The sequence below is a fragment of the Anolis sagrei genome, chromosome 4, assembly GCF_037176765.1.
Source record: "Anolis sagrei isolate rAnoSag1 chromosome 4, rAnoSag1.mat, whole genome shotgun sequence".
Lineage (NCBI taxonomy): Eukaryota > Metazoa > Chordata > Lepidosauria > Squamata > Dactyloidae > Anolis > Anolis sagrei.
The window spans coordinates 45,902,966-46,047,144 of NC_090024.1; the positions used below are offsets into that span (position 1 = coordinate 45,902,966).

General features: G+C 39.7%; 1 long non-coding RNA gene across 2 annotated transcripts; it reads left to right on the forward strand.

Annotated features, from left to right (window-relative positions):
- The first annotated feature begins 45,799 nt into the window (after positions 1-45,799).
- LOC132772824 (uncharacterized) lies at positions 45,800-119,455 on the forward strand. 2 transcript variants are annotated; one of them, XR_010909727.1, is made up of 4 exons: positions 45,800-45,948; positions 67,843-68,052; positions 117,209-117,322; positions 119,289-119,455. It is a non-coding gene; the product is annotated as an uncharacterized lncRNA (long non-coding RNA). The 2 variants fall into 2 exon arrangements; XR_010909728.1 differs by lacking the exon at positions 119,289-119,455 and adding an exon at positions 118,004-118,040.
- Positions 119,456-144,179: the final 24,724 nt, after the last annotated feature.

Below are 144,179 nucleotides of genomic sequence, written 5' to 3' on the forward strand. Positions count from 1 at the left end.
TTCTCCCAGAACTTTCCAGGAGAACACCCGGACACTCTAACCCCCTTCCCAAAAGCCCGCAAAAGTCCCTTAAAAAACAAAAGAACTTACCTGGTTTCCATTAGAGAGCAGCTGGAGCTCTCCTGGTGTGTAGAAATGACATTCCAGGAGAAAGGGAGGGAAGGATCGATTTTCCTCCTCCCCCACCCTTTCATCTGGTGCATCATTTCTACATGCCAAGTGCCCTCTAATGGAGGTTGGTGTTCTCATGGTCTCCTATGGAAAACCGTGGGACTATCATCTGGATTGCAGGGTAGACACTGGAAGTAGTGGGTTTATCCAGCATGAAAAAAAAACCAATAACAAATTAATTAGCCACAAACCAGAGGTTTCCTGGTTTGTGGCAAATTAATTCAGGTTTGTCCAGGACATCATCTGGACAGCTCCCTTTTAATTGCGGGAAATCCCGCATTAAAGGGGTTGTCTGGATGAACCCTGAGTTTCTGTGGGGTGAACCATCCAGGAATCTAAGATCGTCTGGGTTTGGTGGGGATGAGAGACAGGGCGCGCTTGACAAGGATAAGAGACAGGGCCTTCTGAGTGGTGGCCCCTCAGCTGTGGAACTCCCATCCCAGGGATATTAGATTGCCCCCCCCTTCTTCCTGATCTTTCAGAAAAGAGTAAAAACCTGGCTCTTTGAGCAAGCCTTTGGAAACACAGTGTAACTGGACAAACACAATATGATGAAATAAACACGGAATGGCTTACATGATGTAAATGGATAAGGAGTTGAACTGGTAGGCATTGATTATTATAGTTTTAAGTGGTTTTATATGGATTTTATTATGTTATATTAACTGTTTTTAATTGATATGTATGTATGTATGTTGCGGCATTTAATTGTTGCCAATCTGTATGCGCCATGAGTCACCTTCGGGCTAAAAAGGGCGGGATAAAAATGCGGTAAATAAATAAAAAATAAATTTGGAAAAAGAGCATTGCTTCATGGTAGAACACTTGCTTTGCCCTCCTTTACCCTCAACTGTCCCAGATTGTAGGATCAGTACGAATTAGTCCTCTGGTGTCCTCCCTTTCCATCTGTTTCCAAAATATTCAATTTCTCTCTCCTCTTTTCACTTTCCCCTTTTTCAGAAACTTCCTTCAGTTGCTGCAAACTGCATTCAAAGTACAAAAGTAGTTTGCACTCAACACAGAGAAGGGTATATAATTTTAACTTTCCCAGTGGACTCAGGTAAAAGCAAACTTCTGTATCCTCTCCTAGCTTGCATGTTCCCCCTCATTAATACCTTTTGTCACCTTAACCACACTTTTATGTTGCTTGGCTAAACACACCCCACTTTTCATATGCAACTTGTTAAGAGACTGTTGAATTTGAAAGAGCCAAGGGTCAACTTGCAGCTTCTCTGAATCTGGCTAGTAAAGGGTACCATGCTGCGGAGTTGCTGCCAGTTAATATAGATCAAGTGTGGACAGAACAAAGTAGGTTTGGGTACATCTCTGCATTATTTTTAAACTCCGAATTGCAATAGCGGTAGCAAAATTTCCCAATTTCTAAATTAGAACTAAATAAAGAAAACTTGAGGTACCTAGAACTTTATTTCCAGTACTCAATACATGTTTCTGTTCCTGATATTTGTTTACAATTCTTTCAGATTATACTGAACTAAAGGGACCAATGTATGGCAGCTTCTTGTATTTTGATGAATTCAGAGGGTAGAAAAAGATATTAAGCCTGTGTGTATGTGTATTGCTACGTTTAAATCTGAATCTCTGTTCATGACATTTTAGTATTCTGCTGATAGAGAATCCATTTGTGGATGTTACAATGAAATAAGCTCCCCTTTGACCTTAAGTTGTATAGGCCAATAAAAGGTCTACTTCTGGAGTCTGCTGATTGTGTATCCTGGTCCAGAATCTTCAAGCTCTGTAAGCATATAATTAAGAAAAATAGTTTGTGTAATAACATTTGGTACTTTACTGCTGAATCATGGGTGGGCATTTCAAACAGCCTCATCACATTAAATCTTTAATGTGAACAGCCTCGTTCTTGTACAAATGGAATTTTGGGAAATGTTGTTTGGGAAGGCAAGAACACTTGTGGCAGAGAATTCAACCCACCCCCACCCTAAACTACATTTCCAAGAATTCTGCTCATTTTAGAATACCAGGGCTGCCCGCATTAAAACCTCAATGTAATGAGGCTGTAAGTACAAGCAGTCCCCAAGTTACAAACATCTGATTCATAGTTAAGAATGGGGGAGAGATAACAGGGAGTGAGAGCAATCTACCACTAGGAAGGCAAATTCACTCCTGGAAAAGTGATCATGAGGAAAAGGTGTCTCTACAGAAACTTTCTCACCAATCTTTGTTTCTACAACAAGCCACATTTTTCAAAATCCAATTCTCACAGAGACAGAAAGTGAGGCAAAATCTTCTGAACAGAGGCAAAGACAGCAAAACAAACACCACAGGGGTATTTATTAGGGCTGGGCAACCATAGAAAAATTTGTTTCTAAACTCGATTCGTTTTTAGGGGGTTTTTGCGTTTCGTTTTTTAAAAGAATTCCGAAATTTTTCTTTAAAAAAGTTCGATATTTACGAAATTTCGGAAATTACGAAACAATTTCAAAACAATAACGAATCGATTCGTTAATGGCGGACGCGATTGCGCAATACGCTAAAAAACCCTCCAAATGGGACAGGGGGAACTTCTGAAGCTTCCCTCTCCCTCTGTTGTTGACTGTTGGTGTGATAATTTATTTTTTTATCACTGATAAAACAAACAACAACTATAAAACTTGCACCAGACATACGGAAATAATAACGAAACAATTTCAAAACAATTACGAAACAATTACGAAATAAATTTTAAAAATTCGTTTCGATTTTTAGTTGCTCCTGAATAGTTCAATATCGGATCGTAAGCCACTTTAAATACGAATTATTAACGAATTATGAAATTAATGAACGAAACCGCCCAGCCCTAGTATTTACCCTTCCCTATGCTATCCAAAGCTAATATATAGTACACTTTTTGACTTACAGACACATTCAACTTAAGAACAAACCTACAGAACCTATTTTGTTCGTAACTTGGGGACTGCCAGGATATAAGAAGCAGAATACATCTTTCTGCATGGGGAAAACCTCAAACCAATGTGATAGAATAATTTGAGAAGCAAACCATATCAATGAAAGCCTTTCAGAGTATCCCTTATTTGAAATGGTTGGGAACAGAAGTATTTTGGGTTTTGACCCTGCTTCCGCCCCCAGATTTTGGAACACTTGTATTTGCATATACTGTATACATGAAATCTGATATCTTGGAGTTGGGATCCAAGTCTAACCAAGGAATTCATTTATGTTCCATATATGTCTTATGCACATGAATAGTGCATAAAATTAGCTTCAGTAATATTTAAAAATATTTTTTGTGCATTCATTTATGTTCCATATATGTCTTATGCACATGAATAGTGCATAAAATTAGCTTCAGTAATATTTAAAAATATTTTTTGTGCACGAAACAATGCTTGTTTACATTTAATCATCTGAAAGCAAAGGTGTCGCTGTCTCAACACAATGTTTAGAGTATTGCATGTTTCAGAATACCAAAAGTGAGAAGCTTAGCTTGTACATTGCTTAATATATGAGCAATGCTATGATAACCAGGTGTGAATGAGAATTTATTTCCATTGTTTTATTTGGCAAAATAAACTTGTGTACTTGTCACTCATGAAATTAGACACCTACAGCATATGTAGATCTATACATAGGTGTGCTGCTCTCCATATTTAAAATTCAACAGATCTGATGCAATATCAACAGATCTGATGCAATATCAAGTCGCAAACCCAGGAAATCATACATGGCAGATAAAACTATTAAGGTTTTGAGTACCTCTCTGGTCAACCAGTTATCATTAGATTTATTAGGTTTGTGTCCCTGTTGTCAGGCAGATCCAGTGAAAACTAACAAGGAGAGATTATTTTTAAAGATTTTGGCTACCCAGAAGAGAGGTTATCAAATAGTACATATGTGAAGCTTGTGATAGCTCTGGGACACCTTAAGAAATGAGGAAATGATAGCCATACTGTTTTTGAGACAGCTAAATAAGGCATCTGGGCAGAATGACGCTTTCTGAAACACCTGATGATGAAATAACATGTATAACAGATGCAAAACCCCATATACTTCTCACAAACACTCATTTGGCAAACATGATGCACCACAGTTTTCTTGAGCAATAGCATTGCTTTTCAGATGGCTTAATGTGCAGATGAAATATTCTGGTCTCCTGTGTATTAATTCCCCAAACAGCTGCATGATATTGAAAACATTTCATATGCAGTATACAAAAAAGAGGAAGGAAAGGATTATACAAAAGCCCACGTAGATGGCTGCGAATAACGTATATTTTAAGAATAAACTGTGCTTTATTTCTTTCTGTAGGAAACCATATTGCTGATTAACCACTGCTTTCATAAACTACAAGCGGGCCATTTAAACTGTTCCACCGCTGGTTAATGTACTGTGTTGTGATCATTTTTCCCCCTCTAGTACCGGGCTTGAGTTTTGTTTTTATTAGAAATTCACCTACCCTTGTCTGCCGAGGAGAAAAGAAATTACATGATGGAGCCCCACAGCACATAAAACAGCAGAGATTCCTAAATAAGACTAGGCTGAAAGTGAAGCCTCCGCCTGCCTGCGCCGTAATGAAATGCATGACTACAGGAGATAATAATAATTGCAGCAATAGCTCGTTACAGCTCCCAGATGATTTGGGGCTGTCAGGAGTGCACTGTCCTCTTGACATCCCAGGAGGTGAGAAGCATCACTGACTGCAGGCCCTGATTGGTGCAGTGAAATATTGCTGGCAAAAATTAAAAGGTCTTGGTGTCAAAATAATTCATGATATGCATATCTTCCATTCTGATGAAATGGCTGATATCCGGATTAGCAAGATAATAAAACTGATCAGGCTACAGTTAAACAATTTAAGTTGGAGGGCTGTTCATTTTGTAGGTGTCACTTGTCAGATCAAGGGGTCAAAGCAGAATGAAAAGCTCTCCCCAGTAACCTTCTGATGATTTGGATCTGAAATGTTCTTCATGATTTGTCCAAAGTTTTCATCACCGGGACTGCCGAAGAGCATTACCGCAGCAGGCTGCATTCTGACATTCAAATCCCAGGAATGACAGGTTATTAGGAGAAGAGAACCGGCTGTACATACATTAAGCCCCATATCTTTGACCTGTAATTTGAACTGATAGTGATATTGTAATTGAGTGAGTAAAAAGGGGGGGGATTCTTTATTAAAACACAGGAAGATGAAGAAAACGTTTATTTTCCAGAGATTTATAGGTTCATAAAACAAGCCTTTTGATGATGATTTATTTTACAATTTTTGAAACGCCGAACTGTGTGCTTAGTATTTATTTGGCTGAACAGCTATTTAAAATAACACTGTCTCCCGTCTTCTTGCCAGCTTGTTCTTCAGAACCTGCGTTTGCACAGATGGAAAGATATTTGTGTAATATTGGAGTTCATGTAGCGGAATGGTGCAAAGATTATTCTAATAAAATGGACTTATAGGAAATATTGCATACATTTAATGGCGGCAGCATTAATAGTCCCTCATGTCCTTTCACAGCACATTCTTGATGCCTGTTAGGAATACTTTTGTCTATGGGGCAGTTGACAGGGAAAATGAGGGAGAAAGAAGGGGAGGGGACTGATTTCCTCAATTCTTTTACATGGACATTGGGTTTTCTAGGAGCCTCCGGTGGCGCAGTGGGTTAAACTATTGAGCTGCTGAACTTGCTTACCAAAAGGTCGCAGGTTTGAATCTGAGGAGCGACATGAGCTCCTGCTGTTAGCCCCGGCTTCTGCCAACCTAGAAGTTAGAAAACACACAAATGTGAGTAGATCAATAGGTGCTGCTCCGGCCGGAAGGTAACGGCGCTCCATGCAGTCATGCCGGCCACATGACCGTGGAGTTGTCTACAGACAATGCAGGCTCTTCAGCTTAGAAATGCAGATGAGCACCAATACCCTGAGTTGGACATGACTGGACTGTCAGGGGAAACCTTTTCCTACCTACCTACCTACCTACCTACCTACCTACCTACCTACCTTGGGTTTTCTGATCTGGATGTAGTTGTCAGTTCTTCCAAGAGTTTTTTTGGTGCCAAACACTGACAAATATTGCTGATATACGAAGCTTTATTTGTGGTAGATTTTTTTTTGGTGTGTCTCAGGAACCACTTGAGAAACTGCAAGTCATTTTTGGTGTGAGAAAATTGGCCATCTGCAAGGACATTGCCCAGGGGACGCCCAGATGTTTTGATGTTTTACCATCCTGTGGGAGGCTTCTCTCATGTCCGCGCATGGGGAGCTGGAGCTGATAGAGGGAGCTCAATCTGTTCTTTCAGGATTCGAACCACTGACCTGTTAGGTCACCAGTGGTAGATGATGCAGAAGGTGTGCAGTGGAGAAGAATTCTAGCCTTTTCTCTCTATTCACACTGCAGAATTCTAACAGTTTGACATTAATTGCCATGGCTCTATACTATGAATCTCTGAGATTTGTAGTTTTGTGAGATATTTACCCGTCTATGTAAGATAACTTTGGTAACACAACAAACTGTAAATCCTGGGGTTCATAGAATGGAACTACGTTATCAAGTCACTATAAGTTTCCAATGTGGTTGTTCTTGGGGCTTAGAAGGCAATGGTAAAATTGGACTCCTAAAGAATTAATTCTTAGTGGAATGGGCATCCCAAGCCACCTTGTCTCTCTCCTGAGGAATCTGTACAAGGACCAAGCAGCAACAGTCAGAACTGACCATGGAACAACAGACTGGTTCAAGATTGGGAAAGGCGTACGGCAAGGCTGCATACTCTCACCCAACCTTTTTAACTTGTATGCAGAACACATCATGCGAGGATCTGCGGGGCTGGATGAATGCAAAGCTGGGGTGAAAATTGCTGGAAGAAACATTAACAACCTCAGATATGCAGATGACACCACTCTGATGGCCGAAAGCGAGGAGGAGCTGAGGAGCCTTCTAATCAAGGTGAAAGAAGAAAGCGCAAAAGCCGGGTTGCAGCTAAACGTCAAAAAAACCAAGATTATGGCAACAAGAATGATTGACAACTGGAAAATAGAGGGAGAAACCGTGGAGGCCGTGACAGACTTTGTATTTCTAGGTGCAAAGATTACTGCAGATGCAGACTGTAGCCAGGAAATCAGAAGACGCTTACTTCTTGGGAGGAGAGCAATGTCCAGTCTCGATAAAATAGTGAAGAGTAGAGACATCAGACTGGCAACAAAGATCCGCCTAGTCAAAGCCATGGTATTCCCTGTAGTCACCTACGGATGTGAGAGCTGGACCTTAGGGAAGGCCGAGCGAAGGAAGATCGATGCTTTTGAGCTGTGGCGTTGGAGGAAAGTGCTGAGAGTGCCTTGGACTGCGAGAAGATCCAACCAGTCCATCCTCCAGGAAATAAAGCCCGACTGCTCACTGGAGGGAAAGATACTAGAGACAAAGTTGAAGTACTTTGGCCACATCATGAGGAGACAGGAAAGCCTAGAGAAGACAATTATGCTGGGGAAAGTGGAAGGCAAAAGGAAGAGGGGCCGACCAAGGGCAAGATGGATGGATGGATGGCATCCTTGAAGTGACTGGACTGACCTTGAGGGAGCTGGGGGTGGTAACGGCCGACAGGGAGCTCTGGCGTGGGCTGGTCCATGAGGTCACGAAGAGTCGGAGACAACTGAACGAGTGAACAACAACAACAAAGAATTAATTCTACCCAGACTAACCTCATTTAACAGTTCAGTTCCCTATTGCTGGCTACATGGGGACTTGCACTTGGGGTGCTTTCCTGTCCCCAAAATGAGAACAATGGAAGATGGATTCTCCATGCTTATGTGGTGCCATAACATAAGATAATCAAAGAGCTTAAGTATGCTCCACCTTCTATCCCAATAGGTAGGATAATGGTGTGGTCAGTCTGTTCCCAACCTTCTTATTTTAACCCATGTTCAAACTGCCAAGTTAATGTAGAAAATATCAAAATAGGGTAATTAATACAAATTAACCCTTTTTGTGGCACTGGATTTATGAACATTTGGACCTGATATTAATGTGGACTCTAAAACTAAATTAAGGTCATGAACACACAGCCAGATCTAGGAGACATTACTTTTGGCATAGCAACTCTCAGAACCTCATGGCTGGGGTATTTTAGCAGCTGAAGTCCAAAAAAGGTGACCTTTCCAAACGCTGAGATTCCTTTCTTTAGAACTAGCAGACTGGAGTCGGTCCATGGTTTTCTTGTGTCTGTGGTGACACATCTTAGTCACAACATCCTTTGGGGTACCCCACTTGATTAGACACAGCTAGCAATTCATTGCTGCTGCCTCTAGATTTGGTGAATCCCCCCTGAGTCCAATCCAGCCCATAACAAAGACGAAAGCATCAAGACCAGTCCCAGTCCTCAAACTGATTCCTTGGACGATTGTGGAGTCACTTTGCAGCAAATCAGTTATCTTTAATCTACATCCTGACTCGATTTAAATTGCCGTGTAGAATTTCCCATAGCATGCTTGTTTTCTTTTGCTCCAGAGACCAGGGCCGCCCATCTTCTCTGACCATTTATTATTATTAGTATTATTATTAACTTTATTTATACCCCGCAAAATCTCCCGAAGGACTCTATGCGGCTTACAAAGGCCAAGGCCGCCGACAACAACAACATACAATACACAATAAAACTCATAAGCAAATAATAAACATCAAGCAAACAATAAAACAGTAAAACGATGACACCGTGGTGCAATTAAAACCTATAGTCCGGGCCAAATGTAATAGACAAAATTTAAAAGTGCTGAAACTTGACAGGTAATATGTAGAAGTATTTGGAGGTAGGTGCAATGTACAGATAATTCTGAATCTCTAACAAAGTGCATTTGGGACTTGATGCCAGGAGTTTCCTAATCTGGAAAGGCACACTGGAACAGCCAGGTCTTCAGGCTCTTCCTGAAAACTGCCAACGTTGGGACTTGTCTGATGTCCTTGAAATTAAACTGTGGTGCCCAGACAACGCATGCTGTCAAAAGTCCTATAGCATACTTTAAATGACTTCAAACCAATATCAGCAACGTTGGGGGAACATCTGAAAAAAGTCCTTAATACACATTAGCATGCTGTTATGTAAACCACATTGCAGTGAGAACTCAGCTCATTTTGTGGTCACCTGAAGTGTTCTGCTGCTCTGCACATGCACATTCTGGTAGGGGGGAATTTTGGGTTGTTGAAGGTTTTTTGGGTTGTATGGCCATGTTCTAGAAGTATTCTCTCCTGATGTTTCACCTACATCTGTGGCAAGGGGGAAATTTTGTTTTTAAATGCACTCTCTGCAGCTGATTACACAAACCACAGAGCACTGATGCACATAAGGGCTTTCTTTCATGTGCTTTTGTGGGAGTTTGTTGTCTAGCCAGCTTTGAACTGCATTAAATGGTCATTGTAGATGGGGTCCTAGTTGTTTTTGCTGCAACAAATGACCAGAATTGTGGTTTAAACAGTCTTTTGAATTAAGCAAAATATTCACCTAGTAATAGTTTCAGCAACTCCTTTGCTTGATTACTAAAATGCAAAAGATTGATAAGGAACTTGGCTTCTGCTATTAAAATTCTTATGTTTATTCATAGCTGCATTCATTTTAGCATAAGCTATTACATGAGGAATAATACTCTCCAATTTCCCAGTTCATACACAGGTTATAACTTGGAATTATTCACCTTTATTGAAAGAAACCTCATAAGAATATTTGCTTTAGCTCAATAGCATGTCATTAATGTTATGATCTGCTAACAAAGGTAAAGAATGAACGTGGTAGGCATTTATTATTTAGAAATTCCACAAAATGGAAAATGAGTGGATAAAACTTTAACACTTAACTGTGTTTACAGCGATAGATGTGCCAATAAATAATTTTCATTGTAAAAACAATTGAAACATAATCACATGCCTGATGATAGTCATATTTCTAATATTAGTATGATTATTCCAAGACTTGTTCAGCAAAGTAGCAAATAAAATTCCTCTTAGAAATACTTAGTATTAATGTTACCTGATCTGAATGGATTTGACAATTTGTTCTTACTGTTTAAAGAATTCAATCCTTTAATCCCAGGGGCCAGTTTTGCTTGTTTTGGTGACACATTTAAATTTTCTGCACTTAATATCATTATTGAGTTTGAATCACATTTCTGTTTCGAAGACTTGGAGTGATTGCAATAAATAAAATTATCTGCTGAGTCGTTTCTTCCTCTGCCAAATTCAGATATGGAAGAAATTGCAATACAGTATTCCATTTTAACCAAATTGAACCAACTGGAACTGGTCGTTGTAGATGGGGGTCCTCAAACTTCAATTTGAACAGTACATTACTGCTAGTATTTATTTATTTATTTATTTACTTAATTTCTATCCTGCCTTTCTCAACCTCGAAGGGGACTCAAGGCGACTTACAAATCCGGCAGAAATTCAAAGCTATACAGGTAAACAATAAAACGTATCTCATAAAAATATAAACAATCTAAATATATAATCAATTAAAACACATATCAATCAATCAAACAGATTAAAACCATATAAAATACCGAGTCATGATCTCATGTCCAAATCATTTTCCAAATCCATAATCCATTGTTCAAGCTGTCGAGGTCTCATTCTATTGTTTTCTCCAATGCCTGTGTAATAAGCCAGGTCTTAAGTGTAGAGTCACTAGGTTTCAAACCAGATAGGTTTTGCATGTTTGTGTTTAAGTTGAACTTGCATGTAACTTGGATCAGGAACATCTTTGAAGTGTGACTGCTGCCAAAATTACATTTTTTTAGCTTTGGCTACTATAAGGAATGGTTAACACCCCTATAACACTTGTTTTTTTTGTCTGTGCCCCTGTTCAGAAGATTTCACCCTTCTTTCTCTATAACAATTGGATTTGGTAAATCTTTAGTTGTTATGGAATCAAGGAGTGGTGATAAAGCTTCAGTGAAGACAACTTTCCCCCATGATAAGTCTTATAGGAATGCATTTCCCGTCTCAGGGGTAGAATTCTTCTCACTCCCTGCTGTCTCACCCCCATTTGTGAGACATTTGTGAGGAGTCCCCGGTGGCGCAGTGGGTTAAACCCTTGTGCCGGCGGGACTGAAGACCGACAGGTGGCAGGTTCGAATCCGGGGAGAGGCGGATGAGCTCCCTCTATCATCTCCTCATGCGGGGACATGAGAGAAGCCTCCCACAAGGATGATTAAAACATCAAATCATCCAGGCGTCCCCTGGGCAACATCCTTGCAGACGGCCAATTCTCTCACATCAGAAGCGACTTGCAGTTTCTCAAGTCACTCCTGACACGATAAAAAAACAAAAAAACAAACCCCATTTGTAACTAGGAGTCATATATAAGTTGGATGTTTGTAACTCCAGGACTGCCTGTAGTTGGAAAGCATTTTTATGTGGGAAATAGGTTTGCAAACCATAGAATTCATTGTGATCAAAACTGCTTGATGTAATTCTGTTCATTCCACTTACATGTGGTTTAACAGAGAAAACTAAAGTAACCATGTGTGATGCTGTACATATAGTTTTCACAGTTTATGTTTCACAAAAGTAATTTACATACAGAAAGCAAAGCATGTTTGAAGTAAAAGATTACTTGATATTTAAAGGGTCTTTATAAAGTGCAATAGTGTATAACAGAATTGCAGGATGAGCCTGTAGTTTTTTGTAATAAAATACCTGAAATATTGAAATATTGAGGGGGGGAAAACCAAACAATGGTGTGGTTGAGATCTGTATGAAAGTTCATGGAATAAGCCCTGGCTTTAAAAACAGATAGTTATCTCTAGAAAAAACCAAGACCTTGTGTGTATGTTAGAGCCAAAATGGTACTCTCTATAGGTAAAAGGTTGCATGATAAATGATATCATAAACAAACTTTACATGCCCTCCTTTATGATACAAGTACTGATAGAGGGGAGAAAGGAGGAAATTTCTCTTCCCTTCCCTTCCCAGCACTCCTTGATCCCGTGGGTGACATAAGAATGAGTTACGGGGAAAAGGTAGGAGCCATATCACGGCCAGACATCACAGCAACACAGGACGTGGGTACCAGGGGACTGTTATCCCTGTCCTTGTGCCTCCTGAGTCCAAGGAATTTGTGAAGGCAGCTAGGATAATTGTGTCCAGTGAACTTACTGCCTCTGGACACAGTAGCTCCACTCGCTACCGATAAGTTTCCAGTCCCAATTCAAGGTGCAGGTTATTACCTATAAAGTTCTAAACGGTTCAGGACCTGCCTATCTTCATGACTGCATCCTCCCCTACGAGCCCACATGATCCTTAAGATCTTCCGGGGATGCTTTTCTCTCGCTCCCAGCCCCGTTTGGTAGGGACAAGAGAAAGGGCATTCTCGGTGATGGCCCCTCATATCTGGAACTCCCTCCCCAGGGAGATTAGGCTGGCACCCTCCCTATCCATATTTCGTAAGGAACTAAAGACCTGGATGTTTTGTTATGCATTCAACTGACGACTCCTTTGACAGATGGTTTCTAACCATGACCTGAATTCAAATTCCTATATTTGATTACTACATTTTAAAGTTAAGCTGAAATGAACCTGTTTAATTGCTCTGTTCCTATGTTACTATACATTCTATCCACCTTACTGACCAGCCTATCCTTTAACTCGTTTCACATATTGGCCCCCTACCCTACCCCCAAATGAGTCTGTTGTTGCTTGTGATGATTTATTATTGTTTATGCTATTTTATGAAATTTTATATGCTATTGTTCTGTTTTTAATTTTATGTTGCCTTGGGCTTGGCCACATGTAAGTTGCCCCGAGTCCCCTCGGGGAGATGGAGGCAGGGTAGAAAAATAAAGAACTTCTTCTTCTTCTTCTTCTTCTTCTTCTTCTTCGTTAGGGGAAAACCCGAATCTTGGGGCAGGATTTAGGTCCCCCCTCCCCCAACTTTGGGTAATGCAGTGCAAGGCCACACTAAAGTGGCTGTATTAACGTGGCTAAGGTCAGCCCCATGTGATGTGTAGGTGTGTGCATGTGTGGATTCATCTTCTACACTGATCTAAATGGTTGGTGTAGATGTCCTCAGGCACTGTCGTGATGAAAGTCCAAACTTCAGAATTTGTCACTGCTTCACTGACTACAAGAGAACAGAGTGAGACAAGTAAGAGCCTTTTGCGAATTGATTTCTTCTATTCTTTTTTTTAAATTGTCCATGCCAGCCTTCTTAGGATGGGAAACTGGACAGTTATTTTAGTTCATTGGCAAAGCTGTGGTCAGACCTTAATCCTAATGTCATTGCATCCCAAACTGGAGGGGGGGGGGGATACTTTAATGAAAAAAGGAAAGGCTATCATGACATTTCTGTAATTTTATGTGAAGCACAAAAATGTACATTTCAGGACAACATAAATCCTTGCACTGTTCGCATATAACACCTGGAAAATTATAGAGAAGCAACATTTTCAGCTTCATTCTTCATTGATTACAATAGGTGTTGGTCAAGATAAAAAGTGGGAAATGTTGATTTGAGATATTTTGTTCTTAATAGCCACACGATAGATTTCATAAAACAAGTATATCTTTTTACACATAACTCATACTTTGTCCAAAGTCAGAATATTTTCCTGGCTGGGCTGGTTATGTTGTTTTTACATATGTGATACATGCATGTGGTTTCTCCAGTCATGTGTATAAATATATATTGTGACAAGTAGCAGATTTTGAAATGGTGTAATTCTGGGACTCCAGTTGCAGAGCTGATTTGATTCCCATTACAGGGTATATGCTTTTCCTCATTTTAATTTTTCATTAGGATATAAAAATAGTCATGGGAATGTGATATATTTCATTATGTTCTTAGAGTAAGGGGAAAATCTAAATTGGGAGAGCATCACTAATTTTCAAGCGGAGTAATTTATTCCACAGTATTTAAATGTTGCAATTTTCACACTCAGGCACATGCTGCCACATCTATCTTTCCCCGGGACCAGTCTCTGTCTTGCTCTTTCCTTTTCATCTGTGGGGTTTTTTTCCGTGTGCATTTTTTTCATAAATTCGACAGATGGCCTCTTGATGAATCCTTGATAATACTGTCATGTAAAGCAGCTAAGGCTGGAAATCATCTCGCAACAATTTTTCATTGCAGAGAGAAAATTGAACGGAGACAAACATCGCTAAGTCCCTAACAACAGCAACCAAAATCCACTTCTTGTAAATAAAGAGGACAGGCTTTCTTTGTAATGCTGAGGCTCAACTGCTGGTATCCTTGTAATGCCCTGTGATTTTTTTTAAAAAAACACTACATTTAGTGCATCTTTCAAAGCTGAGGGCTTGTTAAGTGTTTTGTTGCTTTCATATTCAGAACATTTCCCCAGCTCTTAATATCTCCTTCCTCTCCATACCCCCTCCTCCCCAGTCTTTATAATTGTGGATCAGGTGAAGTTTGCTTCCCCTCATTTCAAGGTCATGCACCACTAGGACCATTTTCCTGACTCAGAGGGCACGTAATTTCACAGCCGTGTAGTCCTCATTAATCCACCCTGAGTGGGTGCTCAGGAAGTTCCAGATCACAGATTTGTTTTTGTCTTGTTCTCTGACTCAGTGCTTCACAAAAGGATTAGATTAACCCCCTCTTGATTGTATTTATATCTTACAGCATCGGAGGAGAAATAAAGTGATTTCTCCACCTCGTTCTTTCTGCCCACCGCATTCCTGCTTCTGGGGCTGACAGAACTTCCTTTGCAGATGAGAGCCAGTTGAATTGAGCCTTAGAGTTCAAACAGATCATAGGATAATTATTATAACTTTAATGCTTGATTGGTCTCCCCACCCCTTCTAGTCTGCCATTCCTTATGAAAAGGTCATCCAGTTCAAATGAGGGTAGGGTAGATCTATTTATCTGCATACCCTGTGCCAAGAATGAGTGCATTGCAGGTATAGGTATGCTGGGCAAATAGTTCAACAGTGCTCTCGCAAATGAGCCAAGCTATACTTCGGAGGTGAAGGCAGTGGTGCTGTCAGGTCTGCTGGGCTAATACAATGCTCGGTCTAAATACCCTCCTTCTCATTACCATTGAGCCCAGGCATGCTTTAGCTAGAAATGAATGAGGATGAGTTATAGTGAGATGAATAATAATATAATACTCCTGACCTCACTATGTTAAAAAACAGAGTGTGGATCATTGATGTTGCAATCCCAGGCGACAGCAGGATTGAAGAGAAACAACTAGAAAAGCTGACATGATATGAGGATTTAAAAATTGAACTGCAAAGACTCGGGTACAAAGCAGTAAAGGTGGTCCCAGTGGTGATTGGCACACTGGGTTTAGTGCCTAAAGACCTTGGCCTGCACTTAAACACAACCGGTGCTGACAAAATTACCATCTGCCAACTGCAGAAGGCCACCTTACTGGGATCGGCATGCATCATTCACCGATACATCACACAGTCCTAGACACTTGGGAAGTGTCCGACGTATGAGCCAATGCAACAGCCAACAGAGTGATCTTGTCTGCTGTGGACTCATCTTGTTGTGTTTCAAATAACAACAACAACAATAATAATAATAATAATAATAATTTAAAACTTTATTTATATTCTGCTCTATAATGAATCCGGGGAAAGAGCTAAATACACTGTTTCTTTAAATAGATGAAATCCAAATAATGTATTTCATGTCCAAGGTTATTTTCTGTGAATTTCCAGCCCCATTCATGCTTTCTCATACACAAGTATACATATGTAGCATAGCAGGGTGAGAAGCTAAGATCAACTTCTACATAAGATGTTCACAAAATGACCTTTGCATGACATCCCAGTATAGTTCAACATTAAGCAGGACCACTGGCTGTCTGGTGGAGCCCTCTGTCAGTGTGACGATACTTGTTCACATGGGCATCATTCATATCAGTATCACCAAAATGAAGGACAAAGTCTATTTTGATTAATTTTTATTTTTGTGCAGGTGACATATTTCTCATATTTACATGTGACAGACACGATAAACAATTTTTTCAAGAATTCTTCAGTTTCTATTACACTCTGGTCACATTCTGAATAAGCTACTGCAACGCGCTCTATGTGGGGTTGCCATGAAGACTGTTTGGACCAATGGGTGGCAGCCAGGTTTCTCACTGGAGTGGCATACAGGGAGCATACAACCCTCCTGTTACCTCAGCACCACTGGCTGCTAATCTGCTACCAAGCACAATTCAAAGTGCTAGCTTTAGCCTGAAAAACTTTAAAAGGTTTTGGCCCATCTTACCTGTCTGAAAGTATCTCTCTCTATGAACCATTACAGAGATTAAGATCTTCTGGGGAGGCCTTGCTCTTGGTCCCGCCTCCTTTGCAGGTGTGGTTGGTGGGGACGAGAGACAGGGCCTTCTCAGTGGTGACCCTTGGCTGTGGAACTCCGACTCCAGTGATATTCAATCAGCTCTTTCCCTCCTAGCCTTCAGAAAGAAAGTAAAAACATCGCTAAGGAATCAAGTTTTTGGAGAATAACTGCAGTGCAATAAATAAATGTAGAATCTGTGAAACGACAACCAGAATGGCTCTGGATTACAGCCTTGGATTGTGTTGATGTAATTGTTTTTAGATGCTTTTAATTCTTTTGTTTTTAATGTAAATGTTTATCAACTGTATGTTGTTTTTAAGGTATTGAATTGTTGCTGATGCGTGAGGTTGCGCTGAGTCCCCCCCCCCCTTGGGGTTAAGAAGGGCAGGGTACAAATGTGGCAAATAAATAAATATTATAATTTTTATGAGTGCATCTACATTGTAAAATTAATGCTGTTTGACACCACTTTAACTGTCATGGCTCAAAGGTATGGAATCCTAGAATTTGTTATTTGATGAGGTAACAGAGCTCTTTGACTAAAGACTTTGTAAGACTACAACTCCCATGATTTCATAGCATTGAGACATGGCAGTTGAAGTGGTGTCAAATGGCATTAATTCTACAGTGTAAATGCCACCTATGCTTTTAATGTTGTCATCTATTTGCCATAATATTTCTGCTGGGTAGTTTGCTCTGAATCATAATTCACAGAGGGCATACTTAAGTTGACTTGGCCAAGATAATTAAAGAGATAGAAGATATAGGGAAGGACATATAACCAAGAAGGGGTTATCAGTGATTATAGACACCTAGATACTTTTAAAGAATTAAAGCCTCCAAGGTCATATGAGTTATATCTCAGGATGTTGAAGGACCGTGCAGATTTGATTTATTTTAATTTGATTTATGCCCCATCTTTCTCCCAATATGGGACCCAAAGTACCTCATATTAAAATATTATTTCAGAGCCACTGTCTATAAGCTTTGAGGAGGCTTGAAGAAGGGATGATGTATTAGATGGCTGTGAAAAACACAAATGTTCTCCAAAAAGGCAGGAGAGGAGAGTGGCAGAGATGAAAAACTATAGGCTGGTCATGCTAGCCCAATCGATCCTCTCCCATACATTTGATGTAATTATTATTCTGGTAGATAATGTGAATAGAACATAAATAACATACCTTGAATTCAGCAAAGCACTTGACAACATCATCCACAATATCTTAATTGACTAGGTGGTAACACCGCTTTGAGTCTCCATGTGGAGAGAAAAAGCAGGGTATAAATAATAATAATAATAATAATAATAATAATAATAATAATAATTTCAATCTACTCAGATTTGCATGTTTTCGAACTGCTAGCTTGGCAGGAGCTAGGGCTAACAGTCAGGAGCTCACCCCGACCCTTGGCTTTGAACTGCCCACATTTAGGTCAGCAGATTCAACAGTTCAACGGTTTAACCCATTGCGCCACCCAGTGGAGGTATAATCAAAGCTAGATAGACTTTCCAGATCCAATTGATATCTTGAAAAGGTGGGTCAAATAGATGATATTCAAACTCACTTTAAAACACTTTCTCTCAAATACACCATCTTTGGGAAAATGAAAATAAAATAAAAGCCATTCTGAGATGATAGATGAAAAAATGGCTAAAGTATGTTTAAGAGTAAATGATTCACATCAAGTATGCTTCTGAATGCTTCTTGTTATCTCCTGTCTGGTAAAGCGCTAGATGACTAGGAACATATTGGTATCATTATGAGGCAAGATGGCAGTTGCAAAAATAATGTTCAGTCAGTGTGAATGACATTACTACATATCTCTGGATATCTTTTCAACCAAATTTCTTTTTGTATGAAAAGTAATAGCTCTATTTGATTCTTTTAAGCTTCCAGCATAATTTTATAAACTGAACATACGCACATACCCAGCCTATAGGACGTGCTCTGTTTGAAGGTCAAGCTGATGGACTTTGGAACTCAAAACAAACCCACAGATCAAGGATGAGCAGCACTAAAAGCCTTTTTATCCCCAGAACCCAGAAAATTATATCACAGTCTCCATTTCCCCCATGTTGAAAGTAATCAATCATGATCCCAGATGCCCCCATAAGCACAACTGGTCATATTGACCTCACAACCTCTGAGGATGCTTGTCATAGATGCTGGCAAAACGTCAGGAGAGAATGCTTCTAGAACATGGCCATATAGCCTGAAAAACCTACAACAACTCAGATCTCTAGAGATCTTTGAATGGCCCCAAATAATATTTTATTAAAGTGAGCAGAAGGTTACCTCTAGGACATAATTTGTCTAGCCTTGCTAAGGAAGTCAGAGATTTGAGATTAGTGTAGAGCAGTGGTTTCCAAACGTTTTTTTTTTACCAGGGACCACTTGACCAGGGACTACTTTGTGAGGATTGTAAAAAAGGCACCACAATGTAATGGGTTGACTGGTAAAGCATGTGTCAGCAGCTGATTGGTTAAGTCAGTCAGGAGCCAGAATTCTGATTGGCTACTGTCTCTAGCTTGCTGCTGAGAGAAATGGTCTTAACTGCCACTTTTACCTCCAACAGTGAAGAGAGCGCTGACTGGAAACAAGAAGGAAATGGCTGCTAATTCTCTGAAGTCTGATCATTTCTAAGGCATGAATCACACTTTAAAGACTATTTAAAAGGACTGTTTATTCCCGCTGTCCTCTGTAAGAATTCATAGGGAGACTGCTGTATATATTGTTGCTCTATTTGACCTTTTGAAATGAAATAAAGTTACTGTTACTCGTTACACAAATATGAGTGACACATTATTATACTGCAGGGTAGATTTTGGTTCAAAGACAGTGCTAAAGCTTCTATTTATTTATATCTACAACTCCCAACATACTTGACCAGGGACCACTTTGACCAGGGACCATTCTCCAACATTAGCACCAAAAAGGTGATGAATCCATTTTTGGCCAACTTTAGATTTGGTTTGGGGTGCTGATTCAGAAAACTGCATTGGATAGAACACATCAGCTCTAGTTTCTGATAGAGAACATATGCCATGGTCAGCGACAGGGAAGCAGTGGCAGGCAGTGTGAGGGGAGTGGAAATAAAATAAAATAAATAGAGAGGAAAGAAGCTCAGAGACCAGATTTTCGTCCTTGTGGCCCACTGGTGGTCCGCGCCCCACAGGTTAAGAACCACTGGGGTAGAGAATAAGATACATTCCATTGATTCACAGAAGGAAATTGGAACATGTATGGCTAAGCAACATAGTATGGACAAGATGGCAAACATTATTCATGAAGAAGTTAGGAAAGGATACAGAAGTTTAAATTTTTGCCTGAGCCTACTGGGAAGAGCAGGATTTTGCAACCTTCTTTCCTCTTATCTCTGTGTGCAAACTATTCTTGCACTTTGAACTCAATCTACAGCAACTAAGATACAGTCAGGACAAAGGGAGAAAGAGTGGGAAGAGAGAGAAACTGGGATATTTTAAAAGCAGCTGAAACAAAAATGGGATGACAGGTGATTAACCAGGACTACCCCTGTCAAATCAGGACAGTTGGAAGGCATGGAATAAAATCAATGCTATTTTCAGGGATGCAGCATTCTCCAACACTAGTCAGCCGGACCTCTCAGTCTTCCTGCAATATTCATTGGTGAGCAATGTTCCTTATGCAGAAGACCTTGGCAAATAGTAAGTACAGAATGGAATAACATGCAGTCTTGTCTCCTGAAAGACCACAATTAAAATGGGCATAGTTCCCAGCAGAGAGAATTCAAAGAATGGCGTGACCACCTTGGATTTGTCTTCCTCTTCTGCATCATATCCAAGCGCCACTGCTTTTGGAATCCCAGAAAACTCTTTTTAAGCACTTAAATGCAACTGCTAATGGAAAGTCATGATTTTAAATAATTTACAGTTCCATCTGGTTAGAAGAACACCAGGTGGAAAATGCAGATCTGAATGAGTCAAAGTGAAGTGAAATCTTTGTTTAAAATATTAAAGCTAAAAAGCAAACATTTTTTGTTTCCACCATAATGACTCCTTATGTCTTTTCTTGGAATGTATTCCCAGAAAATGTAGTAGTTTTCTTCTTCTTTGGCTATTGTTACCAAAGCTGAAAGTGGGGGTCAACTCTTTCTGTGTGTTTGAAGTAAGGGTGGAGATTTCTTTAAGGTTTTTTTGTTGTGTAGAACAACTCTAACATCCATACTTACTATTTTTAGACTCTAATCTGTTGATGCTAGCATAGAATTTCTGCAGAAATCAGTTGGACAATCTCCACAAAATTTACACTATGGACCTGCAAGCTACCAAGGACTGTAAAAGAAACAAGCCACCACAGGCAACTGAGGCCCTTTTAACACTGCCATATAAAGTCCAGATTATCTGCCTTGAACTGGATTACATGGCAGTGTAGATTCATACAATCCAGTTCAAAGCAGATAATGTGGACTGTCTGATTTGATAATCCAGATTATATGGCAGTGTAGAAGGGGCCTTTGAGAAGAATTTAATTCCTCTTCTCTCTGTGTGCAAACTATTCTTGCACTACAGAGTTTGAAAATTTTGGTTTTTAGGGTTACAGCTCTCAGAGCTCCTCAGGCAACACAATTGGTGGCGGGCCGGATTATAATTTGAAAAAGGATGAATGAATTCCTATGCACAGTGCACATATCTTATTTGTAGTGCAAAACAAACAAACAAACAAAAAAACCAAAAAAAACCCCACCCCACTTTAAAACAATACAATAATGAAAATGAAGAACAATTTTAACAAATATAAACTTATTAGTATTTCAATGGGAAGTGTGGACCTGTTTTTGGCTGATGAGATAGGATTGTTCTTATTGTTGGGTGCTTTCAAGTCATTTCAGACTTAGGTTGACCCTGAGCAAGGGCAGGGTAAATGATGACCTTGGAGGGCCGCATCCGGCCCTCGGGCCTTAGTTTGAGGACCCCTGCTCTAACCTCTGAGACATTTTAGTCTATCTCCTAGTCTCTGTGGTTATTATATCAAAAATATTCAGACAAAATGATTTTTTCCATAGTGAATGATCTTCAAGAGTGGGAAAAGAAAATTATATCAAGAGGGAAAGAATCTGTATAGGAAAGAAGATACTAACAGATACTTGCTTAGAATTACTTCATCAACATACTTCCTGCAATATTGTCCCCTGGTTATTCTTAGACTTCTTTTAAAGCAGTGGCTCCCAACCTTTTTTTTACCAGGGACCACTTGGCCACTCTCCAACATTAGTACCAAAAGGGTTACGAATCAGTTTTGGTCAAGTTTAGATTTGGTTTGGTTATTTGGGGTGCTGATTCAGAAAATTGTATTGGATAGACCACATCAGCTCTAGTTTCTGAACATATGCTATCCAGCAATCACCATCTGCTCACCCGCAGCAAACCATCTTTTAATAAGCCTCATCACTATAAGAGGGTTTTGCGAGACCAGTCACTCTTGTTGCAATGGTGTAGTAACAGTGAGGCCACGGACCATATTTTAGTCCTTGTGGACCACTGGAGGTCCACAGACCACAGGTTGGGAACCACTGTTTTAAAGTAAATTTAAAAAATCCACAGGCAGGTAAAATATCAAGAACCTTTTGATTCAGTTTCATAGGTTTACTTTGTGTGTGGGATCCCATCTATAAATAGGCTAGTTGCTAGTGTAGCCACATTCTCTTTCTTTAACATCTTCTCATGAAAAGTTACTTAGATCCCACTCGGATAGTTAGTCTTGGGACTTACTACATGCATTGTGAGCTCAGGGACACTTTGTCAATACTCTATCATCACAACTTGACAGGTAGATCAGCCTGGAAGACAGAGAAAGAACAACTGGGTTAAGACATTCATGCTAACTATTGGTACCCGATTATATCTTTCTTCAAATCTCTTGCAAGCTTTGGAGGAGTTGATGGAAAGGTGTTTCTAAAAATGTGATTCCTCATCTCCTCAGAGCCATCATTTTTTCTAAACAGCCCTTCCCATATCTCATTAATAGTAATTCCGGTGTGGCCTTGGATGCGGAGGCATAGCTGAGAGCTCTTCATCAGTACACATGAAAGAATTTGTGACTTGTATATTTGCATCTTAAGTTTCTTTATTATGAGGATGTACAATAGGTGACTTTAAATGACCTTCTTGTTTCCATCCCCTTTGGGAAAACAAAGAGTAATCTTTATTCCAAAATCCAGTCTACACAATATCATTAAAGGAAAATAAACGAATAACACATAGATTTAAATGTTTACTGGTTTGTGTCAGTGTTGGATAATACAATGAATAATTCATATCAGACTAGTAGAATGTAGCATTTACATAAAATAATACTTTGCAAATATATGGTAAGTACTAATTACTTGCCTTATTTGCCATGACTATGATATTAAATATTCATAAAAATGTGATTATTTCTTTGATTTGGCAGGCATTTAGAGTTCTCTACAGCTTTTCACACTGCTAATTTTAATCCAGTAAATTATCTGGAAGAAAACAGTATGCAGCCTAAAAACTGTTCAAAATTCACTCCCAACATTGAGCACATTATGGACGTAATGATCCATTACAGCCAAACTTCAAGAAGGTCTTGCAAGAAACTGAGAATTAAACAAAGAAATATGGATAGCATCATCATTATTTATCAGATATATTTATTAGCAGTTTTATTTTCTTTTATACACTTTTACAAACATCAGCCACAAATGTTAATGTCACCTACACTTTTCGTGACTAAATTTATATATAGACAAATAATTGACAATTTGTTGCATTAATCTCCACACCTTGATATTTGACACATTTATTCTTTTTTCAGTTAAAAGAATCGTATTACCTATGGTCCATAAAGTACATCTATATCTTTTCTGTCTCCTGCACAGCGGCAATTTTTCATGGTATATCATATGTCCCTGGAGCCCCCAGTGGTCCAGTAGATTAAACTGCTGAGCTGCTGAACTTGCTGACTGAAAGGTCACAGGTTTGAGTCTGGGGAGCACCGTGAGCGCCTGCTATTAGCCTCAGCTTTTGCCAACCTAACAGTTTGAAAACATGCAAATGTGAGTAGATCAATAGGTACCACTCCGGCGGAAAGGGAATGGCACTCCATGCAGTCATGTCGGCCACATGACCTTGGAGGTGTCTACGGAAAACGCTGGCTCTTCGGCTTAGAAATGGAGATGAGCACTAACCCCCAGAGTCAGACTTAATGTCAGGGGAAAACCTTTTCCTTTACCTACATATGTCCCTGATCTTGGGTCAAATGTGCCAGTCCTTCCCCTTCCCCACTTCCCATTCTGACTCTTGTTTTTTCCCCCAGGTTAACCTTAGTAAGACCCACCTAGTTTTCATTAGGGCAGTGCAACCAGTCTGGAGAATCCTCATCCAAACAGGGCCACCTCAGACAAACTGAATTGTTTCCAGTGAAGTCTGGACTATTAGTGAAATGAGCCACTGTTCCTCTCAGCTCAGGTTATCTTTGTCCTGGCTAGCCCACTTCATTCTGCTTCCTCCCTGATATGTTTTCCTCACTCTATAAATAAACTGTAGGGTAGAGGTGGACAGAAAGGATTTCCACTTAGCAGGAAAATTCATAGGAGAGTGTCAAAACCTATTGATCCACAGAAAGTATCAGTCTTCAGTTTGGGTAGATGTTAAACTGCAAGGAGTTCTACAGCACTCATTGTAAATAAGAAGGAAGGGAAAACAAGTAGAATGAATTATTTCTATATACTTCTGATTTGGGTTTCATGAATACATTTTATTGATTAGCCTATTAGCTGTATCAAAATGATTTGGGTTACATCTTCTATTGACTATCTGGCTCTATTAGTCTTAATTGGCAACAGCCACCATTGGTTGATCAGACCAATAGTTCCAGATCAGTTAAGGCCAGTCCAAAATGATTCCAATTTGGGAATCATATCCCAGATTGCATTTGGCAATAATTTACAACCACATCAGATGGAAAAAACCCCATCATTAAAAAGAAAATGTCAGATTGAGGAATGAGGAAGGGGGAGGACTGGTGTTACGCTTTGTCCACACACACACACACACACACACACACACACACACACACAAGATAAGGGCACACAGCCACCATTGGTTGAGCAGGCCAATAATTCCAGATCAGTTAAGGCCAGTCCAAAATGATTCTGATTTAGGAATCACATCCCAGTTTGCATTTGGCAATAATTTCCAATCACATCAGAGGAAAAAAATAATTAAAAAAATGTCAGATTGAGAAATGGGGAACGGGGAGGACTGGTGCTAGGCTTTGTCCACACACACATATAGGATAAGGGCACACAGGCATCACAAAATAAAACAATGGAATACAAATGCAAAAAACCACAGCACATATTTTCTTTTTGCTAGGCTTTTAGTGCTGCAAAATTCAACTTAGAACCTTGGTTCTTGTTCCCCTCCCTCAGAGACATAAGATGCTTCCAATGATAGGGAACTGGGCTAGAACAAAAGTGACACTGTACATATTGGGGATAATGAACACCTAATGGATATATGTTATTGTATATACTTTTTAAAATTTGGGTTAAATAACTTGAAAAAAGCAAGAAAAAATATATAGAGCTACCTGGCAGTAACTTGGTAGGCTTTATCTTCTTTAAATGAGTTTTGTTTATTTGAGTTGGATTGCATCCTAATTGGTCTGGTCCATGTTTGGCAGCATCTAGATTACTGAATCTGACTTTGAACTAAATTTGGACTTTTGCACAGTTTTAGTTTTTATGGCTACATAATGTGGTTGTTTGTTAATGGTGATACCATGTATTTGTGTGCAAATAAATACACATAAAAATGCAACAATTTGAAATAATAATAACAATGTTTTATTTATAACCCACTCTATCTCCTCGAGGGGACTCGGGGTGGTTTCCAACAATTAACAAAATGGCAAATATTAAATGCCAAACATATAAAAGTAGTACATAAAATATTTGGAAATAAACTTTACTTATTAAAACATTCAGGGTGTCATAGAAAACAACTGTAATTTTTAAGAAGCCCACTTAAAGAAGCCATTACATTTTTTGTGCCATCAGTGTTATACTGTGCATAGTCTCAGGTCTATTCTGAATTGATTGCTGAGGACAGTGGTGTATTGCAAATGAGATCTTTCCGAGAATGCCAAACTATGCAAAAGATTGTTGGCAGTTATCCCCCAAACCTGCCAGATGCCATTCAACAGCTGTAAAGTCTTTCATTATTTTACTTAGTCTTAGATTAAAGAAGAAAGCGGCAATGCAACTGCAGAAGCATCACCACCAGGTCTAAAACATAAGGTATTTACCAACCCTTTGTTAGATCCACAGTTTAACAGGGATTTGCTCATTACCAGTGTAAATTCTAAAAAAAGTGAAATGGTGAAAAGGCAAGGAAGGCCCTTAAGTCTGTGGAGAAAACTTCACTGTCACCATTCTGTTAATGCAGCCCATTATGGTACTACAGCTGTATAGAACTCTACACAACATGCTCATAAATTTTGCAATTTTTTTGGGAATGCTGACCCACTGTATCAGCCATACAAAGTCTTTACAAGAAAGAGCAAAACCTCAGTGTAGAATGAGGCTTAACATGAGTTTTGAACTCTTGAGAGGAGACGTGTCCAACCAAATGCTATGGCAGAGAAAGTGAAGCAAAATACAGCTTGCTAAGGTCAAGCCCAGATGTCTGGCAAATCTAAAACTTATGGAAACCTTCCGTTCCTCTTCTTTAATAAGCCACAGATTTAAAAATAAGCATTATTTTTTTTCTCTTATACAGAAAATAATTTGTCCTTCTTCATGTTCACTGGTGGGTGTGAGAGCAAGGGCTGGGCAAAGAAAGACTGTGAACCCATAAGCTGTGTGTGGGAGGCCATATTCTCAGCGTCAAAGAGAAGCCAAAGGAAAATGGCAAAGAGGAGGTCAAAACAGTTCACATGGCACAGGAGCATCTGTGCGTGCCATCTGACAGATCCAAAGGCAACTTCCGAGCTGTCTGTACAATATGTGGAGCTTACCAGAGATCTAGAAGCTGCTGCTCATAATGCCATTTCCCATAAAGAAACTTGGTGGAATTGGCACTGTGCGCTTACACATAGATGGCAGTGCCAGAGGTAGGCTTTGCTGAAGCCCAACGCTTGGGAGAAATGGAGGGAGGGGGATGAAGAAGGAAAGAAAGGGAGTGGAGAGGGAGAGTGTAACTATCTGGATGGAAAAGATATTGTAAAAGAATGAGTACTGCACCATTAATAACCCCTCTTTTGCTACCTTTTCAGTATTATATCTTGAGGAAAATGTAACAGTAGAACAAGTCAACCAACTTGTAACACATGCTCTAATTTCTATTATTTCACCAGGGGATGCTGTTCAAATCAGTGGGCTTTAAAAGCAATCAACTGTAGTTGGATCTGTTTTTTTTACTGTATTTTGTAACATATATAACGATAGTGTGCATGTGTGAGCTTCCATGTGCACAGAGAATGAATAGCTGATATGGCACCCTGTAGCCTGTATTCCTACCAATCATATAGATGCATAGAACTGCTTGGAACAGATAGTGAGAATTTATTTCCACAGACAGGTTATGCTCGTATTTTTAATGGCAATGTTATGTACTGTTATATGTAACCATGTGAGTAAGCATGATACCACAGTTGATGAGGTGATATCAGAGATAGCTTCCATTCTCATGGTCATGAGGGGTTGTAGGTGGGATTTTTTGAGGGGGGATGGTGAGTTTTAAATATAATTTTAATTTGTATTTTTTCTATTTTAATTGTACTTTAACTTTATAGGTAGAGGTAAAGGTTTCCCTTGACATTAAGTCTAGTCATGTTCGACTCTGGGGGTTGGTGCTCATCTCCATTTCTAAGCCGAAGAGCCACCGTTGTCCGTAGATGCCTCCAAGGTCATGTGACCGACATGACAGCATGGAGCACCATTACCTTCCCTCTAGAGCGGTACCTGTTGATCTACTCACATTTGCATGTTTTCAAACTGCTAGCTTGTCAGAAGTTGGGGCTAAGAGCGGGAGCTCACCCCACTTCCTGGATTCAAACCACCAACCTTTCAGTCAGCAAGTTCAGCAGCTCAGTGGTTTAACCCGCTGCATGACTGGGGGCTCCTTTTTAACTTTATATCCATACACAAATACATAATTGTTTTGTTTAAAATTATTATTAATTGTGTGGTTGTTAGCTGCCTTGGGTCTATATGAGGAGAAAGGTGAGATATAAATAAAGTTAATAGTAATAATAATAATAATAATAATAATGAAAAGTATCTTGGAATTGCAGAAATGGCTATACATTGGGATTGCAGAAAAGGCTATATATCTTCTACGCATTTTCTGCTTCTCACAAATACTTTCCTAAATAACATTTTACCTACATGTATGTATGAAAGGAGAAAATGTAGCATTTTATCATGTAAAATGTCCCTCGTTTTGCTCTTTTATTGGAAACATATTAGTACATTTGAATTGCAACCTTATGTGATTGGGATCTTAATTAACATCCATGTAGATGAGGTGTGAGAGTGTGTAACTTGCTTGGTGGATTTTCACTTGTTGAGAAAATATAAATGATGGAGGTGATTTCTTGGTGTCCCTGCACTCCAGCTGAAGGGTCTTAACAATTGTATCTGCAAGTAGCTGTTCAGATTCTGGGAGGGAGCCATTATTGGGAACCATAGGCCTTTCTAAAGTCTGACTCCTCTGCAATTTGTCCCTTGGGGTCCACAAGTTGAGTCCTGATCATAGAGATTCCTGTGTACAGCACAATAAGCAATGGCAATAGACCATTCTCCTGCTGGCAGGGCTTTTCACCCTGTTGGTGTGGCTATTGGTTCAGTGAAACATTCTGATAAGTCTAAGGTGTATTACAAACAAAGGATTTACTAAATTATTTAGTGATGCATTATAATCCCTGAAAAGGACACTTCTGTTTCAAGAAAAACAACAACAATAAACAACAAACCCTGAGATAAAATGTTTCATTTACCGATAGATGTTCAGAGACAGAGAGATATTAAGTACAGAATAATCCAAATCATTGTAGGTCAAACCCAGCAGATTCAATTCAGAAGCAAATTGGTACAAGACTGGACATATGTGTCTTTACAGCTCACACCAGGCAACAGTCTGGCTGCCACACAGTTAACTGTGAACAAAACTATTCTAACAAATATAAGTCATTACCAGATCTATATAGCATTGCTACGGCAGAGAGATTATAGAGCACAAGTGGTGCTCTTTCAAAGCTGGTTGCATTTAAATCACTCCTTTATCAGAATGAATTAGGATACGAGGAAAACCTTGCACAGCTGAACAAGAAAAAGAACAAAGCTGTGAGAGATGGCTGGCATGCTGCCCAACGCATTGGTCTGAAAGATTAGCTTTGACTCTGCTAAGTCAAGGAGCAACTGGAATTCTGCTGTTTATCAAGAGAATGAGTGTGCCCAAATCCCTTGACTCTGTCTGACTTAGGCTGGGACATCAGGTCCCCTGCGTGCACGGACCCATAAATATCCTCCTGATTTCCTTCAATAAGCATGAGCTGGAGGTTAATGCTGTGGGGATGTTTGATTCCCTGCTGTTTTAAATAATTTCATGGGAAACCTAATGCAGTAGGACACTAGTTTGGAGAGGTTATTACCCTCATCAGATTACAGCACTTTTTCCCTATTATTTTCTACCAATTTCCTGGCCTCATCGGTCCTCTCCCTTCATTTACCACAAATGATTCTTCAAAACGACATTCCGTGGTTGGGTGGAGACAGTATTGGAGAAAACTTAATCCCTAATCAGTGGCCTGTCAATGCTAGTAGTAGTGTGAATCTTTCTTCCACCTTCTGCTTGCTTGGATGTAGAAATTCATTGTGTTCTGTTGTCATTGAAAGCATATTTCCTGCCCTCTGGCTAAGATGTTCAGAAATGTAATCCATTGGAACATGGACAGCCAGCACAATATTGCTCAAGAGGGCATGTGAAGGCTTCAAAGCCTATCAACGGCCAAAGTGCTCTGGATAAAAGCAATGTGTAAAAAGCTGCTTCTATAAAGCAAAAAACTACGCCTTTTTGGAGCTTGGAACTCCTAGAATCCTTAATTCAAGATAGGGTTTCTGGACATTGTAGTCTTCCAAACTGATCCCCCTCCCATTTGCAAGCTCTGTAGATGTTGATTGTTATAGTCTACTATGTATAAGAGACCCAAATTTAGAGGCAATCAACATAGGCAGCAGAATACATGTGTCAGCAGTCATTCACCTTCCTGCTGAGCACTCAGCCATTCCACTGTGTTGGGAAACAGAACTAGATATGTCCCTTTGCTTATCCTGGTCTTTCTAAACTGGTATGTGAGTCAAAGTACTGTAGAGGATGCGATCCCAGTCATACCAGTATTGAAGTAAGATTCAACCACCTGTCCATTCAGTTTCATAACTTTGAAGAGAGACAGAGAACATTTTGTCCTTTACCTTGTACAGCAAATTGTCTTCAGCCTGGTCTTTTGAGAGATGGCAGACAAGGGAATCAACTTCGGTGACCTTTAAAAACATTCCTGCCATGACCTTGTTGGCCTGATTCCCCATCTTCAGGAAGTACTGGAGAAAGATTCTCCTCACTAATCTGAATCCTATTGTGCTAATATTTCTCTCACTCAAGGAGGCTGGCCATTTTCTGACCCCGAAGACTCTGGCACAAAAACAGTTTTCTTACATGACCAGATTTAATTATTAGGGGAAGCCAGAAAATGGTAGCACTGAAATTTCCTCTGTCCTGCAGTCACAAGCAGCAGCTTGTAAACATGCATCTCTTTTGCTGTGCTCCTCTACTGCTCTTTCCCTCCCTGCCTCTTTGGCTTAAGCACACTGGACCACAGCTTTCAGCCAAGAGCCTTGGGCAGTTCAAAGACTTTATTATGGTTGCACAATATTTACATGGTACCCACTCCAACCACCTCGGCGAGGGATCGATGGTGAAAGAGAGGGCGAGTGACCACATGGTCTCAGCTTATAACAGAATCATTATCTATAGTTACGACCCTCTGAACATGATGCTGCTTGACCAGAAAGTGCCTTAGCCTGGCCTGTCTGGGTACTCACTCACCCAGGCATCATCTTAATCCTTCAATGACCTAGTACTTCTACTAACACATGCCTTGAGGATTATTTTTCCTAATGCATATAACTCCACTATTTCATCAACAGAAGTAACATTTGCGGCTGCTTCCAGTGATTTTCAATGTAACTTTCCCACTTAGTTATATGCATTATAAAATCTTGTCTATCTTCTCTGGGCCTGGACTTTGCTTTACTTTGCTTGGCATTGTTCAGCATTGGACTTTCTTAATGTCACACAACTCTGCTTTGGAATTTTGGGGGTGCACTTCTCATTTGGATTTGAATCTAAGAGTTGTGCCGGATCATCTCATCCACTATTCTGTTTCTAATCCAAATATGTTTATGGAAAGCTAGCAAGCAAGACATGAATGCAATAGCTATGCAACCTAATGTTCCCCAGCAAGTGTATCAATAGAGACATACGGCTCCTTAACCTGGAAGAAACAGACCATCAGCATAACTATTAGCCATTATTGGATGTATCTTCATATGTGATTAATAATAATTTTGATTCACATTCCATTGCACTTCATGGTGCAGATGTTTCCAGTAACTTCTAATCTGGAAATATGTGACATTCAAAAGAAGCCTTGCATTTTACTGTTATCATTCAGAAAACACAAAGTTTTATACAACCATTGAAATAATCCAATGAGCAACACCTCCATTCAGAAGGAAGAAAATATAATGTAGGGTAGCAGTCGGTGTCTGTTCTCATCTATTGTGTTAATTGAAAAAAAGTTTTAAAATCTGAATGCTTCTCATTTGATATTTTTTTCAGTCTTCTATCATTTCTCCTGACTTAACATGTGGTTATAATGCTAGTAAGAAGATTACTAGCAAAGCACCAAAAATCTCTTTGATCCAGAGGAAATCTGTATGAATTCCACAAGGGGCTTGAGAAGCAAATGAAAAGTGGCGGGAGGGAACTCTCTGAAGTATGATTGCAAAAGCTGGTTACAATTAAATGATCTGAAATTTTTATGAGGTTCTACTTGGAGGGGCAAGGAAGAGGTGGGCCAAGCTAAACAACCACTCCCAAGTGGTATTAGTCAGAGGGAAAATGGGTGAAGATCTCTCAGACTGTTTTGCCTAAAGGCACATTTAACTGGCAATATTATATAAAGGGTACTTCATTGGCAGTTCTTGCTGCAGTGTTGGGGCTGATATATAGAGGCAAAATACAACACTTTGAATACCAAGAGTTTCTGTTCATAAAGAGTCACTGCTCCACCTGCAATGAACCAAATTTTCAAATGCATTTGGAGAGTTGAACTAATAATGTGAATGACATTCAGTGAGATTGCCAAATGCTGGTAATTTACTTTCATCTTCACATTAATGTAGGACCACCTGTGATGAATTGGGAACTAAATAAGCACATCAGTTCTAATTAGATATTGCAGAGGCTGGATTTTAGTTAAACAGCAGCATGCAGTTTTACCAAATTCTCAACCTGTTTTCTTCACAATGCAAACTTAAGTCACCTCGTCAAGCACTTTTAAAAATTGAGCATCCACTTTCCTTAAAACATACTTGGTATATATGCCAAAACAAATTAGTTATCTTCCAAATGTGGTTATAATAGATTGTGTTCTTCCATAATCCTATTATACTCATGTTTGGGATGGCTAAAATATGTGACTTTATTATGTGATAGTTCATTGCACAATTTCATTGGGTTAGTTTCATGTTTGATATTACCTTGTATTGTGACTCTCTTATTGTTACATTACATTTCCATTATTATTGGATCACATCTTTTCATTGTCATGAAAAAAACTAATCAATAGTTGGTGCAAAGATTGGCAGCTAGGTTGTTAACTGGAACGAACTACAGGGAGTGGTCAACTCGCCTGTTCAAATAGCTCCACTGGCTACTGATAAGTTTCCGGTCCCAACACAAGGTGCAGGTTATTACCTATAAAGCTCAAAACAGTTCCACATCTTCCCCTATGAATCTTCACAGTCTCTAAGATCTTCTGGAGAAGCTCTTCTCTCACTTCTACCTCCATCTCAAGCACGGTTGGTGGGGATGAAAGAGAAGGCCTTCTCGGTTGTAGCCACATGGCTCTAGAACTCCCTCCCTGGGGAGATTAGGCTAGCACCTTCCCCCCCTCCCCCATTCACTTTCTGCAAAGATCTAAAGATGTGGATGTTGCACTCTGCTTCTAACCAGACAATTCCTTAGATAACTGGCCCAGTTAGGGCCAAAAATTCCCATCCTCGTATGTTACTATTGTTTTGTATCCAAAGTCATAATGATCTATTTTACATTGTTCTTACTCTTGCTGCTGCTATATGACCTAAGCACTTTACTCAGTAGCCCCATCCTCTGAAATGTTGTGGCACCGGTCTGCCTATCCATGATTCAACTCTCAATTGGTTATGGGTGTGATAATTGTTATAATGTTGTTGTTCTTATTTTGTTTTGTTTTACACACTTGATCTTAACCAAAAGGCTGAGAAGTGAACTGTTTTAATGCAATGTATTTAATGCAATAACTGTCTTTTATGCAATGTTTTATTTTGTGTTGGCATTGAATGGTGCCTATTGGTAGCCATCCTGAGTCCCTCTTCAGAGGTTGAGAAGGATGGGATATAATGTTCCAAATAAATAAAAAAAAGTTTTATATTATTACATTTTAATGTGTTACTTTTTAATTGTTCTGTTGGGCCTGGCCCCATGTAAGCTACCTCAAGTCCCTTCGGGGAGATGGAGGCGGGGTATAAAATAAAGTTATTATTAATAGTTCCAGTATCACTGCTATTACCTAATATTGTTTTTGATGCAACTGCTTTGTTCCACTGTAGTTCCAATCTTCCAGTACTTGTGTGATGTGTGTGGGCATGATTCTATACTTCTCTACCGCCCTTATTTCAAAGCAGGGTGAAGTCACATTTTATTTATTTTTGGCCATAATTGCACAATTGCTCTGTGTGTGTTATGTGTGTGAGAGGTCACCAGCATGCTGTAATTATGTACTTATGCAATTATGGCAGCCCCCCCCCCCCATTTGCTATGCAATTGCAGTATAAAAAAAGGGAAAAATTGAACCGCATGCATATGCTATGTAAGGGTAGACATGGGTGGGAAGGTGAGTTCAAGTGTGGCAGTGCATAAGACATTGCAAGAATGTGTATCACTGAAGTGGTACCATAGCACCTTTGGAGAGAAGGTATGGAAATGATGGTTATTGGAGTAATAAGCAACAATGATATCAGTAGGTGCAGATGTCGAGTAACAAAAAGGTTTAAAACGTTATGTTGATATGGACAATACAATTACAAAACCTGATAGATCAGCTTAACGATGTGCCTGATACTTCAGCAAGAGGGATGATGCTTCAATATGGACTCAGAGCTATCAGGTAACTATTTTTGTTTTTAAAAAAAGATGTTTGTGATGAAAATCTGTTACTTGCCCTCTGCAGATTCACCATGCTGTTGAGTTGTTTGTCCCATCTTTACTCTTCTTGTGACCTATTATATCATGATTAAGGGAAGGAAAGGATCTGGAAATAGTTGCTGCCAACAAATGAAGTGAATCAAAACTCAATATTCATTCACTTCATTTAGCTACTGTATATATTACAATGAATGGAGAACAGAAATCAAGGACCATTCAAATGATAGTGCAAGCAGGACAGCTGCCTCCTCAGATATAGTTGTGCTAAAATATGAAGTATCTCAAAGGAGAGGCAATAGCAACTGAGGAATTTTGAGACTGTACAAGGTTGTTTTCCCTCAAAGTTGAAAAACTGCTTAGTGTACTTGGAAAGTCAAAACATTTGGGATTACAATGAAGTTGATACCATTGCTCTGGAATCTATTGTAGAGTGTCTTCATGCAGAGGAAAAGTGAGTAAGCATTTCTTCCCCAAACATTTAATATGTGATCTAGTGTGAAAAATTTCTATATATGGGCTTACATGCATATGGGTGAAATGACATGATGTTGTGTGTTCAAAGGTTTGGAAAAATAATACTTATTTGAGTTAAAACTGGCCTTACTAACTGAGTGATTCTGAGAGTTGTAACCTCAAAATAATCTTTAGACTTCCGGTGCACGAAAGACACCTGACTCCTGAAAATTGAGTCTTCTGTCAGTTTTCGTACTCTGGCAAGACGGATTCCCACAGGCAGACAATGGAAGTGGCCGTGCATCATGGAATGCCCTTGGTGGGACTCTGTTTTGCCAACATGTGATATTCGAGAGAAAAGGGGGGAATTTACATGGGGTAAAGTCCTATGTCTTTGAAGTGTCACAAAACTCTTTGTCATTTAGGTTGTCTGATGACCTATTTTTGTTCTTGGAACAAAGCAATACTGACTTTGCGAAACAGTAGTGCATTTTAAAGTTAATTGTGTTATCTAACACGTTCAGCAAGAATCTATGCTGTAACAGAGAGGTTCGGTTTCCATCTAGTGCTGCATTTTAGCAGTTTTATGCTTATTGAATTGATGGTGATGGTGGTGGTGTAATCATGATTGTGGAAATAATGTCATTGGGTGGAGTGTGCACCATACTAGTTATGGGCTAGTGTATTGCTAATATCATCTATTCAGCAGTATGCAAACATTCATTTGTATGCTTGATAACCATCTGCATCTAATGAGTGCTATCATCACATTTTATGGCACTGAATTCCACATGCTTATTATGTGCTACACTGTCTTTCTCCAGCCTTAAGCCTACTACTAATAAAATTGTTATGGCTTGACTCTGATTTTTTAGTATTAAGATGGAAAGTTGGACAGGAAACATCATTTTTTGTTCTCTTCATTATAATATTTGACACTATACCATGACTATGCCTATTATAAGATCCTAATAAGCCTTTGGACGCTTATTGTTAACTAAGCACTACAATCAAAATCTGATTTGATAGCTTTATTGTCTGGTCAGTTAATGCAGGGCAAGTTATGTATTTGTTTCAATATTATCTATACTCTTTTAATGAAATTTATTTTAGAGTAATCAGCCTGGATTGTATAATGTTTCATCTAAAATACATTTAAGTGTGTATATGTACATGATACTAGTAATTTAAAATATATCTTATTAGGATAGAATAAACGTTTTGTCGTTATCTCGATCTTGGCTCTTCTCCTGGTTTGTGAAAACCCTTATTTTAGATGCTAGAAGGTTTTAATGAAATTTAAAAACAAGCTTTTTACTCAACTTTTCACTTCTAGGGAAATTTTGTTTTGTTTTTACATGCATGTCCTGAACTACAGCTCAGGGTTAAGGTGGCATCGAGAGGTTGGAGGATGGGACAAGTTGGTGTTATTTTGGCACCCCTTTTCCCAAGTGTGGCATTATTATTATTATTATTATTATTATTATTATTATTATTATTATTATTATTAGTGTTCAGTGTATACATATGAATACATGAAGATCTGAGATTCTATGCTCACTGAGGTGTGTTATATTTTATTAAGTCCAATAAGAATTCAATTCTGGGTTCTAGTAAAGATGTTTTGGATCAGATCACACTTCTGAACCCATTTACTTGGATGAGAGTGCATTGTCACAGGCATTTACACCCAGATGAGAGCCAGAGGGAAAATATGAATGCTCAATGCTTTTGCCCTACAGTGTGATTTTATACGTTCTTCCACAGAAGGAAGACAAATTGAGTTCAGTGGAATTCCCAAGTAAGAGGACATGTCTTACTAGAGAATTGATTATTTTGGACTTGACAGAATATATATTCAAAGAAGCATGGGGAGAACTGTGCTGTAATTTTGTTGATCATGTTTGATAGGTTTATGAAATTGCTGTTACATTCTGTAGGTTTTTCTAAACAAACAATCCTATTAATCTTCAGGAAAGATAAGGTGGGAGAATTTTAAAAGCCATGGCTTAAACTGAATGAGGAGGCATTCAGTTCTCACAAACACATACATTTATACACACATATGGGATGGTTGTAGAAGGGTATCAGAGAGAAGAAGAAAATAAAAGGAAAAGGAGCAAGGGAGCTTGGAGAGGGGACTATAGGTAGAGGCCTGGCTGCCAATGGCAATTCAAGTCCACGATGAGATTTACAAGAAAACAAGAACAGCTTTGGGTTTATATGAAGATGTAGCTAACTATATGTACAGGAAGTCTTAAGTTATGAACAAGATATGTTCTCTAGGTTTTTCTTAAATTGATTTTGTTTGTAAGTAGGAAGAGGTACATTTTTAAGTGTAACTCCAGCCAAAACTATACGTACTTTTAGCTTTTAGCATAGATGTTTGTTGCTGTCTGTGTCCCTGTTCAGAAGTTTTTACCTCACTTTCTTTCTCTGTGATGTTGAAAAATTTGACTTGTTGTAGAAACAAGGATTGGGGAGAAAGCTTCTGTTGAGACTCCTTTCCCCCATGATAACTTTCAGGAGAGAAGTTCCCTTCCTAGGGGAAGATTTCTCTCACTTCCTGTTTTCTTACTCTGTTCTTAACTATGAGTCATTTGTAAGATGTTTGTAACTCAGGGACTGCATGTATATATGCACCCCTTGTCAAGAAGGAAAAGAAATGTAGATGCTGCAGTTGTGTGACTTATGACCTCATCAGATGGGGGAAGAATTGCCAGCATGCTCCACTTTGCCATCCCTTTAGCCACAGAACCTGCTGGCTCCCATCACATGACATACTACTACTTCTTGTGGGGCTGTGTGCTTAAAGCAGCAGTGAAGTGGACGCTTCCCGTGTTGTCTTGGCGCAATGGGGGGAAGCCAGATGATCAATACTCCCCCCCCATAGAACTACCCTGTAGGTAAGCCATGTGATGCTGGGTGTGGGCCGACTGTTTACCTAAATCTCCCGATGGTGGTCGCCAGATTCACCACAATGTGAGGTGATTCCAGTGGCCAGCATGAAGAGGTCCCTAGAATAATCCAATGAAGTGGACATGTGAGCACCCTTTTGTAGAAACACCCTTTTGTGTTATGGTAATGTGTGTGTGTGTGTGTGTGTGTGTGTGTGTGTGTGAGAGAGAGAGAGAGAGAAACTTTCCATACCAAATTGAGTAAATTCAGGTTAAAATAGGCAAGTGATGTTAATGTGGTCAAAATGGAGTATGATACTCCACACTAGAGATGGGATATAGATTTATTCAGCCTGGAATGTATTTTAGAGCATCATAGCATAGAAAATAATTACAACTGACTGGAATAGTTATTTAAAGATATAATCTTTGAAGATTTTTTTTTACAAATTCGTATTGGTAAGTTGAGGTGCTATTGTATCTTGTGGCGTTTTGCATGGCACAAAGCCATCACCATCATCTCCCAGAAATAGGCTTGGCCTACTTACTGTGTAGGATAATTTCATTGCATATTATGAGGGTCAGATGTATGCTATGGACAAAGATTTTAAAATAAAATCCACTTATACTATGTTTAGTGTATTACTAGTGTTATAAATGAGCTTTACTTTTAAATGTCTTCTATCTGAATGAATACAAGTTCTCTAAGCAGAAATACATCATAGTCGATTTAGTACCCAGCACTCTCAGCTTTTCAATTAGAACTTTGAATCACATTCCTTGATTAGGAACAAGCAATCAATCATAATTAATTAGTTAAAATGTTCAACCGTTAAAATCATTACCATTAATTAAAATAATTATCTCTATTTTGGCTGCACTTCATTACCATTTCAGTGAATGCCTTGGTTAACGGTACCTTTTGTGAAATGAAGGATTATGCAGAATGAAAGGCACACTGTAGGTGGTGTAGTTACTCCCATTAGTGAGCTCTTAATATCAGATGTCTGCTTGGTAGTTTTGTTTTATTATTAGTTCCATACTGAGTACAAGAAAATAAAAGCAACTCTATCCTGTTGAAAAGAAAATTAATATAGCCCAGTACATTTTACTAACCTGTCATATTGTACTGTTTTCTCACACTATTTTAGAAACACTTTAACAACTTCTAGAATAGTCTCAGGAGGGCAGTCGTTGTTAATATTGTTTTACAAAACATATTTATTAATGAGGTGATCTAACTGCATGAAGCAAAGAGAAGACAGCACCCTTACTCATTCTATATACAAAAGCCAACTGAACTAGCATTGGAAACCCATCTCTTGGCTATAGCTGAGTACTAGTGTCAATACCTTCAGTAGCTCCCATACTTAAGGCTGTGGACTAGTTTATTTAATGATGTTATCCAACTCCTCCAAACTCATTCTGGGCTCCGTTTCTAAACATCGCCAAAACAGAGCCCCACGGAGTCCTGCCAAAACTTGCTCTGCATCGTATGATGGGCTCTATGGGATTTCATTTCAGCATCATGCAGAAACAAGAAGATGCATAGAAGACTGTATCTGATAAGGTCTTTGGTCTACAACAGTTGAATTGAGCTGAGGACAAAGGGAAAAACTTGGGGTAGGAGAGATAAACTGGGATATTTGAAAAGTAGGTCCAAAAATGGGATGGCAGAGGATTAATTGGGAACGTTCTTATCAAGTGAAGACAGCATGTAATATCCCAAGCATGAAGCTGTAGAAGATGCACAGTAGAAATGTAGGATTTTGTTTTTTAGCACTATCCGTCTGTGTTTGACTTCCAAAAGTTTTAAAGTCACCACAATATTAATTTCTGGTTTTCTGTGAGAATTATTGGAGTCTAATTTGCACAAGTCATCTCCTTCACTGATATTACAGAAAGAGAGCAGAATTTGTGACATTATGAGCCATGAACTTCATGTGTATATGTTTGACTTTTGGACAAGACTTAAGTAACTATATAAATTACAGCTAGATATTCTTGCATTCACAGTTTAGTTAGGACAAAAAAACCTTTGCAAAAAGGGGTTCAACCTTCATTTCCAGAACAAATGAATTCTGATCGCCCATCAAGGTCTTGATTTTATCAACATCAAAGTGTTTCTCAGTAAGACTGCCAGACCTTGTGCAGTTCACCCTCTTTCTCAAATGATCTTCACTCATTCTGACTTTGCAGAATACTGAAGATGAGAGATGGTTCAGGACCTGACATATACTTATTGTGAACTCAGAGAAATGCCTGAGCTGCCAAGCCCAGAACCTGTTTCAAATTTGTGGTCCTCCTTTCTTGAGCACAACTCTTCACAGTTCATTAAAATGACATTCTTCTATATGTGGCCACAGAAAATATTCCATAGCCACTTATAAGACAAAATGTGGATTCTCTGGCTAAGTATAAGGGTCATCAGAACATAGATTTCTCCTCTGATTCTTGAGTTAATAGGTAAGTCTAATTTTTAGCAATTGTTCTGATGTTCTCCTTCCTAAGAAGGTGATCCATGCTGGATCAGACCAAGCCCAATCCAGCATTGTTTTCCCATAGTTGCCAAGCAGAGCCCACAGGCAGGACATGAGCGAGAGAGCAGCATCTCACACACATTCTTACTGACTGGTACTCAAAAGTATATTGAGAGTTATTACTGTCATTGATATCTTTAGCCTCCATTAAGTCTTCAAAGACTGCTGTAAAACCATCCAAGTTGGTGGCCCAGTTTGACAGCCAGCATGATGCTCATTCATCACTGAAACCCACCAGATATTCTTGGGTGAGTCACACTCTATTCGCATCAGGGGAAGGCAAAAGTAAACTCCACTTTGAACAAATCTTGCCAAGATAGGTTCACCATAAGTCAGAAATGAATTGAAGACAACAGTTGATAGCCATCCATTGTTACATTCGGTAGTAGCAGATTCCAGAGTTTAACAATTCATGCTCTCTGAAAAAATTATATAATCACTGGTTTATTCCTATTTTCTTTTTGTTTGTTCTGAATTTCTCACTACTCAGTTTTCTTGGATGCAGAAACTTCTGATCAGTTTAACTTCAGCAGTGATTCCATCTACTAACCACCTTAGTTAGGCAGGTAAGTAATGCCTTTCAACTTGATGCCCCCCCCCAATCCTATTTCCAGGCAGTAGTCACTACAAGTGAGAGAGGTCTGTTCCATTGTCAATTGGGAAGCAGCTGTTTCCATCCCCTCTTGTAAGTGATCTCTGGTGTGATAGTCAGAAGGAGGGTCCTTATAGCAATTCCTCCTTGCATCGGACTGGCCCCGAGAAGGGACGTGGAGACATCAGTAGGGATGATGATTAAGAACAAGTCAAGAATGTGTAGTTCTATGTTACACATTAATAACTAAGGAATCTCACCCCTCAACTCCTACCAAACATTTTATTTCCTTACTGTCAATATTTTGTTGTATAGAAAAGGTATTATCAGAATCTGGTAAATTAAGAATTGTTATACATTGGGCCCTTAGTATCTGTTGGGTTTTGGTTTCAGGATCACCCCCACCCCCTCATGGATACTATAATGCATGGATGTTTAAGTCCCATTATATATAATATCGGAATAAAGTGGTGCCCTTTAGATAAAATGGCAAAGGTCAAAATTTGTCTTTTGGATTTAAAAAAATCAAGCAGTGGATAATTGGATTCATGGATACCGAATCCATAGATATAGTGGGCCAACTGTATATGTACAACTTGTATCCAGCTTTGAAGACTCTGGTACATTGACATCTATGCCTGGAATCCATAGATATAGTGGGCCAACTGTATATGTACAACTTGTATCCAGCTTTGAAGACTCTGGTACATTGACATCTATGCCTGGAAGGCTCATTTTGTTGAAAACTGGTGCTAGGCTATCTTTGTTTGTTTCTGTGAAGTTGCTTTTAAACAAGAATCAGCTGTCACCATCACCTTCATCTTTCTCTTCCAATGCTTTGTGAACTATCTCAGCAGACCCTCATATGTTACAGATGCTAACTTGATCCCTACAAATTTCATTATTAGAGGTTTAAACATGACATGCTTTATAGCTCTGCTCATAGGGTTTGATGTATATGCTGTAATGAAAAGAGCTACTTGAAGAATTAAAAGTACTTGTGTGTCAGTCTATTAATTGAGCCTCATGTCACGAAGAGGCAAACTGTGAAGGTGACAATGGAATGAGAGTTTCATCTGTTCAACTCTGGATTATTAGTGAAGAGAATCAGGTTTACTATGCAGCCTGTTTTTTTGCCAATTTTTCAAAAATGGAATCAAAGAAATTCACCACTTTATTGGTAATTATATGTAGCATTAAATTATTAGTGAGATGAAAATATTCCCTTAAAAATAAAATAAGAGAAATCTATTGTGAGGTGTTGAAGTAAATGAAGATGAATTTAAACAAATACTGTAAACATGGAAGACATTGTTTCAATAAATACGATATGCTCTGTAAACAGATGTGCTGGGAAACTTGAACTTCAGACGCATTCTCCACACTTCAAATGTTACATCTGTCTTTATCGTAAGAGGTTTTATAAAAACACAACTTTGAGGAGGTGGAATTGTCAAGCCACAAATATATGTTGACACATAAAATCACCTCTAGTCAACCATGTCATATAGTGACAATGGCTTGTCTGTTTCAGTCAAAAAACCCCTTAATTTAAGGATTTTAGAAATTTTCTAACACAAAGTGACAAAGACCAGTGAAGTCCAAAAAGAAGGCTGCCATGTTGCCCTTGCCTTTCTGCCACTCCAAAAGAAATGTTTGCCCCTTTGGGGAGAAGGATTGCTGGAGTTTGAAATTGGGGCCCAATGTGGAACTTCAGTAAATCAGTGAATACAATATAGCATTAAATACTTAATAGTTCTGTTATGGACATCTATTACGTATGTAATAAAGACAAAAAAAGCAGTCCTCATTAAAGATCTTTATCAGCTGGTGCAATGCTAGCTTCTCTGAACAATATATCATATCAAATCATGAATGAAAAAGTAGGTTTGATAGAAATTAGCTGTTTTAGAAACAAGGTGCACATTCATAATACATAATACACACAGAAATGCAGGGAGGAGTTGAGTGGGACACAGAGAAGAACTAGATGAATATTTTTGGAAGACAAAAACTCACAAACCATTTTCTTTGTTCATTATGCTATACAAAATTTTTTTCAAGAAAGGTGGCTTGCTAATATTCCTCTCTCAGGCCCTTCTGCACTGTCATATAAAAACCAGATTATCTGCTTTGAACTGGATTATATGGCAGTGTGGACTCAGATAATCCAGTTCAAAGCAGATAATATGGATTATATGGCAGTGTAGAAAGAGCCTCAGTCATGGCATCTCATTTTCCAAAGACCAGCAGAAGAGATACTACAAAGGTATCTTTCCCAGAAGAGGAGAGTAAAAGAGGACCTCACGAACACAATAATAAAAGGAGACAAGAAAAATATCTCTCTAAGCAAACAAACAAAACATCTTAGAAACAGTGTAAGATGCAGTGCAACAGTGAGTACAATTGGATGCAGAATCAATGATCCCATCCAGGAACAGAGATCATTTGGGTCATAGATTCCACCATGATGCCTTCTCTCACCTACCGTCTAAACTTTTTTTCTTGTGTTGGTTTGGCTTCTCTAGTTTACTGATTTTTGTAAGATGCTCTTGGAGCTTTTCTGATTGATGTGTGAAGAAAAAAATATTTTAAAAATGCAAATAAAAGCTGGGTAACATTTCTCCCAGGCTGCCTGTAATAAGTATCACCTTAAGTGCAAATCAGGGCATTAATGTGGGAAAACAGCCCCATGTATGCTTGGACTTACAAATGGTTTACCTGTACATGTGAAGAAAACTAGCTACATTTCTTCATGTAGTAGCTTTTCTCAGATGTGGGAATATTTTTTGATAATTGGAGACATTTACATGTGGAATCCCTCACCTTATCCTGAAGGCCTAACTTCTGTCAGTGCTATAGAATCATAAACTTTGTAATTTGGAGAGATGCCAGCAGCCTTTATAATACCTTTAATAATAACTTTATTTTTATACCCTGCCTCCATCTCCCCAAAGGGACTCGGGGCGGCTTACAAAGGGCCATGCCCAACAAAACAGGTTAAAATAAGCATTGAAAAGCAAACAATATCAAACATCAGTAAAGATACAATCAGATAACATTATAAAAAAAATTAAAAGCAATATAGTGGCTGAGCAAATAACTGCTGAGTTTGGTTCATAATTACTAATTGCAATGAATCCTAAGTAGAGCCAGGGAAAGTGCTACAATCAGAGGGCTGGGCTAGGAGGCAAATGTCCTTAGAGCATTAGACTTTAGCAGAGAAGGGTAAATATCTTGTAGAACTGTAACTCCCATGGTTCCATACCAGTTAAAGTGGTGTCAAACTATACTGATTCTACAGTATAGATGCACCCTAGATCATGGAAGGTCAACTATGGAGGAACTAGTCAAAATCCTGAAGCATAAAGACATATAGTTGAATACTAAAGTTAGGATGGTCCTTGCATTGTATTTCCCATTTTTATGTATGGTGGTGAATAGTTGTGAAAACCAAACTGTGATTTTTTTGTAAATAATTTTTTATTGTGTAACGGTGGTATACAGAAGGTAAAAGAAGGAAAAACACATCAATGAAGTGAAAAAATAAAATAATTTGAAATGTGGTAGTAGGGAAGAGTTCTACAGATACCCTGAACTGCTAAAAATATAAATAAGTGGGTCCCAGAGCAAATCAAGCTTGGACTCTCCCTTGAATCCAATATGACAAAATGAGGTGGTCACACTTTGACCATATCATTAGAAGAGATGACTCACTGGAAAATATAATAATGCTTGATAAGGCAAAAGTAAGTAGGGAAAGGGGAAGACCATATTATAGGTCTATATAATAACAGAAAACATGTGCCTGGATTTGCAAGACTTGAGCTAGGCTGCTAACAATGGGGGGGGGGGGGGTCCTCTTATTTATAGTTTGTCATAAATCAATAAGTATCTTGAAGTATACAGATTTTTCAAAAAGCTATGAAAGATTTTAATTATTTTATGTTGTTATTTTCAAGAAACATAAATGTAAAGAAATGCTTCAAAATTGCAACTAATGTTAACCAATTACTTGACCTTGGAACTACACCAGTGGCTAGTTATTATTTTAGAGTGTCTTTCTAGGCTCTGACTTAGGCTCCTTCCACATAGTTGTATAAAATCGACATCTAATTGGATTAGATGGCAGTGTGATCTCAGATAATCCAGTTCAAAGCAGATATTGTGGATTATCTGTCTTAATATTTGGGTTATATGGCTGTATGGAAGGACCCTAACATGGTATGAATGGAGTTAGCCCATGTTGAGCATTACTTATGCTTCTCTTGCTGAGCTCATCTCTTGCTACTTCTGCTGTCTCTAATTATTTAGAGATCTAATTTCATCCTCTTGTGTCAAAATAGATGGGAAAGTCAGGGCTCTTCTACACTGCCATGCAATCCAGAATATCAAGGCAGATATCATGATCTGCTTTGAATTTAATTATCTGATTTTACACTTACAGATAATCCACTTCAAATCAGATAATCTGGATTTTATACAGCTGTGTAGAAGTGGCCTTAGATGCTGCTATGGACGTTGACCCCTTTGACACAGCTGTATAAAATTCATATTGAACTGGATTATATGGCAGTGTGGACTCAGATAATCCAGTTCAAAGCAGAAATTGTGGATTACCTGCCTTGATATTCTGAGCTATATGTCTGAGTGGAAGGGCCCATTTAGAAAATAATACATACCTTTTCCTAACATTTACCAATATTTCCTGTATTTCATTCAAACTAATGCATTTATATTATGAAACATTCCTGACACAATTTGTGAATCTTCACAAAATGTTAAAACAAATGTGGCTATATCTGCATCTATATCATGCGTGTGTTTGTGTGTATGCATGCTTCATTGAAGCAAAACTGTGTTAGTAATGTCTTTAAGGCCACTTCACAAGTTGATTCTTTTTTTTAAAAAAAGTCTGTGCTGTGACAGACAAGTGGATTGTAATATTCAAACAGGAAAGAAAATAAGTGGGTGGGTGCATATTGGAGTGAGTAGAACATTTTGTGCAGCAATGTGTTCCTCCTTGCTGAATTCACATTTCTTGAACAAATACTATAATTAACATATTGCCATTATCAATCAGTGTAACTGAATGCAGGATTAGAATAACTGGCAGAGTGACTGCATACTTGTATAGAGTCCAGGGCCAGCAAGTACAATATGGCTGTGTTGCCAAATGACCGTTACAGAGGGCAGAACTTGGTATTCTGGGTACGAGTCTTCTTTTTCCTCCTAAGCCCTTTGGTTTCTATTGATTCCATTGGCCTCCATTCAAGTTAAGTTGGCATGTGTTGTTGCTTAGCAACAGCATGCAGTCTACTTTTGTACTATCCCATGGAAATGCTGCCTGTCTGGAACGTGACATTCAACAGTATGGCTCTATTAAAGAGAACCTTTCAAGAGTACTTCCCTCTTCCACCACTCAGGTGACAGAACAATCTCCAGGTAGAGGCTGTTCTGGCATCATGCTCTGAAATGATCCAGATGTGCAAACCAGGTAAGGCAACATCTGTTCTTGAAGCCTTCATCTATTGACTGGAGTAGCAGACATTGCAACTTAATCTTTGCAGTGGCAGACATTGGTTCAGCCTTCCCCAAATGGGCACTCTCTAGATATATGGGATGTAGCTTCCACCATCTCTAACAGTCCATGCTAGTTGGAAGATGCTGGAAGTTGCAACCCAAGACACCTGAAGGGAGAAGGGTATAGTAGTCTAATGAAAAGCACAGAGGGTGTACCTATACTGTAGAATTAATGCAGTTTGATACCACTTTAACTGCAATGGCTCATTGCTATGGAATCATTGGGGTTGTAGTTTTACAAGATTTTCAGCCGTCTCTGCCAAAGAGTGCTCATGCCTCACCTCTCTTGTTGGCATCTTTGGATCAAGCCCAGTAGAAAAGAAGTTTTGTGTTTTAGCTGAGACTATTTGGGACATCAATTCTGGCATCCAGCCATTGGCATTGAAGAACACCTGACACTTCAAAAGAAATAAACATTTATCCAAACCTTTTTATCGATTAAACCCCCCCCCCCCAATGAATTGGAATATTAAGGGTCTTCCTTCTTTTGAATACTATGTTTGAAACTACAGTAGAGTCTCGCTTATCCAACCATTGCTCATCCAACGTATAAAATCCAGATTATCTGCTTTGAACTAAATTATTTGGCAGTGTAGACTCATATAATCCAGTTCAAAGTAGATAACCTGGGATTGGGTCCTGGCAGTGTAGATCCAGTTTAAGGTAGGTATGGGTAGATCTCAGGTTTGTGGGAGCTAAAAACTAGAACCCAGAGTTGATCAGTATATACAGTAATCCAAAACTGGAAAAACAATTTGGGGTCTTGGAAATTTGGGGAGGTACAGTGTAAAAAAAAATATTCAAATTCTGCTCTTCATTACACCAAACCTACTTCATTTCAGCTGTATAACATAATGCATATGAGGGATGGGATCTTTTTTTTTTTGCAGTTATTTGTAAATACGTATATCTATTATCATATGTGGGAAATAATTTTGTGGGTTCCCAGAAGCCAGAACATCCTATATTGCCTTCAATTATGTGATCTGTCAATGCATAGCTGTATCATCTAAATATATGCTAAGCAAGGAGGAATGTTGAACCAATCCATGTGTTTGTGCTAGCAATGAGGAAAACATTGTTAATTCATAAACCCCTAAGTGACTCACAAAGGTTTTCTTCACGGGAAGGCTAAAGCTAACAGCTGTTCTATCACATTCCGTTTGCTCAAGTCAACAGACCTGTGTTAATAGTTTGTTGATTGTTGTCTATTTGGCAAATATTTTGGTGCTATTACTGTGTTTTCCATTTTATTACTCAGAATGACAGTTTTTCATTTGAGAGTTATGAGATACTAAACTGGATAACCATTAACTAATGCTTCAGGATTTCTTATGTCTATTTGGTTACAGTATTAGTAAAGTATGTCTTCTTGAGGTATAGCAAGTATCATCGGCTGTCAGATGCATCTTCATGGGCTTTCGGCCTTCCATCTGTTATTTTTTTTCTGCTGTGACTTACATTACTTATGGGACAAAAATGTTAAACCCTATGAGAAACCAAGCATAGTGTAGGAGATAGAGAATTGGCGAAGACTGGGAAGACCCAGATTTAAATACTCACTCAGTCATGAATTTAATAATTAACCTTGAGTTAGTTGTTATCTCAAAACCTAACTTTTCTCACAGGATTGTGGCTATTATGATGGAAACAGGAAAAAGCCATGTATACTATCTTGGCCTCCTTGGGAAATATAAAAGCTATCATCATGGACTGGGAGATTGGTCATAAAGTTACACACATGCAGAATTACAGAATGTATCCCGTCTCACCTCGGTGAACCTTTTATATGCTGTGGTTCCTACATAAAATACCAATTAACTGGTTGATGGAGAGTGAGGGTAGAGCAGAGAAGTATCTAAGTACACTCCTACAGCTTAGTGCACCACAACAGAGCCACCCTCTTAGACTTCCAGGTTGCTTTCAATACCATCAACCAAGGTATCTTTCTGGGTCATCTCATCCCATCTGGGATGGGACTGGGAGGCACTGTCTTACAGCGGCTCAGGTCCTTCCTGGAGGGCCGTACCCAGAATGTGGTGCTGGGGCACTCCTGTTCGAACCCCAGGCTGTTGACCTGTGGGGTTCCTCATGGTTCCATTTTGTGTTGTTTAACATATACATGAAACCATTGGGAGAGGTCTTTCAGACTTTTGGAGTCCTTTTTACCAAATGACAAGGAAGCTGTCCTGACCCTAAATCAGAGCCTGTCATCAATAATGGACTGGATGAGGGCAAACAAATTGAAACTTAATCCAGCCAAGACAGAGGTACTCCTGATCAGCTGGAAGACAAATCAGGGAATAAGGATTCAGCCTGTGTTGGATGGGGTTACACTCCCCCTGAAGTCCACCTGAACTTAGCATTAAACATGGAGGCCCTGGTATCAGTGGTGGCCAGGAGGGCCTTTGGACAATTGAAACTTGCGCACCAACTGCACCCATTCCTTGAGAAGCTAGATCTTGCATGCCCAAGTTGCATGGCATCTGGATTACTGTAACATGCTATATGCTGGACTGCCTCTGAAGAGTGCTCAGAAACTTCAGATGGTCCAAAGAGCTACAGCCAGATTGCTCATTGGGGCTGACAACAGGGAGTGGTCAACCCTCCTGTTGTAACAGCTCCTCTGGCTGCCAGTCTGTTTCTGGGCACAATTCAAAGTGCTGGTCATGACCTTTAAAGCCCTAGATGGTCTAGGCCCAGGCTATTTGGCTGACCGCATTCTATTGTATGAACCTGCTCAGGCCCTGAGATCTTCAGGAGAGAACCTTCTCTCAGTCTCATCTCCATTTCAAGCCCCATTGGTGGGTACTAGAGAGTTAGCATTCTTGGTGGCTGCCCCTCGACTCTGGAACTCCCTATCCAGGGAAGTAAGAATCGCCCCCTCCCTGATGTCCTTCCAGTGGCAGGCAAAAACCTTTTTATTAAGGCAGGCATTTAAAGATGAAGGTTTTAAAGATCAGTTCAGGGGGTGCTATGGCTTTTAACTTTGAATTTGTTTTAATGGTTTTTATCTGGGATTGTTTGAATACTGTTTATATTTAATCCTGTTTTAAAGTTTGTATGTTTGTATATTTTAAATGGTTATGTGGATGCTTTTATGTTAAGCCACTTAGAGTCCCCTTCGGGGAAGATAAAGTGAGGTAATAATAATAATAATAATAATAATAATAATAATAATAGACCTCTGGAAGTCCTGGAGGATTATGTTTGCCAATCTGCAATATTCCACTAGCCAATGAATTGGTGTCTTGTAGGAGTTACAGCAGCTAAAAGAGGAGTCTGGGTATTGCATATAGGTGGTAGAGAATTCCAACCTCCACAATGACCAAAAAATGATTTGTGTTTGTGTCAGTTGAATTTATGTTGGTATAAGTCACTAACAGAATGGCAATCTAAGGTTGTTGTTGGTACTGCCACTACTACTACTACCACTACTACTACTACTGCTAATGATAGTCATTATGCTTAGAAGACAGGTTTCTGAACATGACTACCAAGTTCAATAGTTACATGAGTGTCTCAGAAAACACTGCTAGTCTCATAAACATAGAACAAACATTCAAATCATTGGATAGATTCCTAAAACCAGTTTTGTGAACGGCTTTGAAAAGTTATTTGTTAAAGATGTGTCACTGTGTGATTTCAAGTCATTTCAAATGTATAGTGAACTTATTATGGGGTTTTCTTGGGAAGATTACTTCTAAGGAATCTAAAGATATATTTGTGCTACTAATGATAAAAAACTAAACATTTCCCATGTTTAACAATTATTATATATTGGATTTATACCCTGCCTTTCTCCCAAAATGGGATTCAAGGTGGTTTACAATAATTTTTAAAAGATTAAATGTTCTAAATGATTTATGTTGTATGATATACTTTGAGAAGTGATGAAATTCATAAGGAAATAAGTTTAGTAATAACAGTGGGGCACATTATCAGTTTCTACTATATTGGTGGCTTGCTTTCCAGTTAGAGAAAGAGAACAAATTGCACCTGGATTGACACAGGAAGGGTCCATATCCATATCAATCACTCTCTTGTAGTGCACTTCGTTCACTTCCTCTAGCTCATTGGTTCCCAACCTTTGGTCCTCCAGTTGTCTTGGACATCAACTCCCAGAAATCCCAGCTAGTTTACCAGTGGTTAGGGATTGTGGGAGTTGTAAGTCAAAACACTTGGGGACCCACAGGTTGAGAACCACTGGCCTAGAAAAAGAAGAGGATGAGGCAGTACAGAAAGCTTGAAGCAACATGGAAACTGTTTATTATGATTAGAGGCAGTATAGATCTGAATTTCAGATATTGGAAGACAGTAGGGAAAGAAAGCTATTGCCTTGTTTCCATACTTGTGGACTTTCCAAAAGTATCTGATTGATTCACATTGGAAACAACATGCTGCATTAAAATTGACTTTCATCTGATGGAGTACAGTTGCTCCTATCTTTATATTTCCTCACTTGCAGTGCTACTGCTGTGTTCTAACTTCCAGAGAACACTTCAGATAACACTCATTCATTTCTGGTATTCCATATTGTGTCTTGGCACTAGAAGTCCTTAGATAGTTCAACTTCTGCCCTTGCTTGTGGTGTGACAGCTGCTTGTTCATTTCAGTCTGAAATTTAGCTGGACAGTTTCACTGAGGCCATATCTTGCATTGGACTGGTGCTAATTCCAGTGGTTGTGGCTCTAATTGGATATAAACAATGCTGAGGCAGGCTGTTTCCCAGTTGAGCTGAATGAATGAAAAAAATTAAAATGGGAAGACATTTAGTGGAATGCTGGAGTTGTGGTGGAATTGGCATTGTCTTAGGAAGTCGTCACACTAGAGAATGGATCCATTTAAATTCAGTTTCTGCCTCCTGCAGAATTCTGGGGCTTGTAGTTTAGGGAGTGGCCTTTAAACAGCTCAGCCAGAGAGGTCCTGCATCCCACTAAACTACAAACCCCAGAATTCTGCTGGAGGCAGAAATCTGATTTAAAGTGGGTCCATGCTTTATTGTGATGAGCCAGTATATGTGATGGAAATATTTCTTAACAGGAAATTTCTTGAACAAAACTGAACTGGTTCACTTGCAGGTAAGCCACATATAATAGCTTCCCTTAACGTGGTGCTTTCTTGATTTATTGGGCTACTATTCCTTTTATTTCCAACCCATGACCAGTGGTTTCTTAAACACCCTTTAATGATGGCAGAATGCGGAATGTTGATTGCCAGTTCTTATACTCTTGCTTATCAATTCACAAGGCACCAATAATATCAGATTTGTTCAACCAGGCAAGGGAACGTGGAGTGAGTGAACTGTCTGATGCCAAAAATTGAAAATAATAATAATAAAATGCCTATGACACTAAAAAGTATAAACTCTGTTGCATAGTTCTGCCATGCTTATTAATAAGGAAATGTTGGTCTTCTGTTTGAAAGAATGTGAAAAGATGACCCATTACATGTTACCATTGAATCCAATAATAATATTATTTTCCCATTAAAAGTTATAATGGACCAGAAGTTGTATTGTTATTGTCTTCAATTTTTTTCCTGTTTTATAGTGACCCTATCACAGGGTTTTCTTGGTAAGATTTGTTTAGAGGAGGATTATCATGACTAGTACTGACAACAAGGATGTGGCTGAACGATTACTTTTCCCAGCATTCAAGTAAAGGTCAAATACAGAGCAGCAGCACATCCAGCCAGACAGTGAAAGAACCACCACTTCCAATCAGTAACAGCAGTAACCCCAAATGGACAATGAAAAACTTACCACTCCACAGGGTGCAGAGCAAGGGCAAGATGAGGGCCTTGAGATGGAAGACCAGGAATTAAATATTCCAGGCTGGCTATAATTAAGAACAGATAGTATTAAGTGTGTAGATTAAGTCATTTGGCTGAGAAGAGGGCCAGGAAATGGGATTGCCTGAGAGATCTGCACAAATTGCTGGAGTTTGGAGTAATTAGTTGCTGGTAATCATATTGGTGTTGGGAATTGCAGCCTGAAATTCTGTATGTTTACTCTTGGATCTTAAAATATGGATTGGACCTTGGATGTTGGATTGGAATTGTGCACTATACAGGCAGGTTCCAAGTTACAAACATTCAACTTACAAATGACTCATAGTTAAGAACAGAGGTGAGAGCAAGTGAGAAAGGAAATTCATTCCTGGAAGAGTTATAATGGCTGGAGTTACTAAAAAAGTACCTGTTCTGGCTTACATACAAATTCAACTTCAGAACAAACCTAGAGAACCTATCTTGTTTGTAACTTGGGGATTGCCTGTTCTTCGAAACTGTATTGGTGAGCTATCCTGGCTTCAGAATATGGGAACTGACTTATGTACTCTCTTGCCTCCTCCTTGTTTGGCTGACTTATGCATGTGTTGACCTAGGACTGCCTCAGTTCATGTGCTTGGCTGAGTTACAAGAGACTCTCTGGGCAGGATTCTGACAAGGATTGCCATTTCCTTCCTCGGGCTGAGGGACTATGAAAACTTATATATAGCATATACAGCACAGGTCCAGGATATCTGGCTGATCGCATCTCCTCATCTAAGCTTGCCCGGGCCCTGAGAGGTCCTACTCTATATCTCACCTTCATTGTAAGCTCAGTTGGTGGAAATGAGAGAGTGGGACTTATCAGTGGCTGACCATCAACTCTGAAACTTCCTGTCCAGGGAAGCCAGAATGACCATTTCCATGGTGTCCTTCTGTTGACAGGCTTAAATCTTTTTATTCAGGCAGGCTTTTAAAGAAGATAGTTTTTAAGATGAAGTCAGGAGGTGCTGTGGTTTTCAGCTTTGAATATATTTTTACAGATTTTAAATGTAATTGTAAAAATTATATATATATAGAGAGAGATTTTAAATTGTATTGAAATGCTTTTAATATAAAATGCTTTGAGTCCCCTTGTGAAGAGAAAAAGCAGGATATAAAGAAAATAATAATAATAATAATCAAAGGTCACTCAATGATTTTCCATAATGACCAAGCAAGTATTTGAGCCCTGATATTCTAGAGTCCTGGGGTGAGTCTGCACTAGCTGGGAAATCTGTGTCCTGTTTAGAGCAGAAATAAACTGAACCGGCCCCGAAGACAGCCACAAGTATCCTGCTGAACCCATTGTAGCAGTGGATTGGCATTCACATGGTCCAGACAGACCAGGATCATATCAGCCCTGGTAGACTATCACCTCACCTTCCATGTCACCGTCATTGTTCCCAACTGGCCACAGAGCTTCATGCAAATTCTCTCCTTCTTCATGCCGACACCTCTGCTGATATTGCATGGAGCTCTGTTGCTACTAAAAGCAGTAATGGTGGTGACACAAACATAATCCATCCAAGTGCACACAGCAGACTGTTCTGAGTTGGACCAGATCCAGCTGTCTACATTGCCCCAAAGCCAGGGGATATTGGAGTTTCATGCAAACTTTGAAGTATTCTCAAGTTTTCCTTGAATTGGATCAAAGCCAGTTTAACCAAGAATTACTCACAATACTCACGGGAAGTATAATAATACAATGAAATCAGCCAGGAGCCAAGTCTGTGTTTTTATCCCCATATACACTCGCCCCTGCTATAATACTCAGACCACTGCACCATGTTGGCTTGATGGATTAGTGCATTTCTAGTAACTGGGGAAAAAACTTGCACTTCAATGAATATAGACTAAATACTGAGGCTACTGAATACGGCTTATATGATAAAGTTGTCTAGTTTCATTATAACAGAAGAAGACAAATATTTTACAGAGAAGTAGTCTATATTCATTATGGGAATGACAAGTTCAAGATAAGTTTGATCTATATGCATTGAATATAATATAACCTCTTTTGAATTACTAGTTAAAGTTTGTCTATCTTTTTGTGTATCAATATCAGTACAATCGGGAAAAATACAAACTTTGTTTGCTGTGGCTTTTGAAGACCTTCCCATCAACACCAGATTTATGCTTGTTACATTTTCATTCTTGCAACAATAAGAGATGTAATGATTTACTGTAATTAAATCTCCCTTTACTTGCTTTATCTTGGCACATCTCAACTATACATTTTCCCCTTTCCACTGTCTGCAAGATGATGGAAGATGACAGAGAGGAAAGATATTGCTAGAGAGTGGCACCAATGCCTGAAGGCATATTAATCTCAAATTAATCTGAAAAACATAAAAATTAATCTTGGCATCTAATGAAGTCCTTGGTGTTTGGGACTGAACAGTGTAGGTAAGGTAAAGTATTTTCCCCCTGGAATAACTTTTGTTGCATGTTTGTGAGTTCATACTAGGGTTGCAATTCTTCACTAATTTCAATCTCAAAGGAAGAAATATATTTTTTAGCAATTTTCTTCCCACAGTAAGAAAGCTTTTGAAAATTGCAATTTTTAAAAATTCGTTACAATTTAGGATTTACTCTGTCTAAATTGACACATCGCTTTCATATCTTACTTCCTATATAGAAAATGCTGTTTCCTTCACATAAAATGCTGTAGTTGTTGATTTATTTTATACAAAAATTTCATGTAATATTTTGTCGTCGAGAACAGCATTTACAACAAACAGCATATTTATGCAAGTGCTGTTTTCTGTATGTAGATAGATAGATAGATAGATAGATAGATAGATAGATAGATAGCAAACCTTTCATGTGTGAATTTTGCACAGAAAATGTCTGGAACCACAAAAATTCAGTCCAGGATTTTCCTAAGTGTTCTCAAACACTTGAGAAACATTCTTAAATCAATTTCTGCAATTTCCCCCCATATGTAGTTTATATAGTCTTTTTTTGGAATGTGAGCTAAAGGAAAGATATTTTAAAATGTATTTATTATTTATTTATTATTTAAAGCATTTATATTTTGCCCTTCTCACCTCAAAGGGGACTCAGGGTGGAGTACAGCATATAAACAGCAAACATTCAATGCCAAAACATACTAGACTATACACATATAAAAACATTAAAATCACTTATCTTGGTGTTAAAATCCTCTGTTTAAAACTGTCTCAAATGCAAGCAATTGAATTAATATCAAGCATGGCTTAGTGAAGGTTAAATAACTGTAATTACAAAAGTAACTTTATTATCAGATGGATATTTCATCTTTTCAAAGGAAATTATGTTACTCATTATTTATTTAGAGTATTGCTTGCAGTCATTTTCCTATGGATAACCACTAGTCCAGCGACCTCTAGTTTCCTTTTCCTAATTTATTTGAATCTCCACCCCAGAATAATTCTTACACTCAAACTTTTGTGCACATTTTTGATCTTGCATGTTCCAATTTTAGAGAGCTACTATGATGTAGTAGTTTGATACTCTGGGGGCCCCTTTCACACAGACCTATATCCCAGAATATCAAAGCAGAAAATCCCACAATATCTCCTTTGAACTGGGTTATCTGAGTCCAAACTCAGATAATGTGGGGTTTTTTGTTTTGATATCCTGGGATAAAGGGCTGTGTGGAGGGGCCCTTAGACTGAGGGCCCCTCCACATCCATCCCAGGATCTGATCCCAAATTATCTGTTTATCCCAGGTTATCTCGCAGTGGGCACTCATATATTCCAGTTTAAAGCAGATAATCTGGGATCAGATGCTGGGATAAAGGGTAGTGTGGAAGGACCCTAAGAGGAGGCCAATAGTAACTTTCTTCTGAATATATCTTGTCAAGAAAACTCTAGGATTGGATTGAGTTGAAGGCATACATCAACAACTAAAAACTACGACAATCACCTTTTTTCTAGGGGTACCCTCTGCTTGGCCATAATCTAATCTTATTTAATTTTACACATAACTCACCCCCATATACAAAAAGTGTCACTTAGAGGTGGAAACAACACAAAAAAGGGAAACCAAAATAATCACTGGACTTGGGTACCTCCTTTAAATGGATGAGTATAAAGTTTGCATATGTTTAGAGTGGGGAAAGGGCAAAGTAATTAGGATATTATAGATTCTTGCTTTGTATCTGTTTTCTCTCTTTCCCATTTTGTGGCCTGAAATCAATTGACAAATTCAATGGTATAATCACATGTTCTCTCTTCTGTAATGCTCACTTTGGGCCCTTCCACACAGTCCTATATCCCAGAATATCAAGGCAAAAATCCCATCATATTTGGGTTTGAACTGGAATATATGGCAGTGTGGACCTATGGCCCTTCCACACAGCCCTATATCCCAGAATTTCAAGGCAGAAAATCCCACAATATCTGCTTTGAACGGGGTTATATGAGTCCACATTCAGATAATGTGGGATTTTCTGCCTTGATATTCTGGGATATAGGGCTGTGTGGAAGGGCCCATAGACTAAGAGTCCTTTGAGACAGATTTTCAGTACAGCTGTCAGAACCAATCTCCAGCCCTTCCAATTTGGGTCCCCTCGCCTTAGCTCCAACACCATATTGATTTGAAGAGTGCACCTTGGATACTTCCTGTGAATGTGTAGGCGCTGAAGAGAATTCCCTGGCTACCTCTTAATGCCCTTTCAAAGCCAGATACAGAACTCAGTGAGGTGAAACTACAAAAAAGACATTTGTGTCCTGAGTGTAACATTCTTTTTTCAGGACAGGCCTTCACAGTCTGTGGCCCTCCAGCTGCTTTGACCTCCAACTCTCAGAAGCCCTAGCCAGCTTGTCCAATGGGCAGGAATTCTGGGAGTTGGAGGCCAAAACAGCTGGAGGGCCACAGGTTGTGAAGGCCTGCTCTAGGACATAGTTGTCCTAGACATAGTTGTCCTAAACATAGTTACAGTGGCTCTCAACCTGTGGGTCCCCGGGTATTTTGGCCTATAACTCCCAGAAATACCAGCCAGTTTACCAGCTGTTAGGATTTCTGGGAGCTGAAGACCAAAACATCTGGGGACTCACAGGCTGAGAAGAACCACTGCATTAAAGCACTACCTTTCTGTGGTGGTGGGATTGAATACTCCTGTGAAACAAGAAACAAGGAGGGTTGTTTATTTTCTGAGTCCCATCTTTTGAATGTTACCAGTCTGCTTTGCATCTGGAATGACATTCAAGACAGGATACAATCACAAAACTGTAGAGGTTGAGGCGTTGTTGGCTTTTTTTCCCTTCAGAGTTCTTTAAACAGGATATGGATGGGCATAGTGTTGGACTAGATGGACTTTGTGATCCCTTCCAACTCTAAGATTCTATGATATGACTATGTGAGCTCAGGCTGATCATTTAGATAGGCAAAAAGCACTGCTGAACCATTACATGATTAAGGAAAGTCTTATTTCCTTCCTCTGTGGACATAAAAGATGTAACATATAAGTTTGGATAATTAATAAACAGCACATCATTTTCTCAGGGATCATGCTGTACCTAGGGAATGATAATTATAATGATTCAGGTGACATAAGGTACTGAATGTGATCAACATTCTGGTGTACAAATTCATCAGCTGGGGGCGGGGGGAGACTTTTATTGCAACATTTCAAATTGAGATGCATCCCTATATTAAGGTGCAACTAAGCAGCAACTGTAGCAAGCCATTATTACATTTTGTACTTCTAAGGATAACTTGTAATAGTGTGGATATTATATACTGCCACAATTCAATCAAGCCTCTTTGTTGTCAGTGGCATTGGGAAAGTATGCTTAATGTTGCATAAACTTCCTTTTACATGTCAAAAACATAGCTAACATAGGAAAATGTGTGTGTGTGTGTGTACAATTCAAAGTGCTGGCTATGACCTTTAAAGCCCTAGATGGCTCAGCTACAGGCTATTTGACTGACTGCATCTCCTTGTACGAACCTGCCTGGGCCCTGAGATTTTCAGAAGCCCTTCTCTCGTTCTCACCTCCATCTCAAGCTCTGTTGGTGGGAACAAGAGAGAGGACCTTCTCGGTGGCTGCCCCTCAGCTCTAGAACTCACTGCTCAGGGAAGCCAGAATGGCCCCCTCCCCGCTGTCCTTCCAACAGCAGGTTAAAACCTTTTTATTCAGATGGGCTTTTAGAGCCGTCGCAAACTCTGTTCCTGCGGGAGCAAACCTTGCTAGCACGTCCCTGACGTCATGAGCCTGCGCCTCTCTCCCCGCCCCTTTCTCCGCCCCTTTCTCTTTGCCAGCGTGGTTTTTCCTTTGCGAGGGCAGCATTGCCCGCATTTTCTCTCAGTTGAATTCTGCCAACTGAGAGAGTATGCTGGCAATGCTGCCCTAGCAAAGGAAAAACCACTCTCGCAAGGAGAAAGAGGCGGAGAAAGGGGTGGGGCAAGAGGCGGAGTCTCATGATGTCAGGGACGTGCTAGCAAGGTTTGCTCCCGCAGGAACAGAGTTTGCGACGGGTCTTAAAGAAGAATGTTTTTAAGATCAAGTCAGGAGCTGCTGTGGTTTTTAGTTTTGAATATGTTTATATGAATTTTAACTTTTTTAAAATGTTAATATATTTGTTGATTCTAAATTGCATGGAAATGCTTTTCATGTAAGCCACTTTCAATTTCATGGTGGAGGGGAAAAGTGTGGTATAAATAATAATAATAATAATAATAATAATAATAATAATAATAAGTAGTAGTAGTAGTAGTGGTGGTGGTGGCGGGGGGAGATGTAAAAGCAACAAGAGTTGAATACTTTTGGGAATTGTGTAGGAAAGACATTTAAATAGGCTGATTTTTTTACCTCTACATGACAAGATGTAGTTGCCACAAATTTCTCTTCTACCCCTTGCATTTGTACTCTTTATGTAATTGTAAACATATCACAATGGAAGCTCCTAATTGTGGTTCTAATTGTATGCTCTGGATTGGCAGGAAAGAGTCAGATCTGGGGGTTGCTCTCAGAGGACTCCAAATGACCTATCCTGAACATTTGGTCAGTATGAAAGAACTTATTTTTGTCTGCAGATAACAAAACAACAACCCCATCACTTTGAGAGGGGAAAGTATGTGTGACCATCCCTTTAAGGTAGAGAATCACCCCTCTTATATCATCAGCAGTCCCATTTCGCATTCTGCCTCCCCATCACACACACTTGGAAACTTGAGAGCTGGCAATACATTCATCTTACATTTATCACATGGTATTATTTTTTTGTTTTCAATCAGGAGAAACAACACTATCCAAAAATAAGAGATCCCTTGCCCTGGCCAAAGTCCTTTACATTATAGGAGACTGACACCATTTTAAAACCTCATCTTTCCCTGGGAAAAATTGTTCTGCCCCAAATACCAAAGGATACAAAAGACAATGATCCAGGTTAAAACCATTGCCTTCCATGGAATCCTATTGATCTGCATTGAACCCCAGAAGATACAAGAGACTGCTGATGGTTGAGCAATGAAACAGGATGGGAAACTTCGATGGTTCCTATAACACCTGTTATTCAGTTGTAAAGATGTGAGTAAAGTGCAATAAGAGGTAGGAGCCTTGAACACTGTTCAGAGTTCCCTCCTTTCAGGACATTTCAGCCTCTTTTCAACCCGGAAACATGTGATGAGCTTCGTTCCTCTCCATGCTAGAAAAGAGGCTTAAGTATCCTATGAGGGGGAAATTTCTCAATGTGATTAATTTGATTGCCAGAGTTCTCTCCTTTCAGGACACTTCTGTCTCTTCTCAACCATGGATGCCTATGCATGACTGCCGGAAGTAGTTTAACTGAAGTAACAAACTCAGTGCCTCTCTAATAAAGGGAAATTTCTCAATGTGATCAGGTGGCAAGTTAGCTGTGGTCCCCTGAAAATAAGGCTGTCCATAGATCCTCACTTTTTAAAATCCAGGTCTCTATTTTGCAAGCTGTTGGAAGATAATCCTCTGTTTCAAGACATCCTTCATCCAAATGCCAACCCAGTTCAAGTATATTTTAATGGAAAAGACCAATAGGAAGGGAGAGTAGTGATCCTATCATGAGTTGGTCCTTAGATATCAAATGGAGCATGCATGCCAGTGCTTACCTGATTGCTGTCTGACCATTCTAATGAGATGTTTTGTATTACTTTTTAAAATAGTAGTTACTTCTAAAATTTGTGCCAGCCAAGTTATCTTTGGCAGAAGGAGCATAAAAGCCTCTCCTAATCTCTAGCAGTACAAAACAACAACAACGTTGCTAACAAACAATTCCTTGCCCTTTCAGAATAACCCATATTTGCTGCCTATAATGGCTTCCTCACTCTTGTCTTGTGGACTGGTGATAAACATCTCACCATCATTCCCCTTTGGATTTACTGTTTTTCTATGTTACAGTGATCTAGAAAAACGTAGTATTGATGCCTTGGCTTCCCACATTAATAATGACTTGCATGGCAGCTTTGGGGGTCAATGAGTAAAATGCAGGGATACAGACTGACCTGGGTGTAACTTCTAGTGAAGTCAATGATGTTTAAGTCTAAATAGACATAGATAAGCTCACACTCACGCTATTGAGGCAATACTTACACAATGGACATGTGGAGAGAGGAGCAATGAGCCTCACACCTTCAAATGTCACTTTCCTCACATAGAAAGGGAGAAATCCGAAATATAGTTCTTGTATGCATGGAGAGTCTCCAATGAAGCAAGAACCAAGATTTTCCAGTGTCTTTGCTTACTTCTCCCTATGAAGAGAACCCTCTCTTCAAATGGCTCTCTTTCTATACAAGGAAAAAAGTGATTGGAATTAGGAGATCTTAATATTCGTTCTCTTTGCATGTTGATTGAAGTTGGATAAATAACATCCGAACATGGCTACTGTTATAGCCTAATATGTGTTATCTATCCCTATCCCTGGTTTTCACCTGTGGACAAGCAAATAAATATATTTCCTCTCTATATCAGTTGTTTCCCAGCTAGTAAGGCCTATGGTTGGAGATCTGGAAGTCAAACAACATCTTTCCAAAACTGGATTTTGGAAAGAGGAAGAACACTGTCTTCTTTACTCCTTTCCAGCTTTCTGAAAGCTCTTGCAAGGCAATTCTGAAGTAGAGTATTGCTCAGCATTGATGTGCTGTCAGCTACTACTGCCTTGGATTCAGAAAAGAAGCTGTTCCCAATGTTCGAATGAATGGTGGTGGCAAATAAGCCTCTCTCTCTCTCTCTCCGTGTTTATAAACAGGTGCACGCATGATATCCCTGTGCAACGTAGGTGGTATCCCGCTGGTAATATAATGACTACAGCTGCTGTTCTCAATAGGAGCTAAGGGCAAAACCAGGGCAGAGGGACAAAGAGCCAAACACTGATACCACAGACAGCAAAAAAAGATTGAAAAATACCAATAAGTGACTTTTGTTTAAACCAACTTTTATCTTCTATTTAGGCAATATAAACATTTTAAAAGTTCAACCAAGATCTTTGTCTCCATACATTCATTCATTCCCCCTGAAAGCCAAAGTACAGCTATTCTATGCATGTGGTTGTATTCCAATGGCAGATTGTGTTGTGTATGCACTCAGAGGTTGACAGCATAGGCAGAAGAGCAAGCTTGGATACACATGCTTTCTGCTGTGGCTAACAGATAACCTGAACCACAACAAAACACGTCTTTCTTTGAACTGTGCTGTGATGTATGTCAGAGCAAATTGCTTTCTCTTGTTGTGCCAAAAAGTTCTCCCCCTCCCAACTCCAAAGACACCCTTTTCTTTTTCTTCATCTTCTTCTTCTTCATGACAGACTAAAGAACTCACTGGGGTTATAATGAAAAGCAGACCACACTCCCTGTCATGTCAAGAACAGTGCAGTCGGGAAAGTCGACATGATTTCATGGCTAATGATTCACTCGCTAATATCAATGTGGGCTGCAGTGAGGATAACCAAGTTGAGCTGTCTTAGATCAAATGATTCAATTAGGCCAGCTGTCCCTATTTGTCATGGCTCAACTCGCTTTCAAATTACCTTTCCAAAGTGCATACGTGCCTTAGCATAGAACTTAACAGCTCAACTGTTTTTTTAAAAAGTGGTATTTAGGTTATTGCTGCCAGGGAATAGTGCTTCAACCAAAAATTCATGAAATCGACCCAGTAATTCAAGGAGAAAATGTTTTGTTATCTTCCATTTCCATCAGTTTGATTTGGTAATCATCATTATTCATTACATATCATGAGGATCACATATAATTGAATTTAAGTTGGTCACTTTCAAAAATACATGCCTAGGAAAGCACAATTGATCTATGGCCCCATCTACACTTCCATGCAATGAGGTTTGAAGCTGAATTATATGGTCAGTGTAGACTCATATAATGCAGTTTAACTGCATTGAACCACATTATATGAGTCTACACTGATTATATAATACAGTTTCAAACTTCATTCTGTGACAGTGTAGAGGGGGCCGATGATTCCACCCACTCAACTTCTACAATAAAATAATTGTATCATTGTACTCTGTCTTGAATATAATTGCCAAAGCAAAATGGACTGGTAACAGAAAACATAGAAAAGTGATACATCTTACTGAAAAAGGAATAAAGTCATCTTTCTCCCCATCTACCCTCTGAACACATTGAAATTTTGATTTATTTTTACACCGCATGAATATAATCCTACAAATCCTTAGAAAAGTCCTCTTTTATTATCTCAAAGATAAAATCTTCCTATATCCAAAAGGTGGGATATATGTTTAAATAATGAAAGATAAATTATCTGTAAAACTTGACAAGATAAAGCATCTTAAAACACTTCTCAACAAAGGATTCCCTCAGGTATGAATCAGACAGTCTTTGAAGCTGCAAGGCCATTCAATCAAGGTGGCCAATTGCAATATTCACACTTGCTCCAGCAGGTTTACAAGAATGACTAATCTTTAGGCCCTTCCCTTGGCCATCAGCCAGGAACCTGCTCTACACTTTATCTATTTCCTCAACCCTATGATAACTCTGTAGCACTAGCCCTTGCCTGGCCCTTTCATAGCTGGCCTTGTCCATTCTGTAATTCTGGCTATTAGTATTTTGAACCTATCTGATGGAGTAAAATTGAAACTGGATTTTAATTTTTTGTGATTTGTTTTAGTAGGGTTTTGTGATGTTTAATTTTGTTGTATGGTTTTTCTTTCTAGCAATGGAATGCTTTGCCTTATGTTGGAAACCGCCCTGGGTCCTCTTGGAGACTATATAAAGTTTTATATAGTATATCATATTCTTAAACATTAAACAAACCAATGGCTTTGTTAAGATTAAGAGTGTATCCCTAATAAAAGAAGACAAAAAAGTTATTGTAATTGTTTGCAGATGGCTTGATGTCTTCTAAAAGTCATGCTTTAAACCAGGGGTCCTCAAACTTTTTAAACAGAGGGCCACGTCACAGTCTCTCAAACTGTGGGAGGGCCGGATTATAATTTGAAAAAAAAAAAGAAGGAATTCCTATGCACCCTACACATATCATATTTGTAGTGCAAAAGCCACTTAAATACAATACAATAATTAAAATGAAGAACAATTTTAACAAATATAAATTTATTAGTATTTCAATGGGAAATGTAGGCCTGCTTTTGCCTGATGAGATAGGATTGTTGTTGTTGTGTGCTTTTGAGTCGTTACAGACTTAGGTTGACCATGAGGGAGGGCCGGGTAAATGACCTTGGAGGGCCGCATCCGGCCCTCGGGCCATAGTTTGAGGACCCCTGCTTTAAACTATAGTGGAGACAAGGTATGAGTCATGGAGCCCCTGGTGGCACAGTGGGTTAAACCACTGAGCTGCTGAACTTGCTGATCAAAAGGTCACGGGTTCAAATTTTGAGAGTGGTGTGAGTTCCTGTTGTTAGTCCCAGCTTCTGCCAACCTAGCAGTTAAAAAACATGCAAATGTGAGTAGGAAGGTAACAGCATGCCATGCAGTCATGAGTAGGAAGGTAATGGCATGCCATGCGGTCATGCTGGCCACATGACCTTGGAGGTGTCTATGGACAACATCGGCTCTTCAGCTTAGAAATGGAGATGAGCATCAACCCCCAGAGTTGGACACGACTGGACTTAATGTCAGGGGAAAATCTTTTCCTTTATTTAAGGATGAGTCAAAGTATCTAGATTATATTATACTCCCAAGACAGGTTGCTGCTTTCCATTCCCTTCAGATATTATGAAGGCCAATCTCTCATTACCAGTGTTAAAGAAACATTTACCTACCAATCTAGTTGGCTTTTGTACATAACAGAGAGGGACTCATCATGTTATTCTTCATGTGGGTGGCAAAATATCTTTGGACAATCTCCTTCCTAGTTGCTATATCAAGAAAAAGGTGGAATATCAATCAATCAATCAGTCAATCAATCACTGGCAATGAAGATGTTAAATGTGACATAATAATAAAGCAAGAACTTAGTGTTAATATAAACGGATACAGTTAGTCACAGATAGCACATCAAATTGCATGTATGTGGAAAGTGGTTTGTCCTCCCACATGAGGAAATGTTGGACGTGGGGAGACATATATCAATAAGCTACTTGGTAGAGTTATTTAAATATTGGGTTGCTGTAATTTTTCGGGCTGTATGGCCATGTTCTAGAAGCATTCTCCCCTGAGGTTTCACCTGCATCTATGGCAGACATCCTCAGAGGTTGTGAGGTCTGTTAGAAACTAGGAAAATTGGGTTTATATATCTGTGGAATGTCCACAGATATATAGATATACTTAAATATTGCACCAGAAATCGAAGTACCTGCTGAATTATTTCTGAAGTGAAATAATCTGGGCAAGAATGAAAAATATTCCAGGATACCATTGCTTCCATACTTAGATCTACTTTAAGGTCAATCACGTGGTCACCTGACCAAGAGTTTCATAGAATCAAAGAGTTGGAAGAGACCTCATGGGTCATCCAGTCCAACCCCCTGCCAAGAAGCAGGAATATTGCATTCAAATCACCCCTGACAGATGGCCATCCAACCTGTTTAAAAGCTTCCAAAGAAGCAGCCTCCACCACACTCCGGGGCAGAGAGTTCCACTGCTGAACGGCTCTCACAGTCAGGAAGTTCTTTCTCATGTTCAGATGGAATCTCCTTTCTTGTAGTTTGAAGACATTGTCTCTGAGAAAACTATAACTTCAGAAGGGATTTCCTCATAGTGCTATGTTTGGGTACAATTTTTTCACAATATATGATCTTAGTCTGCTTGAAAAGCTAATGCATTCAGTATAAAGGCTACTTTGGCCTTGAAAGTTTGCGGGTGTCATATTGACATAGTAGTGGTGCTGTTTCATACAATAGTACTTGATGATTAATAATATCATACATACAGATTCTGTTTGGCAATGGAATTTTATGAATACAAAGCAAATCATACTATTGTTCTTTGACAGGGTGGCAGGTAGAGGAATTATTTTCTCATTCCACTGCAGGGGAGTCAGGATTGGTTAATTTTACTTTAGTTTAATGAATGTTGATCTACTGAATGCTTAGAATTAGTTGGCAACAGAGTAACACAAAACACTGGTATAGTGTGATGAGCATTAACAAAGACTCTAAGAGCCTTGCCCATCCCAAACAATTTGTTTGTTTGAATAAGTATCAGATTCATCTCATACTGAGCCAAAAAAAATTCAGTTAGTGCATTTTCCATAGTCTCTAGTTCTACTGAACTATATTCAATAGCTTCAAAGTTCCATTGCTTGAGCCACTGGACAATTCTAACATGCATTCTAAACATGGACAAGAAGACCAACTATAAGTCACACAAAACACACTGAAACAAGATGGTGATCTTTGCAGGAGACGTTTCTAAAATGTAACCATTGGGGGCATAATGGTTAGGAATGGAAGACCAGACTTTCTTGGTGGCTGCTCCCATGCTGTGAAGCTTTTTGCCAAGGGAGCTTAAGCTAGATCCCTTTTCATTATTATTTTGCAATAATAATTATGAATCAAGGAACATGAAAGGCACTGCAGACTACTTCAACCAGAGAAGTCAGCCATAGCAGAGTACCTGATGAACCAATCTAGGCACAGTATTTGAGAACACAGAAATGCTGGACCACTCTAACAACCACTATGTCAGACTACACAGAGAAGCCATTGAAATCCACAAACATGTGGACAATTTCAACAGAATGGAGGAAACCATGAAAATGAACAAAATCTGGCTACCAGTATTTAAAAAAACCCTCTAAAATCAGGACAGTAAATAAAGAGCAACACTAAAAAACAGGGGAATTCCTGACATGAGACAATCAGGACCAGCTAACACCTCCCAAGAAAGGATTCCTCCAGTCAGGAAGCAATGAGGCTTTGAAGCTGCAAGGCTATTCAGTGCCTATTAAGGTGGCCAATTGCAATGTTCACACCTGTCTCAAACAGACAAGAGTTCTTTCTCTCACCCTGGACTTCACACACACACACACACACACACATATCAATCACACTTGCCTAGTTTCCAACAGACAACCTATGAAGATGCCTGCTCTATAGATGTGGGAGAAATGTCAGGAGAGAATGTGTCTGGAAAATGGCTATACACCCCAGGAAACTCACAGCAACCCAAATACTTTTCTGCTCAAACAGAGTTCTGCAAATCAGCTGGATTTTCAAGCAGCAGGCCGCTGTATCTTCTTAATTTCTGTCTGTATTTAATCGTGTTTTAATATTATTTGTTTAAAAACTAACTGCACTAATTAATTAATTAATCCATTCATTCAAATACTTTTAAAATATCCCCCTTTCACCAGGGCAGTATACAATAAAAACAATTTAAAACAATTCCATAGGAAAACAACAACAACAACAACAATAAAAAAGTATTTGTACCCTACCACCATCTCCCCGAAGGCTGACAAAGCACTCCAAAGTAGTGCAAATAAAACGAAAAACAATGTATTATCTTTAGTAAAGTCACCATCATCATCATCATCATCATCATCATCATCATCATCATCATTTAATTACTTATTAATCGCCCTCCATCCAAGATGCTCTAGGCGATTTACAAGCTAAACTTGTAAAGGATAAAAATACATACATACAGATATTGATAAAATTAACAAAGATCAAAAGCTCTAGTAAAAAGTCAGGTCTTAAGTGCTAGGGTAAAAGGTCCTAACTCATGAATGGCTCTCATATAGGGCGGCAAGGAATTCCACAAGGCAGGGACAGAAATAGAAAAAGCTCTGCCTCTGGTCCTTTCCAAGTGCACTTCTTTAGGACCCGCTATATAAAGTAAGTCACGTTGGGATGATTGTTGCGACCTCCGATGATGGGAGAAGGAGAGGCAGTCCCTAAGATACAATGGACCCTGGCCATAAAGAATTTTAAAAGTCAGAACTAGCATCTTATATAGACCACGGCAATCAGTTGGAAGCCAAGGCAAATGCCGCAACACTGGTGTTATATGGCATTTCATGGGTGTTCTCGTGAGCAGCCTGGCTGCCGCATTCTGAACAATACGGAGCTTTCGGGTCATAGACATCAGAAGGCATTGCAATAGTCCAGCCTAGATGTGACTGTGGCATGGATGACTGTTGCCAGAGCCTCATCAGATAGGTAGGGTGCCAATTGCCTCGCTTGTCGTAGATGGAAAAAGGCCTGTTTGCTGGCAGCAGCGATCTGAGCTTCCACTGTCAGCTGCAAATCCAAAATGACACCCAAGCTCTTAACGGTAGGTGAATGAGATAGGGTAGCACCATCAAAGGTGGATAGCAAATGGGTCAGAGTAAAAGCATATTAAATACACCACCTGATTAAAATGGCAGAAAAGGTTAAAACTATATACATGTACACCTTAAAAAGTAATAGGATTAGACCACCAAATACTTATTTTTATTTTGTGGATCTTCACTGCTTTGAATGCAGTTGAGTAGAAAAATGAGATGTAAGCTTAATAAGTATACAGTTACCTTGCTTCACTTCTTCAGCATCTAATAGATCTTACCTAAGGACCTCATCACATGGGTATTTGTCTCCATGTTCTCTCCATTTTTGAAGGTTGGTGAAAGGGAGTCCCTTGGAAACCATCTCGTGATGAACGGCCAATTCCAGTGGCCACCATGGCACTCCATCTTGCCAGCATGCTACAAGGTCTTTGACTCCTGCTTCCAGAAAATGGAGGAAACAAAGGAAAGCAAAAAGAAGACAGGGCAAGATCGTGGGATGGCTGGCCATTTCTGAAGATGGACCCTGCCTGGAAAGAATGGGGTAAGATGGTTTCCCCACTCTTCCCAACACTTTCCCCCATTTTCCTTCCCATCTGCTGAAGTCCTAAGTCCTCACTGATAGTATAATGTTCTTTTTTCTCCAGTGGCGTATAGTGGTATGGAGTCAGTCTGGGGTTATATTAGGCATCAAGATATTGGCACATAGCAAACTGCAGTCAAGATGAAAGCCAGGTAGGCCATAGCTATTTTCAAAGGTGATATCACATTTAGTGATAGCATCTTTCATAGATTTCCATTCTGTCAATATTCAGAAGTCATGTGTGGGCCTTATTATCAGGAAAAATAGTTGTTCCTTGAGCCAGAGAATGGCTAATTATTGTAACAGATGGAGCAGAAACTGACATATCAACAGGCAAAATACGTAGAAGATTAAAAATCATTGTATATTTGGATGGGTATTATGATAAGATAGGAAAATGCTATATACTGATATTAAAATGGAATACCTTTTGTTTATTAATATTAGATGTATATTTAATTAAAAGCAAAGCAAGAATGAGGCTTACCAAACATGTGTATGATGGCATAAATCTTATCCTTAAGATTAATCTGCCAGGCACATCAGTTTATTTCATTCTAGTGTGTTGCAATACTTTCCTGTAGACAATCCCACCTGAAAAAAGGTCTTTGTGTTCTGGCAAGGGGGGCAAGCAAGACTCACCTGGAGGCCACCAAAAATGTGAAGCAAACATTCCTATCTTTCCTGCCTTTTAAAAACTGCTCTGCATTTTTGGCTTCCTGGAAAATTGCCTTGCAGTGGTTCTCAATGGATCTTCTCACCCATTTTCCTCTCTGATCCTGTTGGAAAAATGAAGAATATCAGAGACCAGCTTCGCTTAGAACAGCCTGTTATGTAACAAAGGCAATACATGTGAGGACCTGGTTTCCCATTATGTAAAAGTGAAAATTTCCAGGAAAGCAGTCTAGCCCACAGGTAAAGAGGGAAGGAGGAAGGACCTGGCATACATACAGACAGATAATTCCCCCTTTCCCCTGCAGCACAGGGCTGTAGCTTTCGGATGGAACTATAATGGAGATCGCTACAAACCAAGACGTTACCTTCTGATTGTCCTGTTTAATCTTCTGCTTCTTGTGAATTCAGAGAGTTGTTTTTAAAAGGAAGGATATCCAGCGCTATTTTCAGTGTGCCCAAGAAGCTGGTTATGCTCGGTGAGAAGGTTTCTAGCCTTCAGAAAACAGACTTCCATTCTGTATTACAAACTGCCTTGGAGGCTTCTCTCCAGTTTCAGAAGTTTGCCATGGGGAGCTGGCACTGAAGAAATACCATGTCCCTTTGGCTACATGGAAGTAGCAGCACCATTTATTGGACCCATGCCAAAGACTTAATATTGATGCCTTTTTATTTTATTTTTGATCCTGGTGAACTCGTGTTGCCCTTGCTGTCTTCACCACATAAAGCCCTTTGCAAGGATTTCTTTTTCTGCTCTGCCCCTTAGGAAGCACCATCCTCCTCCCTGGAAATCAGAACTTGAAAGCCTGGCATGTCGGGTTTGGCATCTGCATGACAACAAGAGCTTGGAAAGTGCTAATGGTGTGTGTTATGCCGCATAAAGCCGTGCCTGCAAAGGCTGTACAAAGTGGAAGTGAAAAGTGTAAAAACAGCAAAAATATGAAAACTGTAAAGACATTTAATGTGCAAAAAGAACCAACGAATGTGTGCCAGCTCAGCCAGTTGCCTGCAGGCAAATCTCTGGATGGGATGGTGCTTCAGCTGTCAAGGTGCCTGAGTGGACTTGTGGTCATCATAATGATTGGCTGTGGACTGAGAGAGTGTGTTTCCACCTCCCTCCACCCCTCCCTCCCTGCCTCTTAGAGAAGGCAATAAACAGAAAAGGTCAAATTTATTCAAATGAATTGACCGCACATTTGGATAAAGATGCAGGCAGGCTCGTTAACTCGATTCACATCTTTTGTGTCAGGTTCCTAACATACCATACATCTGGAAAAATGTAGTGGTTTGTAAAAGACATCATAGGCAGCTTCTCTCAAGATTTTGTTTATAGGCCATAATGAAATATGATGCCCCTTTTCACAGAGATGGACACATACAATTTGTTTAGTTCCATTACGAAAGTATCAGTCTGCTGGAGTGTGTTTGCCAACAGCAATGGGAAAAATAACAGCAAGATAAACCAACTCAGGATTGCGTTCACCCTGCATTTAAATAAAAGGAAAGCCTAGTAAAAATAAACCTCCAAATGTACTTGCCAGTACTTACTTAATTAATATACTCATAGAGAAATGAGATTTGTCTTGAACAATTTGACTGTCAAGAGATTCTGAAGTAAGGGAAAATAGCTTTTCTGCAAGGAATGTATACACAGCTTTTGGTGTGACCTAAATAACCTAATTGCCGAAGCCACTGAAATGCAAACAAAAATGCCATCCTTATGGCCCCTTCAGAGCTGCTCTCAGAGGCTGTCTTTTGTCTTCTCCCATGTTCTCCTATTGCTTCTGTTATGGCTTTTTAAGGGCCATTGCCATTTAAAACATTTTGTAGGGGCATTAAATTATTATGAATTTATGGTGCCCCTATTATCATCATATGATCTTATGATTCCCATCTTTCTCACGTCTTGCAAACTCAGGGCTCCAACTTTGATGTTGAGCCAATCCATCTGCCCTTGTGCTTTGCTACTCTGCTGCTGAATAAGCATGCCCAGTGTGGAATATATCTCACCACGTTAAAACAGTGAATGTAGCTGTTAATGAGACATGCCACATTTTCACGGGATGCCTACATCCTACATTGCTGGATAAATTATACTGTTTAGCCAGTATTGCACCACCTATACCTGACATCCATTGAGAAGCAGCAACCTGCAATGGAAGGACCAAGGCATTGACATCTCTGGCCCATCCTCTGTTCGGATATCAGCCAACAAGCCAATGGCTTAAATCAAGAAATAACTTCCTAAGATCTACAGATCAGCAAATGAGTGTCCAAAAGTGGCAGGCTAAAACCTGGAATCTCATCCAGTGGCTGATACCAGATGGGAAACTTCCCCTGGACACACAGAAGACTGGGCAACTTGGAAGGAGCTGAACAGACTGCGCTCTGGCACCACAAGATGCAGAACCAACCTTAAGAAATGGGTCTACAAAGTGGAGACCATGACATGCGAATGTGGAGATCAAACCACAGATCACTTACTACAATGCAGTCTGAGCCCCACCACATGCACAATGGAGGACCAGAGACACTTGAAGTGGCCAGCTTCTAGTCAAAGGAAATGTAGTATAATGCCAAGTTTTTAACTTTGTTTGTGGTTTTTCTATACATTATAACTGTATTCTCGATTTGCTTCTGACACAATAAATAAGTAGTCAATCCATCCTTTATGTGCTCTGTCTCTTTTCCTTCAATTTCCTCCAGCATTTTCCAAAGAGTCCATGAAAGAGAGGGGCAGAAAATAATGGAATGGGACAATCTTACTTGAGGCAAATGCTTTCTGTTTCAAAGTCCTCAAGGTTGAAACTGAATCTTGTTCTTTACAGTCTAAGATTCCATCACTTTGCAGTTATAGCCATCCCCCCCCCCCCCCAGGGCTCCAAGAAAGCTGAATGGCTTTGTGAAGGGCCATTCTGGAACATCTAAGGGCAGTTCTACACTGCCATTTAATGCAATGTGGGGTTCACATCAGCCTGGGTGCATCCAAACATCACACATAGGTAGATATGAGTTAGTCCTGGTAAGCTGCTTTATGCAGTTTTAAAAACACCCCAGGGAACAGCCCAGATCCTGCACTAGGATTTGGAATTTCTCCTGAGTTAGGGCAATGGCAACACTGATCCTGTATCCCTCTGTGGGATTCTGGAGCACTGTCCCCGCAGCCATTGCAAGCTCCCTGGTCTCAAGCAGCCTGGGGAAGTGAGGCGGCTGTACCCCCTGCTCCCTAGCAGGGGGTACAGGAGGTAGTTTGCTTCTCCCGAGCTGCTTTGCTCAGTCACATGGTAGCAACCAGGAAATAAAATATGCCAAAGCTTAGTTAAGTGCCGACTTTCTGTCTTTGGAGTGGAATTTGGGGTCCTTGGGTAGGGGCTGGAAACTGGCCCCATTCCCAGACATGCTGAACCAGCACTCCTATGTGGCCATAATGTAGTCCTGAACCAGTATGTTTCTTACCAATTCAGAGCTAGATTGTGTTGCTGTGTAGAACCACACTAAGACTGGAAAAAGAGATTAGAAGATTACTTTTTTGAACCAAAGAAAAAGAATGCTCATGTTTGCAAATGTCTTTGGTGTACAGGTTGAACCCGCACCAAAAAAGGATTAGGGAATTCATCACATTGACGTCCAATTTGGGGGTAATAGCGGGGATGAGGGGATAGGATTAGTTAAGCATCATGGCAAATCCAGCAGGGGAAATCATTGCCTTTCATCCTACATTGCCCCTATCGGCACTGCTCTACTTACCTCCATTCTTGTCAATGAGAACATGGGAAGCCTCCTGTGTTCTCTGGGCAGCATCCTAGGACACTTGGAGGATGCTGGGAGGAAGGAGACCCATTGGAAGTAGCTGTGCATTGTCTGATGGGATTCAGCAGGCTCCGTCCTCTCAGCATCCTCCAAGCATCCTAGAAAGCTAAAATTGTCTAATGTGATGAGATCCTTAGACTGTTCTCCCATTATCTTCCTGCCATGCCTACATTCCTAATTACAGGAATAATCTTCTGTCGCAGATGTTTCTTGGAGGTGCCAAAGAAATAGCAGCATTAGGTACTATTTTAGTTTCCTTCTCCATAATTTACCAAATGCAGTAGTCCAATATCCATGCAAATTGCAATAAACAGCACTTTCTCTTTATCTGTCTAGTAGTACATAACTACAAATAGATTCTGCTTAATCAATCATTTTGTAAGTGATGCAGGGGTTTAGCTATGTGAAAGTAATATGAAGATACTGCAGCTCCAAATAAGAATTTACCCCACCATGAAATTTTCCTTAAACATTTCCTTGACAAATTTGGCTTCCCCCTTTCTTTCTTTCTTTCTTTCTTTCTTTCTTTCTTTTTGAATAAATTTTTATTAATTGGTTTCAAACATAACTAGATGGAAAGAGGGGGAATATTCAGGAAGAAGATAGAAAAATAGGAAATACAATCAGTAAGGCTTCCCCCTTTCTTCTGGTGGCCAAACAGTATCTGTAAATGTCCAACTGAAAAATTAAATTATTACATTGGTAGAAATGTGAGAATTGAATGAAAATTTCATGGCAGGGGCAGGATTCTTATTTGTGTGGGGCAATGCTATCATTTTGCATCCCTGTAGTTCATTCCTGCTATATGACTTAAATGCTGAAATGAAAATGAGTGGTGCTTTTTTCATGTCAGGTGCAGCTTGAAGTTGCTTCTGGTGTGAGAGTATTGGCTGTCAGCAAGGACATTACCCAGGGGATGTCCGGATGCTTAAAACCCCACATACCTCACTCTTTTAACTAGAGCAGATAGTCCTTCCTTTTGAAACGACTTTTGTTACCATCCACTTGTATAAATAATCAGCAACAAATAGAAAGATTTAAAAGCATTTTTCTCTACCCCCCTTTTTCTTCTTTTATTCTCATGTAGAGGCAAATGTGGCTGGTGGGTGGTCATTAGCAAATCACATTCTCTAGGAACTTCACAACACTTGCAGACAGAACCCTGGGTTGGTAAATGTGTGTCTCAATATGCTTGATTTTTTTTCTTTAAATGAAGACAGCTTAGCTTTATATGTGTCTACATTTACTAGCAATGAAGAGGGGGTGAGCTACGGGAGGAAAGAAAAGAACCATTCCTTGTAGACATCTGAAGTATTTTGGGGAGGCCCTGGTTACTGAAGGTCTCACATCCTTCATTTAATTCTCTGGCTGACCTAACTCTTAAGATGTCATCACTGAGGATTCAGAGAATGCTGTGTTCCCCAAGCCACAGATGTCACATCACTAAGGAGTTAACAGGCAAATTATGTAAAGTATTAGTATTCTACCAAATGCAATGCGCATGTGAAACAGAGGGAGGAGGGAAAACAGGAGAAAAGATTATATTTGTCAGCTGTGCTGCCATATGTTCCTCTGGCAGAATCGCAACACAATGGTGACAATTTCTGTTTTATTGAATGAAGATCTGCTTTGATTCCTATTCTTTGAGAGTGACTATTCTTTCTGCTGTTCCCATCAACACTCACCTTTAAACAAATGCTCACATCTGCAAGCTAACTTTACGTGTGCTAGATTGCTGATTTATCAGCAGCTTAACTTGGAATATAATAATACAAGATCTCATATAATTATCCTTTGACCACGCTTCCAATATGAATTTGCTTAGAGTGTTGGTGATACTCTGGATCAGAAAGGAAAACACAGGCATACGTTTTATTTACTTATATGATTTATAACTTGAATTCACAGAGAGAATTATGTATCTATAAACAACAAAATAAGGCAGCCCTTGGCCTCAGATTGTGTGCAGTTTAAAAAGATACACTATAAAAGGAAAAAGGGATAGGAAAAAAAAAACCCAGAAGCCCCCATCTCAATAATAAGCATAAATTCTTAATATTATGAGATGCACAATACAGTATAACTGTTGTATCCATGGGGGATATGTGAAACTGCAGACAATAGTGCACTCTTTTGAAATGAGGGGTTTCCAGCCCAAGAATATCATAGAATCACACTGGAGGATCTAGAAAATGCCTAGAGAGGATGTATTTTGTCATATGTGAATAAATGAAACTTAGGTGATTCTGCAGATACTGGGGTTGTACTGTATCATTACTACTATAATTAAAAATAGTTAAAACAATTAAAATATTTAAAACATATTTTCAATCAAAGATTAAATATTCAGCACACCACTTTATAAAACACACAAAACTGCTTCATAATTTCAAAATTCAGAAGGCCTATCTGAATCAAAATATCCTCACCTGCTGGTGGAAAGAGAGCAACTCCATGCAAAGGAGTTCCAGTCTAAGAGTAGTCATGGAGAAGGGTCTCTTTCAAACTGATCTATTGTCCACATGTGCACTGCTGCTGTCACCCTTCACATGTGCTGTTGGGTTGTCTTTGTGTCACTATTGCCACTACCTCCTTGGCCAAAAATCTGCTCATGCTGGTTGCATCTGCTGAAGTCAGAATGGAGCATCCAACCATGTAGTCAACAAAGAAGGGGTTGGTCTACCCCTTCCTCTTTGATCTAATGGATGCTCCATTATAATTTCAGCTGATGTGATCAGAATGGTCAGGCTCTTGCAGAAACATCTTTGGTCAGTGAGATACAAAGAGAAGGAATGGATCAGTAGGGCCTATGTGGTCTTGGCTCAGCTGGACTCTGTTAACAGGGAAGAAGAGACCAAATCTTATCATTTCCAGGAAGTCCAACCAAAATCAAACTATTGTAGCCTCTCCTAGCTTGCATGGTGTCCCTTAAAGACTTTTGCCATTTTGATCAAACTCTGATGTTGTTTGGTCTGTTTTCATCTGTGAAATGTTGGAGGGCATGAGTTCCAGTACTCATAGTTTAAACCAAATATTAAGCAAGCATCTTACGGAAAATACTATGTTATCACCATCTTCCTTTTGAGTTTTTTCATTCTAAATCAATTGCTTCTCCACTACTTCTTTGCCCAGTCTCTTTCCCCATTTCTTATTTTTTTTCTGTGATCCAGGATCCTTTGTCTGTCCTCTTACAACTGTGTGAGAATTGAAATATAACCAAACTGAAAATTGCCCTTCCCTCAAGGAAACTTGATGGCAAAAGCTTTGTTTTCTGAGCAACTGAACATTCTGTGCTGCCACATTAGCTCAATCTAATCAGCTTCAGAAGCTTTACTGTAATGTAATATAGATTGATTATTTGAAGCACTTTACATACATTAACTCATGGCTGAGGAATGTGTGATTTGTTATAGTTGGACTGTAGTTCCACTGTTGGACTGTGACTCCCATTAGCCTTAGCCAGCATAGACAATAGTGAGGAATGATATGAAATGCACTCTAGAAATAGGGAAAGGCTAAGGCTCAAAGCAAGGTTTCAACAAGGTGCTTCTTGATTTACAGCTTGATTCACAGCTCCATTCTACTATTTATTTTATTTGCATCCAGTCAAAAAGGACAATAGCTACACCACTGAATGTTCAAACAACTCTGTCATGTAGGTTATGTTGAGAGAAAGGTCAAAAGAAATATGTTGAGGATCACCTTATAAGGTTGAGTGGGAATTTGAACCTGACTTTCCTTGTTCAGCTCCAGTCTCTATCAGACACAGGCCTTTGAGAGTCAAACAGTTTGTCTTTTTCTTAGAAATAACCACTGCTTTTTGAGTATATAGTCAGTCCTGCATATTCTCAGGTTCTGTAGCCATGGATTCAACCATCCGTGGCTGGGAATTTTTTTCAGAAAAGTATTCAAAAGGCATTTTGCCATTTTACATAAAGTATGCTATTTTATCTCACCATATATTCTGGTTTTCAAGGTGGGTCCTAGCACCAAATGCCTGTGGATGCCAAGAACCCATTGTGCTATGGCGCCTTTTCTTTTTATTGACAATCTGAGAATAAAGTGGGGCAGTGTAATGCCTTCTCAGAAGCATTCATTTCTAGTTGCTGTTCTGTCTGTAGATCAGTTAAGAGAGATCATGTCATTCTGGCAGAGGGCAAAATACTAATTGAACTGCATAATTCCAGAATTTCCTGTCACATTCATTTTCAGCTTTAAAATTTACTTATTTTACTGCCACTGTACACTGAAAAGAGGCTTTAATTGGAATCTCCATAATGAGCTTAGATCTTTGACTAATTACTTTTTCCTGAATCTGAGCCATCTAATTTGGGATAAAATTCCTGCTAAATAGTTGGGGACATTATTAATAGCTATATCTCAGGTAGCTTCATTGGTGCCTTACTGAACTAATTAAATTCATTACTAAACTGAAATAATCTTTGAAAATTAAGCATGTAGGACATTGTGCAGTAAAAGTTAGACACAACTAAATCGTCCCTCATATTAAAGTAGACAGCAAAATTTCATTAATTCCAGTGAGGCAGGCAGCAATCTTTTTATCACTTACCCATTGAATTTGGTGGGACTTACTTCTGAGTAGATGTGCCATGTATAGAAATGCACAGCTTATTTTGCATGAAAGAACAGTGTGGGATTTGGTTCTTTATGTATATGTTTGTGTGTTAAAAATTTTACGCCAATGTTCTGCTTACATTGTATATTTTCCTGTGTATTTTGCTTATGTGGAAACCACCCTAAGTCCCCTAGGGGAAATAGCGCATATATAAATAAAGTTTTATTACTATATTATTACTGTTGTGATTAATTCTGGTTGAGTTAGTCCTTTGTTCAGTCCAATACCTAGATTATTGTATGTTACATATCTGCATTTCCAATTTGGTTCTGATATAGGAATAGAAAGAGTGCTTGTAACCATTCTCAGGCCTGGTATGCTGGAAAGCATACTAGGCCAGTGAGAATTTTGCACAATTTGTCTTACTGTTTGACATCCCAAAATATTGTAGATGGATTCTTCTTTGGATAAAAGCAGGGAAGTTTTATTTTTGGACATATATATACCCTCAACTTGTTTTCTGATCAGAAATTGGTTTTCTGTACAGAAAAAACTCTAGAAAAACACACCTACCCATTGCAAAAAACATGGTTGAAACTTAGCTGTGATATGGAGCTCTATTATTGTAGTTACATCTAGCAATGCAACTCCCTAAAACTTATTTCTTAAGTCAGAGGCAAACTAAAAGGTTATAATGCAATTAATAAAAATACACAGTACAAAATGTTTAAAGCATTAACCTATCTAATTAAAACAATTTCAATACATTCCACACATATTAAGACATATTACAAATACACCACTGCTTATTTGAATGCTGCAACATTGTCTATCCTCAGACTTCTTTTAGTATGTGTCCATCAGAATGAGGGTCAATTGTAAGACTCCTTTTCATAATATGCTACCTACAACATCATGTGATGCCGCCCTGAGTTGCCTTCGGGCTGATATGGGCGGGATAGAAATAATGCAAATAAATAAATAATTTGCATGTACTGCATGGAAGAAAAAAATCTCTCAGAAATGCCATATTATTGCAAGTATCAGATATCTGAATGGTACATTTCCGAAAAATGATATACCTAGATATGTGTAAAGGTGTGAATCAATTTTATGCCGAGTTTCTTCTAGTCAATGCCACACGAGATGGAATTGGTGCCTTGCCTTGAGCACACCAATACTGCATCATTTCTCTGCTATGAGCTACCTGGCACATTTTTATACAGTTGGAGATAGATACATTTTATATGCCTTCAGTTATCACAGTTCAAATTGGTATTTGAACCAGCAAGTATTACATTTCATGAGCAAGCAGCAATTGACTAATCTGAACAAGAATAAATTGTGTGCTGTAGTGGCATAATCAAATAATTTTACTCATGGCTGGTATAAGATAAGTGTCAGTGTCTTTTGTGCTTGTGGTCATTTCAACCCCCCCCCCCAACTATTTTTGGTTGTTGATTACGCCAATTGACTATCCTATGCTATTACTATATGTTGAAGTAAAATGGTTTAACTCAATCAATACTGTATATTTGCAAATAAAATAATTTTTTCAAAAAACAGAGAAAGAAGAGGATAGATTAAATAATTGGATATTTGGTCCTGGAAATATACTGGCACTTTTTGTCAGATGAAAGAACTAATTGCATCTAACAATCAAGCTGAGACTGACCTTGCTAGATATAGGCTCAATGGGTCCTTTCACACTGCACAATTATAGAATTTTTTAAAAAAACATTTTTAAATGTATCAGGTTAAAGTGGTGAAAGAAAATACCCCATAATCCGTAATTAGTGAGAATAAAAAACAATAAAAGAGCAACAAGCATCATTTTACACTACAAAACCGTAGCACTAGTAGTCCACTTTAACTGCTCTGGAAAAGTTCTCTGGAATCAGGAGTTTGCAATCTTCTAGAGCAGTGGCTCTCAACCTGTGGGTCCCCAGATGTTTTGGCCTTCAACTCCCAGAAATCCTAACAGCTAGTTAACTGGCTAAAACACTGGCCAAAACACTTGGGGACCCATAGGTTGAGAACCATTGTACAAGAGAGAAAAAATTAACATTTTCACCCAAAGAGTTCTAGTACCTCACCAGGATACATATTTCAATAGGATGCAACCATGGGTGCTTCTACACGGCATGAAAACACAGGTTTTTAAGGGAGGTAAAAGAAACCCACACAGATCTCTGGGTCCCTGGATTTCTTTCTCTGCTGTCCTCACAGGCTTCCTTTCTATCAGAACAAGATGAAGGGTGGACAAGGGACGCCTCATGGAAGGTTTTCTTTAAACCACTCCATTATGACATGTGTGCATATGAGGTTCAGCACATAATGGAATGATTTTTTTTAAAAAAAATACTTCTGCCAGATTTCTCCCTTTTCCCAATTTTTTTATTCAAGCTCTGTTTAATATTATAAAGTTTAAAATAAAGAGTTTCAGAGAGTTGTAATTGTTCTCCATTTGTGCTGCCTTTGAATCAGCTGTGTGTCTGTTTCACAACCAAATCAACTAAACAACTTTCAGGCTTTAAAATAGTGGTCATGTGCTGGAGCAGTCTCCACAGAAGGGAGGGAAGGAAATCACATATTTTTGGTGAGTGCAGGATTTCACAGTGATATGAATATTGTCGCACTTGGGCCCTGAAGCCTCTTTTCACCACAAACCACACAATGTCCAGATAACCCAATGTAAGATTATATTAAAAGCTAAGTATAATAAAAGCTGGATATATAAAAAGCAAGCAAATATAAAAAAGGAATCAAAGTTCTAAAGGTTATGTCCCTGGAAGCCAAAACTCCAAAAATCCCTTTAGAGAAAGGCTCTAAATAACTCCAGTGCTAAATGCAAATGCAAGGTACATAAAACCAAGGCAAGGCACAAAAATCCAATACCAGAACACAGAAACAGCCTGATACTTGATTACATGAATTTCACGGCCCTTGAGCTCTATACCTGAATGCAGAGTTGCTCTCACAATGATTATGCCAACAAGAACCACTTTTAAACAGTCAAAATCCCTCCCATGAGATCATTCCGTTTGCACCTGCTTTCCCTGGCCTTATCTTAAAGCTGCTTGGAAAAGCGAGTTCTTAATTGCAGGCCCTGTTGTCACAACTCTAATCTTTTTTGCCTCAATAAACATTTGTCTCATTCACTGTACACTTCAGGTAAGTTCCCATGGAAACGGCCTTTACTGTTTTCTTGGGAACTGCCGGGAGCAGGGGATTCCAAACATTTCTCTCTGTGCCCTCTGTAACATTCCTGGCACTCCCAGCTGAACACTCAGAATCTAACCAGGCCACAACAAATATGCACATTTCTCCAGCTGGAATCGGGTTAAAAGGCATTTAGCACTAACATCATGTCTCCCCCCCCCTTTTTAACTCAGAAAATCCCATGTTTTAGGTGCTGTGTGGATGGGCTCCATAAGAGTTAAAGTGGAATTATAATGCTACAATGAAAATTTTTCTATGAAAAGGCCCACTTTCCTGTAACATTGAAAACTATTCTTTAAAAAATGAACTAGGCTAGTATAAATTTTCCTATAAAATCTTGCTGTATTTATTATTTCTATCAATATAAATAGATGCAGATTTGAAAATGGTTTGGCATATTTAATTTGAGACCCAGAATGGTGGAATGGTATGAGTATTGAATGACAACTCTGGGTTTAAATCTCTACTTGTCCATGGAAACCCACTGAATATCTTTGGGCTAGCACCCACCCTGTCCATCTTTCGCAATGATCTAAAAACGTGTACGTTCTGCTATGCTTTCGATTAGACAATCCTTCGGATAATCTGGCCCCAACCTGGACCCAAAAGCTCATCTTCACATGTCTACTGTACCCAAAGTTAAAATATTCCATCTTACATTGCCCTCTATTCCTAATGTTGTCATTTGACTTATGCACTTTATCCAGCAGCCCTATCCTACACTTGAGTTGCACCAGTATGCCCACCCATGCCCAGAAATTGTTTTCTATTGCAGGTTCATTGGTTGCTGGTTTGATGGTTGCTCTTATATTATGTTATAATGTTGTTGTTTTTTCTGTTTTATGCTGTTGTTTTTATATTTTAGTATGTTATATTTTATCCATGTTTGTTCGGGCTCGTCTCCATGTAAGCTGCCCCAAGTCCTTCGGGGAGATGGAGGCGGGGTATAAAAATAAAGTTGTTGTTGTTATTATTATTATTATTATTTTTATTATTATTATTATTATTAGAAACACAACAAGATGAGTCCACAGCAAACAAGATCACTCTGCTGGCTGTTGTATTGGATCACCCGTCGTATACTTCCAAAGTGTCTAGGACTGTGTGATGTATTATTATTTGTAAAAATTACAAACCCTTGGCTTCAGAGGAAAGCAAAGGCAAAGCCAAGAAATCCCCATTATAATTTCACCTAAGAGTTGCCATAAATCAGAGATTAATTGAATGCACACAACAACAACAACAACAACAACAACAACAACAACAACAACAAAATATTCCATTTATAGGAAGAAAATCAACTTATTTGAAATGTGCTGTTGGAGGACAATTTCATGGATACCATGGACTGCCAAAAAGACAAATAAATGGGTCCAAGCATAACTCAAGCCTGAACTCTCCTTAGAATCCTAGATAACTAAACTGAGATGTTGGGCATATTATGAGAAGACATGGCATATTATGAGAAGTTCAATAATGCTTGGCAAGGTAGAAATCAGGAAGAACAGAGGAAGATCACATTATGGAAGGATAGATTTTATCAAGGAAATCAGGTCACAAGATTGAGTGATAACTGGAGGTCTCTTATTCATAGGATTACTATGTCATAGATGACTTGAGATAAATTAACAACAATATTTAATTTATAATTGACATAATACATTTTGGAACTGATAATATCAATGTAAGGGAAAGAATGGATTCTTAAATACTGGAACAAGGGCGGAGAACATTTGCCCCTCCATAAGTTAATTATTAATTTCAACTGTGGGTGGACAAAGTTTACTATCTCAATTATTCTTCTCTATTAGACTGTCTGATTGAGAATAATGGGAGCTGGGGCCCAACAAAAGTTGACAGATTCTACAGTTCTGAATTAGGAAAACGCATTTCTGCTGGATATTACTGAGGCATAGTTGCATTTAGAAATCTACATGGATTTTTAAAGCGCTAGTCTATGCAATTTTTCTAGTGTTTTGATTTTTTCTGTTTGACATTTGGGAATTCAAACTAATATTTTTAATTTGTTTCAGCAAACAGTGCTCCTACTGTTAAGTATCATCAAGACAAAAAAAAGAATCCTATTGTCTGAAATAATAATATTCACATTGAAGGATAAGAGACACTGAAGCCAAAAAGAGAAAAAAAAAGAATTGTGAATTCCTGATAAAATTGTTTCTATATTGAATATAAGAAACAATAGTCTATATTGTTTCTAAATTGGTAGGATCCTCCAGTACGTTGTCCTTACATCATTTGGAATCTGTTAACTCCTTTTGAGTAAAAGGATTCACATGCTTCTGAGCCTATAAAGGAGATCTTATTGCCACTGGAGGTGGCATTAGATTTGACATGAAATATAACTTGATTAGGCACAATACATTTTGTCTTGTTTGTGAAAAGGCCCAAAATGGATGCTAGCCTATGCAGCATACATAATATTGGTACGGAGATTAAAGGTTGGGGCACGCAAGACTATAGCTACAGGGAGGAAGGCAAAATAAGGATATCGTCCCTCCATATAAGAATTTTGAAAGCTCAAATGAAATCTGACATTGTGTTCAGGAGTTATAATATTGTAAACTGCACTTACGTTTAGGATTCACATTTACAGACATTAACAACCAAATATGACCTCCCCCAAACTACTTTTTCAACTAGGCAGTGCCTCAACCAAGATGTTTTTGAAGGCTTCAAGACCTCAATAAGTTTACCGAGGAGTACTGAATTTAAATTAAAATATTTTGATATCAGTGTACAAATGAAGATTGTACATTTATGGATGCATTTTGACCAGAGGAAAATACAAAAATCTGGACTTTTTTTTAAAGATATGCAAAGTAGTTGATGGATCAGATTCAAAACCTTAATATGAACTTTGTTTTGTTCCCATTGGATAATACCAAATTTGATGACCTTGAGATGAAGCATTTTGGTTTTGCATAGTACATTGCTTGTTGGACCACAGTTTGCAGTAGCCATAGTCAGTACCATGATTGTTGGATTGCAGCTCTCTGAGGACTATATGATTTGCACCTCTGGTATGACATAAAAACATGGTATGGACATCCAGAACATATGGTCTGTGCATTCACCAAGATAAAAATGTCATGTGCCTTAGAATGTCCTATTTTTAAACACCTAAGGAAACAGAAATATTCATATTAAAAATGATTGGGTTTTGAGAAACAGGAATGCACATTACTGTGCTTAAGAAGCAGAATTGTCTTCATTGGAAACGTCTTTATTGCAATATAAATGAAATGGCTAAGTCCCAGTATATCTTCTGGAGTTAATATCCTCTTCCATATGAACCTTCCCGGGCCCATCTGTTTGGGGAAATTAGATCGTATTACCCCTGGGGCAGGCCTTCTCAGTGGAGGCAATCACTGAACATCTTCCCCAAGGGGAGTCAACAGTATCAGCCGGATTGTTAAAGCATTTGTGCTGCATTTTTACTGGTGTTAGTATATTTTGAAAAATAAATAAATAAAATATAAATACATTTTGGAGATCTTGTCTAGAGATCTTGTAGGTGGTACTTAATCATAGGGATTTTTTTTAAAGTGAGTTTTAAAGTTTAGTTGCACATTCCTTGATAGCAAGGCATTAAGCTTGGCTCTACTACACTGTAAGACAATCATACTCAGCCACGAGTGATCACCTATGACATCATCTTAATTGACATAGTTCAATGCAATGGAATCCTGGGATTTGTAGTTTGATGAGCCCCCAACACTCTTTGGCAGAGAGGGCTGTAAAACTACAACTCCCATGATACATGACATTGAGCCATGGCAGTTAAAGAGGTGTCAAAGTGTATAAATTCTACAGTGTAAATTGATCTTATATTAAATCCTCAGGAGAAAATCCCCACTCTGCTCAGTGTGGATTATTATGAGACAACCATAAGATTGCAAATTAGCCCCCATTCCCACACCACACAGTTAAGGTAATGACCTCAGTACAGTATAGTTAAAGTTGATGACAACCCACTAATATTACTGGAAATTAAGATTTCTCTGTGTATATACTTTCAAGTCACCAGTCAACTTACAGTGATCACATTAATTTAATAGGAATAACTTACATAGCTGATTTTGCCAGTTCCTTCCTCATAGCCTGTAGCACCTGGTATCTGATTAACTGTCTTACTTCCAGGTATGACCCAGGGCTGACTCTGCTTCTTACAACATTAAGCATGACTTGCTTCCTTTGATATTCAAAGGAATATCCAAAGAACATCAAATTGGTACACTCTTCAGTTTGGAGGTCATATTGGGTTTTGAGATCTCTGATGGCTGTTTTGCGCTTGATAACTGTATTAAATGATTAATGAACCACATGGCTAACCTACCATTTCATAGGAATGGGATATGAGTTACTTGCTATTTAATGTCTGCATCTAAATCCTCTTCATTTGACCAATATTCTCATGCAACAAACTCCTGATCAAAGAATAAAAGTAGTGAGTGAAGCACTGACCAATGTAGTGAGTTATAGAATACACTCATGGGATATAATGAGTCTTCACTAATAAATGACCAGTGAATCACCTGCATAATGTTCTATTTGTTGGCATGATTAAGAACCTGTTTCATATCATGGTATTAATAATTGTCATTTCAGAATAGCACATCATTAACTCCAACTTTGGGTTATTGCCTACTGTATAATGAGAGCTACATTTTTGTTATGTGGTCTTGTTCCTTCTGTTCAACTCTCAAGGTATCAACAAAATAAATATAAATAAAATTATGGGAACACATTTCCTTCTGCCAAGATCCTGTTAAGATGCTGTGTGTGTGTGTGTACATATACACATTTTTTAAAAAGTTGAGTCTTGTAATTTACTGCTTTGTATCTCAAGCAATTATTTATTTTAATACATAGCATTTTATTTTACCTTACAAAATTTATTTATTTATTTATTCATTTGATGCATTTATTAACCGCCATTCTCAGCCCATTAGGGCGACTCATGGCGGTGTACAATACATATAAAGACAATTTACAAAAGGCTAATTACAACAACATATAAACTATACGACAATTACAAACTACACTAAAAATCCGCTTCATCTCATAGTGGAATCACAACCAGTCTCATATTCCTTGTTCCATTCCAGTCATCTTTACCACATTGTTAGCACTTAATTAAACGCCTTCTTGAACAGCCACATCTTGAGGCTTTTCGGAAGGACATAAGGGAGGGCGCCTGTCTGATGTCTGCAGGGAGAGCGTTCCACAGCCGGGGCGCCACCACCGAGAAGGCCCTCTCTCTCGTCCCCGCCAGACGTGCCTGTGAGGCAGGCGGGATCGAGAGAAGGGCCTCCCCAGACGATCTCAAGGTCCTCGTGGGCTCGTAGGCCAAGATGCGGTCCGAAAGGTATTTTGGGCCGGAACCGTTTAGGGCTTTGTAGGCCAAAACCAGCACCTTGAATTGGGTCCGGTAGCAAATCGGCAGCCAGTGGAGCTGGGACAACAAGGGCGTTGTGTGCTCCCTGCCACCTGCTCCAGTTAGTAACATGGCTGCCGCGCGCTGAACCAGCTGGAGCTTCCGGGCCGTCTTCAAGGGCAGCCCCACGTAGAGAGCGTTGTAGTAGTCAAGGCGGGATGTGACCAGAGCGTGTACCACCGTGGCCAAGTCAGACTTCCCGAGATACGGGCGCAGCTGGCGCACAAGCCTAAGCTGTGCAAATGCTCCCCTGGTCACCGCTGAAACCTGGGGATCCAGGCTCAACGATGAGTCCAGGGTCACACCCAAGCTGCGAACCTGCGCCTTCAAGGGGAGTGCGACCCCATCCAGCACAGGCTGTAACCCTATACCCCGTTCGGCCTTACGACTGACCAGGAGTACCTCTGTCTTGTCTGGATTTAATTTCAGTTTGTTCGCCCTCATCCAGACCGTTACAGCGGCCAGGCACCGGTTCAGGACCTCGACAGCCTCCTTAGTAGCAGGTGGGAAGGAGTGACAGAGTTGGACATCATCTGCGTACAGATGACACCGCACCCCGAAACTCCGGATGATCTCACCCAGCGGCTTCATGTAGATATTAAACAGCATGGGGGACAGTATGGAACCCTGTGGCACCCCACAAGCCAAAGGTTGTGGTGCGGAACAGGAGTCCCCCAATAACACCTTCTGGGTGCGGCCCTCCAGAAATGACTGGAGCCATTGCAAAGCAATGCCCCCAAGGCCCATTTCCGCAAGGCGCCCCAGAAGGATACCGTGGTCGACGGTATCGAAGGCCGCTGAGAGGTCCAGGAGCACCAACAGGGACACACTCCCCCTGTCTAGCTCCCGGCGCAGATCATCCACTAAGGCGACCAAGACCGTCTCGGTACCATGTCCCGGTCTGAAACCAGACTGTGCTGGATCCAGATAATCCGTGTCTCTCAAGAATACCTGGAGTTGTGAGGCCACCACGCTTTCCATGACTTTGCCCAAGAAGGGGAGATTGGAAACAGGCCGAAAGTTGTCCAATTTAGTGGGGTCCAGTGATGGTTTCTTCAACAGCGGCTTTATAATAGCCTGTTTTAGGCTCGCTGGAATCTTGCCTTCCCGAAGGGAGGCATTCACCACCACTGTTACCCACTCAGCCAATCCCCCTCTGGCCTCCCTCAGCAGCCAGGATGGGCAGGGGTCTAGGATGGACGTGGTGGGCCTCATTCCTCCAAGTATCTTGTCCACATCCTCGGGTTTCACAAACTGAAAAGAATCCATCAAAATAGGACAAGCAGGTGCTCTTGTTACATCCTCGGAGACTGCATTTAACGCGGCGTCCAGCCCAGAACGGATCAAGGCGACTTTGTCTGCAAAGAACCGAGCAAATGCTTCACAGCGCGCGACTGAATTGTCAGGGCTCCCACCTGCGGTGGTGGGAGTTAAAAGACCTCTGACAATCCGAAACAACTCCGCCGGACGGTTCTTTGAAGACGCAATAGTGGCCGCAAAGAAGGTTTTCTTTGCGGCCTTTATTGCCGCGGCATATGCCCTAAGAAAGGACACAAACCGTGCTCGATTTGACTCGTTTGGATCCGAATGCCACACGCTCTCTAGTTCCCTCTTCCTTCGCTTCATCACTGCCAGCTCCTCAGTAAACCAAGGGGCTGGTTTAGCTCGGCTACTTGAGAGGGGACGTTCCGGAGCAATCATGTCAATAGCCCTGGCCATCTCCCCATTCCAGAGAGCAACCAAGGCTTCGACATGGTCACCTACCGAGGTGGCGGGAAAATCCCCAAGAGCCGTCAGGAATCCATTCGGATCCATCAGCCTCCTGGGGCGGACCATCTTAATGGGTCCTCCACCTTTGCAGAGGTTAGGGGGCGCAGTGAGCCTAAATCTGATCAGGAAGTGGTCGGTCCATGGCAACGGAGAGATGGACAACTCCTCCACACCGCCACCCTGTTCCCATCCCTGACAGAAAACCAAGTCCAATGTGTGTCCAGCACAGTGGGTGGGGCCAGATATTTGTTGGGACAGCCCCATGGTTGCCATGGCAGACATGAAGTCCTGAGCCGCACCTGTGAGGGTCGCCTCGGCATGGATATTGAAGTCTCTCAGCACAAGGAGCTGTTGAGACTCCAACGCCAGGCTCGAGACCACCCCCGCTAGCTCAGGTAGGGAGACTGTAGTGCAGCGAGGTGGACGGTACACTAGCAGAATCCCTATTCTGTCCCGGTCACCCACCCTCAGGTAGACGCATTCAAAATTTGTGGTCTGCGGGATGGGGCACCTGGTCAGATGGATGGAATCTCTATAGACCACTGCGACCCCGCCTCCCCGCCCTCCGGATCTCGGTTGGTGCTGCACGGAGAAGCCCGGAGGACAAAGCTGGGTCAGATTTACTCCTCCAGCTTCATCCAGCCAGGTCTCCGTGATGCACGCCAGATCTGCCCACTCGTCCAGGATTAAGTCCTGGATCCAGGTCGTTTTTCCGTTGACAGATCTGGCGTTCAACAGCACCACCTTCAGTCCAGAGGGTCCGCTCACCTGGTTACACCAATTTACCTTAGGAGATCGATTTGGAGTTATTAATGTAGCTAAATGGTCCGAATTTGGCCGAATTTGAGGTCTCCTTTTCCCGCATCTCCTCCTTCCCACCACGACCTCTATGGTGGCCCCTCGGCTAGTGGAACACCTCCCCTCCTCCGTGCCGCAGTTCATAACCCAGGTCTTAATCTCCTTTCCACCCGTTGTTTGGAATATTGGCGTTCTTCCTTGCCAGTTGGTTTGGTCTTCTTTATCCCCCCTCCCCTCCTCATTGTTCTTCACAGGCTCCAGCCCACCTCCTCCCCTGCCCCTTCCACCAGTCAATGATATCAGAGACAGTATACATAGGAGGGTGGGGGACCACATGGGTGGCAACAATACAGTTCCGTAGGTAGTAGATACAAGTGGTAAACGTTCAGCCGCAGAGTAGAATGGCGGCTAGAGTGCTAGAGTCTTAAAGTGCAACAGTAGTAAATTCCACGGCTACAAGGGCAGTTCTTAAGGTGCGAGATCTTAAAGTGCAGTAAGATATTAAAGTGCAACAAAAGCCCAGAGACTGGCCCACAATGCTACTAAAGTGCAGCAGGAGGAATCGGGAAAGGGGTAAAGTGCAAAAACGGTTGGCAACAGAGGCAGGCACCTTAAAGTGCTATGTATGTTCTTGTTATCACATTAGCAGCAAAGGTAGGAAGGAACTATAACGTGCGATGTTCGCAATGTGTAAGCACGGTAAACAAGAGATTGGCAGTTGGCAAAAGTGCTATGATTCAGATGTAAACTATAAGCGACTGATGTAAGATAGCGGATGGTCCTCCGGAGATGTTCGACACGGTGGCGGTCAGCCCGGTTGGTCTATATCCGGTTAAATTGCCCAACAGGCAACACACCGTCGGTCTACACAAAAAGCGGCTCGCACAACAAGATCTATACAAAAACGGTCTGCACAGTATCGATCAGCACAGTGGTCTACAATGGTCTACACAATGGTCTACACAACAGCACAATGAAGGTTGAGAAGAGAAGAGGTATCCGCAGCTTGCCCGATGGCGGGGGCCCAATGATGGAACGGTAGGGCCCGGGCGGAATAGGCGAGGATGGAGAGGGCTCCTAGTTGGCCCAGCGGCGACGAAGGGAGATGGGCAGGCCCAGATGTTAGGGCTCCTAGTTGGCCCAGCGGCGACGAAGGGAGACGGGCAGGTCCAGATGGTAGGGCCGCAGGACCAAGCCACGTGGCGAGGGGCCAAACAGCGCGGCAAGATGGCGGCCGCGGTGCGTCTTTCACGGCGCGTCTCCTCCGTCTCCTCCTCCGCCGCAGCAGCGAACTGCAGGTCCGAGCAACGCTGCAAGGATGGCGGCCACAGCAGGTCTCACTTCGGCTGGTCTCACTTCGGCTCGGTCCGGCCAACTGGCTGGCGGCTGCGGCCCCGGCGGCGGCGGGGCCCAACGCTCGGCGCTAAGGTCGAGCAACAGGCGACAAGCAGCTCGCTCCGGCAACTGGTCGACTCCTCGCCGGCAGCTGATAGAGCTCTCGCCGGAGGGTCCACAGTGCTGGTTCTCTTACCGGGGGGGGGAGCGGGCAGCCACGGCGCGTCCCTCGCAGCGCGTCCCCTTCTTGGCGTGTTTCCTCCTCAGCTGCAGCAGCGGCGGCGGGCCTGCGCAGTTTTGCGCGAGTGGCGGCCGCAGCAGATTCTACCACGGCTCGGCTCGGCCAGCCGGCCGGCAGCTGCAGTCCAGGCCGCGGCCCGGAAGGCCAGCTGGGCCCCGCCGAAGGGTCCACAACGCCAGGGATTTTTTCACCAGGGGTAAAGCTAGCCGCGGTGTGTCCTCCGTGGCGCGTCTTTCCCGCTGCGCGACTACCCACGGCGTATCTCTCTCTTCCGCCGCAAGAGCGGACGAGAAGGCCCGGGCCGCAGGCAATATGGCGACCGCGATGGAACTCGCGTCGGGCCGACCAGCCAGCGGCAGCGGCCCAGACGGCGGCGGGATCCGAGGTTACCCAACAGTTCAACAGGCAGTCAGCCAGTCCTCACCAGAGGGCCCGCAACGCTGGTAGGTTTTCTTCTTTAGGGAGAGCCAGCCGTGTTGCAGTGGCGGCTCCCTTTCTCCCCTCCTACCTTCGCCACCTCTCTCAGCCTCCTCTCACCTCTCTCAGCCTCCTCTTCTCGACACCTTGGCTCTTTTCGGGCTCAGCGCCTCGCACTTGGTGTCGGTTTCACTCCCCTCCAGTTTTGGTGGTCCAGGTGGGGAGGGTTCCCTAGGATTCCCTAGGATTCTGTGCTCTCGATTAGCGCAGCTCAGCGTTGCCGCTGCTGACCGCCATCACCGGAACCGGAGACATTGTTGGGTGTTCCTCATGTTGTGTATCTTACACTGACTTTCTGTATCTTGCTTTATGCCAGGAAGCCTTATTTTAGGACCAAAATAAACAAGAGCATTAGGTTTCATTTTACAAAGAATCTCTTTGCAGTTCCTTGTTAGTTTTACTCCACTTGGCTGAAAAGTATGAAGCAACACACATCTGGCAATACATGTTTATTTCATGTTCCAGTTGCCCTTATATCTCTTCCGAAATCCTGCTGGTAATTATTTTATTTTGTGACATGTTATTACTTGACCCTTCTACAGTGAGAAATTTGCCTTTTTAGAAACACTCACATTTCTTTGCAAAGTAAAGACCATATCTCAGGAAAAAATCATTCTGACCTCTCTGTCTAGTTGTAGCAGCAAAAATTTAGAAGGAATTTGCATTGTTTCGGTATGCTATTGCTTTGTAGCAGAGTTGTCACTAATCTCACTTAGAAAGCAGTCTCCCCCCCCCCCCTACAGTCAAGTCTGCTATGAGGTCAATGAAGAGCTCACATTCCTATTAATGCATTCAATTCACTTTAATAGCTGCATGAATGTGAGATAAGAACCGGGCTATTGTCAAGCAAAGAAAGAGTTACAGATTAATGAAGACACAATGAATTGGAGTTCCTTTTTTGCACCATCATCAGTACAAGGCATTATTAAGTATAACTAACCACATGCTTGGGACAGTGGGGATCTGGAATAAAAGTGGCATTTCTTGGTGTGCTACTGGATAGTTAGGAGGACTTAGTGGGCATTTTTGTTTAGTAATTAAAGTTCTGTCTTTGAGTATTGTACCCATGAATTGACAGCCTCTTATAATAAAAAGTTCTCCTTAATTTACTGCTGTGTGTATGAATTAATTACACTAAAGTAAATCTTTTTCACTTGAGAATGAATGATAATGAACACTATTTTTGTAGTGATCTGTCTCTGGTTACTTTTTCCTACATGAAAGGCATTGCTTAATGGTTGCAATCAAAGATTGATAAACATTTATTTGTTTACGCTATTTCTATCCTGCCTTTCTTGAACCCGAAGGTGACTTGGCAGCCATTTGATGCCATAACAATATACAATATATAATTTAAAACATTTAAAACAAATTTCTAAAATCATACAATAAAACCATTTAAACATATAAAACCAATAAGATCAATGCCTTCAATGTTCATCTCATTGTTCAAAAACATAGTCTAAGCCATTCCACAGTTGAATTCCACATAGATCTGTGTTAGTCTATTGCACTGCATTTCCAAAGGCTTGTTCAAAGAGCCAAGTTTTTACTTTCATCCGGAAGGTCAAGAGGGAGGGGGGCGATTTAATATCCCCAGGGAGGGAGTTCCACAGCTGAGGGGTCACTACTGAGAAGGCCTGTCTCTCATCCCTGCCAGGCGTGCCTGCAAAGAGATCAGGGCCAATTCTAGATTGTTCATAAGGAGAGATACTTTCGGACAGGTAAGCTGGGCCAGAACCGTTTAGGACTTTATAAGCTAAAGCCAGAACTTTGAATTATGCCTGGAAGCAAACTGGTAGCCAGTGGAGCTGAGGCAAGAGAGGAGTTGCATGCTTCCTGAGTGCTGCTCCAGTGAGCAACCTGGCTGCTGCCTGCTGGACCATTTGAAGTTTCCGAACAGTCTCCAAAGGCAACTCCACATAGAATGCGTTTTAGTAGTCTATATGAAATGTAACCAGAGCATGGACTACCATGGCCAAGTCAGACTTCCCAAGGTAGTCTGACCTGGCCATGGTGTGAAAAAAAATCCTCATCAGATTTTTGTTTTTAACCTATCTAGCTTGCACATCTTGGGTTTATCATAACCTTGGTTCCATTTCCTAAACAGGGGGCTAGAAAACTGCATCAAAACCAAGGAATCCAGGCAAGAGGCAAAAATGGCAGCGAATAACACCAGGTAAGCTGACAGTCCATTCCAAGTTCCAAAGACGATTGCAACAGAGCTAAGAGTCAAGGGTTAATCCAAAAATCTGAATGCCAGTATCCCAGAGATATTCCACAGTCCAGAGATCACCAATAACTGAAGTTGCTGCCAGCAACAAGATGCCATACTTGAACACCTTTTATTCTAGCTTCTCAGGTGTCGCTTATTGAGAGCTCATTTCTCTGCTTATCAGGAGAACCTGCAAATTTGAGCTGTTTTCCCTTGCAGGTCCAAAAGAGCAAGAACGCGTCCTCTGCTTGCTCAGATAAACTTACTTGTACTTATTCTGCAGGTTGAGAAGTGGTAGCTTCCTCCATAGGCTCTCCTTCTGATTTCGGCCAAGGAAACTGCTGGCTGCTGCTGGGCTCTATCTCAAATGCTGGCCTTTCAAACAGCACCTCCTCATCCTCACTATCAGAGCTATCCACGATAAGTTTGAACCTACCATACTAAATTTGATCTAATCTGTAGCTATGTGTTGGTTCTTAACTTGAAAATAGGTCATTTATGATGATGTAAACTGTCTTGTGCCAGAAAGGTGGGGTGGTGGATGATAGATAGAAAATAACATGGTTGTATATATAAAAATAACCTGATTGTTGAAATTTCCATCTAACATTGATCCATATGTCCAATATTTTCTGAGGTGGAATTTGAATGATCCAAGAATTATAGCACTTTTTGAGCCATAGCTGTACATTTGGAAGCATTTCACCTTGTGACATTAATCTATTATGAGGCCAAAATATAAACTGGTGAGGTAAAAGCATCACCACAACCAGCACCATCAATAATGATACTTTTATTATCATTGTTGTTTTATTTTTTGTTATTTAACATAGTGCCAGAGAGATTTCATGAGCTGGAGAGCAGAGAAAGGCTTTAAAATTGATCATTCCTTTAGTTTCTAGCTTCTGCTTTAAAAACCACTTTATTTTCTTGAAACAAGCTGAAACTGTCAGGGGGAAGAGAGAAGGGGAAGAAATCCTTCCTTAGGTAACCTCGGAACAGAAGAACTTTGTGCATTATGCAGCCTAGGCCATGCCAAAATGCAATTTGGAGGGTGTCCAGCACTTCATTGGAAAGTAATGGTTTTCACTGAACTGAGTTATGACCAGCTGTTTACAGACAGTCTGTGACATACTGATAGAGCAGAACACCGTATGTTGCTTTCCAAATCAAATGATACAAGAAGTGTGACAGAGTGGAGAAACATCTGTCATTAGCAATTTTCAGCACGCTTCACTAATTCTGGACAAAATACGAGTAATGAACTTACCGCAGGAAACTTCAAATACTACCACTGCTGAAACAAGGATATAAACAGCTAGTTCTCTTAATGGTGTCTAATTTAATTCATTTGCAGTAAGAAACAAACAAAGTGGGTTATTTGCTTTTGATCGTGGGTTAGCAAGTGGTTATGCTGATCACAAACATACATTTTTCATCCAAGAGTTTTTTTTTTTAAAAAAGGATCAAGGATCTCAGCTTCCTTAAATCTTAAACAAAATTAGACCTGTGGCTTGTGACTTTTTCTAAGCATGAGAGACAAACAGCAAAAGTAGGTCACACCAAGTTTTCTGGGATCTCATGCCTCTGAATCAGACTCCCTCAGTCCAGGGCCTGCCAGTTGCTTTGGATTACAGCTGGGCACGATGGCCATTTTAGTCCAACAGATGGAAGGGTACCAGGCTGAAGAACATTGCTGTAAATCATGGGTTTGTGAGGTTGTGCTGAACAGAATACATTAAAGAATAGCATGTGGAAGAAAGCTACTTTAAATCATGGTTTCTGAAGAACAGACAGTTCTAAGAGGGAAAACGGTGGCCAGAGGAGCCTGTGTACATAGCCCGTCCTTTCCTTATCACTTACAAGATACTAACCAAACTGGAAAGGGTGGTTGTGAATTCTGTATTGCTGGTACTTTCTGATGTGGTGGGGTGGAAAATCAGCATGTCTTTGGCAGGAAGGATCAACATGAATAACTGCCCTGGAAGGATACCGAAGCCTTGCTACATAAAGACATAAAGGAATCACCAGAATGACCAGAGTGTTAGGATCAATGCTAAATACTTATTCTTATTTTGAAAAGACTCTGGTAAAAAAAACCCTACTTGCATGGGTATACTTGACCCCCCCCCCCTTGAAAATAGTAATAGTGTGTGTGTGTGTTGGTCTATAAAACGATAAGAGCCTATTTCTCTCCCCCCCCCCCCCCACCCCAATAACCTGCATAGTGCAATTGGTTTCCTTACCAGTACATCTATGTGGCATTTGGAAGTCTAAATAGAGTAGTGCTGCTTTCTGATGGTTTGTGTTGTGGTACTGAAATCAGCTGAAGTGCCCTCCTTATTCAGAGCCTGGATTCCTCTCTGTTATTGTGCTAATATAGTAGAAAACTGCAAGAGGGGAAAAGGTAAAGGTAAAGGTAGTCCCCTGACATTAAGTCCAGTCATGTCTGACTCTGGGGTGTGGTGCTCATCTCCATTTCTAAGCCGAAGAGCCAGCGTTGTCCGTAGACACCTCCAAGGTCATGTGGCCGGCATGACTGCAAGGAGCGCCGTTTCCTTCCCGCCGGAGCGGTACCTATTGATCTACTCACATTTGCATGTTTTCGAACTGCTAGGTTGGCAGAAGCTAGGGCTGACAGCGGAAGCTCACGCCGCTCCCCGGAATCGAACCTGTGACCTTTTGATCCACAAGCTCAGCTGCTCAGTGCTTTAACCCACTGCGCCACCGGGGGCTCATGGGGAAAAGGTAGAAAACACCAAATGATCGGTAGCAATGCCGTTTCTTTGAACTTTCAACTAATGTTCACAAAAAGCCGTAATAGAAAATGCAGAGGGTAGATTTAGTTCAATCTATTGGTGTTCCACCTGGGGGACCTACTTTGGAATTTATCCCAGACCAGAGAGACTAAAAACCATTCAGAACTGATGACTGTAAAATGAGGGTAGGGGGATCTTTGAGTTGCTGCATAATTACAAAATTATTCATGATTTTTTTTTAAAATGCTAATCCAGAAACCATCAGCTTTGGAGGGTAAGTTGAAGTGAGGCGCTGGAAATTCAAAAGCATCTGCCAGCAAATAGGAGTAAGACTGAAGGGAAATATAGGTGCCGAGGATGCCCAACAGTACATTTGATCTGGATAATAAAAGTAAGCAGACCCAAGCAATTCACTAACATGAGCGCTATTCTTTACATAAACAGTAAATGTTTAGATTTTCCTGTTCACTGACTAACAGCACACATATCATAAACACTAAGCTGTTAGAGTACGTTGCGTGTGTTGATTCACTTTAACAGTTGTTAGTGTGAAGACAGGAAAAGAAAAGTGGGTGTAATGAGACCATGTGCAGTATGCTGTGAAAACAGAGGCCCTTATTTGGCATAATGGGTTGCACCATAAGGGCCATAAAATTGTGCATGTGTTAGTATCATTTTAATTATTACGGGTGCCACATGTTAAGCAGAATAGCGGAACTACTAAAACAGCTTCAAAATCCTTACTGCTGATTGCTGCATTTAATTACAAATAGGAACATTTGGAGATAGGTCACCATAAAAACCCTTCTGTTGTCAAATGAGCTCAAATCTGATTTTTGTAATTATGTTCTTATACCACAGATCCTGTTGAATAACTGTAGGGAATAACATTTTAATAAGTGCTGATTAAACGTAGGTACATCTTGCTTCCCAAGAATATTTATGAATGTTCTTTGCCACTTAAAATCCAAGCAACCTCATTGTTTTTGTGTCGGTCAGTACAGATCATTCAGATTTCATGCAAATAAACAGAATAACTTTATGTGCCATGAAATATTGGGCTTCTCCCTTGCATGAAGCGTAAAGGTACTGTGTTTTCAATTATTCATTCTGTTTGCTTATAAACCTTTGTCATATCCCCGGTTCTGTGACACTTATTACACTGCTACATGTCATCCACACAATAGTATGATAATTATTTTTCCTAAGGCAGAGTTTTAACCTAAGAATGACACATTCTCTTGATCGCTCTTCTTTTCTATTATAGCAACATGTTGCTGAGATTGCACGAGTAATGGAAAAATAATGTTCTCCATTAATAGCAAAATAAACAAGGTAAATATATCAAACTTTCAGTAAATGATGGTAGACTCCATTGAATAAAAGGAAATTAGGCACAAACTACCTTTGATTTGGGCCCCACTTCTTTGGTGTTGTCATTGTATACATTGACGCTTTTAAAAAGCTGAGAAGTTGATGATGATGTTCACTTTAAGTATGCAAATTAAAGACCCAATGTCATTAAATCAAAGTCTTTTTCTTTCTTAAGCAGGGAGATTTTATTAATATTTATTTTTGTATCTCAGACATTGATGGTTATTGCTATCTATGATTGAGATGGGGCTCATGGTGTAATGGAATAAGCTCTGTGGCACATCTCTTCCTATGAAGTATATATATAATACAAGGGTGGCTTAATGCAATGGCTATTTGTTGAGTATCTAACTGGGTTGAGGACTAAAAAAAACTGGGGAGGGGCTACATGTAGTCCTTTGATTGTACGTTGCCCATCCTGGACATGTAAAAGAATGAGAACTGGAGCATGACTAGAGCAGGGCTCAGTATGCACTGTCTTTCCGTGTTACAAGTTAGTTGCCAGATGAAATTTCACTTTTCTGACAAGGAAAAAATGGACTGGGTCATTATCCTGTGAACAATCAAAAGAATACCTCTCATTGTATAAGAATTCATTTGGTTCCATTGGTCTCATTGTAATTACCTTTACAGTAATATTACAAATTAAGGATATATATAATCTATATATATATAGTCAATTTTGATCAAAACTGTGAATTCAACCATTGAAATCGCTTAACTGGACATTTTTAAAATTTTAAACGATAGCATGGCATCATAAACCTGAAAAACCTGGTTTTTCCATGAATATGCAGGTATAGATGTACACCAGAACCTGGAATATTACTTATAACAACAAGAACAACAACAACAACAACAACAACAACAACAACAACAATTTTATTTATAGATTGCTCCTCTCCCCGAGGGGACTCAGGGCAGTTCACAAGAAATAACAAAATTGGCAAACATTCAATGTCAAATAAATTAAAAAAATTAATAAACAGCATATAAGGCAAAACATAATAAAATAGACTCAATATAACTTATGAACAACCAAAACTGTGAGTTAAACTAAATAAATTGCATAAACACAAGAAGTTGAGCTATTCAAAGTGCTGGCTTTAGCACTTACACAGTTCCGGTCTGGCTTACCCATCTGAATGTATATCTCCTTATGAATGATCTAGGACTTTAAGATCATCTGGGGCGGCCCTGCACTCGATCCTGCCTTCCTTGCAGATGTGTTGGCGGGGACAAGAGACAGGGCCTTCTCGATGGTGGCCCCTCAGCTATGGAACGCCCTCCCCAGGGATATAAGATTGGCTCTTTCCCTTCTAACATTCCACAAAATGGTTAAGACCTGGCTCTTTGAGCAAGCTTTTTATACTGGAGCATAATTAGATGTAAACAAATATATGGAATGACTGACAATGCAATTGGACAACGATTTTAGTTAAGGAGACACCGAGGATCTTGTTTTTACAGATATATTTGCTTTTTATATTACATTTTAAATGTTGAATTGTTTTTATAATTATTTTAACTGTATTTTGATATTTGTTATGGCATTGAATTGCTGCCGACTGTGAACCGCCTTGAGTTGCCTCTGGCTGAGAAAGGCGGGATACAAATGCGGCAAATAAATAAATAAATAAATAAACTAATTAAAACACAGTATGTTAGAAGTACGTTAAAAGTGTAGTATAATGTAAAAGTAATTTCTCATGTATCTTATTACATAACTTCCAAAAACTGTTTTTTTCTCCTCTTAACATTTAAAATAATTTTAGGAACTTCTTATATTATTTGTATATTTACATTATTTGTCTGTTATCTTTGTTGTTGTGAAAAACACAAACTATAAAATTATTTAAATGATGTGAAACCTGGAAAAGCTTTGTTCAAAGTACCTTCTAAATGTAAAAAATGCTCTTAAAAAGTAACTAAAATGAGAAAACATTACTTCTTATATAAACAAAATAAGCACCACCATTCTTACTTGTTACATTATACTCTCATTTCCAAACATGGAATAAATTAAATAGTAACTATGTTGGACTTCCGGTTGGTGGCTGCAAGATGACGGACGTGCTTTGAGACTCTCCAGAAAGAGAGCTCAGGCAACCAGGTATTGGAAGGTCAGGGGGATCATCACCCCTCCCCTGCTGATGGTCGGAGGTCGCAGGGGCTATTTCTAAGTGATGCCAGCCGACGGCGTCTGAGAGGTGCCCCCCTCAAGGGGACACCCGGAGATGCCCGGCAATCGGGCATACTTGAAGGACTCCATTCCTCGGTAGAAGGCTACTGCCCTCAACTCCGCATTGGCTGCCAACACACCGAAAAGTGAAGAAACTTAAAGGAAAACCAAATACAAATACAAAGCGAACAGCTCTTCCGGGACCACGAGTCAGCAAAAAATAAAGAGACACTCACCAGCTGAGGCAAGTCAGGATGCACAGTGAAGAAATAATGGGAGTCCTGTATATGAAAACCCGATCCAAATAAACAAAGAACCGGACCGGACCGGTGGGAAGCGTGGAAGGCGTACGAAACAGTATGAAAAGGTGAGAAGGAGAGAAGGAGAAAAGGAAAGGTAAAGGAAGTGGGGAAAGGGAAACTAAACACTCAAATAAAACAGCAGCAGCCGGGTAGAGCAGGATTGCTCCCTCCCTCAAAGGGACAGCAAAACCAAGAGACCCTCCAAGCCCAGAGACCAGCTCTTAAAGGGGCTGGTCGATGGAAGATTGGAGGTCAAGGTATAGCGGGCTGCTGACAAGATATTAAATTTAAGACTTTGAAATTCAAGAGGCACAGCCCGAAGGTACTGTGGAAAACAAAACCCTTTATCCCCACACCACCATCGTCTCAGAAGCTTACTGACCTTGAAGATGCGCTGGCTGGGAGTAAAAGATAAGGGAGGCATAAACATTCTTATCTTCAGGGAGGCCTTGAAGAGACTTGCGGCCCCAGCAATCAATCAGCAGGCAGGACGGGCACACCCTTTCCTCCCCAAGCGCTTAAGGAAGAGAGCGCAATCACTACGCGAGAGATTACGCGAGACTTCCCGGCTGGATGAAATCTCGTTAACATCTCGCGGGAACAGGAGAATTTATACTCGCGCGAGAACATAAACAGAAGTCTCGACCCTACGAGAGTTACTGGGAAGCAGAACAGAACAGGAAGTGGACTCTAACTATCGGGAAGCCCAGGAAAAGGCAAAAGGTAAAAGAAATAGAAGGGCCATAAGAAGATAAAAGAAACACAGCGAGGGAAAGTAAAAGAAAGAAAAAGGGGAACCTGAAAGAGACAACGGAAAGAAGCAAGAAGAAAAGGTAAGGGAAACAATTTTCAGGGGGAAATAAAATAAGACAAAGCAAGATAAAATTATAACTTGGCCTAACTCTCTCTCTATATATAATTATATATATTTTTTGACCAAAACATAACCAGAAATCTATATTAATATTAATTAATACAACAGTACAATAATAAACTGAAGATAATTAATCAAGAAAATTAGGGGGAAAAAAAGGATGACGACACAAAGCACTAAAGGGAAGAACCCACAACAATTCAAAGGACAAAACAGAAGAGACTCTCTGTGCAAACAGGATCCACACACTGAAGGTAATATAAAGAAAGACCCCCCGACAGAAGAATCAATGTTAAGTAACATACTGGCAGAGATCAAGAAATTATCAGAGAAACACGATAAACAGCACAAAGAGTTACAAAATGAAATTCAAAACATGAAAAAAGAGCTGAAGGAAGAAATTGGTAAATTGCAAGAAGATGTGGATAAAGTCAAGAAGGAAAATCAAAAAATACTTAAAACTCAAGGAAAGATGGAAGGCAGAATGAACAAACTGGAAACAGTAACCCAAAAGATTAATGAACAAACCGAAAGACTGGAATATAGAGAAGCCGAATATCAACTAAGAATTCGCAACCTGCAAGAAGTTAAAGATGAAAACATAAAACAGACTATGATTGAATTATTGGCAGAATTGTTGGACGTATCCATAGAAGTAATCGGGCAGGATGTGGATAGGGTGTGTAGGGTACCTACGGGATACGCCAGAAAACATAAAACACCACAAGATGTTGTAATAAGCTTCTGCAGAAAGAGTACTAGGTATGAGATCCTAAAAGAAAATGCAAAAAAATCAGTCTTTTACAAGGAGCAAAAAGTAACCATAATGAAGGAAATCCCACAACAAATCCTGGCAAGAAGAAGGAAATTCTCTTTTCTCACAAAAGAACTGACCAGGAAAAAGATAAAATTCAGATGGGAAAAATCGGACGGTTTGACGGTCACTCTAAATGACAAGAGATACTGGTTGAATACAGAGGAAAGCGCCAAGGCCTTTTATAATAACCATATTAAGGACAGAGCAACAGAATCCACACAAAAGAAGGACCAGGACAATGGGAAAAAAGGAAACCAGAATGAGGAAAACACAAAATCAAAAATAGGAGAAGAATCGGAAGAAGAGGAGGGAATGGAAGTGAAAGGCCTAGGTAAATGGGCAAGAGATCAACATGAAGAGGAAAACGAAAGAGACATTAAAAGACTAAGAGAGTTTTCTCCTGAGAACTATCAATTAGTGGTCCCACAGGAGATGTTGCAGTGGGAGATGCCCGAAAACAACAATGAGTAGGGAAGGTGTCAAAATATACTCTAACAACATCAATGGATTGAACTGCCCGAGGAAGAGGAGGAGATTTTTCAAATACCTACAACAAAGAAAATATGACCTAATAACTCTACAAGAGACTCACATATGTGATAGACATGTAAGACATCTAAACCAAGACAAATTAGGAAAATTTTTCCAGGCATCCTATAGTCAGAAAAAAAGGGGTGTGGCCATCTATGCAAAGGATTGGCTAAACCCCAAACAAATGTTTAAAGACACTCAAGGAAGATACATAGGCATCTTAATTGAAATAAAAGGCAAAAAAAACCCTATTGTGCAACATTTATTGCCCTAATGGACCAAAAATAAAATTTATAACGGAATTGGCAAAGGTGATAAACAAGGTAGACTATGAAGATCTAATCCTTATTGGAGATTTCAACGGTGTGGTAGACGGCACCTTAGACAAGTCAGGTAGGAAGCAAAAGAAAGTTAAAATTAAAACCAAAAATAAAACCGGGCTACTACCAAAAAAATTCCTTTCCCAATTAGAAAAATTGCGAATAAAAGATGTATGGAGGCACCACAATAGTGAAACAAAAGATTATACATTCTATTCGGGCAGGCACGATTCGTGGTCGCGGATAGATATGGCCTGGGCCACGAATTCCTTAAATATAATGATAAAAAAGGTAGAGATTTTACCAAGGATTTTCTCTGACCACTGCGCCCTAGAGGTATCCATTAAAGGGAAAGATTCCTGATATCGATGGAGACTGAATGAAAATTTACTGAGAAAAGAAGAGGACATAGAAAAGAATAAAAAGTTACTAATAGAGTATCTAGACATAAATAAGGGGGAAGAAACATCAAAAAGCATCCAGTGGGAAGCAATGAAGGTTGTTATGAGAGGGTATTTTATACAGCAAGAGGCCAATAGGAAAAAAGTTAAAAAAAAGGAACTAGAAGAAATAATGGAAAGACTAAACAAAAACGAAGGTCAACTAAAGGAAAAGCCAAAAGATAAAAATCTAATTTATACATCCAAAATCCTTAAAAAACAATTGGAATTATTACAAACTGAGAACATAGAGAGGCAAATGAAACTTGCAAAACTATTTTCAAAATGCCAATAAGATTGGAAACTGGTTAGCCAACAAAATTAAGAAACGTAAACAAAAGCAAGTAATTACAAAAATTAAAACGAATGGGAAAATATATACAGAAAGACAGGACATAGCAAATCAATTTCAAATATTTTATCAAGACCTTTACAGGAAAAGGAATGTCCCTTTAGATAACATCTCACAGTATCTAAATGAATTAAAAATACCAAAATTAACAGAACAACAAAGAGAACTCCTAAATGGTAAAATTACCCCCTTCGAAATTGATGAAGCCATTCAGAAACTAAAGTCCAATAAATCACCCGGGCCAGATGGATACACCGCTTTATTCTATAAAGTATTCAAAAATGAATTAGGCCAACTGCTAAAAGACATCCTAAATAATATCCTAGAAAATAAATCGATGCCAAAATCCTGGGAAAAAACCAACATAGTACTAATCCATAAGGAAGGAACAGACCCGGAAGAAGTAAAAAATTACAGGCCTATATCGTTACTAAATACGGATTACAAAATATTTGCAATAATAATGGCGGAAAGATTAAAAAAATTCTTAAAAAATTGGATCTCCTTAGATCAGGCAGGATTCTTACCAAATAGACAGATCAGGGATAATATCAGAATAATCATTGACACAATTGAATATTATGAGAGACATAACGAAAAACAAGTAGCACTGATGTTCATTGACGCCGAAAAGGCCTTTGACAGGATCAATTGGGACTATTTAAAACTTCTAATAAGGGAACTAGATATGGGGTTTCATTTTCAAAATGCGGTGGAGACCATATATACTAATCAGGAAGCCACTCTCATAATCAACGGAGAAGAAGAAAAAGAAGCTATTAAGTTATCACAAGGAACACGACAAGGATGCCCCTGTCTCCTTTACTATTTATTTTTGTAATGGAGACCCTGATCAGAACAATAAATGAAGACCAAACACTAAAGGGATTGAAAATTCAAAATTACAATTTCAAACTGAGGGTCTATGCAGACGACGTAGTCTGCATAATAGAAGATCCAATAAATAACATAGATATTTGGCTCAAAAAAATAGAAAATTTTGGAGGATTGGCAGGTTTCAAATTAAATAAACAAAAAACAAAATTATTGGTAAAAAATTTGGACTCAAAAGCAAAATCCATACTACATGAAATTTCGGGGATACAAATTGAAAAGAAAGTAAAATATCTAGGGGTGAATATAACAAAAAGTAATATAAATTTAGTAAAAAATAATTATGAACTATTATGGAAAAAAATAAAAAATGATCTTAATAGATGGAAGTATAAAAACTTTTCATTATTAGGGCCTATTGCTATAATTAAAATGACAATATTACCTCAACTTCTGGAGGAATGAATTGGCTGACCTACAAACAACTACTAAAGAAAAATGAGGGTGGAGAATTAAGGTTAAAATCTTTAGATGAACTAAAACAGATCAATAGGAAGATATCATGGCTAAACTACCATCAAATATACCAAGAGTATAAAGAAGATAGTAAATATGGCTTCAGTCTAGATCAAGGAGTATGGGAAATAGTAATGGAAAAGAAAAGGAAATTAATAAAAATTATTTATCAACAATTACTTACATGGTCCACGGAAGAAGAACAAATTAAAAACTGTCAGGTGAAATGGGCTAAAGACATAGGACATAGCATACTAACAAAGCAGTGGGAAAAGATTTGGACAACAAAAATAAAATATTCAGAAGCCAGCGACTTACGAGAGAATTGGTTTAAAATGTTTTATCGATGGTACTTTACACCAGAAAAAATACCAAAATTTAATAAAAGTGGCTCAGATTTGTGCTGGAAATGTGGCAAGGAAAAAGGAACCTTTTTCCACCAATGGTGGACTTGTAAATTAGTCAAGAAATTCTGGAGGGAGGTGCATAAGGCAATGCAAAAAATTATAAAAGTCAATTTCCCCCAAACACCAGAAACATATCTATTAGGAATAACAAACATAAAATTAAACGAAAATCAAGAGAAAATAATCTTTCTACTCAGTACAGCTGCGAGAATTTTACTTGCAAAAGTTTGGAAGTCCAAAGACGTCCCGACTATAGAAGAGTGGTATATCAAAACTTTAGATATTATCCAAATGGATAGTCTCTCCCAGAAATTAAAAGGAATAAACAAACATACAAACTGGTCAGGTTTTAAAGACTTTATTACACTCAAGGATCTCCCTGTACAAATTAACTTGTCTTACATATGAAGAAAGAAAACACAGAGGACAACGCTGACACCGAAGCACAAGAAACAGCAGAAAATAAAGATTCCTGGAAGACTGACGGGAAGCAATCCTCCTCCTTTCTCCCCCCCCCCCGTTTTTCCCTCCCTTCCCCAACCTCCAATACCCTCCTCACCCTTCATCCCTCAACCCCTCCCAATACCCTTCCCTCCACACTACCCCCCCCCCACCGTCACCCTATTTCTCCACTACCCCTGATGTATGTATACAGTATGAAAAACCCCAATAAAGAAATTTTTTTAAAAAATAGTAACTATGTTACCTGTAACTCATTCTTTCCAAAATTTCCATGTACACAACTATATTTCATGTTCTTCAACATATGTAATACTCTAAATCGCACTGTATCTTCCTAAGTAAGAGTAACAGTTTGTCGATTGTTGTCCAGTTCTAAAAAAAATATCTGTTATTACTACTAGTGCAGAGAATGTCGAATAGTAAGCAATCTAGATGGACTATAGTTCGAGTCAACAGAATGGCTTCAGAGTATGGAATAATAAAACAGTTTTTATTATTATATAAAATAATAATAAAATAATAAACCATTCAAATTCATATGAATGGTTCATATTTCAAAGAAGCAAAGGAGAAGTATAGGATATCCATTACTTTGTTATTTGTGAATAATCTTCTCATTCTCATTTTGCCAGGAATTGCTGAAGAGTGAATACAATTGTCACCTTCAACCCTCCTTTATCTTTCTTTTTTGTGTTATATCTTCTTGCAATGTCAAACTATGGCTAGGGTTATGCCTACTGTTACCTTTGTAGGTAATACATGATGACACAGCAACTGGTTGTCATCTTGTCCCACATTTATCATATCCATATATCACCATCATGTTTACTGATTGAATTACTAATTCACATGCAAAATTGTATATCATATTGGATCAAGGGGGAATAGATGTACACACATGTATGCACACTAATTCTGTTAAAGAGTTTCTCTCACTCGATGCCACATTTCCTTTTCCAAATACCACCTGAAGGTTTTTGCAGTCATGTCATGAAATGAAAACCCCAATTACCCTCTTATTTGGGCCCAATCAAAGAGCCAGTTTCATGACGGGAAAGTGCCATTTCTCATCTAGGCTGCCTTGTAAAGAGATCGACTGCATACATTATCCATGACTGTCATCAACTCTCAGTGAATAAACCTCATTAGTGACTTCCAGAATGTAAAGTGAATTTCCATGAGTATTTGTTGCTTGCGACTTTGTGCTCACTCCGAAGAATCTTGATGTTTGTGGAGACAGCTGATTGCTCAAATTCATTGTAGCTGTATTTGCCAAAATACATCAGCAGCAATGCAATAACACTGCAGGTGATTTTACTGTAAACTATAAATCTGTCATTTAGCTGCATCAGTAAAGCCATCCACAAATAAAAGAAAGAGAAAACATTTGTGATATTGCTGTACAGATTCCAATGGCAGCTTTGTTGTCCTGGAAGCAACCTTATCTGCCCCTTTGTCTAATAAACTTTACAGTTTGTTGCATTCAGCATGTAAATGAAAGCTTAGCTCCACCACACCTTTTGGAATAGAAGTACATTCCTATAATCAGCTCTTCCACAGCAGCTTTTTCACTTTTGTCTATGGAAGCTCAAGGCACAGATGAGTATGTGTGCCTACATACACATATATTTTCTTTGCGCAGTTGGCAGAAGAATATTTCTATCACCTAGTAGATTTGAACATTTTATATGCTCTATTTTTAAGAATAAAAATGAATAAATAATGTCTGGACTTCAATGAAACCCATGACATGTTGGAATATGTGATAAGAATTGTGTTGCTGCTTGCTATACAGTGGGGCTGTGTAAACAGTTTGGCTGAATTTTGAATCACAAAATAGATCAAGTGGATTAAGACCGATTTATATGTGCTCCAGATTGGAATGGGATGACTTTATTGGTTCCTAGAGTAGAATGGGCAGTATCTAAAGCACTTTGGCCAACCTGGAGGTCTGGGTGTCAAAAATAAGTGGGCAAAACCCAAACAGTATGTCTCTGGCCCCATGCACACATCTGTATAAAATCCACATTGAACTAGATTATGTTGCAGTGTGGACTCAGATAGCCCAATTCAAATCAGATATTATGGATCATCTGCCTTGATATTCTGGGTTATATGGTTGTGTGGAAGGGCCCTCGCATATGACCATATAAAAAAGATTCCAAGGTGTTGTGATGCAAAGGAGCTAGGCTTTGCTTACTTAAGGCTCTAGAGCAGACCTTTGTTTTTGACCAAGGACTAATTTGACCAGGGACCACTTTGACCAGGGACCACTTTGACCAAGGACCACTCTCCAACATTACTACCAAAAGGGTTATGAATCAGTGTTTGGTCAACTTTAGATTCGGTTTGGTTATTTGGGGTGCTGATTTGGAAAATTGCATTGGATAGACTACATCAGCTCTTGTTTCTGATACAGAACATACGCCATCGAGTAGTCGCCCACAGAAAATCATATTTAATAATCTAGAGCCACAAACCTTATTTTAGGTCTCATGGCTCACCAGTGGGCCAAGGCCCACAGATTGAGAACTACTGCTGTAGAGAAAGGACGTCACCAGCACTATCCAACCACAGTGGTAAGAAACATAATGTGAGAGACTAAGGCTTTATGACTACTGCTGTGACGGGCAGTACCAGGTTTCTGATTGTCACCCGAGAACTGCAGCACCAAACACCAGTATAATAGTGCTTTTTTGAAAAACATCTTTATTATGGAATATTTCACTTTGATCGAACGTCAATTAGATGAGAAACCTCAGACACTGGGGTGTGATGGTCATTTGGGGAGTCCCAATTTGTTTTTCACCTCACCCATTAATACTACCATTTGATGGTTTCCTGACTACACCCCTGTAATTCTAACAGGTATGCTTTCCTAAGGTACCTGAGGTGTCAAACGCCACCTCAAGTAAAAGTGACTTAATGTAGAGAAAATTGGGTTTTTTTTCTGTTTGCTCAGCATTAATTTGACATCTGGAAAGATCTGGACCTTAAGCTTCTGCACAATGAGCTAAGATTAAATTAATTCTGAACCCCTAGTTTTGCCCTTTTCAAACCTGTTTAAGTTTGAGGCTCCTTCTACACTGCCATATAAAATCCAGATTATCTGCTTTAGAAGTGGATTATATGGCAGTGTAGACTGGGATTTCAGTTCAGAGAGAATAATATGGATTATCTGATGTAATAATCTGAATTATATAGCAGTGTAGAAGGGGCCTGAGTTTCTTACACAATGATACAATGTTGAGAGCTGGCAGGTGTAGGCATAAATACATGCTCACAATTGCTTCTTTTGGGATTTTTCATATATAAATAGGTATAAAATCACATGGAATTCCTTGAAAAATATTTTAATACAGGAAATCAAGAAAACAGCACAGCACACTGTTTATAGGTAATGGCAATAACTTTTAAATGGGTTTACCTCTGGGTATTTTTATCCTATCTATCTTTTTGTATCATATTTGCAATCTGCAGAAAAGGAAGAATATAAATAAAACGATAAATGACACTCATTTCTTCTGGGAGGAAAAGCAGGATATAATGAAATAAATCAAATGAAATTTCCATAGTCCAGATCTATTTCTATCCTCTTTACAATACATTTGATAACATATTTGATATGGGAAATTAGAAGCCAAGCCTGGAATGCTGTGCATATCTCATTGAGGGCAAACACCATTGATCTTAGTGAGACTTCCAAGTACATCTAAAATTAACTACTTAAAATGTATCTACTACTGCAAATTTAGCAAGACAGTCATTTCTATAAACTGACTGACACTTTCTCTACAATTTTATCAGAGCATGGCATGCCAGGATTTCACTTCTCTCCCTCCCTTTTTATACTTTCATTTTTTTATTGCATGATCCTTGTTTGTAAATGTAAAAAGACAGGAGGCGAGTTCACAGATGTGGGTGACCTGGAGACTAAAAGTCTGAGGTCACTTCAAAATTGTAAAGGTATTATTCTCACATGCACTTATTTCTTGCAGAGTGTGAAAAACAGCAACTCTTCAACCTGAGGTAGTGTGAAAAAGCTTCCCAAAAACGATGTGCAGACATATGTAGAAAGCCACTTATACAAGTCACAAGCGTGGGTTCTGTCCCTGATTTTATGAGCACTGAAAAGAAAAAAAAGTGGTATTTTGAGAAAGACAGGGAAGAATCCAAAATGTATGTACAATCAACAAAGCCTCTCACAGTGAGGCTCCTTTTCAAAAACATTACATGCCCTCAGCCATCCGCTTTCTTTCTCATTCTTGTCTAACTCAGTGTTTCTCAACTTTCCTAATGCCACAACCCCTTAATACAGCTCCTCATGTTGTGGTGAACCCCAACCATAAAATTATTTTCGTTGCGACTTTATAATTGTAATTTTGCTACTGTTTTGAATCGTAATATAAATATCAGATATGCAAGATGCATTTTCATTCACTGGACCAAATTTGGCCCTAATTTGAATACTGCTGTAGTTGTTGGGGGGGGGGTGATTTTGTCATTTGGGAGTTGTAGTTGCTGGGATTTATAGTTAACCTACAATTAAAGAGCATTCTGAACTCCACTGTAGACTCAAACAGATATGGACCAAACTTGGCACAAATACTCAATATGCCCTAATGTGCACAGTTTGGGGGAAATAGACATTTGGGAGTTGTAGTTTCTGGAATTTTATATTTCACCTACAGTCAAAGAGCATTCTGAATCCCACCAAGAATAGAATTGGATCAAACTTCCCACACAGAAACCCCATGCCTTGAAGGGACTCACTGGCATGAGCCTCCCTCAGGCCTTGCATGCCCTCCCTCACCAGCACATGCGCAGAACACTGCTATGCACCAAGCATGCTTGCTTGGAGTCAGAAACAGCCATGATCTTGGCTGTTGCTTTCTCCCACCCTGGACAGTCCACAGATATATAAACCTCACTCGCCTCATTTCTAACAGACCTCACAACCTCTGAGGATGCCTGCCATAGATGCAGGTGAAATGTCAGGAGAGAATGCTTCTAGAACATGGCCATACAGACTGAATATCCTATTCTCATTGTATGTTGAAGTAATTCCATTTTGAGATTTTGGTTCCACAAATGGATTTTAAAAATTCAAGGGAAGTTTGAAAGTTTTCCATTTGATTTCCCTGCATAATTTATAGCATTGTTATCACATTTTTCAGAGACCCAGTGTGGTGTTGTTTGAGCATTGGACTATGATTCCAGAGACCAAGATTCGAATTCGTGCTCATCCATAGAAACACATCTTGGGCAGGTCACACTCTCCCAACCTTAGAGGAAGCAAAAGGCACCCCACCCCCAGGAATAAAAAAAAAAGGGTTCATCTTAGGATCACCATTAGTTGAAAATAATTTGAAGGTATGCAACAATAACAACAATATGACATTTCCACTAAAGTTGTAGCTTTCTCTGATGCATTCATCCAGAGCTTGGAAAAATTATATTTTTGCACTCCAGCTCCCACAATTCCTTAAACAGTATGGAGGATTTTGGCAAATGTCACCCCCCCCCCAATTTTTTTTTCTCAAGCTCTGCAGTGAAAGTGGTAACTGATACTCTATGCAGATCTTTGCCAGAGGAGCAAAAGGCTAACTGGAAAGATTCCCTTATCAAGTTCATCTATGCTGCTGCAACTGCATATGCAGCAGCATATTTTGTGAGATTGCTACAATTGCCAACACACATTAAATATGAACTCTTCTAGCCACAGCAGTTTCATCAAGGAGCCACAGAGGCAATGTAGACAGATGAACAAAAACAGATGAGAGAAGCTTATGAGCTGGCATCACAATGTCCTTGAACATCTGCTTTCCAGGCAAAGTGCTTTGTCATTGTGTCCTTAGTGAGGTTCTGGTCCCAGGTGATATGTACTGGCCAGGAATCCTTCAAACTGGGTAGAACCTGGCAAAATTTTAATTTATTAGGAAGATTTGTGAATATCTACCATGGTTTTAGAGAACTGGATGTTCCTATTTGTAAAATGCAGGATGGAATACGTTACAAGCAGCATAACTCATTTGCTCCATATAATTTATTGCATACAGCTTTTGGCATCAGGATCCTCAAAGGAAAACCAGAATGCAACCCTGAAACTGGATGCAAGCTGAAGCATGTTAAGACAAATATTTTAACACTGCTTCTTACTTTTGACTCAAATCATGCTAATGATAAACAAAAGGATTTGTGACATTTTTATTTTATTTATTTTAAACATTTATATCCCGTCCTTCTTGACCTCCAAGGAGGGACTCAGAATGACTTCCAAGCAGGCAACAATTCAATGCCAAACATAATAAAACACATAATAAATACATCCATATACATTGAAATAGTTAAAAATATACATTAGAACCAATTTGCCAGATTAAAATCGCCAGATTAAAATCATTGTCCAAATCAGTCCAAGTGAGGTCCAATAAAATCTTGTCTTCCCCAGTAAAACAAACTATTCTGTGATTCTGTGAACGCTTGATCCCATAACGCTTGATCCCATAAGTTTCTTCTGGAAAGTCAGAAGGGAGGGGGCAGATCTAACCTCACTAGGGAGGGAGTTCCACAGTTGAGGGGCCACCATGGAGAAGGCCCTGTCACTCATCCCCACCAAACGTGACTGCAATGGCAGTGGGACCAAGAGCAGGGCCTCCCTGGATGATCTTAAGGTCCTAAAAGGTTTGTAGAGGGAGATATGTTTGGACAGGTAAACTGGGCCGGAACTGTTTAGGGCTTTATAGGTTAACACCAGCACTTTGAATCGAGCCTTCAAGTGTGAGAAGGGAGCTTCCTGGGAGTTGCTTCCCTTTTTTGCTTATAGATGCTCCTGGCTCAACAGTGGAGTCAGTGCTTTTGGGGACAATGCTTTGGTGACAGTTTTATGAACACGGATGATGTCAGCTGCTTCCCTTCAAACTTCCCTGTTCCCTCTGATTCCTTGTTGTTGTTGTTGTTGTTGTTGTTGTTGTTGCTGTTGTTGTGTGTCTTCAAGCCATTTCTTCCTTAAGGCAACCCTAAGGGAAATTCTATCATGGGATTCTTCTGAGGCTGAGATAATATGACTTGCCCAAGATCACCCAGTGAGTTTCCATGCCTAAGCAGAGACATGAACCCTGGTCTCCCAGATTTCCAACAATCAAACCATGCAGCAGCACTTTTCTAGTAATGGCCCAGGGCAGAATACTTTCCCCCTGAACCCAGTGGTTAATACCAATTACAGTAGATTTACTGAAATAATGAAATTTACACAAGTGACTTACCATGTTTCCATTAATGCAGTGGGCCATGTTTCCATTAATACAGTAAAACTGTATTATATTTTAACAATATTTTAAGATTAATATGAAGGCAATACAGAGTGTATAGTATAGTATAGTATAGTATATTATGAGGTAACCTGGAGATCTCAGTGTAGGATCAGGCAGAGGATAACATGGTACATGTTACAATGGCTGTGAAGGTGGAAGAAGGAAGCCACCATTGTCATGTTAACCATGCCACTGGTTGGGACCTCAGTCTGTGAAGACTGTGTTGATCAGCTGTGCACCAACCTCAACACATTAAAAAAAAACCCTCTCACACAGGCATCTTCCAAGACAGTAAGTAAGTATGAGATATAGTATTAGCCAGGACTATTTTTAATAGCAGCTACCAAGCAACCAGAAACTACATTTATCTGGCACCTAACAATCCCCATGGGTGCAGGTTAACTGAGAGTCTACTGGATATACTTTTCCATCTCTCTCTTGTTCCATCACTCTGGGTTCAAAAGCAACGGCCTTGCATACAAAACAATTCTTTGCTTTTTAAAAGTTGCTTATGCTGCTTCTTAAAATATGTTTACAAAACTTTAATAATAAGGGGAATGATCTGATAAAAAAACCCCAACAACAACCTTATTAACATCACCGTCTCTTTAAACAATAGAATATTATTTTTATGATGAGGAAATGTTCAGTAGAGTGACCAGAACTAGTAAAAGTTATTTTTAGGGGGCTACAAGGCCCATGGTTGTTCTGGGTTGAAAATGTTGGTGTTGTAGTCCAAAGAAATAATTTTCCAAGCTCTGAGAGAAATACAAATAATTGTAATTGAGCAAGATGCATGTGGAGAATTCTATACTGCCCATACATAGAAAAATGTGAAGGAAGTGATAAACCAAATAAATATTTTTATTTGGACCTCACAACCTCTGAGGATGCCTGCCATAGATGTGGGCAAAACATCAGGAGAGAATGCTTCTGGAACATGGCCATACAACCTGAAAAACTTACAACCCAGTGATTCCGGCCATGAAAGCCTTTGACAATGTAATATTTTATTTTATTAATACTAAGACATCTATTATTTGAAAGTGGGCAAAGAGGTGGTGAAACAGTAGCTTTTTGCATCCATCTTTTGATGGGCAGTTGTGTGCTTGAGTCTTCACAAAAGAAAAAACTCTGACTGGAGCCCTTTTTTCCTGTCTGGTCAGTTGGCAACCCCTGTGACAAGTAGTCTTGCAGTTACATTATTTTATTGTTTAGCCATGTGCTGGTCTATGTCAACACAGATTGTCAAAGTCATAGAATTTTATTGGACAATGTGAAAACTCATTTGCACATTTTATTGCCGTCCATCATTGCCTCCATTCACAGTCCAGAGGCCTTCCATTGTTGTGAATAACAACTGGGAACAATTTCTGGCTATGGTCAATATAGAGGTTGCATTCTTCCACCGACAGGTGTTCTTTGCTAATTGCTTCCATTAGTTCCTCTTTATTGCAAGGCTTCATCAGCCGATGAATGTAGTGCTTCAACAAATACCAAACTAGATCTATCAGCTACAGTATGTGGCATAGTAATCAGCGTTCTCTCGTCAAGCACCTCCCTAGTAAAATCCCCAAGTCAAATGCATAGCATTTACTGCACAGCAAAATATGCATTTTATACAAAGCAATATTTCAGTCTGAAAAAATGTATTGGTACACAATTGAGGAAGATGCATGAAACAAAACCCCTAGGAGCTGACAATGTGAGAATGTGCAGAGAGGATAAAGTTTCGTTCCAGTTAAGAGAAGAACCACCTTACTATGTGTAAAAGAAAGAGATATAAACAGATAGGGGACATCTATAAGCCGTATAAATCTTTACCAATTCCTACTATGCTAATAGGTACCTTATGAAACTATTAGTGCCCTGGGAGCCTCGTTGCAAATAGTGTTGGCTGCTCCTTATAAACTCTTCTGTTTATGCAAGTGGGAAACCTGTATCCAGATGTTGTTTCCCCACAACTTCTGTCATCTCTGGCCATTGGCCATGTTGATATGAGTTGATGAGAGCTGGAGTGTAACAAACTCTGAAGAGTCAAAGTGTAAGCTATATTCATGGACAGAAACAATGGATCTTGATCAAACTAATCAATGGGCTTTGATCGAGCTCAAATTAGTCATGACTAAATCCCATTGGTGTTAATAGAATAGTTACTGTCAGGATCATAGGTCCTGCCATGCTTCTGTATATGCTTTGTTATACTGGATAATGGAATTTACTCCACAGCTGGTGATGCTGGGGAAAGGGATGGCTTATCATTCATGGCTTGGGATATTGAGCAGATGTGTGTGGAGGAAAGTGAGCAGTGAAGTGCTAAGGTCATTCTTCTGAGAAACCTGGTATGAAGGGGAAGCCCTGGGAAGACAGATTTTTTTTTGGTTGTTGACAAAATGGGATGAAAGCCTACAAACTGCTTTGCACTAGAGATAGACTGTGCAATTTAAAGGCTTTTCACTCCCTGCAATGCTAGAAATTTGGGGAACAGGAGGAAAATTTCATTTGGGAGGCAGACTTTGTTTTTGAAGGGGCATTTTGTCCTCCCCATAACTACACCTTTGAGTTGACTGCAGTAAAAATGATGAGTGCCTGTTTCTGTCTTTTGTGAAAGCATCTGAAATTGTATTGAAATTGATACTTGTGTGAATCTTGAAAATTAATAATATGCTTTGCAACACTTCTCTTTCAGTAACACTCTTGTAGAAGCAAGCATAATAATCTTGCTTCCTTTATACCTAAAGCCAGGGCTGCCTGTATTCTTGATACTGAAATGACTGAAAGTCAGCCGATCTCCTTGATTTGGCGCATGCCAAGCAATACTCTGTGCATGTGCTGGGGCGAGGTCGGCTGTGTTGCTTTCACTTACTGCCTCCTGTGCGACCACCTGCCAGAACGAGCCCTGCTTATCCAAATGCCGGCTGGTATAACTGGAGCATGAGGGGCATGACTCCTCCCTGTGAAGGTGGGGTGTGTTGGCATGAAAGGACAACAGATCCTCTCCTGCTCCAATGTGGCTGGCACCCAGAATCAAAGCAGGAGGCATTTAGGCCAAGGAGTTTCAGCCAAGCCAAGTTTCGGGAACTTATTGTTCCTTCATTTGGATGACATGGTTGTGTGTATGGCAGGGAGGAAATCTTTTCAGAATAAAACTCTTAGCAATGACATTAAGGAATTATGCAGGGCTTGGTACCATGAGTGATCAATGCTGTTTTAATCTCTCTCTCTCCCCCCCCCCCCCCGAGTTCATTTTAACAGTGTGATTTTAGGATAGATTTAGAGCCAAAATCAGCAAAGCCTGCAATACAGCCAAACACTACATTTCTATATTGAGATTCAGATATATTCAGACAGCCATTTTGAAATTCTGCATGCTTTTGACAAATCTGCTTGAGTCTCGTGTCAAACAAACTGACACAATGCATCATTGAAACATTTTAATTATCAGAGTAAGACCTCTCCCACATGAATAAATAAACAACAACAAATTGAATAGTCTTAGGAGCACAACTGTGCAAAATTGAATTTACTGCATACATTTGTTATCCAAGCTATATGTATATATGAATACAATATGATTTTCTGAGTTGTAAGAATGGACTTTGACGTTTTGAAGATCGACCAACTACGATAAATATTCATTTCTCAAGCAATTTTAGATAAACTGTTCTGAAGTCATTTTGGGATGCAAAAGCAGTTTCTATTTTTAAGTGAACAACTAACTTCTTCATCTAACATGGGATAGATTTAAATTGCAGATTCAAGCTTTTGTGCCTCATAATTAGGTTTTATCAACATTGTTTTATATGCTACTGGTGATGTGACACTTATGAAAATTCTACCATTTTCTTTGTTGTTGTCCTCTCCAGCCTGCATATGTGAGGCACCTCCACAGTGGTAAGCTTTCCCTACTCAAGGAGGACCTCATATAATTAACGATCCTGAGAAACCTGAATCATAGGGCTTTCCAGAATGTAGCTCTCAATATTTTATTTTTGGATTTACTTCAAATCATGGGAGTTGTAGTTTTACAAAGTCTTTACCCTTCTCTGCCAAAGAGTGCTGGTGCCTCACCAAACTACAAATCCCAGGATTCCATGACATTTGAGCCATGGCAGTTAAAGAGGTGTCAAATTGCATTAATTCAGTATTCATATTTGGTTATACTCTCCCCTCCTTCCACCACTCCCAATATATTGTATCGATATTAGGAAGTATTGCTAGTCATGCAAGCTGCTGTAGCAATACCAAAAGCTACCCCAATATTGCATCTTTGCAGAGTAAGTGTTAGTTGTTGCCATCCTTTGATAGTGTCCATGGCCCCAATACTCTGACAGGTCAGACACCATTAATCATTGCCTTAAATACTCTAAAAGAAAATTCCTGACTTGATGCTCAAAGCTGCACCTGTCATCTGGACTTGACTTCCATTCAGATTCCACAACACAGCATTGCTCTAGGGCATTGTGGGACATTAAAAGAAAAACATACCACCATCAGGTGCTTTCTGGAGGATTGCTGCAACCTGATTGTTGTTTTCATTGGGAAAGAGGGATCTGCTAGAGAGCAGAGTGCCTGGCATCCCTCAGACCTGCAATTAGTCTTGATCCTAGGAAGATATTCTATTTTTGTGATGCCCACTAACAACCTCCAACATTAAACATGCATGAATGCCATATCTCTCCTCATTTAATACTGACAGCATTTCTTTTTAGAAAAGAGCCAATATGGTAGAGTGGGTTAAGTATTGTATAAGGATTTGCAGGACAAGGCTAGTGGTATTGGGGGGGGGGGGGGGGGGGAGGGGAGCAGAACCAACCAAATACTAGCCCTGTTACCTTTTACGTCATAATCCTCAGAATTCCTTAATTAGAATCACAATCCTGGATTATCTTTTTTTTTTTTTTGGCAGAACTATGTGATGTAATTCTTTTTATTAACCCCATTGAATTCAATAGTATTTGTGGGGAGTTGGCACTGTGGGGAGTCTTTTTGACTGCAGTGAAAAGTAGACGTAGGGTTGCACTGCTCGTGAATTAATAATTTCCAACTGTTTTCTTTAGGTTACCTCTGAACATGAAACTAGGGAGCTCCAAAAATATGTCCATCAGGAGATGCAGAAATACATGGCGAGACATCTGTGAAGTTGGTATTTTTTTCTTGAGCTTATATTAATGGTGAGCAGCTTTCAACCAGTTTTCTAATCACTCATATAATCAGCAATACTTTGACAGAGACTCTGAAGACACCCTGCTTATTTAGACCGATAAAACAAGACAGCTGCCCATATGCTCTAGGGTCCTCAATATAACTAAAGAAAATTATAGCCTAACTCTAGCTGTTTAAGATAATTTTTTTCACAAATCTCCTTAGACATAGAAGTCTAGCTATCCTATACTGTATTCTAACATTTTCAAAGAAAAAGAAGACTAAGCAATTCTAACCTACCAGGCAATGGGCTGAGAGGCCATTCGTGCTTGCTCCTGCTGTTAGGCAGAGTGAAGTGATTGCTCAGTGGTACATGTTGGGGGGCAAGCAACAACAGATGTGTGTTTCCACTGGAGAAGAGAGTTCAGGGTGTCCCATCAACCATGCCCATTTGGCAGTGATGTTGCCCCTCATCCAGTCGATTACTGATGGCAGGCACTGGTCTGTGATGGAAAGGAAGAGACCAGTTTGACAGAACTTCATGAAAACGGGCAGTCAGGGATAATTGTTCCATGGACCTGGCCATTTCGTTATTCCAGAAATTGTCTGGACTTTGACAGAATTACCTGTCTAGGTAACACAAAGCTTCCCATGAGTGATCATGAATTAATTGATATGGATAAGCCTTCTGAAACAAATAATCTTTACAGGTCCCCCACCAACGCAACTCCCTTAAATTGGATTCCAGTGAGTTCTTGAATTTATTTTTTTAAATTGCTTTTAATAATAATTATTTAATGCAACTGTTTATTTTAATTTACTGTACAATGTTTAGTATTGTCTTTTGTCTAAATTTTTATAGTTTTTTGTTTTGTTTACACAGGCATTGAATGTTTGCCTGTTACCATGTTAGAACCGTCGCCATGGGGAGATAAAGTTTTATATTTATTTATTTATTATTATAAAATAGATATTATTGTTGTGGCAATAACACCACAATTGTGAATACAAAGCATGTGTTAACATGGAGAGATGTATAGCTCTAGTTTACAAATCTGTAAGTGCAATGCAGATGCCAGGGAAGATCTAAATTACTACCTGGTCACTTGGGGTTCTAAAATCTGGTGATAAATGCAGGAGAAAATCATATTATGAGTGCTATTCAGGAATGTGAGAATTCCATGTTTAAATATGTATTCCACCGAGATGCTTATGCCAACATTTCAAGTTACTGTCTTGCAGAGTCCCTTACCTCATGAGGTTGCTGTGAGGTAAAAGGGCTGCTCTGGGTATTTTGGAGGACAAGTGGACTGTAACAATAAGACATCCAAATTGCAAATGTATGTCATACTTGGGAAAGGGGGGTGAAGCTGAAAGAAATCACTCTGCCTCAAAGATTGTCTTGGCAACACCTTGAATGCCTTCTGGAGTTTTAAAAAATGACCATATGTCAGGTAGAAAGTGGTTTAGTTCAGTGGAGTCCATGGCATGAAGGACTTTAAAGGTGAAAAGCAACACCTGAGACAATATATGTTAAGTCAAAACACAGCTGTCTCTCATCGGCTTACCAGGAACCAGGCATCTTCCTTCAAGGTTGCTCATTAAACCATATTTCTCTATCACTGAATCACAGTATTTAGTTTCTGGAAATATGATTCTTTCCTCAGAAACTGCTAATTGTTTGTAGATTCCACTCAACTGTCTAACATTAGATGTCTGTTTGTTCAGGGGGTATATTTATATTCAACAAAAATTTCATAGTTTTATATAGCCTTTCATATAGCTTTTCTGATGTCAGGAACATGCCCGTGGGGGAAAAAAAAAAACAACTTGATGAGATGTACAAGATTTATGTATGAGCATATTGTCATAAGGAGCCTTCATCATCTGAAGTACCTGATGATCGTAGTTATATTTGCATGAACCTGGATGATTGTGTGAGTAACTGAATGCTGCTTCTGAGAGAAAACATCTGTTGTGAATCTTATTTCCCAGAATATTGCTGAAACTAAAGCAGAAGATGAAGAAAACCAGGATGTTAACCTAACAGAGTGGCTGTACTGAGCATTGGGTTAGGATACCAGCAGACTAGGCTTTGAACTCCTGTTGGTCATGGAAACTCACTGGGTAACCTTGGACAAGTCTAACCCTCTTAGACTCTGAACAAAGAAGACCTTAGGGTTGCCATCAGTCAGAAATGGCCTGAAGCTGTGCAACAATAGCAGCAAAATCTCAAGACCACACTCTGAAAGAAGAGGTGGGGAGATGTTTATTTTCTAATTTATAATGAATTAGATGCTCTGAAGTCCAGGACCACCAGGGGGTGGTTTTCCATTTAAATATAAGTCCACTTGGCCTAGACATTTGGCATGGGGTGGGGGTAAACTAAAGCAGGCAAATAAAGGGGGAGTATGTTTAAATGGGAAATTGCACCCCTCAAAGGGTTCTGGGAATGTATTGTCTTCCAACCTCCCAAATAATGAGAATGCACAACATTTATTTGGGTTAATTTTAGGGCAACTTTATTAATTAGTTATCTATATAACATTTAACTGACATAACTTGTGTGTGTATAGAACTTGGTGTAACTAAGTCGAGATAGCGTCCTTATCCGACCTACCCCTCAACTATTTGGGCGGAACACCTGGATCCCCTGGCAACATGACCTGGGCAACCACTAAGGTAAATATGTGGAGAGATTTTCCTCCAGGTTATTGAGGCTCAACTCTCCCTATTCCAAGGCCTTTAAATCTTGCCTCACCCCAAGCTGGTAACATAGCAGGAGAGTGTCTTTAGTTGTTGGCCTTCACCCCGTAAGGGGGGGGGTGCCTTGGGTGTCCACCAACTTTGAGCTTTTCTGGACTATTTATTGCTAGGACCTATTTAAAAACCACACCATCCCAGCTAGCCCCTAAGAACAGTATAGGGTAGGTAAAAAAACCATCCTAGAACATAGGAAGGAAAAATTCCTACCTGGTCCCAATTGGCAACCAATGATTAAACTGTTAATGGGTGGGCGTGGTAATTGATGACTGGAAGTGACTGGGAAGGAGAGGCTGGCTCAGGCCATGTGCTAGCCCCACCTCTTCTTCCAGACGGTTCCAACCACCTCTTCCTTTGGGGGAGGAGGCAAATTGCTCTCCCCCCCCAGCTTTGCAGGGGTGGTAAAGGTCCTTCTTGTCATTTGGAGAGATATTGGAGGAGATGCATTCCACCAGTGTCTGGAAGAGAGCAAAAATTGTCCCTAGTTCCCGAGAAGCTACCCTGCCCTGTGCTAAGTCATGCGACTTTAAACACAGGAAAGTCCCATGTGGAATTATATTGACACCGAAAGCTGGATTAAAATATAGAATAGTGTTTGGTAAGTAAAAGAAAGGGTTAAAAATAACTCCCACCATCAAACTGGTGGAGATTTCTTTCCACAGTTTCTGTACAAATTGGCCTGTACCTGAGCTGTGCCTTTTTGAGACTCTTAGCTATCTATATAGAGACAGTAGGCAATGGAGTTAACTATAAAGAGACATCTGTCACTGTTTTTGCAAATATCTGTTTCTCTGAGTTTCTTTAATAAGAATGTGTTTTATATTGCTGTGTTTATACGTATCCTTTTCCATTGTAGGGTCTCCTATGGATTTTTATTACACCAGATAGCGTCAGCATTATGCGTTATGGAGATGGACAGAACCGCTGGAAGAAATTGGAGGCACCTTGACAAACTTCTTTTTCTTGTCATAACTGTGAGGTTTGGCCTCTGTTCTAGCTAGAGCCTGGGACTAGTGGTAGGCAACATAACTTTGCATCTAGTGACATATTGTGCTAGGGATGGCAGATGTAAATGGTTTCAAGGTTGAATAAATATGTCTGACCTAGAAATCAACACCCCACAATAACCCTTCATGAAAAAAACTCACAGTGCAGGTTTGAGGGATTATTCTTTGGAAAGGAATTATTCACTTTTAATGTTTTTATCATACTGAAATAATCACCAAGAACTTCTCACCCATCTCGTAATGTCAACATTCACGTACTTTATTTATCATGTCAGAAGTAAATTGGGAGTACAGTTATAATGTATTTAAAAACAAAAACAAAGTTTAAAAACTTGGAATTATGCTAAATGTCCTTTTACCAGAAGTTGGCCACTTGGAGGGCCTCTGGTGTTGCTGTGAGAAGATCCTCCATTGAGCATTTGCATTGTAGTAGGTGGTTTGTGATTTGCTCTTCTCCGCACTTGCATCTCATGGACTCCACTTTGTAGCCCCATTTCTTAAGGTTAGCTCTGCATCTTGTGGTGCTAGAGCGCAGCCTGTTCAGCGCCCTACAAATCACCAAGTCTTTTTGTGCCCAGAAGGGAATCTCTCATCTGGTATCAGCCACTGATTGAGATTCCGGGTTTTAGTAGCCTGCTACTTTTGGAGACTCATTTGCTGAGGTTTTCCTGTGAGTATCTCTGTGGATCTTAGGGAGCTATTTCTTGATTTAAGGCATTGGCATGCCGGCTGATATCTGAACAGAGGATGGGCTGGAAATGTCAATACCTTGATCCTTTCATTACAAGCTGCTACTTTCTGATGGATAACAGGTGGTGGAATACCGGCTAAATAGTATAATTTCTCCAGCAGTGTTGGGTGCAGACATCCTGTGAGCCACATCCACTGTTTTAATGTGGTGACATATTTTCCACACTGGGCATGCATATTCAGCAGCAGAGTAGCAAAGCACAAGGGTAGATGTCTTTACTGTGTCTGGTTGTGATCCTCAGGTTGTGCCATTTAGCTTTCTAGCACCAACTTTCTGCTTGATATTCAAGCAGTGCTTCTTGTAACTCAGAGCACAGTCTAGAGTAACTCGTGAGTATTTTGGTGTGCTACAATGCTCCAGTGGGATTCCTTCCCAGGTGATCCTCAGAGCTCGAGATTCTTGTCTATCCTTAAGATGAAAAGCACACCTTTTCATTTTATATGGATTAGGAATCAGTTGGTTTTCCCTGTAATAGGCAGTAGGAGCAGGAGTGCTTTTGTTCAACCATTTCAAAACTACCTGCTTGAGCGGTGATGGCATGATTGTCAACATAGATGCAACTTTCTGTCTCTTCTGGCAGTGGCTGGTCATTTCTGTAAATGTTAAACATTGATGGAGTGAGCATGCTTCCTTGAGGTAGGCTGTTCTCCTGTTTCTGCTATCTGCTTCTCTGGCTCTGGAACTCAATGAAAAAGCTGTACTACCTTCCCATCTTTTGTGGCTTGTATCTATGTGGCCCCCCGCCCCAAATATCCTTTTGCTTCTGCCCTATGGTATAATGCCTGAATAGAGTTAGAGTTCTACTGGACTATTTGGAATTATAACCTGTTTTAAACACAGCCATTAAGCAAACAAGGAGCAGTTGGAAAAAGTAGCACATTATATGAGCCTTCTCCTCCCTAAGCAATAAATCAACAAATGTCTGCTGAAATAAAAAGCTATCCATCTGCTTGCTGCAGAATACAGGGACGGTACTAGTCTAGCCTTTCTGGGAAAGGAGTTCCAAAGCCTGGGAGAAGCCGCTCAAAAGGCCCTTCCCTTTGTTCCCATCCAATATACCTGTGTGGTTAAAAATCAGTAAAACAATCAGGAACCTCTTCTCTTCTAAAACACTTTCCAAATCAGGAATACAATGATGCAGGGGCTATCATTCAGGTATGGTGAGTAAGATCAGAACAGCTGCTGTCTTTTGTGTTACTTTTTCATCTTTTCTTCAGGACTAATTTGTAGTGAGTCTTCAATATTCAAAATACAGTACCAGTATACCCAGTGCAAAATGGCAAGGCATTCATACAGTAAAACAGTGATGTAATTGTGTTACATTAATTTAATTTTGTCTTTATTTGAAGTACTGTATTTTCATATTAATATCAAGTCAATACAGATTTTATGGAATGGTATATGGGGTAAAGTAATAGTTGGGCCTAGTTTTAGTAGTAACTCTTAAGCAACCAGAAACTAAATGTAATGGCAGCTGCCAATTCCCCTGTCTGCTGGTTAACTGAGAGTCTATATATGAGAAATAGTACTATTTTCCAATAAAGGAATGTAAGAGGTTATTAGGGACTAATAAGGGCTGTGTTATGATAAAATTTATTTATTTATTTATTTATTTACCGTATTTATACCCTGCCTTTCTCAACCTCTTAGGGGACTCAAGGTGGCTTACATATATAGGCAGCGATTCGATGACATGGAAACATACATAGTAAAATAAACATATACATTAAAACAAGCATTAAAATAGGTAAAACCTTAAAACCACTTATTTAAAATCATGTTATCCAAAAACATAGTCCATGGCTGTTCCAAATTGTCATTCCACTTGTCATCGCCCTAGTCCTATGTTAAGGGAAAATAAATTAGAAGCAGACGATGCTTAAAAGAAAGCTTCTAATTAAAATCTGGACGATCATTCCCAAGAAAACTTAATTCAGAAGGACTTTGGTCAACATAACTTCATGTTGTGCAGACCCCACCCTGAAGATAGCAGGAAAAAGTGACAAAACCACCTGACAATCTCTAATATAGAAAAAAAATCCCAGGTGTATTTATGTTGCTGCTGACAATGTATCTCGGAGTCTTGAAATGGAGTAAGAAGGGAGGAGAACGAAGGAGGAGAAATACTTTGAGCTATGGGGAGGTGGGAGGAAGACCATAGGAAAGAAGCAATGTATGCATTATAATGCTCTTGGGTGTGTCCTTTTTTTTTTTTAAAATCAAGAGCAAGTTATGAAAGATAAATGTCCAACATCTGACACATGACAGAAAGGAAGAGTAGCTGAAGCTTGCCATGCATTGTGGGGAGGAAATGTAGATATGTTGTCTCAGTTCCAGCTGCCAAATGAGTGCAGGATCTGCATTGGAGATGGACCCTCTGTATATCATCTGGTCAAATGTACCCTCTGTGTCTTGTAAACCTAAGTAGCTGGGGCTGCACTGCTTTTTGTTTTTTTAAAAACCACAGGAATAAAACCACTCACGCTGCAAGAGCAGCAGGCAGGCTTGAAACTGCCCTCTGCCATATTGAATGGAGATTTCATGCAACTGCCCCCTCCCCATTTTAAATAAAACGACTCCAGCTCTGTATGTGTGGTAATAATCTGCACATGAGTGACTGCAGTAATGCTTGCAGTTGCAGTTGCCAGCAGGGAAGTAAATGATCACTTCTGGCACACACAATGGACTCCAGCTTTGCCTGGGTGGCGTTTGTGGCAGAACAACAAACTCAGCAGCAAAAAGAGGGGGCGAGGTAGGGTGGGGGAGCGAAATCACCCTGGAGGTTCAACAAATAGTGTGAAGTTTCCAAGAAGGAAAGGGGTGGGAGGGAACATGCAATACACACTGGGTGTGTGGCTCAAAGAAAACACACCCTGCCAGACATGACAGGAGCGTTAGCAGCCTTTTGCATTTGACCTCTCTAGCTTTTAAGAGAGGTGGCAAGGCATATGTCACCAGAGCCATGCTATGTCAAGGGAAAGTTATCTCTCTCTCCTTTTTTGTCCCCTTCAGTGTTTCTTTCTCCTGGTTACTGGTTGTGTGTGGTTTGATATTCAAATGAATCTGTCAGGAACAAGAGTCTGGTGCTCAGGCCTGATGACATTGATTTGTGGGCATAATGCTCGACTACGGGATGTGTGACAGATAAATTTTATCAAAATTAAGGCACAATTAAACATTTCATCTTCCTAATTACTGGCTGTAGATTCAGCCTGATGACCATGTGCTGTAAGAAATCAGCGACCATTACACATTTTAATGGAGCACAGCTGTCTTACAGCTTGGTAATATTTGCACAGTGCCACAGAACTGTAATTTATGATAAAAAGAAAAAATGTGTATTGGCTCTCTTTTGCCAAAATAGATTAAGGATTCATATACTTTAATGAGATTTGGACCTAGTCTTGGATTATCATTATAAATGATTTATGTGCATGTTGGTGGACTCCTGTAGTTTTGAGTTGATTTGTGTTTTGGTCGACCAGTGTGTAATTCTGCCTTGCCTTGTGTGCCAATGTTTACACTTTCTCCTTGGTCTCCTTGATTTTTCTCTCTCCGCTCCCCAGTGACCCATGGAAAAACAGAGAGCAGGAAGGTCAAAAGACATGATATAAGCACCTTACTTTGTCACAAAGCTTGACTGTTGGGAGAGCATTTTGGGAAATTTCAGGAGAATTATAGAAAAGCAGAGTTGTAGGTAGTTTGAAAGGGTGTTTTCTATTCAATATTCCTAGTATAAAAAGTTATCAAGATTCTGTATCATGGCGCACAAGCAGAAAGCATGAGCAAGCAAAGTCTTCCATTCAAACACTGGGAACGGGAAGGAAGATGGAGTGGGGGAAAAGGAAAGCACTTTTAAGATAAGCAGTTCTTATTTTAGCAAGAGCTTTTGTGGATATAAACCCCTTTCTTTGTATGCATTGCCAAACAGTTGTAAGGCATCAGGTATAAAACATATTTATATATGTTATTTTAGCATGAGTTTTCATGAAAATAAACATATTTTCTCAAACGCAGTGCTCAGTATTATTAAGACCTTTGCTAAAATAAAATAACAGTCTTAAAGATGCCGTCCCATTCCATTTTTGTCTTTTCCCTTTCCTGCTTTTTGTTCTGCAAGAGACAAACATGGCTATTTCTTTGTAAACTGATATAGGAAATATGTCTATGACAAGAGATGGCTGAAGCCAGGCATGTAGCCGGGGGGGGGGGGGAGGAGGGCTTGAGGGGCTTCACCCCCCCCCCCCGAAATTCTCATGGTGGTTCGCAAAAAGGCCTTACTGGTGCATTATTTAAACTGTTATGTTTATTCATATCATGATCTGATCACCATACTCAATATATCTCTCATGCATGGGGGTATTGGGGTGATGATACAAAAGGTTTGCTAGGCTAGACCCTCTTTCACTCAGACTCAGTCCCCCCCTGAAACTGAGCCCCCCCGAACCCCCCCTGAAAAAAATCAGCCCCCCCCCCCGAAACGAAATCCTGGTTACGGGCCTGGCTGAAGCATAGTAGAAGAAAGACCACCCACTTGCAGGATTTGCAGTCAATCATTTATGGGAAAATTGAGGAAATGTGGAATTAAGCATGGATTATTTGGACTTGAATAATTGCTACTTCACATAGAGTTCAGTCTTGATATGAAGCTGCAAATGTGTATACCCTTGCATGCTACCTGATATAAAGGGTAGAGTATTGTCGAAAGTTTTCATGGCTGGAATCACTGGGTTGTTGTAAGTGTTTTCGGGCTATATGGCCATGTTCTAGAGGCATTTCTCCTGACGTTTCGCCTGCATCTATGGCAAGCATCCTCAGAGGAACAGTACAAGGAGAAGATCAGAAAACTCCTGGAGTTTTCAGAACAATACAAGGAGAAGATCAGAAAACTCCTGGAATCTACTATATACAGAAAAATTAAACAAGACCCAACTTTCAAAATAACCAGGAAAACCAACACTCTGATTAAGAACTCCTCAATCAACTTCGACATACGACAACAGCTATGTAAATCGGAAGCCCTTCCACCTAGGCTTTATGGACTCCCAAAAATCCATAAGGACTCCACCCCACTCAGACCCGTCGTGAGTGCCATTGCATCCCCCACGTACGACATAGCAAAATTTCTTGCTGCACAGTTACAAAGCCATATTGGGCTCACTACACACTACATCAAGGACTCAGCCCACTTCATAGAAAAAATCAGCAATCTCAAGCTAAAGACCAACGGCAAACTGATCAGCTTTGATGTGGTGCTCTATTTACCATGGTCCCGGTAGCAGCCACCATTGCACTAATCAACCAGAGGTTCCCAGAAGACATCACAGCTCTGTTTCACCATTGCTCACCACCAGTTTGTTTGTCAGAAGGTCATGGGGGACCTTGTTGAAGGCCTTACTGAAATCCAGGTATGCTACATCCACGGCATTCCCCACATCTCCTCAGCTTGTAACTCTATCGAAAAAAGAGATTAGATTAGTCTGGTATGACTTGTTTTTGATAAATCCATGTTGACTATTAGCAATGACCGCATTTGTTTCTAAGTGTTTGCAGACCACTAAACAATCTTTTTCAGAATCTTGCCCGGTATCGACGTGAGGCTGACCAGGCGGTAGTTGTTTGGGTCATCCTTTTTTCCCTTCTTGAAGATTGGGACCACATTGGCCCTCCTCCAATCTGCTGGAACTTCCCCCGTTCTCCAAGAACTCTCAAAGATGATTGCCAATGGTTCCGAGATGACTTCCGCTAGTTCCTTCAATACTCTTGGGTGTAGTTGATCTGGCCCTGGGGACTTGAACTCATTTAGAGCAGCCAGGTATTCCTGGATGACTTGTTTCCCAGTTTGGGGTTGGATGTCCTCTAATCCTTCATCCACTCCATCTTGCTGAGGTTGAAGATTACTTTCTTTTTGTGTGAAGACTGAGGCAAAGAAGGCATTAAGCAGTTCTGCCTTTTCCCTATCCCCTGTCAGCATTGCCCCATCTTCTCCTCGAAGAGGCCCTATCGCCTCCTTGTTCTTCCTTTTTCTACTGAACTATCCCTGCTTGACTTATTCAAAGGAAGTCAAGCAGGGATATCCATTATCACCACTCCTATTCATAATAGGCATAGAAGTCCTGGTAGATGGAATCAGGAATAACATAAAAATTGAGGGATATAAGCTATGAAAAGAGGAAATTAAGGTAAATGTATATGCTGATGACATAATGATGATCCTAACAAACCTGGCAACTGGAATAAGAAAACAAAAAATAATTCTAAAAGATTTTGAAACAAATTCAGGTTTGAGAGTCAACACAAAAAAATCTGAAATTATGTATTTTGATGTAAATCACTCAGAAAAAAGGAGATAAATAGAATGAAAGGAATGGGCATGGATACCAAGAAAATAAAATACTTACGCGCAGCAATATAAAAGAATATAGATAAAATGGTGGAAAGAAATTATAAGGGAGCATGGGAAAATTTGCAAATAATATAAAAGGGTGAAAAAAAAACAACTGAGCATCTTAGGTAAAATAAGAGCAACTAAAATGTTTTTAACCCCTAAACTAATGCATTTATTCCAAGCCATCCCAATGATAATTGATAAAGCATTATTTAGGAAATGGAACCAAACTATAAGAGAATGGATATTTGGAGGTAAAAAAAAAATCTAGAATACCAATTAAAATTAACTATATAAAACCAGGATGGGGATTGTCAAACTTGGAACTCTATTATAAGAAAGAAAAATGGATTAGGATAGAAAACGAAGGCAATATAGGCAAGGGAAGGTTAAATACAGATCAACAATGACCACAATCGCTGGGAAATTCTGAGAGTTGCCATCATCATAATCTTTTCCAAATTTTGGTGAAAACACATTATGCAGTCTGTGAAGAACATAATCTTCACAGATAATGCTATTGTTAAGCTATCACTCACTTGCGACTTCTTCACACATGCAGCTGGAATGATTGCATATTGTTGCTGATAATGGTGATCCCGATGGCGCCCATGCAGGAGGCACGGGGACCTGTCGTGCTGCACCCCACACCAGCTTCTCTCTGCCTCATCACACAGGGAGAAGCCTTCTTGACCCAGCTTGACACGTGTTTCCGAATGAAAAGAAGGAGAGCCACCTGTCAACCACTGCCAGCAATTTTGTGGTGGCCTCAGAGTGTTTGCAGCAGTTTAGTCATGGAGCCGCCCTGGAAGTACTTTTCCAGGGTGTGATGGGAGCCATCAGGCTCTGTGGCTAAAGTAAAAATGAAACCCATGGCCAAATTTTGGACCATGTGAAGAGGTTGAAGTCATTGTGTTTTATGAAGTCTGTATTTCAGCTTCAAGTTTTGTTTCACTTTTACTATTTTTGTCTCCCTTTAATCTTTCTACAGTTTACCTCAAGAATCCAGAATTTAACAACACTGTAATTCTATGAATACTTACTTAGAGGTAATGTGTTTAGCAGAATTCATTAAAAATGGGTTTACAGTTGCTTTCCTAAACTGAGAATGTCAGGAGAAGATGCAGAGTTGCTTGTACATTTCCCATTTTTTTAAAAAATATTAGCCAGTATTCTGTATCAACTACTTAAATAAACTAAGTATTCTGACCTGGTCTAACCACTTGAAACCTGAAAAAATGTTATTCATCTGTGTTTTGAACATTGGCAGAAGGGACCTCATTGTCTCCAAGCAGTTCATAGTTAAAGTAGGTTGGGAGGTTGAAAGGATAGTGGCAATGGCATCACAATAAATAGCAATATAGGAAGTAGCTCCCAGGGAATACTTTACTTGCAATTATATTTAAAACTCCATAGTCTGAACACTTCCCTTAAATTTCAAGGGAATTATAGTTGATCTTTCCTTTACTCATTCCCAAAATGAAAATGTATAAAGGAAAAGAGAGGAAAAGGAATATATTAATAATACGAAAAATCACGTGAAAGCTTGGTTTATCAGTACTCATATGCTGGAATGTTTTGTACTATACCAGGTTGCATATGCTTGCACACTAATTTTCAATTGCCGTATGCAGTTTGTGACAACCATCTGCTAAGACCTCCCTTAGAGTTCTTTCTCCCACTCAGCCCAGCTGAAAGGAAAATATGGACCAAATAAGAACAAGTAAAGAGAACAGGAAAAAAAATGCCAATTTTTGTTTTTATGTGAAAAACTTAATGGGGAATGCAAAATTATTGGGGGGTTGGTCTCCTTTGGAGTAAAGTTTTCCAGAAATGTACTGTATGCCCTGTTCATAAACTATTCTGAAATGTACAACATTAAATAAAATGGGAAAGTGTAAAATAAAATCCTACTTCTCTTGACAGACTTCAGAAATAATAAAATATGTACACAGGACATGTGTGTCTTATTTATGAGCTAAATTTCACATAGTGACTTTGTTAAACAGATGGGTGGAAGTGAAAGAGGATCTATCTTTCACTTTCAGAAAAAATTCACCCTTGTTCTTCGGACATTGTGTTCTCAAATCTCCCCTCATCAATTTCCACTTATACAATTGTGTGTGTGTAGAAGTCTTTTCCACTTGATACTTTCCCCATAATCAGTTTGGAGACTGTAAAGCTTTATTGGTTATCACAGTAATCATATGAATGAGCCATGGTGGTGGGAATAGTACCATTATCTTACCTTTCAGACAAATCACCTTCTGCCTCTGCTTGCTTTAAAGGCAGGCATTCCAAGGAATGGTAGACTATAGAGCAGGTGCAAGTGTGTGGGTGTGTGCACATACATGTACACACTCATGCTTACATATGCAGACACATGTAGCCCCACGAATCTGTCCCAGTGTACAAGATTGTTGAGATGCACTGTAGCAAGGTACAGCTGGAGAGTTCCTTGTGAAACAAAGACAACACTGGACTAGATCTTACTAGATTGGTTAGGCTGTATAGAGCTAAGGATGTTGCTCACTGAAGATTTATATGGTCTTCCAGAAAGCATCTGTGTGGTAATGTAAACAGGCTTTCCTCTTGCACTAAAATGCCTCCTGCATGAAAGAGGAGGGTCATCTGGAATGGCAAGCAGGCAGTTCAGAAGGGACACAAACAAAAGGGCAGAGCTACCTTCCTTTAAGCTAGGAATGAAGGCCTTGCTAATGGCAGTGGCTTGTTTTTTTTTATGGAACATCTACTGGGGTCATCACTTTGCAGACAATTTCCTGTGAAGCTTCAGGGAATCAGTCATCTCCATCCTGAATAAACAGAGCAGTCAGTATGACACAAACTTCTCTCCATGAGAAAAAAAAATCTAAGAAGATTGAAGAGAGGCATCAAATATCTAGATTTTTTTCTCTGGTCCACCCTTGGCCTATCCACTTTGGTTAAGTTGACTTGAGGATGCAAATCTACACCACTGCCACCATCTGCTTCCAGGTAGTGGTTTTCAAAAACCATCATCAGTTTCAGTTGTAGATTTAGATTCCTACTTTTTATACTGTATCTTTCAAAAATCCATTTTTATCTTTTAAAATTATTTTTATTTAGAATATATTGGTCTCAAGATTGGAGCAGATAGGGTAAATAAGTGACGGTGGGGTTTTTACATGGAAAGAGTGAGAACAATGTTTACAGTAAAGTAAGAAGGAAAGAAGAAGAAGAAAAGAGAAAAAAAAGGGGGGTGTGTCAGCTAAAACATTCCCAGGAACTCCCAGGGCAGAGAGATAGTGGAGCAAAAAAAAAAGATTTAGCCCCCTTGTTGTCTTTTCTTGCTGTTGTTTTTGTCGTTGGCTTCCCATTGATGGTCCATTGAGTTTCTTCAGTGATAACCACTGATATGAATTTCCTTATTTATCCCTTTAATATACTCCAGAAAGTTTTCCCAGTCTGTTTTGGGTGGTTTCATTGTATTCTGCGAATTTTTTTGTGTTAAGATATCCATGTTTATAATATCCCATACTTTTAACACCCATTGTTCCACTGTGGGGATTTCCTTAGATCTCCAAATTCTGGCTATTAGTATTCTCGCAGCTGTGGTAAAATAAAAAAAATATTTTTTCCAGATTTTTATCTGTAATGGAATCTATGATCCCTAATAGCATTGACTCTGGTTTAAATTCTATTTTTATCTTCAATATTATTTTGATCTCATTGTAGATTTCATGCCAGAAATTCCTTATCTTTTTACAATTCCACCACACGTGGAAATAATTTCCTTTGTGCTTTTCACACATTGTATCAGCCATCTTTGTGTTGTCAAAAGATTCCTTTTAGGTCTTTATAATATTTATGGTCTCAAGAGCTATAGTTGACAGATCTTATGTCAGGATGCAGATATTTAATCAGTATGACAGCATCATGCATATTTTGAACCTTGAGGCCCTGAGAAAAGTTGAATGCTGCCTCCAAGTAAGGTTTAATCCACAAGACTGAATTCTCTGAAGTATATTTTTCAAAAAGATGCTTTTTTTCATACACATGTAACAAGTGTGGCATTCTGTTTCATGGCCCAAGAAAATAGAAGGAAGTGACCCAATAGGTAACCTATCCTGGACCCAAACTATGTAGGACTTCAAAGGTAACAACCAACATATTGTACTTTGCCTGGAAACTAATTGGCGGCCAGTGGAGTGATTTTAACATTGGTAGATGAACCAATGGCCAAACTGGCTGCCATGTTTTGAACTAATTGACAAGCTGGAATGTGTCCAAAATCTTTGTTAGTCATATCAATACTGATATGTCTATGTAAAACAATATTTTAAGGGCTATATCATTCAGAATCTGCTGACCATGCTGGGCCCGGGGTTCTGGAAGTTGTACTTATAGCGTCAAAGAAACACAGAGCTGGATTTGTCCAGTCACACCTAGGCACTTTAAGGTTGAAACTATGATGTGCTTCTTTCTTTAGCCGGGTGGACCGCAGGGGCCTTACTTTGAAACTCAGGAGTCCCAGCAACTAAGATATTTCCAGATTGAACATCAAACAAGATTTTTATTTTCTCAAAGTCCTTGACAGTCTTGGCACAACTTGTTGAGGTTACAAATACAAAGAGCCAACTTATAAAATCATGTGGATGTTCCTTTCTTACTTTTCCCTTCAGCTGCTGAGTTAACTTCTTCCAATGGTGGAGAAATCCTGGAATACTCTACCCTAACCCTGAGTCGCTATAATAGAAAGAGCAGGTCTTTCCCTATCTAAACTCAAAGCTAGCTTGGAGGCGAAGTAGTTAGAGCTTCTTCCAATGGCAGAGAAATCCTGGGATATTCTCTGCCCTAGTGCTGAGTTGCTATTTTAGAAAGAGCAGGTCTTTCCCTATCTAAACTCAGAAGTAGTTTTAAAGGCAAGAGGTTAGTACTTATGATGGCTTGTGTGAGCTGGCCTGGCTTGACCACAAGCACATCTGAGTCTTTTGCTATATTGTAGAAGGCAGAAGAGCTTTTCAAAATGGAGATTTCATCCCCAGGAAAAAGAGGCAGTCTCAAAATCAAAATGATACTTTTGCAAGCCAACAGCAGCAATGGCTTTGCTGGCTGACTTCAAGCCTCTGTTAATGGTTAACTATCAGGATGTTGCTGAGTCTGTAACAAACCTGGAAGAAATGCAAAAAAAGGGGTGCTATTTCCTACAATTATGAGGCAATGTAAATCAAACTCCTGAGAGACAGAACAGGATTCAAAAAAGCAATTTCTATCTTTGTCAATATGAACTTGTGTTCCAGAAGTGTAAAATGTTTTAATACCAAGCTATTTCTCATGTAGTGGTGGACATAACTTTAACATTAAGACTGTTAGATTACAGTCTAACCTTTCTTATTTATATCTCCTAACCCAAAATTGGATTGCAATGTTATTGTAAAGGGGTGAAAAACAGAAGAAACAACAGAGTATTTTCACCTATTTACTTCTTCTAAGAACAATGGACATAACAGTTTATTTTTATTTTTGTAAATTTACCATTTTAACACCAGCACAGCATTCTTATCACTGGCAACTTTGCAAGTCTGAAGTCATTTGACATAAACACTATTCTCTGTGTTATTAACATGGCAAAGAATAAGAGAGTTCAGCTGACAGGTCCTGCTGCTCTGAGTGTTTGGTAGAAATAAATGGCTTAATTTTTTTAATGTAAGAGAAAGGGGGAATTTCCAGCCTTCCCAACCATACAAATTATAGCTGCCCCAATTCAAAACCCTCATTAGAACCCAACTGTTTGCGTTCAATTCTGTCATAAAATTGCATTGTGTCTGTAATATCTTGCATAAATAAACTGACCTGTCAGGTTTAGGGCAATTTATGAAGCTGGTCAGACTCTATGTTTGAGCTATTCACCCCCCCCCCCCCAAACCTTTTGTTGCAATGAGATGTAATGGCTTTTCAGCATACCATAAGCACAGTTGTGACCACAGGCTCACTTGTGTCATTTTGCGTGCAGTAATGAAGCCTGACGAGTGGTCTCCTGCTTACAGATAGCCGGCTGTTGTCCTAAAAATGCAAACCATTGCCTCAGGCCATGGAATCAGGAACAGGCAAAGGACAGCGGCACAGGCAGGGCTTCCCACTGCTTCTCCTCACTTTAACACACTTAAGAGTTGGAATGCAGAAGAGCTGCCTTTATCCTTGGACAGAAGGCTGCTGGTACAAAGGAGGAAAAGTGAGAGAAACAATTCTATGGAGTGGAAGTTCGAAGATCAGGTAATGATTATTACAACAGTACAGTATGAACCTCATATCAATGGAGATTCAGCCCTGAATTTATAATGGGATCATGAAACAGCAGATAATAGGGAACCATATTGAAATGAATCACTTTCAGTAGAAATATACTTATAGAACTGCACTTGAAAATGTAGAAAATGCCTAGAAAGAAAACTGTATATATTTCTAGATCCTATGGCCTGACTCTATCATCAACTTCTGGTGGAAGCATACTATATAATCATACTGAAAGACCTGGAAATGGCTAGAGAGAACATTTTTTTCAGATGTTGGTAAGTGAAAGCAGGGTGTCAGGCCTATGGATACAGGGGTTGAACTGTAATGCCAAGCTAACAACTACAAGGCATCCAGCAGAGCTTACTTCTTCAGTATACTTCTTCCTTATTGCTTAGACTTGAGAAGAAAAAAGGAAGAAAACAAGGCAAATACATCTTCCCACCTCAACCCTGCAAACTCATGGATAATATAGTTGGAGGCCATGCACTGCAAAATAGTTGTTGAGGTCAAGTAAGTCTGGGTCAATCAGAGCTTGGATGACAAACCATTTAAGAACATGTGTATGAAGATTTTTTTCATGTCAGGAGTGACTTGAGAAACTGCAAGTCGCTTCTGGTGTGAGATAATTGGCCATATGCAAGGACATTGCCCAGAAGACACCCAGATGCTTTTGATGTTTTACCATCTTTGTGGGAGGTTTTTCTCATGTCCTTGCATGGGGATCTGGAGATGATAGAAGGAGCACATCTGCTATCCCCAGATTTGAACCTTCGACCTGTTGGTCTTCAGTCCTGCTGGGACATGGGTTTAACCCATTGCACCACCAGGGGCCCCTTGGCAGAAGATTATGTAATAAAATGTAATAAAATAAGAAAAGCATTTCTAGTGACTGCTCTAGTGATAATTACAAATAGTTAGCCTAATCTCCTGTTGGACTCTACATCAGTACTCTTTTACCACAAAAGGACACCTGGAGTAATTCCAGTGCATAAATCTACCTCTCATTTATAGCACAAAAGCTTGGTGTTCAACTACCAGGGAACAAAATGACCAGTCTTCTGTGTTTTATATTTGAATACAATCCTGGTTTCCTTGCATCACCATATGCACATTGGCTCAAATTGAAAGTTTCCAATAGTACAATTAGCTTTGAAAATGGAAAGCTTCCAGTCTGCATGGTGAGATGACCTGGAAAGAATACATGACTTGGTAGCCTACTAGCCAGTACTTGGTAGCTAGCCAATACTGTAATGGCTTGAAATGGTAATCATATTACATATTTTAAAGTTTCCACTTTACTATTAAAAGCCCGAATGTATTTCATCCATGTTTTTAGCCAGTTCCCATGAGCTAAGAACATTTCCTTTTTGGATATGTGCATTCTCTATTGAAAATATTGATTGATTAGTGTATTGTTTTATTTGCTTTATATCTTGCCTTCCTTTCAAATGGATTGCAAAGCAGTTTACAATATAAGGTAAAACAGAACAGCTTAAAATACTAATTACATAATAAAAACAGTACACCTAATTGTATGTTCCCTTACCATGGTGAGTTGAGGCTGCAGGTTTCTTTGAACAGGAATGCCTTTGTCAGTTAGCAAAATGTCAACGGAAATAAAATAAAACTTCTTTGTGAAGTAGTTCCATAGTCTGTTAGCAGCCACCAAGAAGGCATTCTCAGTGTCTTTATCCACTGGGCCTGGGAGGGCAATGGGATACACAGAAAAGCTTGACCAGGTTCATATGGAGATACTGGTTTTCAAATAGTCTGTATCTAAGGCAAACTTTCTGTCATTTGGGCACCAGGCATGTTTAGTTTACATTTTGTAATGTTGCTTCTGGAGAATCAGCCGTCTTACAAAGATGTTGCCAAGGGGATGCCCGGATGTGTTGCAATCCTGCAGGGAGGCTTCTCTCATGTCCCCCTCTTCTCCTCATGGAGAGGCCACCTATTACAATGCAGTCTGAGCCCTGCCACATGCACAATGGAGGACCTTCTTAAAGCAACACCAAAGGCACTGCAAGTGGCCAGCTACTGGTCAAAGGACATTTAATATAATGCCAAGTTTTTAAACTTTGTGCTTTTTAAACACATTACAACTATACTTTCGGTTTGCTACTGATAGAATAAATAAATATTTTGTCATGTAATCAAAGGCCAGCAAAATTTTGTTTATGTCCAATAAAATCCTAACATTAGCACCACTGAAATATGGAGAAGCTTTGTTTGTAGCATCCATGCTTGGTATGCTATATCTCAAAATTCTTCAGGGTTAAAAAGTGTGCTTTGTTATCATTATTATTTTGACACCAATGTTTAATGGATTAGTCCACTGCAGAGTACAAAGGCTCTATGGCATGGCTCTGGGAATCTTCAAAGTTGCTGTCATTGCCTTTTTGAATCTCTGAGCTGTGCCAATTTAATGCAGTATTAACAAACTATTTTGGGCATACATAATACAGCATGCTTGTACTTTTGGGACAGAAGCTATTTCTATGGATACAGTATGCTGAACAGACACAGACCAAAGAAAACCAAAATAGTTCATTCTGTGCTGTCAAGGAAACAAGCTGCTCTATCTGTTTAAAGATCCTTTGCTGAAAGGATATGCAAGCCACCTCTGAGAGGGCAGGGTGAAGTCAGGTTTGTAGGGAACATTATGTCTCTAGCTTCCAGTTTTTCCACTAAAAGACAGCATTCTACTACTGAACCTGGTTGTTGTCAAATGTTAGCATCAACTCAATCTGGGGTGCAATCCACTGGTGATGGAGACCTGAAGACATTTCTTAGACATAACCAGGATTATTAAATTAGATTTAATTGAAGGGATTTGAATCAAAGGGAACATGATAGATCAATTCTGTTATACAATCCATTGATTCAGTGCTTTTTGACAAGTTTTAACCAGGCTCAGTGTGCATCTAAGTTCCATTCATGTCATTGAGATTTATTTGTGCCATTTAGTACTTACCCTCATGGTCACAAATTGCAGCCAACAAACCATTTTGTCATGGCACCATTCAAACCAATTGGCCAGATTCCTTTCTAATGGTGCACTGAATGTTTCTAAGGGTAAAGTTCTGTATGTGACAGTATACATTATGTAATTCATCTCCCCTTCATCCTACAAATAAAACAGATCTAAGTAATCTGTTGTTGAGATTGCTGTGCCATTGATGCCACTAGATTATAAAATGACAGCTCTCTGAATTCATTGTTATATGCGTTTAAGTTATTTCTGATTTAAAGTGACCTTAAGGCAACCCTATTATCAGGTTTTCTTGGCAAGGTTTAACCAGAGATGGGTTTCCATTGCTTTCCATTTTGGCTGAGAGTGTGTGACTTGCCCTAGTATCTTGAAATCCTAGTCAAAACACTCAAACTACTACATCAATTTGTCTCTAGGAACCCTCTTAAACTAAAAGTTTTTTACAAGTCTTGTTATTACAACATGGGTGTCAAGGAATATATTTGCTCAGCAGTGTAGAATTGTGTGTGAAACTGCCTTCTAGTGACCCCATGAATTATAGTGACCCCATGAATTTTTCATAGGGTTTTTTTTAAAGCAAGGAATATTCAGAGGTGGTTTTGGCAGTTCCTTCCTCTGAAATATAGCAACAGCATCTGATTTCCCATCCAAGTACTAAACAGGGTTGACGCTACTTAGTTTCCAATATCAAACAAGACCTGCTGCCCTTTTTAGGCCTTCAGCTTAGAATCAGTAGAAATAAACTATGAGGTAACACATGCTCCATTCTAGCCCTTAAATCAGAAGCTGATATTGTACTTCTTCTTTCTAATCTACTTTCTCAATGGAGGGGTGAGCATTGTGACTGTTGTTTCGATGGGGCTTTGTAATGGGCATCCTCAGGTCTTAGATTGGCAGCATACATATCTTTGTTGATGGTGCCCATCAATGTCTTCCTTGGCAATCCACATGGTTGTCATCCTGCAACCTCCAAATGTAGTGCTGTTTGCACTACTGATGTTGGTTCTCTTCTCATGACATCGCTGTACCAATGTAAGTCTTGCTTCCTGCATTTTCTTGCTGATTGGTTTTATTCCTAGTCTTTGATGGATGTCATCATTTGGCACATGGTCAAGAAGTGTCAAGCCAAGTGTCCATCTCAGTATTTTAATTTCTATTGTGTTAAGGGTTTGTGTTTCTTTGTTGCTGGCCAGCACTCTGGCCTGTTGAGGGCTAGTGGGCTGACAAATCTAGTGTAGATCTTAGCCTTGAGTTTTTCAGAATGCCATTAGTTTGCCTCCTTTTAAACCAGATTACATTTATTTGTGACTATATGTATGGTATTGTGTAGCATCTATGGAGACCATTGGCCCTAGGTATTTAAATTGGGTGGCCTTCTTTAGTGCTTGTCCATTAATCTGAATTTTTTTCCAGTTTGAAGGCCACATTCCAGATACTCTGTTTTGGGCATGTTCAGTTGAAGTCCATTTTCATGGAGTCTATCATTCCATGTCTGCAGTTGCTGTTGGAAAGCTGCATGTTTTGGATGGCTGAGTGTTATGTCATCTGCATATAGAAGTGCCCATGGATGCATAGTCTACAGATCTGCTGTAACAGTGTCCATGAACAGTATGAACAGTATGAATAGTAATGGTGAGAGTGCTGATCTCTGTTGCATGGCAACAGGGATGTTGAAGGGTGGTGAAATCCCTGCAGGGCAGTGGGCTATACTGGGTGCTTCGCATGTTACATAGTCTTCTGGTATTCCATGTGAGTAATGCTTGGCAGATCAGATCATGCAGAACCCAATCAAGTGCCTTTTCAAAATCAAGGAATGCATAGTGTGGTGGTTTCTTCTTTTCCCAACATTTTTCCACGAGTAATCAGACAGCATGTATTGCATCTATTGTGCCACACTCCCTGACAAAGTCACACTGATCTGGTGTAATGGCTATGTGACTTCTTAGCCTTTCATCCAGTATAGTGATGCTAGAAAGGCAGCACAACAGTCTTTTGAGCATTTCCCAAATTTATTTATTTATTTACTTTACTTCTATACTGCTGTTCTCAGCCCGAGAACTCACAGCGGTTCACAACCAATAAGGACAGCAAAAATTCAATGCAGCAGTGTAAAAACAGTTAACAACTTATCACATTACACAATTAATAAACAATTACTACAATAACCGATCACTATCTTATCATCATCAAAAACACAATCCAGATTCGTCATCCATTGTTCCATTCCTATGTTCATTTACCAATCATTGCACTAATTATTCGAACGCCTGCACAAACAGCCAGGTCTTCACTTTTTTGCGGAATACCATTAGCGATGGTGCTAGTCTAATGTCTGTGGGAAGGGCGTTCCACAGCCGAGGAGCCACCACCGAGAATGTCATTTGGTATGTCATTTGGGTCGGTGACCTTTCCGTTCTTCATTTTTTGTATGGCTGCCTTTCCTTCAGTGGCTTTGATAACTGATACTGGGCCAAAGACTGGAGAAGGGTTTAGAAGGGTTTATTGTTGGTGGGTGGGGAAATTCTATATTATTAATGTTGAAAAAATAGTCAGACCATCTTTGTAGGATGGATTGAGTATTACTCAGTATTTTACCATCTTTATCCTTCATATGCATCACATGGGTAATGTCCTGTGTCATCCTTTGGTGAAATTTAGGAAGTTGATACACCATGTTTGCTCCTTCTGGTGTATGTAATTTATCTTAGACATGTTGGAAATAGGCAGTTTTTTGCATCAGTAACTGCATGTTTTGCTGCTGATTTCAATAGTTTGTATTTGCCCCTGTCTATTTGGAGGTGTGATTTTATCCATGTTAAAAATGCCTGCTTATTTTTCTTGATCGCATTTTGTCCACTTGCACTCTACCACCAGGTTTGTTTGTCAATATACTGAAGTGCTGGCATTGTCTTTCCTACAGTTGTTTCAGCAGCTAAGTGCATTTGGTTTACAGCATCCTTCCACATTTTATCTGATGACTGTTTGACATTTTTGAGGGCAGCAGCTAAACTCCCTGAGTGTTCATCTAGTTTCCGCCATTTTAATTTTGCTTGCCCAGTTTTAGGTTTTTTCTGTTACTTCAAATGGCTCATTTAAATGACCAGAATGAGTAGCCTATGCTACAGAGTTATGTTTTCAGAAGGGATAACTTTTGTGTCTTTAAGTAATTTCATATACATTCCTCTCACCATTCAATAGTCAACTTGGGTCAAGTGGCCACCACTGATGTATGCAACTAACTGTGACACCCTCTTCAGAAAGTATTAGCTATGGCCAAGTTATGGGCTTCAACACAGTCTAGTATTCTTTGCCCATCTATGTTTTGGGTACCAAGGCCATTTCTTCTGTGATATTCGGCAGTCATCCCACGGTTGGTGGCATAGCCATCCCATGGTTATGGTGACCCTAAAGTGTTAGATATGACGTCCTGAGTCACACATAACAGGGTTTGAGTGACTCATGATGCTGACTTATGTCAGCATCATAAGACTCAGAGACTCAAACACTACAGTGGGGACTGAGTCTCGGGGGGGGGGGGGAACTAAAATGATCAAGGGTCTGGAGAACAAGGCCAGTGAGGAGCGGCTTAAAGATCTGGGCATGCTTAGCCTGCAAAAGAGAAGGCTGAGAGGAGACATGATGGCCATGAATAAATATGTGAGGGGGAATCATAGGGAGGAGGGAGCAGGCTTGTTTTCTGCTGTCCTGGAGACTAGGATGTGGAACAATGGCTTCAATCTACAGGAAAGGAGATTCCACCTGAACATGAGGAAGGACTTCCTAACTGAGAGAAATGTTCAGCATTGGAACTGTCTGCCCCAGAGTATGGTGGAGCCTCCTTCTTTGGAGGCTTTTAAATAGAGGCTGAATGGCCATCTGTTGGGAGTGCTTTGAATGTGATTTTCCTGCTTCTTGGTAGGGGATTTGACAGATGGCCTACAAGGTCTCTTCCAATTCTATGATTCTATGGTTCTCCCAATACTACCCTGGTTAGAGCTGTATGGAAGCAGTTATAAAGAATCGAGATTTCTGAGCAATGGAATGGACAGTACACCAACAGAATCTTCAATCTGTCCTAGCAACCTACCTTTCAATAAGCACTCTCAGATACTGCAGATTGAGAGTTAGGGTACATGGTCAAGGGATTACTATCCCGATAGCCCCCCTGCAACTACACCTTTTTCCTCTCCAGGTCTTGCCACCTGCTGTATGGAGATTCCCACTATTGGCAAGCTCATATGGAAAGGAGCTGCTTTAAAGATATCCTATCCCCAGGTCATTTATTGGGGACATGGATCCCTTTGGGATCCATGTCAAGAAACACAAATATCCTCCAAGCAGATACTATAGAAGATTAGAGCAGAGCCTGGGGATTAGACAGGTAACAGAGAAATGCCACATTGGCTGCTTGCCCAACAGTGTGTCCCCTCCAAGTTCAATGGCAACTATGCCCCCGCTTTTTCTACTTTTCTCACTTCCTGCATATTTTTATGCAAAGCTAATTATCACCAATACTTTGGACACATTTCTTAAAACCTTATTTTTTTTAAAAAAGTAGTAAATTGTCAAACTACTCTTTTAAAAACATGAAGGATGTGTTAACACCATCCAACTCTCACAAAAAGTTGAAATCAAAGTTGTCCTCAATTGACCTTAATAAGCCTATACCATGGGAGCATGGTATAGCAATGGAGAAATATGCTGTTTTAAATTTCCTTCCCCATGCTAGTGCATGTGGCAACTTCCTGATTACTCAAAATCTGTCTTTTCACTTTTTTTGTATAGTTGATCTGAACTTAATAATTTGTATGTGTGAAATATTTAATGTTTTAAAAAACCGCACACAAACAACTATTTTTCTAATACTTTCTGCTCTTTAGTACAGCACAGCTTGGTCGCACTAGGTACGTCTTGTTGAAAGTATGTCCATAAATATGTCCCTTGCAGCACAGAACAGCTTGTCAGCTTGGCAGTGTTCAGCAGCATGTCTCCAAAAGTTTGCTTTAAATGTGATAGTCCAACTGTAGGACAAATGTTGCTATAACTTTTCTTCTCTTTTGAACAAGCGATGCATTATTTTTGTTTTCACAGATATCTTCTTGGGTCTAATATGCTTTTAAAAAACTAGTGTTTTCATATTTCTCATGTTAGTTTAAATGATAGACTCAAACAATGAGAAATATGTTCTTAGTATTCAATCCACTAGCACTTTACAGATAGAAACAATCAAGCCTTTTCCCCATTTTTAACTTTTTACCCTTTATTGAGAATCACTTGGCCTTAGCAACTGTTCTGATACCCAGCCCTTTCCCTCATTTTTCTCCCTCCCTGTCCCTTTCCTGTGGCATGTTCTGTTATGTTACCAACATGCAATGTCTCAACTTCATGCCCTTATCATTCTTCTGCTCTTGGTGTTGGTAAGACCATGTGATACCTCTTTGGTTCATAGGAGACCTGAACCCTGTCTTCTCAAAATGAACATTTCAACACATATCTCACATACACAATAAACCTGAAACCCCATAGCTAATTTGTTGATTCAGTGGTACTTTTGAATACAGAAGGGCCAGAGATTTTCATAGTGCCACTGCTTTTCTTTTCTTTTTTTAAAGGTCCAGGTTTTGTCTTCATCTTCCACTTTCCCCCATTATCCACAGCATATTTTAGTTGATTCAAACTGAGTTCAAAGAGCAAAAGTAGTTTACCCTCAGTTGAGGCAAACTCGCGCCTCATCTACACTGCAATGATAAAGCAGATTGAACTGGATTATGTGGTATGGTAGACTCATGGGATCCAATTCAATGCAGTTCAATCTGCATTATATGTTTTATTTTAATCATTTTTTTTGTTTTCAACTATTGTTTTGTTATGATGTTTTGTGGACATTTTGTCCCATGTGTAAGCCACCCTGAGTCCCTTCAGGGACATGGGTGCGAGAGATAAAAATAACATTGTTATAACAATAACAACAACAACAACATTAATAATAATAATAAGAACAGCCCTGCCACTTGCACAATAGAGAGCCTCCTTACAGCAACACCAGAAGCACTCCAAGTGGCCAGCTACTGGTTAAAGGACATTTAATATAATGCCAAGTTTCCAAACTTCCTTCTTTACATTACAACTGTACCCTTGGTTTGCTTCTGATACAATAAATAATAACAATATTTATTGTTGTTGTTGTTGTTGTTGTTGTTATTATTTGACTGACATAAAAGCACAGTATGTCACAGCAAGTAAGTCTTGTTCTCCCAAGTAGGCTGAAGTAAAAGCACACTGCTGCAGCCTCACCTAACATTTGCATTCTTCCCCATCAATAACTTCTGCCATCTGGACCATGCTCTGATGTTGCTTGAACACATGAGTCCCAGTTTTCATCTGTGAAATGTTGGAGGGTATGGCTTAAGGCTGCTATCTGAGCACACTTAATCAGTTGAACTTCAGTGAAGCTCAGTAGGACTTTCTTCATAGTTTAGTATAAGCTAAATGACACATAAGGTTTTTTTTTATAATAATGACAAACTGCAAATAATTTCAATTTCCCTGTGACTTTTGTTTTAAGTGCATGAAAGCTACGATGCAAGAGGCATTAAACTGGGTTATATTTAACAAAGTATGAGATAATAACCCTTCATCATTATTTTTTTCCAAGAGGTCTCATTACTCCTCTGGGCACACTCCTTGGAATAAATTAAAAGGATCCGCAGAG